Below are 144,179 nucleotides of genomic sequence, written 5' to 3'. Positions count from 1 at the left end.
AATGGCGCTAGAATATTCAACGTTGATGCGGTGACATTCGGACCAACGATTCGGCTTAGGTTTTTTTTTCGGAACGCGATAACCGTTTCATCTTGTTACGAAAACGGCGCAAGGCGGCCGGAAACCAAGGCGGCCGTAAACCAAGGCGACCGGGGATTATAGTGTACTTTCCGTTGGGGAACATAATTTTGAATTAGAAATAACAGTTTGCACGTATAAAGAGACCAGTTTTGTGGAAGTGTTCGTTGATCGAAATTTGGCATCATTTCATTCATAAAATGCTCCATTTCTTGCGTATTTGCGGGCGTATCAGCTTTGGAATAATCGCGAATTGTCTTAACAATTCTTGTGTAAGAAAAGTCTGTTTTTAAATGAAACTGCAGCAATGAATGGTCACTTATCCCAGGAAGATAAGTTAAGGAAGAAATTAGGTCAGGGGTAGTAGACAGCATTAGGTCAACTGTGTTAAAAGAGGTTGGAGTGACTGGGGTTTGTTTGTGGACCAGCTTTGTTAAGTTGAAGTCACAGCACAAATTGGTATTGGTCATTTATATATTGGTCACATATTTATATTGGTTAATGTTTATTGATAATTTTGAAGTCATTAGTAGTCATTACAAGTCATTTCAGTCATTATTAGTGATTACTGGTCATTACTAATCGTTTTTAGTCATTTCTAATTAGTAGTCATTAAAAGTTGTCGTTAAACATATTGGTCATTCCATAGTCACTACAAGTCATTATTAGTCATTGCTGTTCACTAGTAAGCATTTTTAGTCATTTGTAATCATATTTGTTCATTACAAGCTGTCGTTAGACATATTGGTCATTTCGTACTCATTAGTAGGCATTACAAATCACTGGATGAATGGATACAACTTTCTTGTACGTCCGGCAAGGTTCCCACGGGGGAACGTCAATGCCCTGCCTCAACGGTAGTCATTTTAGTAATTACTACTCATTATCAGAGATTGCTAGTCATTTTTAGTCAATTGTGGTCACTACAAGCCGTCTTTGACATATCGGTCATTTCGGAGTCACAAGTTCAAGCCTACTTTCACATGCAAAAATATTTAGCACAAAGTCCAGGCAGAGTTCCATTCATGAGCAGCTTTGGAGCACATCGCTTTGTATACTGCAGTTCTCCTAGCAATAAAACTGCCGTACTTGCTGGTACTTGAAATGTTCTCAAAGTAGAAACGCTTGCAGCCCTGCACAGGTACGCCCAGATATTCGCACTGGTTCTGATTTTGTCGAAGTGGACATGTATTTTCCACTACGCTTGAAGTTTTGAATGCAGATACAATGGCTTCACCAGAACGACATGCCCACATGCCACCGGTGGTACATGTATGCGCTCACTCTTCACTTGGTAGCACTAAACTTTAAGTGTTCCCTCGCGGTGTATATGCCAAACAAAAGGCAGGCCTGCACACTTTTTCATAGGTTTGCAGCTATGGAACATATAACAGCTCAGTTAAGCTACAATGTGAAAGATATTCCAAATTTTATGACTTATGGAAGTGGCATGTACATAAAGTATTCAACTAGAACACTGTCTCCAGATTATAAAAATAAACATAAGGGTAGCTAACAATAAAAATGCCTTGCGGAAACGGTTTTGAACAGGCTGTTCAGTGAAATGGCCACAGAATATTGTTACGATGCCAACACAATCCGAGAGCGACATTCTGCCTGGAGCAGACGATGAAGACAGGTCTTTCTGGTGCGCTGGCTGTATACGTTTACTTTTAAACTCCAAAGCTCAAATTCTTAACTACCTTGTTATTATTAGTATTATTTTTATGCACCTAATTTAACCACCCGATTCATGGCCAGTCCCCCACTGTGAGTATTTGCCACAGCCACTCAGGACAACAGCAACAACATACCGGAAACCACCTGCTTCTTGACCGATCCCCCTTAGTGGATATGCGCCAGTGCTTGGAAGACAAGACAAGGCTGTCCGCCATCTTGGTTGCTGTGTGTACCTCAGTGTAAATACAATGTAAATAGTCACGCCTCGTGTTGGTTTACGTAACATATTTGTGGTGTAGGTAGGGGTTGTTCCCTGTACCCATCTCGGAGCTCCGCAATGGTCGCTTCATCACGGTTACGACCATGTCACTTGGTGCCGGAACATCGTCTTCGCCACCTGCCCTTCCCGCGGCTCCTACCCACATAGATCTCCCTCCTGCTCGTGATCCTGGCGTGTTTTCCGGCTAGAATGGGGTATACGACCACAAATGGCTCAACCTTTACGAACGGATCAGTGCCAGCTACAGGTTGGAGCCGACCCTTTGCTCGCCAACGTGCTTTTTTTTTTACCTCGACTTTACGTGACGGCTTGAGGTGGTAGGCGAACAAAAGCGGTCGGGCTCAAGTGACTGACGAGCGTGTCATAGGCATGTGATAGAAGAGGAAGATGGAGGCAGAGTGTATCAGAAGAATAATCTATTAAGGCCGAGTGTTACGAATGAAAGTGAAGGCCAAGTACAAGGTATAAGGACGACAAAAAGAACAGCAGTATACAACCGGCAATGCTGACACGGGCAATGAACATTCCTATCACTTGAGCAGCACCCACTTTCGCAACACAACTTGAGCGGCTTTCGGCCATTCTTGCAATATTCCGTCGAGCTGGCCTAGAACTCAATTCATCGAAGTACTGCGCAGGACCGTCTTGTTGACGCTTCAAGTGTCCGACCAGACGCAGCAAAAGCACGCGCTGTCAGGAACTTCCCCGTTCCACGTTCTGTTCTGAGTGTTCGCAGTTTTGGGGCGCCGTGCTCCTATTTTCGCTGTTTCGTGAATGACTTTGCGACACTGGCACATCCACTCACTGACCTTCTCAAACAAGGCATCACGTTTTCTTGTGGTCCTCGACAAGCTGACGCCTTGTCCCAGCTAGTTGCCGCTCTAACTATTTCACCTATTATTGCACATTTTGACCCAGCTTCTCCCACCCGAGTGCGCACGGACAACAATGGACACGGCATCGGTGCAGTTTTGGCCAAAACGAACGAGGCATTGGTCGTGTTATTGCGTGCGCCAGTAGCCCCCTTTCAAAATCTGAACGCAACCGCGCTATTAGAGAACGAGAATGGCTTGCCCTTGTCTGGGCAGTTTCGAAATTCCGCCCTTACTTGTATGACCGACCTTTCAGTGTTTTCACTGACCACCACGCTCTGCTGGCCTTCCTCACTGAAGGACCCTACTGGACGACTTGGTTGTTGGGTGCGGCGCTGCCGGAGTACTCTTACTTAGTTACCTACAAGCCTAACCGCCAGCATCTGGACGCTGAGTGCTTCTCCCGCTACCCTGTTTACCAACTAGACGTATCATACATCGAGCCTAGCCCTTGCATCATGTCTATCTCTGAGTTTCTCCGGATTGGTGACGAACAACGTTGTGATGCTTCCTCGCGATCGCTCATTGACCGTCTCGAATCTACACCTAACGACGCTTTACTGCGCATGTTCTTTTTCTTGAATAGCACACTTTACCATAGTAACGTCCAGCCAGACGGCCCTGAGCAGCTTCTCGTTGTACCTAAACATCTTCGTTCCCTGGTCCTGCATGAGTTTCACGACGAACCAACTGCTCGTCACCTTGGCGTATCTCGCACGTACGACCGTGTCCGGCGCCGCTTCTTATGGCGCGATCTCGCCCTGTCTGTCCGACGTTACGTGACCTGGTGCGACAAACACCAAAGTTGGAAATGACCTGCCACTATCTCTGCTGGACTGCTTCAACCACTCTCCATCCCCACCAAACCATTCTTCCGTGTTGTTTTAGACCTTTTCAGCCGCTTTCCTCAGTCAAAGTCTGGCAACAAGTGGGTGGCCCTTGCTATAGATTATGCGACCAGGTATGCAGTCATTTGAGCGCTCCTCACCAGCATTTCTACTCACGTTGCCGATTTTCTTGCTCCACGATGTTAATATACACCACGGCACCCCTCGCCAATTGCTCACAGATCAAGGCCGCGCATATTCGACCCGCATATTCCACGATTTTTTGCGCTCCTCCTCAACGTAGCACAAGCTGACCACTTCCTACCATCCCTAAACAAATGGCCTCACCGAGTGCCTAAACCGAACCCTCACGGACATGATCTCAATGTATGCACTGTGACTATGACCAGGCGCTACCTTACGTCACCTTCGTCTACAGTTCTTCGCCTCATGGCACTACCAGTTATTCACCCTTTTATATGCTCTTTGGCCGTGAACCGACGTTACCACTAGACACCTTACTTCCGGCTGATACAGCGTTACCTAGCGAATATGCATTTGATGCCATCGCTCGTGCCGATCACGCGCGTCAGATCACCCGCACTAAGCTGTCGGCTTCGCAAGCGACCCAGAAGCGCCTTATGACATCCGGCATCACGACGTTCGTTTATCACCCGGTGCTTTAGTTCTTCTGAGGTGCCCGTTCCTTCGTGTTGCATTGTCAGAGAACGTGTTATCTCGGTACACGGGCCCTTACGGGATCGTCCACCAGGTCATGGACGTTACCTGCGAGATTGTTCCCGTCTCGTCGACTGTGACAGCTACAATCACTACCAGTGATATAGTTCACGTCAGCGGAAAGATAGCATACTGCCGTCCTTCTGAAATGTTATAGTTCACTGAAATGGCGCTCCTACAGCCGGGGCTAATGCTCCGAAGCTAACCAGACCGACATTCTGCCTGTAGCAGACGACGAAGAAGACGGTTCTGTCTCGTGTTCAGGCTCTCCACCATCTTTGTGGCTGCTGTGTACATCAGTGTAAATGCATTGGGAATACTCACGCCTCGTGTCATTTTATGTAACAATATGTAGGTTTCACATTAAGTAGACTAAGCATTTCAACTGAAATTAGCGACAGTCTATGTAATGACAATGTAAATTGCGTTCACTCGCCCTTCCTCTGCTAGAAATCTGATTACGTTAGTTTGTCACACTTGCCTCGACGCAACTCTGTATCTTGTGCATGTCATGGTTATCAAGTGGCACGTATATATATGTTAGACTTAACTTCAATAAAATAGCAGTTGAGAGTCAGCGCGGTGTCGTCGTTTTATTGCTTCTCTTGTCCTTGTCTTGGGTGCGCTGTTACAAACCTTACCATGAAGAAATATGATTGATTGTATTTCTTAAACGATTTGGAGGACATCTGTTAATGCAGATGAGTGAAGATGTCCCAATGTTTCTCCACATACTCTCCCACACTTCGAGCAGCGTCCACGGTGTTTCCCTTTCAGCAGGGGCCAGTGAACAGAATGAGAATGCTCAGTTGGCAATTACAATGGAGGAAGAAGTAAAGCCACTATGTGCTTAAATTAGTAACACGTTTTATGTCACCTGTCAACTGCTTACTACCATAAAAGACACCGAGCTAAGTTGACAAACATTAATCCGATTTTTCTGCATTGACTGACACACCGTCGCCTTGTAATCAAATTTTCTGCTACTACCCCCAGGCAGAGATCAATATAGGCAATTAATCATGCACAAATCAATTCCTCAACGACATGGCTAAAATTTCTGTACACATCGCCCATATTACATGAACTCTAATCAGCAAATGCTATGTAATTTTACCCATTACCATATTTAGTGAACTGACACCTAAATACCTAAATAGAGGTTCCTCTGTCTGACGTACGCTTGGAAAAGTTGTTGCACAAGCACCAAGAACAACGTATGCCCTGCTGCGCGAAGTGCACGAACAGCGAACAAACAGAAAAAAACCACCAGAGCACTTCTCAAACTCGGTGTGTGCACATGGCAAATGCATGAACTTGGCAGGCGGCCGACTTATGGTCACGAAGACTGAGCAGCGTGGAGACCGGCACCATTCACAAACTGCAAAAGAAAGGACTATCTGGAGCAGCAGCATATATTACGCCAAGAAGATTCACGAATGCAGTATCCACTAGCGAGCTACGCAGAATTTACGCGGTGTCCATTTGACAACTACGAAAAGCAATCAGAGCAATATATTGCTATTATTCGGAAGCACCAAAGAAAATTGAAGCCGGTATTCTCATATTGGGCACAAATCTCCTCTTAATGCCACGAAATACTAATCACGTGGGTTAAAAGAGGTCAAAACACAACCGAAGAAGCAAAATCACAAGCGAGAGACAGAGAGAGAGACAAGCGAGAACAGCATGGTGTGGTTCATGCAATATTCCATTTGTGCGCTGCAGCACAAGGCAATGAAACAGGACGGGCACGTCACCTCATCTCTTGCGCTACCGTACTCGTATTGAATCATTAACAAAGCGCCTGTTTGTCAATTCTCTTGTCTGAAACATTCTTGCTGAACGGGAGACTGAAATACCACATCACGGCTGCCTAGAGGATACAGGCCATGTCCGCAGACACAGCAGTTCGCATCACGTCTTCGCAACATGCAAAACTTGCTAGTTTCAAGCATGAGGGGCGATGCCTATGCCATGCACTCACAAGCAACGTTTCGTCTATCTAACTTTCGTCTTAATACTGCCTTTAGTGCCTCAATTACAACGTCACTGCAAACGTGCCTCAGATAGTTTAGCGACATGACAATGAGTTTGAAGAGCAAATTAGTGCCCTCCACTCGGCCCTAACGAATGAAAAACTCAGCTGCTCTCCAAATTAATATCACAAAAACAAATCCCTCTACACACAGTCCCAGGTAAGACCACAAAACACAATATTTGCATAACAAAGCACAGACAGCGCAACCGAAAACCGTCAGAAGCACAGGATTGCTCAAACGAGCGTAATTACTGCACGATGTACAACCCGGTTTTACACGGCAGCCTACGCCCCACGCTTGGTCCTGCGAGCGATTTGTCGCCACCTTGCGTAAGGTTGGATCGTGTTGAGTTGCTGAAGCGCCATGATGTGAGGATTTGGCATGCGCGTCATCCGTGTCGTTGCGCATTTCTGTTTATTAACTGGGAATTATCTCGCGCAGAGCCAGACGCCCCCCTCTCATCCGTTGTTCTTTGGCATGCTGGCTCGCTGGCTCAATATGCCACCCCGTCTCAAGCAACAGCGGTGAGCTGGGAGTTGCCACTTTGCATTTCGCAAGCTTTTTATTTTCCCCTTTCATTTCGAACGCCGTCAGTGCCGCATCATTATGGCTACAGCATGTTGAGAGACGACCGGCGCGTCTGAGCAGGCGCGATCACTCCGAGCTATGCACCCACGGGTGGCCAGCCCATACTGTTGAGTTTCAATAATACAACAGCGAACACCTTTCTGCCTGCGGCTATTTTTATGGTTGATCAGAGGTCTGTGGTCGGTCGTCGTACTATTGATCTGCAAGGAAGACGTCCGTTAGTTCGTTCGCTCTCTGGCCAACTATATTGCGCGCTCTCTCTCTCGTTCTTTCATTCATTCGGGCTATTTGCTTGTACTGACATTCATCGATACTAATATCTGTACATTGTTTTTCAAAAATTGTGCTGACAGTAGAATTCACCGCAACACTTTCTGCACAGCACCATTCCTAGTAACGGTTGTACCGATGTTTTCCTTCGGTGCCAGCGAAAGTGATGTTCGCTCACTAACTCGACACCTTTTCTTATGCGTAGTATAGAAAAAGCCTTATAAATACAGCGCGTAAGAATGCTTACGAAATGGAACAGGCGAAAATTAATAAGCAATTCGTAAAATACATCTGAATGCGTACGAACCTGTGAAAACAAAACGTGTAAGAAGTAAACACATATCAATTAGGTCAGGCAAAGCACTCAGTGTGTAGCCACTCTTTCAGTTGTGTTGCGTATCTTTCAGTAGCTACGTCGGATGGCAAGTAGTTTCGTTCAGCGATAGTGCGTGGTAGGAATGAATTTGCAAAACGACGAGAATGTTATTTCACATTTGCCCTGGTGGTCATGATAAAAATGGATTATTGCACGTGACTGCAAGAAATCATCAGAATAGAACGATTCATGATTAGGTTTATAAAAAAGCGAAAGCTATTGAAGTAGACCAGGCCCTGTCAGAATCCTCAGTAAAATTCAGCCCGGTCTACTGACTGGCAGCGCCCCTACGAAGTCTATGTGGAGCCGTTGTCCACGTCACAAAAAACGGCTTCAATGTGCGCGCACCCGGGTATTATTTCCTCGTTCCCTCCTTTGGTGTCAAGTTCATTTGCAACCCTTCATCGCTTCTGACGTGAGGTCAGCACCACAACAGGCTTTTTCTCTCCTAGCCTAACTCGTGCTAATGCCGATCCAATACAGCAGGAATAGGCGTGACGAGTGCCGCTTGATAAACGAAGAACTTTCTCGCCAAGATATTAGCTGGTGGAATCTTCGTACGCTAACTAAAACAGATATTAACACTGTTATGAAGACGTTTTCAAAATCTAGTCCCTCCTCGTTTTTAAGTTATCCTGCTTGCGACGTTTAATATGTCGAGCTTGGCTAAAATCTGCTTGAAACGTTGAATCCAGTAATACGACGTTTTGAATACTTCGTGCGGTACCTGGATGGATGGATGGATGGATGGATGGATGGATGGATGGATGGATGGATGGATGGATGGATGGATGGATGGATGGATGGATGGATGGATGGATGGATGGATGGATGGATGGATGGATGGACGGACGGATGGATGGATGGATGGATGGATGGATGGATGGATGAATGGACGGATGGATGGATGGATGGATAAACGGGCGGACGGACGGACATACGGATAGATAGATAGATAGCTAGATAGATAGATAGATAGATAGATAGATAGATAAATAGATAGATAGATAGATAGATAGATAGATAGATAGATAGATAGATAGATAGATAGATAGATAGATAGATAGATAGATAGATAGATAGATAGATAGATAGATAGATAGATAGATAGATAGATAGATAGATAGATAGATAGATAGTCTAAATATGGCTGAACTAGGCAAATAATGCTATTTTCATTAAAACAATCCTAAACATTCAGTACAGTGATGAACTCTGTACATTCATGATCGTAAGGTGTTTCACTTAGCGCAATACAATCATGAAGAATATTAAACGCTCGATTCGAAGTAGTTAAAACCAACACGCGCCATCAAGCTATTCTCCACATTCATTTGCATTATAAATTTTCTATTAGTTATGAGGCGAAATCCTTTGTTACCGAAGTGGAATCGTTCTATTTCATCTTTAGTTGCACCGTATCGTTCACCGGCTCAGATCAAGCACGTGTGCTTATGTGGCGGAGGCTCTTGTTATTATTTCCGGTGTTCTCGCTGCTTTTTTTTTTCTTTTTCGTACTATAACGTCTGCCATCACATATAAATAAAAGAAAAGCAGCCTTGTTAAAAAAACGTTTGAACAAATAAATGAAAGAAAATTTCGAAGGCAGATCAATGTGAAAATTGTGAGGAGGTCGTGGAATCGAATGTGGCTACAGCAGAAATACACCCACAAACATCCTGCGTGTTTCGGTATTCCGACCTAAGAGGTGCACATGTATAAAGCGGCAACGAGTTTTTCAACGTATTTCTCACGGTTTGCCGCTGCAGCTAGAGCATCGGCCACTCCTCGTCGCAACCCGCATCTGTGTGTCACAGCGCGTCTCCTTATAAGTGGGTAATATTCTGCACTTTGAATATGGTCAGCCGTTGACGTATCGCGCCCATTTTGCGCATTTTGCAAATAATCGAAAACGGCTTTAGAAGCAAAGATATTTTCATGAGTTTTCTTTTTTCTAGCCGCCTCATACATGCCCTAGACACACAGCGCGCTCGGTTACTTTTCGACAGCAGTCATTATCGGCCATTGCCTGCATGTAACCATTTAGACATGAATAGCCCTTGAGACAATTCAGCGTGCCCGTGTAGTGGCCATTTCTTTTTGGTTACACTATGGTTCTATAGTCAAGTCGAAGGCGCACTATACCTTTCACTACGTTTTGAAAAAGTGGCCAAAATCAGTCTAGTAATAAAGGGTTCCGATGACTTCAACTTGAGCATTTCATGGTGCATGGTTAGAGGAGCCTTTTGAATCAGTTCATGTTTCTAAATAAGTTGTTCCAAATATAAAAATTTCATTCTTTGTTAAAGTGGCGTAGTTAGACCCTATTTATCCTTCATTTCCCGTTACAGAGAGCTTTCTTGGCAATCTGGAGGAGGAAATTACTTTATTTTGTCAAATCTGAAAAAATCAACATTGTCTACTGAACTAGCATTGTTGTATATACATATTGTAGCATGTTCTGATTACCAACAAGAGTGTTGTATATTCAAACTAAATGTGTTTTTCTTAAACAGGCCCGTTTAGGTATATGCTTAGAAGTCCCTTCTGATTACCGACTGATTTCTTGGGAACATAGTTTATTGCTTGATAAAGTGCCACGGTTACATGTAAGTTTTCGAATATGTTATCGTCAACGAGTTGTTAGCTGCAAACGTAAAAAATTAGAGGGTCTCTTAAAATGTCTCCTAAGACGTGAACGGCGAAACTCTACTATTCCTCCTCTTATGATTCGCATCTTTCTCTTTGCCTCTTCTCTTCTCTTCTTGGTTTTAGTCATTACTGCTCACTCCTAAGCATTTTTAGTAACTTGTAATCAATGTGATCATTACAAGGCGTCGTTAGATATATTGCTCATATCATAGTCATCAGTAGTCATTAAAAGTCATTTCAGTCATTATTAGTCATTACTGGTCACTACTAAGCATTTTTAGTCATTTCTAATGAATCGTGGTCATTACAATTCGTCGTCAGACATATTCGTCATTTCGTAGTCAGTAGTAGTCTTGCAAGTAATTTCAGTCGTTATTAATCATTACTGGTTATTACTAAGCATATTTAGTCATTTGTAATCAATTGTAGCCGTTACAAGTTGTCGTTAGACCTATTTGGCATTGCATAGTCATTACTAGTTATTACAAGTCGTTTCAGTCATTATTAGTCATGCTCACTAGTAAGCATTATTGGTCATATGTAATAGATTGTGGTCCTTACAAGCCGTCGTTAGACACATTGGTCATTTCGTAGTCGTTACAATTCACTTAACGTTACACCATGATAGGTGTAACGTTAAGGGATAAGAAAAGAGCAGATTGGGTGAGCGAACAAACGCGAGTTAATGATATCTTAGTTGAAATCAAGAAAAAGAAATTGGCATGGGCAGGACGCGTAATGAGGAGGGAAGATAACTGACGGTCATTATGAGTTACGGAATGGATTCCAAGGGAAGGGAAGCGTAGCAGAGGGCGGCAGAAAGTTAGGTGGGCGGTTGAGATTAAGAAGTTCGCAGGGACAAAATGGCCACAATTATCACATGACCGGGGTAGCTGGAGAAATATGGGAGAGGCCTTTGCCCTGCAGTGGCCGTAACCTGGCTGATGATGATAATGATGACTATTCATTTCAAGTCAATAGAAGTCATTTTAGTCATTACTACTCATTACTAGACATTTGTAGTCATTTGTAATCATTTAGGATCAGTACAAGTCGTGGTCACACATATTGGTCAATTCGGAGTCATTAGTAGTAATTACAAGTCATTAGTAGTCATTATTAGATATCAGTAGTCATTATTAACATCTAACAATCTCTATCATAACTTTCTCATTCACTAACTGACACTATCAATCCCTTTTCATTTTTTATACCATATTTAATCAGTCTTCATATGGCGTGATGACGCGTCGTTGGACACTCCGGCGGTCAGGTCTGCTGACAGAAACGTCACCATGAGCCTAGAAAGGCTTTCGCCTTAAAAGAAGGACAACCATTCCACTCTGTGAAGATGGAATGACAGCGATAGCTGACGAAAGGGAAAGCTCTGAAACCAAAAGCAAAGTGCTTTCGCTGTCATACCATCTTCAAAGAGTTGCTCGGGCTCGCGATTGTCCTTTCCGTTCGGCGTCGTAGGAACGTTGTTCGTCGGTGGTGGTTTCGCACCGGTACCGTTTACATCCTCATTGCTGTTCCCTCCCGCGCTCCTCGTACGCATATTGTTCTACGGGTGACCGCCCCATCGATAACGCAGCAGTTTTAGCACCGGTCCCTCTCCTGCTTATATACTGCGATAACCGTGATGTCACGCATTCTTTCGCGGCGAGCATTCTCATCTGTTGCGCATTTTGACATCTGTGCCGCCGCACTGCACCGGCATGGGTTTGTTAGAAATTGCTAGGTCCGTTTCCGGTGCCGGTCACCGGTGAAACTGCAGAAGGTAAGTCACATGCAGCCTTCGCTGCAAAAAATTATGATGAACGCTTCTGATGGCGATGGTCGGCGTTATTGCACTGAGCTCTGATGCAATGCAGAGACACAGCGCATTTCCCATTATTTCACTTCTGTGTTGCTGACTTCTTCAATTTTCCGTTACCGACACCTTGTTTTCTTCCTGTACCGGAAACATCCTCACTCAATGCACGCTCAGGCCCCATTCTCCTCACTTCACTTCTTTTTTCACATTTCGATGCTTTTGATAGCGGTTCCTTAACCTCTCTGTGCCATATTCCTTTAGTTTCCTGTTGCCAATTCTCTCACATTTTGGCTTTTGTTCTGCTTGTCTATCAGGCCTCTATCGAGTGGCACATACCCCATCTGGTGTATTGGCCAAGTATATTTGGCTCATTAGTGTTACATGGCTAGTTTCTCATACCCAGTAGGCCAAATTGTCTAATGCACCCATCAACAAATCCCCTTGCTTAAATCGGCATGGTAATCCTTGCCCATTTTAGTCGGTTCTTAATACAGACTGCCATGTTGTTCACGTGGAGAAGTGATTGTTTGCTGAAGCGGCGCCGTTCGACGTAGTTTTGCGCTTGCTTTTCATGACCGACGGGTTTGTTGCAAATTTAAGAAAGGCATTGCCCATTTTAATGTAATAAGCAGATGACAACAGCCACCTGTCCATGGTCACAAAATAGGTAAACACCTCACTCCATTCCTTGCATCAAAGGCCTCTTATTTTTACCTAAAAGGAAAAAGGGCTGTACATTTATGTGGGGTAGCTCATTATGTTCATGTTCAAGTTAAATGTTTTCATCACCACGTAATGAAAGAAAGGTCTCCTATAAGCTCATAATAATTTTTGCAAAAATCAGTAGAGCAACGTAAGTGAAAATTCACGTATGGGGCCCCGTCGAGGCTGTTTCATGTCAAAGCCGAAACGCGCGTTGCCCATTTATGTTTGTCGACTGTGAACAATGTCGCGCAGAGCTAAACGCCGCCCTCTCTTCCGTTGTTCCTTGGCGCAATGGCTCGCTTGCTCGATATGCCACTCCATCTCAAGCAACAGTGCTGAGCGGCGTTTTACCACTGTGCATTTCGCAGGCTTTTCAGTTTCCTCTTCCATTTCTAACGTCGTCAGTGTCGCACCATTGTGGTTACGGCGTGTTGAGAGACGATCGGCGCGTCTGAGCAGGTGCGATCACACCAAGCTATGCAGCCAAGCGTGGCAAGCCCATACCGCTGAGTTTCAGAAATACCTCAGCGCATAGCTTTCTGCCTCCGGCTGTTTTTATGGTTGATCAGGGGTCTGCGGTCGGTCGTCGTACTGTTGATCGAAAAGGAAGGCGTTCGGTGGCTCGTTCGCTTTCTCGCCAACTATATTGCACTCGCTCTATTTCGTTCTTTCGTTCGCGCGTTCATTAGGGCTATTCGCTTGTACTGACATCCATCGAAAGTCATGTCTGTGCATTGCTTTTGTACACATTGTGCTCACAGTAGAATTCACCGCAACAGTTTCCGCAAAGCACCGTCCCTATAGTAACGTCGGTAGCGATGTTTTCCGTCTGTGCGATCGAAAGTGATGTTAGCTTTTGAACTCGAGGCCTTTATTTATGCGTAATAAAAAAAAATCCTAACTACAGCTCATAAGAATGCTTGCTAAATGAAACAGGAGAAAAAGTAACATGCCATCGGTAAAATACATACCAGTGTGTAAGACACTGTGAAAACAAAACCCGCAAGAAGTAGACACAAATCAATCAAGTCAGGCACTGTGCTAAATGTGTATGAGCTCTTTCAGTTGTGTTGCGTATCCTTCAGCAGCTACGTGCGATGGCAAGTGGTTCCGTTCGATGATACTGCGTGGTAGGAATGAATTTGCAAAACGACGAGAATTACATATTGGTCGTTTCACATTTGCAATGGTGGGCGTGACAAAAAAACGATTATTGCACGGTACTGAAATAAATCGTCAGACTAAATTGAATGATGATAAAGTTTAAAAAAAGCAAAATCTATTGAAGTAGACGAGGCGCTGTCAGAATCATCATTAAATATCAGTACAGAATACTGACTGCCAGCGCCCCTCCGAAGTCGATCTGGAGCCGTTGTCCGCGTCACAAAGAGAGCTCCAACGTTCGCGCCCCCACGTACCGTATCCTCATGGCCTGTTGCGGTGTCCGGTTCATTTGCAATCCTTCGTCGCTTCTGACGTGAGGTCATGCAGTGCGAATACAGCAGCAATTACGCGACTAATGCCGCTTAGTAAACGAAGTATTCTCCCGCCAAGAATGCCGCTGTCGAAAACCTGGTACGCTAACTGAACAAATACGGACAATCTTATTAAAACATTTCCAAAACGTATCCACCCATCGTTTTTAAGTTATCCTGCTTGCTACGTTTTTATTACGTCGAGTTTGGTAGAAAATCTATTTGAGATGTTGAATCCAGTTGCACGACGTTTTGAGGACTTCGTGTGCTTCCCACACAGACAGACAGACAGACAGACCGGGAAATAGATAGATAGATAGATAGATAGATAGATAGATAGATAGATAGATAGATAGATAGATAGATAGATAGATAGATAGATAGATAGATAGATAGATAGATAGATAGATAGATAGATAGATAGATAGATAGATAGATAGATAGATAGATAGATAGATAGATAGATAGATAGATAGATAGATAGATAGATAGATAGATAGATAGATAGATAGATAGATAGATAGATAGATAGATAGATAGATAGATAGATAGATAGATAGATAGATAGATAGATAGATAGATAGATAGATAGATAGATAGATAGATAGATAGATAGATAGATAGATAGATAGATAGATAGATAGATAGATAGATAGATAGATAGATAGATAGATAGATAGATAGATAGATAGATAGATAGATAGATAGATAGATAGATAGATAGATAGATAGATAGATAGATAGATAGATAGATAGATAGATAGATGGTCTAAAACGACTGAAGTAAGCAAAGAATGCTATTGGCATTAAACACCTTTTAAGCATTTAGTAAAGCAATGAGCGGGTGGACGTTCATGATCGTATTGCTCTTAATGTTACAATTACAGCAGTACAATCAAACAATCTTAAACATTCAATTCAAAGTAGTCGCAACGAACACGCACCATTAAGATATTCTCCGCATTGTTTGCTTTAGATATTTTCTATTAGTTATGAGGCGAAATCCTTCGTTAGCAAGGCCGAATCTTTCTATTCCACCTTAGTTGCACAGTATCGTTCACCGGCTTAGTTCTAGTACGTGTGCTCGGGTGACATTGCTCTGGTTAATATTTCCGGTGTTCTCGCTGCTTTTTTCTGTTTTGCTTCTACAACCTTTACCATCACAGATAAAAAAAGAAAATCTGCCTTTTTTACATCAAGTTTGAAGTCATAAATGTTAGAAAATTGCTAATGTACATCTATGTGAAAGATAGGTGGATGCCGTGGAATGAAGTGCGCCTACAGCTGGAATACACCCACAAACATCCTGCGTGCTTTGGCATTCCGACCTAAAGGTGCACATGTATAAAGCGGCAGCGCGTTTTTCAGCGTATTTCTCACGGGAAGCCGCTTCAGCAAGAGCTTCGGCCACTCATCGTCTCAACTCGCATCTGTGTATCACAGCACGTCTCCTTATAAGTGGGTAATATTCTGCGCTTTCAATATGCTCAGCCGTTGATGTGTCGCGTCCCTTTTGGGTATTATACAAATTACCAGAAACGGCTTTAGAAGCAAATATATTTTCATGAATTTTCTTTTTTCTAGCCGCATCACACATGCCCTAGGCACACAGTGCGCTCGGCTACTTTTCGACAACAGTCTTTATTGGCCATTGCCTGCATGTAACCATTCAGACATGAATAGCCCTGGAGACGATTCAGCATGCCCGTGTAGTGTCCATTATCTTTTTCGTTAAACTACGGTTCTATTGTCAAGTCGAAGGAGCACTATAACTTTCACTACGTTTTGAAAAAGTGGCCAAAATCGGTCTAGCAACAAAGGGTTCCGATGACTTCAACTTGAGCATTTCATGGTGCATGGTTAGAGGAGGCTTTTCAATCAGTTCATGTTTCCAAATAAGTTGTTCCAAACATAAAAATTCCATTCGTTAAAGTGGCATAGTTCGACCATAGTTATCCTTCATTTCACGCTACAGAGAGCTTTCTTGGGAATCTGGAGGAGGAAATACCTGTACTTCCTCAAACCTGAAAAAATCAACATTGTCTACTCATCTGGCATTGTTGGATATACATATTGTAGCAAGTGGTGATTACCAACAAGACTGTTGTATATTCAAACTAAATGTGTTTTTCTTAAACAGGCCCGTTTGGGTATATGCTTAGAAGTCACTTCTGGTTACCGACTGATTTCTTGGGAGCATAGTTTATTGCTTGATAAAGTGCCACGGTTACATGTACGTTTTCGAATACGTTATCGTCAACGAATTGTTAGCTGCAAACGTAAAAAGTTACAGGGTCTCTTAAGATCTCTCCTAAAACGTGAACGGCGAAACCCTACACTTCCTTCTCTTATGATTCGCCTCTTTCTCTTTGCCTCTTCACTTTGCCTCTTCTATTTCTCTTCTTGGTTTTAGTCATTACTTCTCACTTCTAAGCATTTTTAGTAATTTGTAATCAATGTGATCATTACAAGCCATCGCTAGACATATTGCTCATATCGTAGTCATCAGTAGTCATAAAAAGCCATTTCAGTCATTGTTAGTGATTAATGGTCATACTGAGCATATTTAGTCATTTTTAGTGAATCGTAGTCATTACAATTCGTCGTCAGACATATTCATCATTTCGTAGTCAATAGTAGTCTTGCAACTCATTTCAGTCGTTATTAATAATTACTGGGTATTACTAAGCATATTTAGTCATTTCTAATCAAATGTAGTCGTTACAAGTTGTCGTTAGACGTATTTGTCATTCTTTGTCATTACTAGTTATTACAAGTCGTTTCAATCATTATTACCCATGCTCACTAGTAAGCATATTTGGTCATATGTGATATATTGTGGCCCTTACAAGCTGTCGTTAGACACATTGGTCCTTTCGTAGTCGTTAGTATTCATTTCAAGTCAATAATAGTCATTTTAGTCATTACTACTCATTACTAGACATCTATAGTCATTTGTAATTATTTAGGGTCAGTACAAACCGTCGTCAGATATATTGGTCATTTCAGAGTCATTAGTAGTATTTACAAGTCATTAGCAGTCATTATTAGTCCTTAGTAGTCATAATTAACCTCTAACAATCGCTATTATAACGTTATCATTCACTAACTGTAACTATGAATCATTTTCATTCTTTAATCTGTTTTTAATCTGTCTTCATATGGCGTGATGACGCTTCGGCGGACACTCCAGCGGTCAGGTCTGCTGACAGAAACTTCACCATGAGCCTAGAAAGGCTTTCGCGTTAAAAAAAGGACAACCATTCCACTCTGTTTAGAAGGAATGACAGCGAAAGCTGACGACAGTGAAAGCTCTGAAACAAAAAGCAAAGTGTTTTCGCTGTCATACCGTCTTCACAGAGTGGAATGGTTGTCCGGACTCACGATTGTCGTTTTCATTCTGCATCGCAGGAACGTTGTTCGTCGGTGGTCGTTTCGCGCCCGTTCCGTCTGAATTCTCGTTTCTGTTTCCTCCGGTGCTCCTCGTACACATATTATTCTTAGGGTGTCCCAACTATACGTGTCCGCCCCATGGATAACGCAGCTGTTGTAGCACCGGTACCTCTCCTGCTTATGTACTGCGATAACATTGAAGTCACGCTTTCTTTCGCGGCGAGCATTCTAATCTGTTGCGCATTTTTACATCTGCGCCGCCGCATTGCACCGGCATGGGTTTGTTAGAAATCGATAAGTCCGTTTCCGGTGCCGGTCACCGGAGAAACTGCAGAACGTTAGTGACATACAGCCTTCGCTGTAAAAAACTATGATGAACGCTTCTCATGGCGATGGTCGGTGTTATTGCACTGAGCTCTGATGCAATGCAGAGACACAGCTCATTTCCCATTAATTCACTTCTTTGTTGCTGACTTCTTCAATTTTCCGTTACCGACACCTTCTTTTCTTCCTGTAGTGGAAACATCCTCACTCAATGCACGCTCAGGCCCCATTCTTCTCACTTCACTTCTTTTTTCACATTTAGATGCTTTTGATAGCGGTTCTTTAACCTCTCTGTGCCATATTCCTTCAGTTTTCTGTTGCCAATTCTCTCAGATTTTGGCTTTTGTTCTGTTTGTCTATCACGCCTCCTATCGAGTGGCACATACCCAATCTGGTGTATTGGCCAAGAATATTTGGCTCATTAGTGTTACATGGCTAGCTTCTCATACCCAGTGGGCCAAGTTGTCTAATGCACCTCTCAACAAAGTCCCTTGCTTAAATCGGCATGGTAATCCTTGCCCATTTTAGTCAGTTCTTAATACAGACTGCCGTGTTGTTGACGTGGAGAAGGGATTGTTTGCTGAAGCGGCGCCGTTCGACGTAGTTTTGCGCTTGATTTTCATGGCCGACGGGTTTGTTGCAAATTTAAGAAAAACATTGCCCTTTGAAATGTCATAAGCGAATGACCACAGCCACGTTTCCATGGTCACAAAATAGGTGAACACCTCACTGCGTTTCTTGAATCAAAGGCCTCTTATTTTTACCTAAAAGGAAAAAGGGCTTGTAATGGAGTGTTTGAACAGTTCAGTTGGCAGCGTCTGTTCGTAATCGAGAAAGAAGGTCACGCAGAACAGGAACAGCTGGTTGCCCGAACGGCTCACGCTCGTGCTAAGCACTGGCGATCCGGCTGGCCCACTGGTTCCACTGCAGGCACGGAACAGACAATCTGGCTGTCCTTGTCCTTGTGCTCTTCTTCTTCATTACAATTACCCCCGGTGCAAAAGCGGAGCCATCCTCACGACTTATGACGTGGAGACGAGCGGGTCATAGAATTGTTTCAGGCGGTGAACGTGAACAACACCCCGTCCACGGCGGCCCTTGTAGGATGTCGGTGTAAGCGGCTCTATGACATAGTTGACCGGAGAGGTGCGTTCGACGATGCGGTATGGTCCATCATACTGCGAGAGAAGTTTTGTCGAAAGTCCAGGCGTGGTAGCAGGCACGTACAGCAAGACAAGTGTGCCGGGAGCGAAGTTCGGATTCGTAGCGTCCCCATCACGATTGGCTTTTCGCCGTTGTTGGTCGGCGGAGTTGAACTTTCGGGCTAATTGACGGCATTCCTCGGCGTATCGGGCGACGGCTGAAACGGGAGCACACTCTGACGCGTCTGGTGTATAAGGCGAAACCGTATCGATGGTATGGGAAGGATCGCGACCGTAGAGAAGAAAGTATGGAGAAAATCCTGTAGTACTTTGTGTAGCCGTATTATATGCGTACGTGACAAATGGGAGGATGATGTCCCAGTTTGTATGCTCCGATTAAACGTACATGGCGAGCATATCACCTAGGGTGCGATTGAAACGCTTCGTAAGCCCGTTAGTTTGAGATTGGTACGCCGTGGTGGTCCGGTGAACTATGCGGCATTGAGCAAGCAGTGCCTCAACCACCTGCGACAAAAACACACGGCCTCTATCACTCAGCAGCTCCCGAGGTGGGCCATGACGAAGAATGAAACGATGGAGCAGAAAGGATGCAACGTCACTGGCGGTCGCTGCAGGTAGAGCAGCGGTTTCAGCATAGCGTGTAAGGTGATCAACTGCGACAATAATCCGTCGTTTGTCAGCGGGTGCTAGCGGTAGCGGCCCGTACTGGCCAATTCCCACACGGTCGAAGGCACGAGCAGGGCACGGAAGCGGCTGTAATAAACCGTGGGCTGGATGAGGCGGAGATTTGCGGCGTTGGCATTGCCGGCACGAGCGGTGAAACTTTCGGACAAAAGTAAACATTCCTCGCCAGTAGTAACACTGCCGCAGGCGGTCATACGTCTTCAACATGCCTGCGTGTGCACATTGTGGGCTATACATTTATGTGCGGTAGCTCATTATGTTCATGTTGCATCACGGAGTTCGACATCATCTAGCTGGTGTTGAACTGTGCTTCAAGTTATATGTTTTCACCACCACGTAATGATAGAAAGGTCTCCTATAAGCTCGTAACATTTTTTTGCGAAAATCATTAGAAGAACGTCAGTAAATATTAACGTATGGGGCCCCGTCGACCCTGTTTCATGTCGACCCTGATTCATGTCGAGCACAGTCAGATGCCGCCCTCTCTTCCGCTGTTCTTTGGTGCCCTGGCTCGCTTGCTCGATATGCCACTCCGTCTCAAGCAACAGCGTCGACCTGGATTTTACCACTGTGCATTTCGCAAGCTTTTCATTTTTCCCTTTCATTTCTAACGTCATCAGTGCCGCACCATTTCGGTTACGGCGTGTTGAGAGACGATCGGCGCGTCTGAGCAGGCGCGATACCACCAAGCTATGCAGCCAAGCGGAGCGAGCTCATACCGTTGAGCTTGAGGAATACTACAGCGCTTATTTTCCTGCCTCCGGCTGTTTTTGTGATTGATCAGAGGTCTGCGGTCGGTCGTCGTACTGCTGATCGAAAAGGAAGGCCTTCGTTGGTTCGTTCGCTCTCTCACCAACTATACTGCCCTCACTCTCTCTCGTTTTTTCGTTCGTGAGTTCGTTCAAGCTATTCGCTTGTACTGACATTCATCGAAAGTCATTTCTGTACATTGCTTTTGTATACATTGTACTCACAGTAGAAATTACCGCAACAATTTCCGCAGAGCACCGTTCCTAGTAACGGCTGTAGCGATGTTTTGCTTCTGTGCCATCGAAAGTGATGTTAGCTTTTGAACTCGAGGTCTTTATTTATGCGTAATAAAAGAAATCCTACTAACTACATCTCATAAGAATGCTTACAAAATGGAACAGGAGAAAAATTAACATGCCATCAGTAAAATACACACCAGTGTGTAAGAAACTGTGAAAACAGAATGCACAAGAAGTAAACACAAATCAGTCAAGTCAGGCACTGCGCTCAATGTGTAGCAGCTCTTTCACTTGTGTTGCGTATCCTTCAGCAGCTACGTGCGATGGCAAGTGGTTCCGTTCGATGACACTGCGTGGTAGGAATGAGTTTGCAAAACGACGAGAATTACATATCGGTCGTTTCACATTTGCAATGGTGGTCATGACAAAAAAGGATTATTGCACGGGACTGAAATAAATCGTCAGACTAAATTGAATGATGATAAAGTTTAAAAAAAGCAAAATCTATTGAAGTAGACGAGGCGCTGTCAGAATCATCATTAAATATCAGTACAGAATACTGACTGCCAGCGCCCCTCCGAAGTCGATCTGGAGCCGTTGTCCGCGTCACAAAGAGAGCTCCAACGTTCGCGCCCCCACGTACCGTATCCTCATGGCCTGTTGCGGTGTCCGGTTCATTTGCAATCATTCGTCGCTTCTGACGTGAGGTCATGCAGTGCGAATACAGCAGCAATTACGCGACTAATGCCGCTTAGTAAACGAAGTATTCTCTCGCCAAGAATGGCGCCGTCAAAAATCTGGTACGCTAACTGAACAAATACGGACAATCTTATGACAACGTTTCCAAAATGATTTCGCCCGTCATTTTTAAGTTATCCTCCTTGGTACGATTTTATTACGTCGAGTTTGCTCGAACATCTGTTTGAGACGTAGAATTCAGTTACACGACGTTTTGAAGACTTCGTGTGCTGCCTAGACAGACAGACAGACAGACAGACAGACAGACAGACAGACAGAGACAGACAGAGACAGACAGAGACAGACAGACAGACAGACAGACAGACAGATAGATAGATAGATAGATAGATAGATAGATAGATAGATAGATAGATAGATAGATAGATAGATAGATAGATAGATAGATAGATAGATAGACAGACAGACAGACAGACAGACAGACAGACAGACAGACAGACAGACAGACAGACAGACAGACAGACAAACAGGGAGACAGACAGGGAGACAGGGAGACAGGGAGACCGACAGGGAGACAGACAGGGAGCCAGACAGGGAGATAGATAGATTAGATAGATAGATAGATAGATAGATAGATAGATAGATAGATAGATAGATAGATAGATAGATAGATAGATAGATAGATAGATAGATAGATAGATAGATAGATAGATAAACAGACAGACAGAGAGACAGACAGACGGACGGACGGACGGACGGACAGGGAGACAGGTAGACGGAAAGGGAGACAGATAGATAGACAGATAGACAGATAGACAGATAGATAGATAGATAGATAGATAGATAGATAGATAGATAGATAGATAGATAGATAGATAGATAGATAGATAGATAGATAGATAGATAGATAGATAGACAGACAGACAGACAGACAGACAGACATACAGACAGACAGACAGACAGACAGACAGACAGACAGACAGACAGACAGACAGACAGACAGACAGACCGGGAGACAGGGAGATAGATAGATAGATAGATAGATAGATAGATAGATAGATAGATAGATAGATAGATAGATAGATAGATAGATAGATAGATAGATAGATAGATAGATAGATAGATAGATAGATAGATAGATAGATAGATAGATAGATAGATAGATAGATGGTCTAAAAACCGTTGAAGTAAGCAAAGAATGCTATTGGCATTAAAACACTCTTAAACATTTAGTAAAGCAATGAACGAGTGGACGTTCATGATTGTATTGCTGTTAGTGTTACAATTAGAACAGTACAATCAAACAATCTTAAACGTTCAATTCGAAGTAGTCACAACGAACAGACGTGATTAAGATATTCTCCACATTCGTTTGCTTTAGATATTTTCGATTAGTTATGAGGTGAAATCCTTTGTTAACAAGGCGGAATCTTTCTATTTCACCTTTAGTTGCACAGTATCGTTCACCAGCTTAGTTGTAGCCTGTGTGCTCGGGTGACATTGCTCTGGTTAATATTTCCGTTGTTCTCGCTGCTTTTTTCTGTTTTACTTCTACAGCTTATGCCATCACAGATAACAAAAAGAAAATCTGTGTTTTCTTATATCAAGTTTGAAGTCAGAAAGGTTAGAAAATTTCTAATGTACATCTATGTGAAACATAGGTGAATGCCATGGAATGACGTGTGCCTACAGCTGGAATACACCCACAAACATCCTGCGTGCTTTGGCATTCCGACCTAAAGGTGCACATGTATAAAGCGGCGACAAGTTTTTCAACGTATTTCTCACGGGAAGCCGCTTCAGCAAGAGCATTGGCCACTCATCGTCGCAACCCGCATCTGTGTATCACAGCGCGTCTGCTTTTAAGTGGGTAATATTCTGTGCTTTGAATATGCACAGCCGTTGATGTATCACGTCCCTTTTTGGGTATTATACAAATTATCAGAAACGACTTTTGAAGCAAAGATATTTTCATCAATTTTCTTTGTCTAGCCGCATCACACCTGCTCCAGGCACACAGCGCCCTCGACTACTTTTGGACAACAGTCATTATCGGCCATTGCCTGCATGTAACCATTTAGTCATGAATAGCCCTTGAGTCTATGCAGTGTGCCCGTGTAGTGGCCATTTCTTTTTGGTTGGAGAGAATGAAACTACAGAACGTTTCCATTACCAAGTCGAGGAAGCACTGCCACTTTGGCTACCTTTTGAAACGGGGGCCAAATAATTCGCCTAGTAACAAAGGGTTCCGATGACTTCAATTTGAGCATCTCATGCTGCTTGGTTAGAGGTGGCTTTGGAATCAGTAGTGGTTTTCGGACGAATCAATCCGGACATGAAGATCCAATTCTTTGTTAACGTAGCTTAATTAACCGTTCGACGTAGTTTTGCACTTGGTTTTCATTACAGACTTTACAGAACTAAAGAAGGGCACTGTTGATTGAAATATAAGCGGATGATCATTGTCACGTACGTGAATCCACGGTCCCAAGATAGGTAAACGCCTTACGCGCTCCTTGCATCAAAGACCTCGTATTTTTACCTAAAAGGAGAAATGGCAATAGATTCGTGTGGGGCAGCTTATTATGAACATGTTGCATCCCGGAGTGCGACATCATCTAGCTCTGGTTGAAATGAGCTTCACCTTGGTGGTTTTCATCACCACGTAATGACACAAAGGTCTCCTACAAGTTTGTAACGATTTTTTGCAAAGATCATGCCCCGTCGACCCTGTTTCATGTAAAAGCAAAGTTTTCTTTGCCTATTGCGTTTCGTTTAATTTTGCGGCAGAGAAAAGGCTATGTGCACGAGAGCTTTCGCGTGCGGGTATCAGGTACAAGAAAGGTTGGACACCTGTAGAACAAAAGCTTAAAGACAGCGACGACCGATTTCCGCCTTTTTTTTCCGGACGAATACAACCTCTGTAACCTAACAGTGCCAAAGGACAAAGTAGAGTAGCAAAAGACGTGTCCCTTCGCCTACCACCCCCCGCCTCCAAAAATAAAAGAAAAGAAGAATGCTCATTTATGCAATACTTCTTTTCACTCGCAGGAAACCATGACGAAAGAAGACATCTTCATCACCGGCATCTCGGGACGGTACCCGCAAGCAGACAGCTTCTCAGAGTTCAAGGAGAAGCTTATCGCGGGCGTCGATTGTATTACCGACGATGAGGCTCGTTGGCCGCGAGGTAGGCAAACGCTTTGGGAAACTGGAAAGAAAGCGGCATTCTTCACAGCTTCGAGCTGCGTCACGAACTGTGTTTCTTTGATCTAATGAAGTTGACTGAAAAAGCTTAGAAAGGTGAAGAAGTGCCGCATTTGTTAGGACTGCTTTCGTCTTATGCTTTTCTCTCGTTCTTCGTGACTGGCTCGCACGCGGTCGCCCCTGCGCGACCGCGCAACACGGCCACTCGGGCCGACAGATGCGAACAAATGTGCACAATCAAGCGTAAAGATTGCAAAGCAGTTCTCGAGCTTACATATGGGCTAAAGCCGAACATATTCATCGTATTTAAGAAAAAGGACTGCCAATAAAATACGCACACAGGAAACACACACGAAGACAGGAAAGAGGCTGGTGAGAAAGGTATTGTACTAAAACACGTTGTTTTTGTATGTTCTTCTTGGATGTTTCCTGTGTGCGTCTTTTTTGGCTGGTTTTTTTCTTAATTACGATGCACCAACTAGCACAACAACATGTTTTAAAACAACATTCGTCATACGCGCGTATTATAACAAGGCGTGGCAAAGTGAGACAAGTCCAAAAATAACACTATTTATTACTTGCAAATGCGGCCGGCCCGTGAAGTCGGTCCCATGGGCCACCAAACAGGCTTCACTGGTCCACTCGCTGCAACTTCTGCATTGAATTTACGCAAAGCATGGTGCTCTCTTGCTACACAACGTCTTGCAAAACAAACGCTCCCAATTGAAGGTTGTGTGAGCCGTGTGACTGCAGAACCTTTTTTTTCTTGGCCTGCTTTCACGGTGAAGGAATATCTTCACCTTCGCTTTCTTTCTCCGCCGTTTACCATTTCTGTATTGTGGGAAACACTGTGAGCCTTCACGCAGCCCTTGCCAACAACTTGTCCTTACGTATAGGTGAGGTGAGAATTCAGCTCAGCCGTGTATTTTCATTCCTTTTTTATTTTAATGCGAAAGCATTATACGTCTCATGAGGCAGAAAAGGTGGCCTCGTCAGCAAAAAGTGGTACCAAAAATAAATGTCACGCCATCAGCGTCTTGTAGGACGTCAGCAGAAATACAAAAGATCGTAAATCGTAAAACAACGTTAATTTGTAGTAATATACGTAATTATAATGAATTAAGAGGAATTGAGGTGAAATAAACTGAAGTAATATGAATTAGAACAAGTTAGAGGAAGGTGTCGGAAGGTGGAGCAAAGGGAATGATGGTGAACTAAAAGGGAGTTAACTGGATTAAAGTGAATTTAGGCAGATTAAGGTAGATAAATGTGAATTACGGTAGGTACAGACTTAGAACAAGGCATATTAACGAGCAATAAAGTAGATTACGGTGGATCAAGTTTAGTAAAGATTAGTACATGGTCCTGATGGTATACCTTTCTATGTGTTAGAGGCTTGTTCTGACATAATCGCCCACTATGTAGTTATTATGTTTGAAAAGCCGTTAAGTACTTCTTGTTTACTTAGGGAATAGAAAGCTGTAAACGTGGTACCAATCCATAAATGTGGCCCAAAATGTATTGTCTCCAACTACAGGCCAATTCCTATAACGAGTGTGTGTAGTAAAACACTGGAGCACATAGTATACAGTGCCATAATAAAACATGTAGAAAACATTGATTTTTTTTTGAATATCAGCATGGTTTTAGGTCTGATCATTCTTTTTCGACACTGCTCCTAGAATTCAGCCACGATCTTTTTCAATCATTCGATCTCGGTGTACAGAGTGACTGTATATTTCTATATTTTAGAAAGGCATTTCATTATGTTCCCCATGTTTTGTTGTTACATAAGCTATCATCCCTAGGTATCTCTCCTTCATTGCTTGATTGGATTAAGTGCTATGTACAAGAACGCATGCAACGTGTTGTAATTAATGGCTTACAATCTGATTATATTGCTGTTACTTCGGGAGTTCCCCAGGGATCTCTTCTGGGGCCAGTGCTGTTTTTGGTATACATCAATGATATTGCTCAGGTTGTGTCATGCAATGTACGTCTGTATGCAGATGATTGTGTGATTTATCACTGCGTTAGGTCTGCCACTGACCACGAGTACTTGCAACGCAATTTGGACTGTATAACACGCTGGTGTGTTAGGTGAAAAATGTCTTTGAAGCCCAGTAAGTGTCCATGCGTCTCCTTTACGCGCAAACAAGATCCATATCTGTTTCATTATACATTAGACAATGTCCAGCTATCGCGAGCAACTGAGTATAAGTACCTTTGTGTTTGTTTCTCATCGAATTTAATTTGGACTAAGCAGGTTGACTATGTTATAGCGAAAGCTTGTAAAATGCTAAATTGTGTTAAACGCGACTTCCGGTTAGCTCCTCCCAAAATTGAAGAACTACTTTACTTTTCGAACGTAAGACCTATATTAGAGTATGCCTGTACGGCCTGGGACCCGCAAACCAAAACTCGGTCTAATATGCTCGAGCATGTACAGAATCGCGCAGCCCGTTTTGTCTGTAATAATTATGACTTTACTTCTAGTAATACTGCACTTAAGGATAGCTTGGGGTGGGAATTATTTAGCACAGGCAGACAAAACATCAGACTAGAAATGCTTTTTAAAATTTATTTCGGTACGGCTAAAATAGATAAGTAACCTTACCTTTTACCACCTCATTTCCTTTCTCACAGAAGTGCCCACTCTTTAAAGATAAGAGAAATAACTTCTAGAACAAACGTCTTCAAGCACTCGTTGTTCCCACACACATTATCGCAGTGGAATCAGCTACCGCAGGAAATTGCTGATTGTCGCACTGAAGCATCGTTCAGGACATTTTTGTTGAATATATAGCGGCGTGAACTTTTCTGTTGCTGTGTTATTTTTGGTTGATCAGTTCTATTTTTTCTCGAGCTTATGTAACACTTGTGTATTGCCCACTGCAATAATGCCTTCGGGCGCTGCAGGTACTTGAAATAAATGAAATAAATAAACAAGGTGCATTGAGGCTCGTACAAATTAGAGCAAGATGGATTAAGGCGGATTAAGGTAGAGTTGTGAAGGGGGCGTGACAATGTGTGACGTCACGTGTGATGAACGTAACCAATCAACGAAAGAAGTTATTATGCTTTCGCATTCAAATCACGTAAGAATGCTTAAGTTACTACCAGTTTTTTGCTGCTGAAATTGAAGGGGGAAAAATCCAGTCGTTTATAAAGTTCTGTCGTTGCTTCACAAGGTTTCGTGCTTGCATCAATCTTGTTTTTGATTTAAACATGTGACAATTCTCGAAAGGTGGATAAATACGCAATGGCAAAGTTGTTCGTTAATAGTGTAATTTACTCTGCATGTAATAATTGTTCTAAGGCTCTACTGAAAGATAAATTTTATGAGCTTGTGCATTAGTGCTAACAAAACGGAATGCGCATAAACTGTGCTAGAACCGTATCAATCGCCTTAAACTTGAAGAATCCTAACACATATTATTTTTTGAAGGGACAACGTATTCGTACAGCCTCTCCTGTTAGATATTTGCACACAACTTACAGTACACTTAATTATGGTGCTCATAGTTAGAACGTATTGGGTAAGGCATGCAACAATAAAATCAAAATTTTAGAAGGACCCCTTTAGAAGGACAATGGTAGTAGTTTTTTCGGCCGTGTAAACTTGTAAAATTTGCTTATTAACTAAATTAACGCGTACGGTCTCACGCGCGTACACGTAAACATGAACACACCTCCCTCGATCACCGCGTAAACTCGCTGTGAAAACGGTGGAGTGAGGAAGCACGGTGGCAGCAGCGAGCGAATTGACCTTCATACTGCGTCTCGCTTCAACGTGAACTAAGCGTCGAAAGCACAGTGCATACGAAGTTACCAGCACTCGGCGCACTTTGTACGCATCGCAGATCGCTTTCAAGCTATGGGCGCACACGCGGCGTACGCAGCAGCCGCCGGAAGTGGCAGGCTAGGTCCCAGTGTGACTGTGGCTGAGCTTGAAGGCCAACCTGACGGAACGAGGTGTTTTATTAAAGCGAAAGCTTTACTGGCCGCGAACTTGCGGTTTCGCCGTGGCGGTGCTCCGAGGAGGCACATGACGTCACAACGCGTGCCTCGCCGCGTATATTTCTCTCTCTTTCGCTCCCTAGTCACAACTGCGCATGCGCCACTAGTAGCACCGAGCCACAAGTGTTCCGCCGCTGCGAAGCGCCGCGCCTTTCCGCCTCCGCCACTTGGTATGACGTTACACTGAGTTCCTCGTCGTTGCGCTCGCCTCCGCTTGCTTCGCCAGCTGCGTCGCATGCCTGGTACCCTGTCGGAGGATTGAAAAGGAGAGCTCGCGTGTGCCACAACCATAGTTGAGGCGACAATATGGACGGCCACAATTCTGATAAGCCGGAGGAGGCCTGGAATCGACATCGGAACGACATGAAGAGGAAACGAATCACCCATGAAACAGACGTACAGCGCGCCGAACGACTGGGTAAACGCAGCAACATAGCTAGACAACCAGACTAACCTGGACTTGCAATCAAGATTATCTAAGGCTAACCTTGCTATGTCTTAGCTTTCACTATGTATATCCTGGCATAACCGAGCTACGCCACTGCCAATTTTTCTTGGTTCGTTCCTGAAGTAGTAGAGCTACCGCTCTAAAATATTGTAAGGACACAACGTAGTCAGCAGCTAGCCGCAAAATTTACTTTATCGTTTTGTCGAGCTAGGTTCTTTCGCCAACATTGCTCATCAAGCTTCTATTTGAAGAACTGCAGAAGTCACAACAGATATTAAGGATAACAGTTTTCTCGCATCTGTACCAAACAGTACATTTGGAACATTGTATACATTGGTTTTCTACGTCTCAAACATCTGCGTCTAAGGCGTCCAAATTTTGTACGCCCATACATTTCTAAAAATAAGATTATATTAGAAATTACTTTTCCAAATAGTCTTGAAATCTACAATCATGTGCCAAAAAACTTTAAAATGTTACAAGATGTTCCAAGACTTCCACGTTTACAAATTTTTTCGATTGCATCATTTGCAACCTGCTCTGTTTAAGTAGCTGAGCAGGAGCCATTTTTGTGATTGTCTATAGAATCAATTCCGTAGTCGAACGTAACGTAAACCAGGAAAGCTTGTTTTTGTAATGAGTGCAACTTACCGTTTGCAGGTTTTCTCGGACTGCCGGATAGGATGGGCACCATCAAAGACTTGTCGCGGTTCGACGCGACCTTCTTCAGGGTGCCGCCTAAGCAAGTGCAGCTGATGGACCCTATGCTGCGCATTATTTTAGAGAGGACGTACGAAGCCATCGTGGACGCTGGCTACGATCCGGCGACGCTACGAGGACGCAATATAGGCGTCTTTGTCGGCTGCGCACTGTCCGAGACGATGACATTGTTCGGGTCCGACGCGGGCACGATCGACGGCTACATCTCAACCGGAGCGTCGCTGCACATGTTCTCGAATCGAGTCTCCTACTGCTTCGACTTCAACGGTATGGTACCGCTGTGAAATTCCCAGAGCAACGTCATTTCTTCGGCTGGCGCAAACTTTATTTTCTTAATGATTTAATACCTCGTTTATGTACTGTATAATATATTATTTATATATATATATATATATATATATATATATATATATATATATTTATATATATATATATATATATATATATATATATATATATATATATATATATATATATATACATTTATTTGTTGACTATTTGATTGATTTAGTGATCGATCGATCGGTCGAGTGAGTGAGTGAGCGAGTTAGTGAATGAATGAGTGAGAGTGAGTAAGCAAGGGAGGGAGGGAGGAAGCGAGTAAGCTAGCGAATGAGCTAGCGACTGACTGAACAGTTTGTTAATCAATAAAAAAATGACGATCAATTCTCAGTAGAAATGCGTCAGTGACCTCGTAATAATAAAATAGGGTTAACTGAACGTCATGGGGTGACATAATATTTTTTCCAGGAAAGAAAAAAGTCGCGCAACGTTGGTGTTTAAGAGTAGACAACAATACATGAGTGTTCCCGCAGCCATAGAAGAGGAGTATATAATATACTAAAAGGGCGCTGCCCCTTAGCATAATTTTACCTCAAGGCACTAGACAGCTCTTCTTGCAGGCCTGTCGTTTCCAATTATAGATATCGTGGTACCTAGCAAAAATACAAAGCGAACCATTACTAACTATTATCCCCTCTGCGAGCGATTTTAAAGCGAACATTTCAGTGCCTGCTCCTTCGGCTTTTCCGCTACTCCTGTCTTGCGAATGGCTCGCACATTGAATGATATTGGTATACACCACTACTAGTGATCATTCCTGCGTTACCATGTCCTCTTGATCGGTTCATTGTCGTTATTTTGTCGTCGTAATCACAGTATCGCCATTCCATTATCTTCATGCATTTGTCGTAACGCTCTCGTCGTCATTGCTCAGTTGTCGTTGCATTGTTGTCATTCCAGCTTTGTCACCACATTGTCATCACGCCATCCTTGTCACGCAGCGTCGTCATTGTACTGTCGTCGCTCCATTGTCGACATGGTGTCGACCTCGGGGCATTGTTATCCCGGCTGTCTGCTGGCTACCGTCTCAAACCACTGGCCGGTGCCGGGCACAGTTCAAACGAACACAGGATGTAGTGCGAATCGAGGCGCATCGCGCCGGCAGCTGATGCACGTCAGCGCGCAATGGAGCTCCAAAGTAAACACGCCACCGATGCTTTGCCGTCGTCTTCATTTCATGGCACTCATGCCATTATAATCACTCCTTCGCTGCCATGTCATCGTCATTCTTCCGCCATTTATCGCTATCTATGCGTCAGCAAACCGTCGCCATCGGCCCGCCATTTTTGAGTCATCGCCATCATACCGTCTATATCCGGTATTGGTACTCATTCGATTGTCTTCATTGCTTCAACTCCACAAAGCGGCCGTCATGCCACCGTGGTCATTACATCGTCGTGAATGTGTCGTAGTGATAGATTGCCGTATTGTTTTTGTATTATCGTCATGCCCCTGTCGTCATGCCGTCGTCCTCATTCCTGCATCGTTCTTCCGGATTCGTCATCCAATTGACGTCATCCCATCGTCGACAAATCGTCGTCACTCCAGAATCGTCATACTATTGTAATCATTTTACCACACTCATAATATTTTCGCTAAGCGATCGTCCCGCCACCGTCGCCATTCAATCGTCATTGTACCAGCGGCTTCATTTCAGCATTGGCATCAAGTTGTTAGCACACTGTCCTCGTCACTCCAGCGTAATCATACCATGGTAGTCAAGCCGTCGTCGTAGCAATGTCGTCGTCAATGCTTGATCATTGTGCAGTTGTCCTGATGCTGCAGCGCCCGTTCCACAGTCGTCATTTTGACTTCATGTGTCCAGAGTCGTCATGCCAGCGTCGCCAAGCCATCGGTGTCATTCCAGCGTCGGCATTACATTGTCGTCATTCAATTGTCTTCGTGTCATTGTGGTTGTTCCATCGTCGTCATTTCTTCGTCGTCATGTGTGAGATGATCATTATCGAGCACCGCAGGAATAATCATAGGCATAAAATATCTTAAGAGAGGCGGTAACTAGTGAAACTTTGTCGAAGGGTATCCTGTCGTTTCTACTTGGATACGGTTTCGAAGCAAGAACTTTTCGTAAATATTTGCATCAACAAGCAAATGCGAAGGCGAAGCCGCCTCTTCCAGGAAACAATTTTCGTTAGTATAGAGCTTTGTCTGTGCTGTACCTTTATCTGGTACTATATATTTCGTGCTGAAGGAGATGCGTTCCGTCAAAACCGAATCGCAGAGCTGTTGTTTCCCTTAGAAGTCACTCTTGAAGGGAACGAGGTGTTCACTTTGAGAGCCTTCTACATTAAAGCTTGGTGGTGTCGTAACCACACTGCATACTCAGCATTGTTCGTACAAGCACCATGGAATGGCGATGTAGCCATCATTCGTAGCTCGGCTATCTATGCAGGAGTCATTAAATGTCTTACACGCGCGAAGGAGGCTATTAATTGCGTTTGATGTGACTCAAATCGCAGTGCCCTTATCAATTTATCGCCACCGTGTTCCTCGTTACTATTACTATGCAATTGTCGGCGTTGTGATCGCGTCAGCTTAATCTATTGGACACAGGTGTATGACTTTTCACAATATCGTTACGCGAACGAACAATTAATAACAGGAGGCTATTTAAAAGGTATATTTACAAAGGATAACTGCAGCGCTGGTGAGTTCAGCCGAAAGCTCCAGAGCCAGAGAGCGTTTATCGTCTTCGTCTGGGCGCCCGTGTGCATCGTCCACAAGAAACACGCAATATGCATATATGAATATTACCGAAGTTCCGCGTAAGGTTCCAGGAATTGAGAGAACTGAGCCCTGGCTTTCCCTTGTCTCGCCTTCCTTCGTCCGCTGTTTTTTTTTTTTTTTTGCGCCTTCGTTGTAATCATTGAGAGAAGCCAGGAAAGAGCTGCCGTCTAATCGATCGATATCTATCGAACAAAGGATGTGTCAGGCTGGAGCTAACGAGAAGAGGACTAGTCATCTTCATGGGACTACATGACAAGTCACCTTGTCGACCGCGTTTGAAAATTTCATCGTATAACAAAGACAAGTCTGCTTGAAAAAAAAAAAGATTGGTTCACGTCTGGGGAGACATCTCCGCTTCGACCACTTAAAGCCGTTTTATTCCCGTGAACTTTGGTCTTGTTCGGATTTCAGCACAAGTGTGTGAGTTCCCAACCTAAGAAGTCACCAAAGGCTGGTGATTTGATGAAACTTACTCTCTGTTCCCAAATCAGGGCCAAGCTTTACGGTGGACTCGGCATCATCCTCGACCATGACAGCATTGAGCCTAGCGCTCCAGTCTCTTCGGGCGGGTGACTGCGAGGCCGCCATCGTGGGAGGCTGCAGTCTCCTGCTCAATCCGCTCACAACGCTGACCTTGTACCGCTTCGGCCTGCTGTCAGACGACGGGAAGAGCAAGTCGTTCGACGAGAAAGGTAAACTTTTTACAGCTATCTAGTCATTGTACAGGATTGCTTGCCCATATGGAAGGAAATGAGTAGCGCGGCAAACGAGAGCGCGTGGCACGATTGTTCGCGGCTTCTTTCTGTAAATAAACAACGGCGGCAGGTGGCGCCACTCGGGACTCTTCGAGCCTATTGTCGTTCACGATACTTGAAACCTGGCCCACCGGAGGACGGCGTCCACGGATTTTACGGGTCTCGCTGCGGGAGTGATATTATTCGTTGTTTGGCGTCGCGGTGGCTTCGTAGTCTGTTCGGAAACCCGCTATCGGCGGCTAGATAGACAGCGAAGCTGACAGCGGTAATGTTAAGAGTCATTCCAATTATGACGAAGTGAAGACGCGATTCGAGGTAAAGAATTATGGTGGCTACTACGATGGCCGATTCTGAAAAAGCTGGCAAAGAAGACAGCATCGAATTGAGGTGGTAGGCCACACACAAAACTTTCCTTTAAATCAGCAGCCAGGATTGAAATAACTTTCTCCTCAATAAGGATGTCTTACATAACTTAATGTGCAAGTTAATGTGCTTAAAAAGTTAATGTGCATAACTTAATGTGCAAGCGTAGAGGTAGAACATCCGCCTCGCGTGCAAGAGCACCGTCGTTCGAATCCCGGTGCCGCGCAATTTTCCACCGGATTAAAAGAAAAATCCGCGTGTTGATAAATTTGTCTAAAGCAGGCCTGGAGTGCGGCTTGACCCCTGTGACCAGAACCGGTAACGCACTCCCTCACAAGAGCAGGATTGACCACCCTGGTGCAGTACTTGGCCACAACCTCCTATATGAATAGAACTGACCGGGGGTAGTTGGACAAGTATGGGAGAGGCCTTTGCCTTGCAGTGGGCGTAGCCAGGCTGATGATGACATAACTTAACCAACTATTTAAATTGCAAAAAAAATGGTTCACTTTATTTTTTGGCCGGCAATTTTTCTCATAAAATGTGGTAAAATAGCTAGTCCCGCCAGCAGTAATGAGTAACTAATAAACTGCAGAACTCAATAAAGCTTTAGCACTTAGGTAGCTCAGCGTGGGACCTATGCAGTGAACTAGGATAAGTGCAATGTGATAAATATTAATGAAGGAATGCTCAAAGAACTAAGCAAAGTCGAAAACATTGCCAATTTCGACCAAATTTATTGGCAAAATGAGGTGTAAATCAAAAAATCTTGCATGAATTTTTTTAGCGGTTGCGCATATCTCTACGTGAGGAATGAGTGTGTAAATTTTCATATCAAGTTATTCATTAAAAAAATTTATCAAACGTTGAGTAACATGAGGTGGAGGAAAATCTTGTTTTGAGGCAAACGTAAAGAAATCTTCAAACTCTATTAAAGATGGTAAAACAACGCAGTGGCCTAAAATGCACGACCTTCATAGCTGGAACCCGCATGAGATGCACTACAGTCTCATTGGGTTAGTATGGCTGCTCGGTAACATCATAAAATGAGAAATCATTCTGAATAATATTTATATATAAGAAATAGTACTGATTTCCGGTTTCGCATTACGAACGAGTGGCTTGCAAAAGTCAAATGTAAGTCCCCAAAGTAGTGCTGGTAGGAAGATTTTTTTTTTCAATGCGATGCTTAAAGGGAAGCTGAAGAGTTTTCCAGAAAAAATGACTGAAGAGCGCTACAGAGCACTACGTAATGGTTTTCAACCCTCCTAATCCGAATATCGCATCGAAATTGAGCGAAAGAAAGCGCAAACAGGTTTTATTTCGACGAAAAGTGCAGCAGCAGACTCAGGCAGTTCGCGCGCCTCGTTTCCGCCTGTGATTGGTCGGGCGCCTCATGACGTCAACATTGGTGTTCGTACGGACCGGCCGCTGCCGCCACACATGAAGCACGGTGCAAGGTGGTTTGGCGCTGTAGTTTGGTGAGACGGTAATGGTAAATTTCAAGAGCTTGCGTTTCTCTGAGGATTTCGGTGTTGCTCCCTACATGTATACGTAGCCGGCCTCTCCTAGAAGCAAACGATGCTGGTAGCAAGCAGCACTTTCGACGCGAACGTAAGCGAAGTGTTAGCATCTCCTCGTGTTAGAAATGTTCTTTGGTGAGTATGTTTTTAACAAAGCTGTATTCAGCGATCCAGTGAGTTCGTTTCAGGGCAAACAACTGTACTGTTATGTTCCTGCATGCCTCCTCTTGGAACGTAAGGAGGGATGCGATCGTCGGCATTTGTACGCTGCCCCAAAGCTGTCGGCAATCTACGCAGACGGTTTACATGTGGGAAAACTTTTCCGGCTCTTGTAGCATGTGTAGTGGCCTTTATCAGCGCGCCATCCGCACGTTAATCGTAACCGGAGCCGTAAAGGCGGCGAATTCCGTCGGCTACGTGAGACAGCCGCTTTCTCTCTGTGCGCGAGGGGGAGCGCAGCGTCCTGGCATGCGCTGGCATGAAACACATGAAAACTTTACACTTGCACTGCATTATGGTAGCTGCATGTTGGCTGTTTCACAACACACGTGCGAATAGAAAATTAACGACGGTTTGCGACCAAACCTGCGTCAAGGGTGGGAGATGAACATGTACCTTCCTTTCAGCGTGCTAACACGAAGGAGCTAGCAATACATCAAAATCCAGGTTTGGACGAGTTCGTGTATTCATAAGGTCTTCCAAGACCAGTTACCATCCGTCCGCCCGTACCCGTCCTGCCTTTGTGCGTTCGTTGCCCCGACCTTTTCGCCCTGCGTTTAGAAAGCCTGCTAGCAGAAAGTCGTACTGGTGGTGGTGGTGATAACATTATTGCACACAGGGGAGTTGTAGACACGCAGGTCCTTGGGCCCCCGCACGGCCCCATTGCACTCAAACGTTCATGCCCCGGAGGCTCACGACGCTGGCAGCCCGGCCTGTGGCGATACCTTGCTTGGCCGGGTCCTCTGAGCGCAGTAGGGTCTCCCAAGCCTCCCAAGTAGTCACGGAAGTGGTTAGAGTACAGCACTGTTGTTCTTGAGCGCTTGAAATTCTTTCGATTCACAGCAGCCTCCCACTTAGCTGCAAGCCTATTGCCTTGCGGGGAGTAATGGAACATCGTCGCGGCCGCTGTGTTCCTGCAACCGTAGGCTGCACAGAACGCCGGCATGATCGGCCCACGACTTCAATTGGCGCTGTGCACGTCGACTACCACTCTACATACACAAAAACGAAGGAATGCAGGCTCGAGCGAGGCAGATTAGGACGGCACGCACGCAGAAACAAGCGCGGTCAGGCACGGTCGCGAAGACTGCGAAGGAGCGGAACACCAGTGCTGACGTCACTACGGCGCGTATTCCGGTCTCCGCTCGCATCGTCAGCGTCAGCAGCAGCGCGCGGCGCTCGACGGGGGGCGGAGCGACAGCGCAATTTTAACCGGCGATTACGTCGTTTCTAACTAAAAATCCTGCCAAAATTTTACGTGCATAGTTTATAAGGTTCCCGCATCGGTATATGAGCGTCTTATTGAATTCGACCGACTCTTCAGCTTCCCATTAATGCCTAGTCATTCAGAAAATGTAAAAAAAAACAAAAAATATCTATTAATCTTGTGCAAACAAGAAGTTGACTTGTGACGGTGTCCTACCACCTTAAAGAAAGAAGAAAGAAAGAAAGATGTGTATTTTTTTCCAGGTAAATATATGCAAGTAACAATCATTTGTCGGACCTGTAGCCGAAGGCTAGTTGAAGGTCCGATACAAAAAAAATATAAAAGAAATCCTAGCAAAGCAGGAATAAAAAAAAGAGCAACAGTAACTGTATATACAAAGGTGTTGGTTGCTGATTCACAAGTCAACTTAAAGGAAGTGAATACAGCAGAGTTCCAAATAACAGTGTAAGGGGCAGAGTTCAAATACAGGAGAATGCATATCGCAATGTAAAGATGTGTAATATGATGTCAATTTCTTTTACGTATCCCACAAAATATTGTAGACAATATGGATTAGTACTGAACTGGTTGATAAAGCATACAATTGATGAAATTCAATACGTACATAATAAGAAATACGAGAGCAATAAGACATTTCAATGCATAACAAAACACAATCGCGTCATACTAATTACATGGAATAATCAGAAAATAATCTAAAAATATAATTCTTCTTGACTTGTACAGATCTATCAAGAAATAGATTATTTACTCTCTCTGCGAAAGTGCGATGCAAGCTACCTGTGGCTATCCAAAGGTGATGGCGACCAGGAAGCGTGGTGGAAAGTTTGCCTCCGCACATGAATGTGTAGTCGGGCTTCTTTTTTGCGTCTATGAATCACGTTGTGATTTAGTTTTCAGGAGGGGGGGGGGGGGGGTGCGAGCGGTTCGCATGAGCGAACTCTAAGTTATAGCTATTACTAGCTTCATTCATCCTTTTTTTTAACATGAGGTGGCATCAAGTCGCCGAATTTAATTGCAAACGTGTCACAAGGTTTAACTTGAAGCTCTGTTTATAGCTGTCAAACGGATTCGAAGCCGGCCACGAATGGAACGCACCCTCAACCGCACACTCGCCGCCGCACCGGCAAAGGCAATTTGAACAGGGTCATCTGCGTTGTACGCGACATGGCGATACGGTATTCTACTACGCAGGGTATTCGGAGCCTCATTTTGCCGTCGTGGTTAACAGGATGGGTGTATCAATCTGTATGCTTCATTATGCTGCTTCTGATGGTTTCTGAGCAATTTGCAAGCGCACTAAACTAAAGCCCGCCGAAGCCAAAACGCAGGAGCACGTTATCAGGACCCGTATTCGCCAAAACGCCATTTGGCTAGATCTACTTTTTTTGGCGGATGTCAGCTAATCATGTTGTTAGGGAAGGCCGCCGAGCCATGGCAAGCAACACTTACGAATGAAAACCATTTGTGCATTCGGTCCCGCATACACTGTGCCGCAAACGTTTCTCGTTAACGTATAGTCCGACAGTACGTGGGGTATGCGTAGCTATTTAGCTATTAGAGACTTTTAGCTTGTACGCTATTCCGGTAAACGGGAGCGGTTTGGGCGGATTACCGGATGGTCGGGGCGTTAACGTGAGCGATGAAGCCGCCTGGTGTTGTAGAGCTCAACCAGACAAACGCATAGCTAAAACTGCACTAACTCACCATATCCTGCTTCGCCACTCGTGCAAATTTTTGGTAGCGGCGTAATTGTGAACACGATTACGCCACTGTCGAAAATTTACGCCAGCAGCTAAGCAGAACATAGTAATTAGCTCTGTGTTTGTGTGGTTGAGTTTTGCGCCACCAGCTGGCGCCACCAATCTGGCCGCTCACGTTGACGCCCCCGCTAAACCGGAAAACCGCCCGCGCTTGCCCGAATACCGGACACGCTAGAAGTCTCTATTTACTCGTTGTGGCGTGCCACGTTTTCGCACACTCATCAAACAGATTTGCAAGAACGCTCAGTTTTATTACCTTCCGTGCATCCTCAAAACCAATGAAAAATATAGCGCAAGAATCACTTTGAAAATGCTCAATTTTACAAATAGCGCTATTCTGTACCTGAAATAAAAAAACTCAATCCGAAACGCTAACGTAAAGATGCAGTCCGCAAACGCCCCGACGGTTAACATGCTGAGCTCTCCTTTTTCTTATCCTTTTTTGCTTGCAAGTTTGACAACTTTTATGCAATATATGGTCAGCACACATTCGACAAGAATTGTTTAGCAGTGTATGCGACATGTTGTAAAAGTGATTAATGGCGTTATTAATTAATTAATTGTGGGGTTTTACGTGCCAAAACCACTTTCTGATTATGAGGCACGCCGCAGTGGGGGACTCCGGAAATTTCGACCACCTGGGGTTCTTTAACGTGCACCTAAATCTAAGTACACGGGTGTTTTCGCAGTTCGCCCCCATCGAAATGCGGCCGCCGTGGCCGGGATTCGATCCCGCGACCTCGTGCTCAGCAGCCTAGTTGGCGTTATTGCGTCACACTCAGCATAAAGTGTTGAACAGGCGTTTACAACTGTAGCTAAAGGGGTGTTAGGATATGTGACATGTTTCTTTTGCCTTATTTACCTTTTTTTTTAGACATCGTTGCAGTGCATTTAGGAATGTTAGTAGCTCGTCCGCTTGATAGGTCTTGCACTTTTTAAGTTCTCCATTCCCAAATTCTACCACCTTGTGCATATTAATGCAAACAAAGCCGATGGCACCCAATCAATTCCAATGAGTTGTGAGTGCGAAAACAATAATGTCCGATTGAACGCCTCTGAGTGGTTGTTCGAGTTTTGCGCGGCGAGTAATGTAACATCCAGCAAGCAGCCGCATCCTGCGGTGGCAACGCCGCATGCCACCGACGTCCTGCGCGACGAAAGACCGAGGAAGCAGCAGCGGCATCCGGGGCTCGCACGCGTGCGCGCGGAAGCTAAACCCAGCGGGGGTGAGAAGAGAGATAAGGACTGTGCGCCGGCTTCCGTGAGCGAGAGCGACGGTGACGAGGTGTTGCGGCGGTGCCCTCCCCATATCACGCAACAGCTAGCGTGCTCCTGCGGCAGCTGGTGTTCCCTTTCGCCCGTTCTGCTCCGTTGAGGCACGCTGGGTACGTGGAGTCCGCGCCAGTGGAAATTTAGGTGCGTTTCGCTGCTGCAGACTGCAAACGCCGGCTTGTTCGCTCTGTGGGCCGCTTGGTGTTTCGTAGCAAACAATAAATTGAGAAACCATTTTAGATTGGCAGAATAAATTGTGCGGGCCCCGCATACGAAACTGACAAGTGGGTGTGTACTGAAGCGCTTGTCATAAGACAACTTTTTTTCTACTTTTGCGGGAAACCCAATCCAATGTCAAACGCGGGAACAAGCGTCGAAGCACTTCGCTTAATTTACGCAAAATGGTGGGCGAAACATGTCACGTGGTTCAACCGTTCATTGCTATAGAAGTCTACTCCAGCGGTGATCCCTTGCTAAGCACGTTACGGCAAGTACATTCCTCCCCTTTCTCCATTACCTTCGTTCACTGGAAATATTTGCACTAACATAGACAAGCCGTTCGCTTGTAAACACATCGTCAAATGACCATGCGTATTTTTTGTTTTGCGCAGCGGATGGTTACGTGCGAAGTGAAGCCATAGGAGCCATATTTCTTCAGCGGGGTTCCGAAGCACGCAGGATCTACGCCAGGTTGGTTAACGCGAAGGCCAACGCGGACGGCTACAAGGTGCAAGGTGAGGTTTGCTTCTATGGGCGCCAAAGACAGTGTGCGTGAAAATAATTGTGTTCAAGTGCGTAGCGCAATGCAGCGCATGCGCCAGCACCACCGCTTCTTCTTTCACGTGCATGTCTACGTCACGGTACTCAGCTGCCTCTTCTCCTGTCCCATGCGGTGAACACCATGTCCGTGACCCTTACAGCGACGGCTGCTTCGCGGAAGATAGATTACATTTCCACATGGATAAAGGCCAACTTTTCTTTTATTTATTTTTTTTGTATGACCCCTCTTCGGACACTTATAGTGCACTGACATCAGTACGGGCCTGCCCACACGTTTAACACAGCATTATAGCCGACCACCATTGCAAATACCTAACTTGGCTTTCACATCCCTGGCCAGTTCTAATGCGCAAGCATTCTTTTGCGAGCTCCCCAGACCTGTAACGCGAAGAGGGCAAGGCCTTGTATCTACGCAATAATGCGTAATTTACTAAGACATTTAATCGTTATGATAGTGTAAATCTATATGATGGGTAGCTTTCAAGCAAAAAGGAAAAAGGTAAAGAAAAAATTGGAGGACGCTTAAGCTTCGCCTTCAAGAGTGGAACGCGAGAGCGTTCCCGTCGACCCGTCAAGAGGTGTAAGACAATGCGCTACGGTGCAGCCATCTGTTACGAGGCGCCCAGCATCGGACTTTGCACCCACCAATCACGCGGTGAGCGCTGATCAATGCAGTGTTCGGCGCGGCAACGAAACGTGCACCTGAGCAAGCGGAACGAACCAAAGAACTTCGGTGTCTCGGAGGGAGAAACAATCTACGCGAGCCAAACGTCGTGATCGGGCGACGCGCCATGAAGGCGGACGCGATCATGGGGCTGATGCCTCGATGGGATCGTCCTCTATCTCGCTTGGGAGCACCACGCAGACGCATGACTCCATGCCAGCAGCACGGCGCACCTCACAGGGAACGCTTTCCCACCAGACGCGCTATGGCGCAGCGATCACGTCAGAAGCGTCCCGCACCGGACGCTGCACCTAGGAATCGCGCTGTGAGCGGAAAGAGGAGCTGCGTCGCCTAAACACGAGGGTGCGAGTGACGCACGCTGGAAGTTGGAATGGGAGAGAGCGAAAAAACTTATTAAATGCAAGGCTATTGGGGCATCCTCGCACCGGTCCCCGCAAGGCCCCAATGCGCTCAAACGAGACGAAGGGGAGAAGCGGGCGAGTGGCGCGCCACCTGTCGAGGCAGCGCTGTACATTGCGAGGAGGGGGTCTTCTGTTTTTGCCGCAAGATGGCTCTGTGCGCCAAGTGCAGAAGAAATGTAGCGGAAACGTACTTCGGTACTCGTTTATCTGCGACTGCTGTAATTTGCATGCTCATAATTACCGATATACACCAAAGTATAACTTTCTACGGCACGTTTCTAAGGCAACACCGCATTCACTAGAGGCACTTTTGTCCCACTTTGAACCATCCAGCTCATGGCTGAGTGGTAGTGTCTCCGTCTCACACTCCGGAAACCCTTGTTCGATTCCCACCCAGCCCCTCTTGCAAGTTGTTTTTATTGATGACTTGCCTTCCGCCATTTTTCGCTCACAGCCGACGCCGACGACACCGGCTTTTCTGCGACACGAGCTCCTTTACGCTGTCGCGTTAAAAATAAAATAAACTGAGAGTACCCATAGTGACTTAGTAAATGAAAGTGGCGTTTATCGTAGGTGTGGGCCAACTTAACTATGGCGTTGAGTCAACTAAAAATCTGGGGTTGTGTCAACTTGAAATTTGGAAGTGGGCCAAATAAAATTTGGGTGTGGGTCACCTTGACACTTGGGGGTTGGCCAACTTAAAATTTGACTTGGGCCAGAATATGTTTCGGGGTGGGACAACTTGAAATTTGGTCACGGACCAAGTAAAATTTGGCGTTGGGTCAACATAAATTAGCGGGTGGGCCAACTTGAAATTTGAGGATGGCCGAACCTAAATTTCGGAATGGGCCAGCTTAAGTTAGGGGGTGGGGCAACATGAACTGTGTATGTGGGCCAACTTAAGATTTTGGTTTAGCACAACGTGCAATTGAATGCTGCTGAGCGTCCTTCGAATTTTGAACACCTCGCGGGCAAGCGAGCGAGTTTTTAGTGGGCCTTACTGAGGCGTAGTCAGAACGTAGGCGAGAGCTTGCGTGGACAAGGAACGCGCGCATAGCACAGGCTTGAAGAGCGACAGCCAAGGTGAATCGCGGCAATGCACTATCCCCTCACGCAAAGCCTCACGCGCTACTGTGGCAGCTGGTGTTCCGTTTCAACCGCTATGCTCCGTGGAGGCGCCCTCGCGCTCGACGTTGCGGCTCAATTGGTACAATGGCATTGAAAGGGTCGGATGCGGCGTGAAAATCTGACCATTTTCCACTAGAGGCCGAAGCATTCTTTGCCACCGGAAAGGCTATGGGTAGACGTGCATAAGCTAAGAAAAGCAAGTAAGTAAAACTAAGAAAAAGCGAAGTCACAGCCGAGATAAGCAGTGCTTACGCTTTAGTAGAAAATTCTCAGAATTTCTGCAGCTTTTTATATATGTAATGCTACGGCATTATGGTAGCGGCAGTGCTTGAGAAGTAATTAGCCATCTCTGACGTGACACGCTAGAATTATATCGAATAATATGGTTACCTAAAGATTTTAGGACACGAACCGGAATTCTAGGAAATAAACCACTTAGCCATGAATTATACTGATTCAGCACGTTGTGTCATCGAAAGCTTTCTCCCTTTTCAAAACATGACAAAGCTACATACTGCTGAGCCTCGGCGATCTAACTAGAACCAGCATCTAATCATCATCAGCATCTAATGACTGATAGTTACCTTGAAAGTGCTCTTCATAGCCGTCGTGGTGGCTTAGTTACTATGGTGTTGCGCTGCTAAGGATGAGGTCGTGGAATCAAATCCAGACCGTGGCAGCCGCATTTCGATGGGGGTGACTTGCAAAAATGCCCATGTCCCAGGAATTGGGGGCACATTGAAAATCCCCTCGTTGCCAAAATTCATCCGGAGTACCCTACTACGGCGGGCCTCATAATCAGATCAAGGCTTTGGCACGTAATACCCCAGAATTTAATTTTTAAGTCATCTTTGTTTCTTAACCCTTTATAGAAGCTGGCCTTGGGATGCATCTAATTTCGTTTCTTTTTTTGTGTGTGTAGGTCGCTTAACATTAAGAAAACGTCGACACACGTAGCTCACTTCCTAAACCCGCATTTTTGATGCGCAGCCTTAATGTAGCCTATTAAGTATGCCTCGCCTTCAGGCAGTATACAGAAAAACATTGCCCTGGATGTCGTACATACAAGTTTTACTGGCACGACGATCGACGCGCTCTTCTTTGGTTTTCCTTTTTGTAAACACCACACTAGCAAGAAGTGAACCTCCATGAAGTGGAAGTCTCCAAGATAAGCGTTGCATAATATGGGGACCCACGTGGCGTGGAATGGGTTTCACCTAGTAATTATATATGGGACGATTATGCTGACTCAGTACGCACTATACACACACACACACACACACACGCACAATATATATATATATATATATATATATATATATATATATATATATATATATATATATATATATATATACATATATATATATGTATAAATGTAGTGTGCGTAAGCGAAAACGCTCACGCACACTCGCATTCTCCTCTTCTTTATCGGAGTACAGACGCGGCACTTGCGTCCCTCCGAGGGCAGCATCGTTCCGATGCGCAATTTAAGCGTATGAGGGTGGTGTACAACAGCACGGAGCAACAAGCGCAAAAAAGAAAACCAAAACACAAAAAGCAAAAGTTCGTTCAACAGGTACGGTTTCATTCGCGCCACATGCACCACTTCGGTTACGTGCTTGCGACGACGGGTCCTATTGCCACTGTCAGGAACAACCTTGTAATTTACGTCGCTCAGGCAGCGGATAACTCTGTACGGCCCAAAGCACCGTCTCGGGAGTTTTTCGGAATGTCCACGACGGGTATGGGTACCCAAACCCATACTTTCTCATCGGGACTGTAGAAAACGGACCTATGTCGAAGATCATGTAGTTTGGCATCTTGGTCTTGCTGAATGCAGATACGTACGCGGGCAGGCTGCCTCGCTTCTTCGGCGCATTGAGTAAGTCCGTCAACGTCGGTAGGTATGTCGTGAAACTCGTGCGGCAGCAGGGCATCCAGCGTTGTCGTGGCTTCGCGACCATGGACCAACCTGAACGGTGTCATTCCAGTAGTTTCTTGTCGAGCGGTATTTGGGCGAATGTTACGTACGGCAAAATCTGATCCCAGTTCTTATGTTCCACGTCAACATACATGCATAACATGTCTGCGAGGGTCTTATTAGGGCGCTTTGTTAGTCCGTTCGTCTGTGAATGGCATACGGTTGTTTTCACGTGGCTTGTACCACTGAGTCTGAGAACCGAGTCGAGGAATTCGGCGGTAAAGGCAGTTTCCCTACCTGTGATGACTACATTTATGGCGCCGTGCCTAAGCACGAGGTTTCCAATGAAAAAATCAGCGGCTTCCGCTGCTGTGCCCCGCTGTGTAGCTTTCGTCTCCTCGCAGTGCGTCAGATAATCGGTGGCAACAATGATCCATCTGTTGCACGCTGTAGGAGTTGGAAATGGACCCAGGAAATCCATTCCAACTTGGGACAATGGCTGGCCTGGTACCTCGACCGGATGTAAGAGACCTGGGGGCTTGCCGGGAGGCGTTTTGCGTCTTTGGCAGTCCGCACATGTTTGTACGTGGCGTTTTACAGCAGCGGGTAGCTTCGGCCAGCAGTACTTCCGTCGCAGTCGGGACAATGTTGTCATGTAGCCTAGACGACCTGCGCTGGTTTCATCGTGGCATGCTAGTTTTACTAGTTTTACTAGTTCTTTTCGAAGGGATGCTGGTATGACAAGCAGGCATGTGCTGTCACTGGCAGAAAAATTCTAATAAAGCACATTGTTCCGGAGACAAAACGACTGTAGTCCCCTGACATAGAGTCACGGAACGTCTATACTTCGGCCTTCCAAAGAAAATAATGAGTGGGAGCAGCTCTGGTTCGTGGAGCTGCTCTTGTGAAATGGTGACGGCGCCGACGACGCCCAAAAATGCAGTGTCTGCGTCCACGTCATCAGTACCTGCGGATTCCACGGAAGATCGCGAGAGGCAGTCGGCGTCAGTGTGCCTCTTTCCTGATTTGTAAATTATGGTCATGCTGAATTCCTGAAGCCTAAGCCTCCAGCGCGCCAGACGGCTAGATGGGGCTTTCACGTTAGTTAGCCAACAAAGAGAACGATGATCGCTGACAACCTTGAATGAATGGCCGCACAAATACGGGCGAAATTTGTTAACCACCCACACAACGGCGAGGCATTCCTTCTCGGTAGTTGTGTAGTTTTCCTCCGCACCAGAGAGAGTTCGGCTAGCGTAGGCGTTTACTGCCACTGCACCAGTACGGCACCCAGACCAACATTGCTCGCATCAGTTTGAAGGGCTGTGGGAACATTCTGGTCGCAGTGCGCAAGAACAGGAGGCGTTTGCAGGCGTTGGCGTAGTTCGCTAAATGGTACTTGCTCATTTGCGCGAAATAAGCCCAATAATACACGCAAAGTGCCTCGAGCGGCCAGTGGCGTGGCAATTTGCGTGCATTTGCGGGCTTCTTTCACGCTCCTAAAAACACGTCTATGTAGCACGTATTGAGGAACAAAAAGCTGTACCCGGAGTTCTTCAAGTCGCTCTACAATTTTCTCAATGACACCTTTCATTTAATTAAAATATTTGAGAATATGAATCAGTAATTATGATTAACTATTTGATTATGCGGAATGTAAGAAAAATAATCTGTGCACATCCAAGCGACGGTCAACAACATTAACTTGTTTCTGTCCAGCTACGAGGCATTTTAAAAGTCTTAAGTCTTCATGCATGATAGGTTGGCATCCTGTATATATATTTAAACGAAAGAAAAAGGGAAACCGAAGGGGTCAACTTTTATTTATTATGGCCATATACATCCAACAGACAGTGAAGCCAAGGAAAGATAAAGGAAATTCCCTGTGGTTGAAATTGACATGTTGCAAATAATATAGAGAAATAAAAAATGGACGAAAAGAAACTTATCGCCAGTGATAGGCGACACCACAGCCTTTGCATACGCATGTGTTGCGCTACCAGTATGTATGTATGTATGTATGTATGTATGTATGTATGTATGTATGTATGTATGTATGTATGTGTATGTATGTATGTATATATATATATATACATATATATATATATATATGTATGGTACCGTACCGTATGGTACCGTATGGTACCGCGATCTTGCTATATAGCAGACAAATTTCAGCACTCAGCAGCATCTTCAGCACAAGTACTCCCTTGTATTGTTGTTTCTTGAAAAAGGGGCTATCGTATCTTCCGCACCATACTCCACAGACAGACTTACACGTGGAATCATTGTATACATGCTCGCCGTACACAGCCGCCAATACATGAGGATCGCAGGAAGCAAGAATACTAACATTTCGAGGAGTAAGTAACCTCAATAACTGCCACATTGAACGAAGGTAGCATAGTCTATCAATTACAACAGACGGTCGTCCGATTGCAATGTTACGATGTGCATAGGGGCAACGAGAATAAGTAGCATCACAGAGCTGTACGCTAATTTCAGGGATCACCGTTCCATCAAGCGGCAAGATGGAGGAGCTGTTTCGCAAGATGTACGCCGAGGCCAACGTAGACCCACTAAAGGTCACCTACGTCGAAACGCACGGCCCTGGAACCAGCGTGGGAGACCCTCAGGAGTTGGCTGCGCTGAGCAGATTCTTCTGTCCGCCTGAGCGCAAGAGACCCCTCAAAATCGGCTCGGTCAAGAGCAACGCGGGACACGGCGAAGCCGCGTCCTGTAAGACAGCGTTTCTTATCAGTTCAGCAATATGTCATGTCTACATTGCGTTCCCGCGGTGACGGCTCTCTTACAGTTATGAATGGAATCGCGAAGGCTAACCTTTTGTGATACTGCGTGCGTGCGTGCGTGCGTGCGTGCGTACACTGTCAAGCCACTGATGCCATCGGAGATCTCCTGATTAGGCTGTAACTGTGAAACTTCTCTTCTGAGTGCAAGCGGTTTTCTGAAGCATGAATGTGCCTCTAACGGTACGATCCCGAATGTGTCCAAATGCGCTTTGTTTTCCACACGAGCCCCTCGGGAAATTATTCAATATGGATACGAAAATCATTGTAGAGTTTATGAGAATGCTATAGTGAGACTGCTTAAACGCATGGAAACTTGGGTCATAAAATGGAAGCGCTTGACAAAAGATCAGCCTCCTTTGTGGTGGTGTACTGATGGCGCAACGACTCCAAACTGTAACGCACAGGAAAAACTATTCTAGATGTGCTTTAGGTCCGTCACATCGTAATAGAAATATGTTGTAGACGGTTTTGCGAGTGCAATAAATGTAGCGAAGCTGAGGCCCCAAGAACCATCCTGTCACGTGCCTTATCTGTCTGCTACACCGGAACAAAAAGCGTGTTTTTAAGTTGTTTTGATGTACGGAACGTTACTTCTTCCCATAGCAGAAATGTGTCTTATGCCTCACCATTAATACTTCTATTTTTCATAGAACTAGCAGGAAACTTGACGTATAACAGTATGATTACTTACAGAGAAATGTTGACGAAAATTGGCACGCTTCTGTTTTACTCGCCCCTGCTTGTCTTGTCCGCTACATTGAGCAAACCACGACAGTGGGCCAAACCGGAAACTCGTTAGGACTTATTTTTGTGAAATGCGAACGCATCTATACCACGCAGCTGGGGTAGCTCCAGTCCAAATTCCTACTGGTCTTAGCATGTGAGCAACAGTGGTTTGACATAAGACGCCTCAGCTTGGAGCCAAAGTTTGGCAAAGGAAAACTGCCTTCGTACGAAAGAGGCGGCACGGTGCTGACTCAGGCAGGTCTACCTGACAAATTGTTGGCTTTGGAGCTTCCCTGTTGGCCGATTGCTCATCACTCTGTCGCTGTCTTCGTGTGACCAAGATTTATTGTCGAGGTTTCTTGATATCATGTATTGGTAATGGCCGCAAATTTCTGATACGGTGGAGGTTTCCATAATCTTTTCTTTTTTTTTCAAAAGCTCTCCATGCGCTTTGCACGTGCAACAAACAATAGTGAGGACTAAAGGAAAAGAACACTATTACGTAGTCAACTCTAGAAAAACAGCTTCGTCTTCTCCTGTGAGAATTTCCCACTTGTGTATGCAAAGTGTGCGCCTGCGCGGGGTATGCAAGATGAGCTTTTCAGACGTTTTTCGTGCCAATGGTGGAGATTGGGTGATGCTGAAACGATCAGCAATGGAAGGGGACCTGATTTATCAAGATCAAACTTTTCAACAGCTGTGTAAGTACGAGTCAGTGGTAAATTAGTAAACGTCATAAATAATTACCACAATATGCAGTGAGGCTTGCTATATAGTTCGCAGGTACTACGGCAGCCAGTGAAGGGCTATAACAAATTTTGCAATGTCCGTATGCAAAGCTGTCCCGTCTTGATCGATATTTGTCAATGTGCATTATCAGTTAGCGATTTAGTTTGGCAATTTTGGCAGGTATTGAGCCTTTATGGCTTTGCTTCCAGCTGACCTTATTGAGTAGTTTGCTACAACGTACTATTTAACCGAGATAATGGTAACCGTGACTGATTTCGTGTTTCGCACTAAAATGGTAGCACTTGCAGCGTTGATCTGGTCAAATTTGGCAATTACAATGTCTAGGCTAAACTAAATTGTATTTTCTTTATCAGGCTAACTTCTTCATGATGAAAGTAATGTACATTTTCTCAAGCGATCTGAGCAAAGTGTGGAGATCAGACTGTTTACCCCTATAGATTTTTGGAAGATTCGCGAAGCCTGAAAACCGCCAGTTATACAAGAGCCTGCGTCCTCACCACACCACCACCACTGAAACAATCGAAAAAAAATTTGAAATTTTAAACCAAGCGAAACTAGATCTCTGCCAGTAATTCATAAATTGCTTTTGAAAGGCACTAATATTGGCGTACGACCTTTTTGTCGATACCATGAAGTCAAATGCCACTTTCCTGGGTCATGTTTATTATTTCTCTCGTTTCTGGGCTCCCTAAAATATCGATTTTTCAGCCCCTTCACCACAGCAAATGCTAGCCACCCGGTTTCGGTTGACTCCTTTTCCTGATGTTCGCAGCAATTTCCACGATTTCCAAGGCCATAATTGTCATGGAGACAGGCATGATCCCGCCGAACTTGCACTTCGAGAATCCAAGCCCAAGGATTCCGTGTCTTCACGACGGGAGCATCGAGGTGGTCAGCAAACCAACGCCCTTTGAGGGCGGCCTAGTCGGCGTCCACGCCCTCGGATTCGGTGGGACCAACGTTCACGCCATTCTCGAGCCCAACCCGGCGCCGCACGTGGACATTATGGCCCGAGAAAAGCCTCAACTTCCTAGGCTCGTTCTCATGGCTGGAAGGAGCAGAGATTCGCTTGGGGTACGTCTTCTTCTTGATATTTCTTTTCTTTTTTGTGATGGGCACCGCAGAAATCAATCCTTGCTCTAGAGAATAAACACTCAGCACACCGCATCGCAGGTGCGTTGAAAAAATAGCGTATTTTAGAAAAGCAGGAGGCTTTGTTTTATCTGCAGACTCATGTGGCTATTTCTTCTTGGCTGGGAAAGCAATTTTAATACCCGAAAGATCGCGGCCGCAAGTCCCTCGTAACTGACGGACGATTGTTATAGGCAATTTTCTCGGCGCCGTCATGTTTGATCACGTGATGAAGCGTCCATCCGTTGCCTCCATTGCCTCCGTGAAAACAAGGAGTGCGCGTGACGCCCCAGTGTGGGTCAGCAAGCCTCTGTTTTGGCGAATATTGTAGGCGCTTATTTGTGGGACGACACGAAGCTTTGACTGCAGAGTCAAAGGACATGTAAGTGTGTTCGGAGCTCATTACACCTTGTTCAAAAGACGTGAGCACCGTAAACTGTGCTTGTACTCAAAGGAACGTGGAAAATGTATTCCAAGCCGTAAAGTTTGCTACAAGGAAGGAAGGAAAAAGTGGAGAAGGAAAGGCAGGGAAGTTAACCAGTTTAGCTTAACCGGTTTGCTACCCTGCACATGGGAGCGGAATGGGGGGAATGAAAGATGGGGAGGAGAGAGAGAGTTAGAGAGCACACACCACACACATCGTCAGTTATAGTGCGTCACTCTTGCGCGGTACGTGACATCACTGTCACAGCCGCTTGTCCAAGCCCGTCTCTTGATAAACCGAAGTAGTCCCTTCGTCGCCTTTAGCTACGATGTCTTCTGTCGGCGATATGTGAAAATAGTTGCAACTGACAATGGTCGATTGTCAAGGTGCGCTAGAACGGACGCCAGGGACTGCCTCTGAACATTATATTCAGGACAGTCGCACAGAATGGTTTCTAGCGTCTTCTCGCAAAGACAGGCATTGCAGAGAGCGTTGTCAGCCATTCCAATGAGAAATGAGTAAGATTTCGTGAAGGCCACCCCTAGCCATAAGCGATAAAGCAGAGTGGCCTCTCTTCGGCGGAGTCCAGTTGGCATACAGAGATGCATCAAAGAGGGCAGGTCGTATTGACGATTGCTCCGGTTGATCTGGCTGCTTGGTGTGCACCATAGAGACAGCATGATCTCCCGTGCAAGCCCTCGAAGTCTGCTGGCTGCGTCGGACCGTGAAAGTGGTATGAACTCTTCCTGTCTGTCTTCAAGAACTGCTCGAGCGGCTTTATTACTACAATTATTATTACTTTATTACTACAATTACTAGGAGAAACTCCAGCACTCCGATCATTCAGTCACCATGGGGATGATGGGTAGTATTTGAATTGGTCTGATCTTCGTGCCTGTGTCTTCGGACTTCTTGTGGCTCCGTTTATATTAAGCTTTATCTCGGCTTAAATTTGCATTAATTTCAAAGCTATTTATGTTTTCTTAACACAGCGGGTGATAAGACTGTGCAAGCTCGCACTATCGCCGCTACTTGCAGTGCTTCCGCTTCTCCATGCGTCCATGTCGTAATGCTTTCAATATCGGGCTTCTGTGCTAGAAGTTCTGTGCCCCAATCCTGCAGTCGAACAAGCAAATTTACTAATGTTTATTTAAATAATAATATCACGATGCTTTCTTCAAGCTGATCTGGTTGCAAAGTCACAAGCCATTTAAATCCATAAAAAATCGTGAGCCATTCCACTCTGTGAAAGTGGATGAAGAGTGAAGCTATTTAGCATCCGACACAGAGGTGACACAGAATTTTCAACATATGTATGGACTCATTTACGCTGATTTTTACACACCTTCGCGTGGACGACGGGACCGCCAGCTCGAGGAGTCGGATGAAACTAGACATACGTGAAGTTTCGACGGGACTGCCACCACTGGAGGAGATAGGCAAGCGTTTGGAAAGCCGACGCGTAGACGTGGCCGAAGCGGGTCAAAGTGTAGTATCTGTTCTTATCAGCTTAATATCTGATACGGGTTGTATTTGTATTCAAGATATTAAACTTATTTTTCTAAGTTGGCGGAGTGCTTAAAGCGTGCTTGACTTTCACCGCTGTTCTGCCCGGAATTGCACTATCTTCGGGATCGACCCATGGTTTTTGGTCTACCGACGCCGATCCACTGGAAACTAGCCATATACAGCTTTGCTGTAACACCAAGTTTAGGTTAACCCATGTACTACCCATCATTCACACGCTGGCTGAACTGCCCTGCTTGCAGCTAGCACATACATTAGCGGAGCGGTTCCCTCTAGTAATTGCATGAAAACCTATATTCCAAGCTGTCCAAGCTTTACCGCTTAGTATTAAATCCGGATTGGTTTGTTTTGCACCTAGCTTAATGTTTGGCAAACAGTATGAAGCAGTGGCTTGTCATATTTCTTACTCGGTAAGGTTTCTGGGTGCAGTCACTGTCTGATTGTTTCTTTTTCGGCCTAATCGCTCGCGGGTGTGGTCAGTTGCGATAGATTTGTTCTTGATCCGCACAAGGGCTTGAAACATAGGTGTTTTCTACACTCTAAGAATAGTTTACACCCTTTGGCTTGCCCCTTCTGCCACACAACAATAATCGTCATCTGCCTTGATGCGTTTCCTTTCTTTAACACTGCGAGCCCGGAACTTTCCAGTAACGAACGGCACGCGCGTTATCAGAAGGGGCACTCCAAAGGGTGTAAACTGTTCTATGCTGATAACGCGCATGCCGTTCGTTACTGGAATGTTCCGGGTTCGCAGCGTTAAAGAAAGGAAACGCATCAAGGCAGATGACGATTATTGTTGTGTGGCAGAAGGGGCCCGCCAAAGGGTGTAAACTGTTCTTAGAGTGTACATTGAACTAGCTTGTAGCCAAGACATATTATCGCTAGCCACTCGTTTATTCTGTAGAACGTCACGAAGACTTCTGCTTCGAACATTAGTGTAATGTTGGTGTATTCGCCGTCACCCATGCTTCGGCGCATTGATTCAAGTATGCGTCTGTTCACTTATGCTGGATACGCTGACGATAGCGTAGGCGTAAGCTTGCGTGCGAGTTGAGGTAAATGCGTGTAGACAAGTTGCGCGAAATTTATTATGCCAGAAGGCTGCGCTACTTTCTTTGTCAGTGTGTCATAAGCGGTTGTCACTGCTGCCGACGTATTGGGGTTGAAGATCCTTTTTGGGGCTCAGTGATAATACGCCGGCGCATGAGTGAAATTTTTTGGTCCTCTAGGCAAGCCGAGCATCGCGAAGCGTCGGCAACGTATAGGCAGTCGTTGTGTAGCAGCGGTCCATCAACTTGGTCACAGAGAATAAGTCCATTCCTTAATATGCCAGTCACCATTTTTGCAGACAACTACGGCACACGTGTTCCCTCTACCGCCATATTTGCAGCATGAATTTAGCTCAGTATATGAGCGAACACCCCGTTGCATTCCCGACAGCTGATCGCAGAGTAGCAGGGCAGAAGTGGTAATGGTTTTGTATTCGTGCGCTTTCGCTGAGGCAACGTGCGGCGTACCTCCGAAAGCACCGTCTCGTTCCTGTAGAGCGAAGTGCCCCGCGAAAACTTTTATACCTCACTGATCATAATTTTACCGTAAGGTTACTGCACTGGATGAATTTAGCACCTAAACCAATACAGTGACTGCAACAATGAACAACCATGCCAAAACCCACATGCCATGCCGTACGTTCGCATTACTCAAGACTTATTGCGACGTCAAACCTAACTTATTGTTACATGGATGTTGGTAATATAAGACTGTATTTACAATGTATATGCAAGAAGAGTCAATGGGGTTAAAATTGCTGACTAGTAACAACACGCAGCAGCCAGCATCTCGCGATCTTCTTCTTCCTCTCTGTCTTCTATCATCCTTCCGTAACAATATTTTGAACTCTATTTTCATGGCAGAAAACGCTGGACCGCCTGGAAGCCGAAGGACCCTACCCTGATTCTGCGTACGCCCTCTTGAACCGAGTAGGGCAACCCTCCGTAAAGCAATTCCCATTCCGCGGCTACGCCGTAATTCCTGTGGACGGCTCCCAGAAGCCCGTGACCAAGGTCGTTGAGCAGGTTCATCCAGCAAAGAGACCCCTGTGGTTTGTCTTCACTGGCATGGGCTGCCAGTGGTACGGCATGGCGAGGCAGATGATGGAGTTCGACGTGTTCGCCCGCTCCATCCGCGCATCACACGACCTCCTCGCGAAGAATTTCGGCCTCGACCTCATCGACCTGGTAACTAGCCTCGAACCGCGAGGCGAAGAGACCATTGCGAGCGTCCTGGTGTCCATCGTAGCAATCCAGGTAAGTCTTCCAGCCTTCAACGTGTTGTGAGCGCCTTCCCTTGAGCATAGAGACAGCTAGGACACAAATTTGCGTTCGATAGGCTATACCGGCTCAGCAGTAATGCCGAACGTGACCTTGTTGCACGTGACAGAAGTTCACTGAAGAAGTGCACCAGCATGGGTGCCTGTATAGTGGTAGTCACCGACCACTACGGGACCGATACGCACTACATAGACTAAAATCAGCTTTGTGTATGTGTACACAACAATAAGGTTTCCCCTTAGGCTTGCTCGTTTTCCATTATGGACGTGTAGCATTGCGTCTAAATTGCCGACAAAAAAAAGGAACACGCTAATCCACACAGAGCGCACATAGGTATCAATAAGGTCTAGTTCTACTCGGCTATAAATTGTTGATAGGTTGCGTTTCGTGTGTGTCCCCGTGTTTCTTTCTTTGTCTGTGTTTGACGCGCAACGCTACACGTTCATAATGTATACACCGCTTACAGCGCCGCTTTATGAGCACTGCCATTTTCGAATACGTGGCCCACCGTCATTGAGCACCCTCTGGCGTCCCCTTTCCTATAGCAAACGACGTGCTAACTAAATGCAGAAAAACAGTGTTTTCGCTTTCAGGGTGAATTATTATTCACCAATAATGCAACCGACCACGGAAACACTACGGAACTAGAACTTTGCGTTGATGCCAATTAACACACGGCTTTATTTTAGTGGGATGGAGGTGGGGGAATACTCTCCAGGCAGCGATGCAGAGATATCCAATAGCGCATTCTTCATTTATTTTTCTAACCATATAGCAATCATTTTGGAGACAGAGAAAGCAAAGAGCGGAAAAAGCAGGGAGCTCAACCAGATGAGCGTCCGGCTTGCTACCCTACACTGGGGGTAAGGGAAAGGGGAATAGGAAGACGAAAAGGTGGAGCGGGTGAGCACTGAGTGCACATGGGAGGATGCACAGGGACGCTATAGGCGGTCCCTTAAATCGGTTAACTCCAAGTAGGGCACGAATCACTTTTTGTGCCAGGGACGGGAGTGGCCACGGTCCGAGTACCTTAGAGAACAGTCTCGAGTCCGGTCGGTTTAAAGTTGTACTGAGAGAGAGGCGTTGTATGTCGTAGCTAGGACAAATACACTATAGGTGCTCGATGGTTTCCTCGAACCTACAGGAGTCGCGCATTGGGCTATCGGCCGCTCCAAAACGATAAGAATAAGCGCTCGTGAACGCGACTACCAGCCACCAGTGGCATACAGCAAGCTTGTTTCGCAGCGGGAAAGGTTAGATTGCAGCTGTAGCCGTAGCAAGGGGTCCAGCTTTCGCAATAGGCAATTGAAGGCACTTGAACTCCAGAAAGCTTTGGAAGTTTCTAACAGAAAATCTCGGCTGATCCCGAAGGCAATGCACTCTAACATAGCGTCTCAAAGCACTATCTATTACTAAAAAAGAATGCGGGCAACTGGGACGCGACGTGCGACGCAAGTTTTAAGGAGCAGCTTTGGCACAAAAGAAGCATACGTGCGACCGTGGTTTAGTGGTTAGAGCACTGGGATACTGCGTTTGAAGATAGGCTCGATCCACCATCGGTCACGCATCTATTTATAGCATCATAGGCAGACTTAAACTTCTTCAGCGTTATCTAAAAGAAAACTCGCTGTGTTCAGCCTGCGCGATCAGTTCATAATGTGCACAAAATCCCACCTTACTAAGAGGTGCAACGTACTGAAAGGTCACATTGAATAATCAGAGTGAGCAAGGTCGCCTGTGACGTACGCGCACGTAGCTCTCAAGTTGTCGCAATCACCACATTTGAAGTATGCGAATTAGCGGCGCTATGTCCCCTTTCCTGTCGTTGTTTCCTCTTTTTTTCGAAATACCAGATAGATCTTAACTCCCCAGTACTGTGTAATTTCTTGCAGTTGTGGTCGCATGCGAGCAGTCTGGCGATCATGTGGTTTTCATTGAAATAAAAAATGTACCTGTTGCATTCTGTCGTAACCATTGGTTCTTCTGAACATGCAAGAATATGCTAGTACTCGTGGACACATAGCGAGGACATTCGAGGCTATATATACATCGGTAAATCTTGGTGCTGGGCTAGTTGATGATGCATTCTTTAAAACTAATGGTAGCGCTAAAAGGGACGAGCACACGGTGAAAATAAGACACGACGACGAGAAGAAAAGAAGACACCTCGTCGTCGTGTCTTCTTTTCATTGTGTGTTCGTCCCTTTTGGCGCTACCATTAGTATTAAAGTATATGTACATGAAGGCCTGACAACTTAGCTATGCCATTATGTTAGTTTATCGGTCACTGAATTGGCCATTCAGAACAAACCGGATAGAAGTTCTAAGCTTTTGTGGCCCAAGTGCCTTGGAGTCTGATAAACATCGCGCTTTGCTTTACGTTCTGAGAACAAAATTAATAGTGAAACAATGCCTTTTTCATTCCTGTGCTCAACAAAGTATTATATGAAAATAAGCGTACACTGGAGAAGTTCTCGGTTCATTACAATTGCTGCGTAATCGTCCACTGCGACTACGCGCATGCCCACATCAGGGCTAGTCGCCTCCTCCTGTTTATGGAATGCGTATTGCCGGATGCAAAACCTGTCTTGAAGAGCACGGCATTGCGGTGACATAAAAATGGTGCCAGAGGACACTCAATCGTTCACTCAGGATCGCAATCTTTCATAATCTGTTCATATCGGGGCTAAACATCTGTTGTTTTTCAAGACTGAGTAGCCCAATCAGTACAAATACTCTCTCCTCTTCGACAGACAACCATTTATTTGCAAAAAGGCACTTTCTGCACAATACGATAACTTCGGTTTCGTTTTGTTGGTACTGCATGGTACTATGACATACGGCATACTGATGGAGGATACTTTTCAGCTGTATCACGGCACACTTTGCGTCATGTGTACAATATGTTATCATTTGGAGTCTAGAGCTAGCACAAGCCCACTGCCCTTTTTTCGGCAACTAATACATTCGGCTGAATTCAGAAGACACTCAGCTGCACTCTGATGCGAGCTCTGTTCTCTAACTCCTTCAGCCAGGTCTTCCTCCCGCGACCTTTCGTAAATTTTCGTCGCAGCAACCCCCCTACAATCCTGACATATTGTTGTAGAACGCTAGACGAAAACTCAATGAAATAACGTGTACTCACCCTTTTTGTTTTGTTAAATACTATCAAACGCCTTTATAATTAAGCGCATGGGGTCGACAAAATTCTTTGTTATAAATTTTACTTTGACGTAAAGGTGACGAACCGTACTGCTCACTATAGAGCAGGCTAGGCACGTTCAAAAAAAAAGAAAATTGTCATTAACATGAATTCAAACTAAGTCGAAACTTATTCTGCACACACAGCCTGGCAGACTGCACGACTTTAGCCATCCTTCCTGCCCCTAGGTTTACACCATGCCCCGTGGTGCAATACAAGAACTGCGCAAAGTAAAGTTGCACGTGGTCGAACACCGCTATCGCCTTCCTTGACTTCAAAATTGTGCGTTCGATTACAGGATCTTGCACTACTGTGCCTTTCCTGGACGTTCGCGTCTTTTTCGGCTCAAAAAACATTAAAGACGTCGTCGATCGCCCACGATTAAGTCGTCACTTTGTCATCAACGACGACGTTTTCGTCAGTCGTCACACCCTATTCTGCGCGTTACAACAAGCAGCGCAAGAGTTTACGAATTTCTAGAGCAGAGCAGCAGAGCCCTGATATCGGCACGCTAGTCAAGTGCATCATTAGCACTGCTGTGAGCGCTAGCGCAGAGCGCACTGTAGTATCGTCTGAGAAGGGTAGTAGCGACTATACTACGTGGCGTTACCTGCCAAAATTCCTTCGTTGTACCGGCAAACTAGTTGTAGTAGGCTTCGGTTAGAGGCATTCACGATACATGCAAAAGGTAGTCATTTAGACAGGATAGAAGGAACCCTTCGTAATACAGTTTATTTCTTTGTTGAGGCGTTCGTTGTAGCGGCGTCCGACTGTACTCTTAGTGATCTCGCAGGCTGAAAAACAGTTGTCGAGCAAATGTTTTGTAATTTCAAGTTACCAAAAGAAGCTGTCCTTTGCCGGAAAGCTACTCCGATGGTTAAGCTAAATAATGATGAAATGTTTATGAGCGTGTATCGGTATTCCTGCTGGAAAATTTCCAAGTTTTAGTGATGAAGGCTACGGCGAAGCTGCTGAATGTGCTTCGAGAACTCGCAGCAAACCTTCCTAGGCGAAGGTAGTTGACAACAGAGGAATTCTCGAAGGTTAGTCGCAGCAATGGACATGACACCACGACATAACATCGCAGTGATTCGGCACACCGGCAGCTGTCGTCAGTGCCCCCGGCCGTCTGTACTCAAAATTTTTTTACATCCTTAGGTATCATGATTCGTTCCACGGCTGGCACTCTTACCGGTGGGCTCATAGAGCAGTGTATTGTACGCAACACGAAGCTCAAGATGCACCTGCGATGAGAGAAGCCTTGTTTCAAACCTGGGTATTATTCTTGAGCGTCAGGTGCGCCCCAAAACGTCTCACACAAGAATTAGAAACGTAACTATTCAGTTCATTTTTATGAATTTTTTTTGTCTTTTCTATTGGTGGTATAATGATATTTGCTGCAAAAAAAAAAATGTCGCAAACAAGGAAAGCTTCATTTTTCCCCGTCAACAATATTACACCTTGGCCCCGATGCGTGGACGTTAGCCACGCAACGAAACAAAACGTACTTTATACCCCCACAAGCGTGGTAAACTATTCAGTGAGCCTCGTATTTGAAAGAAAAGAGGTTGGTTGGTTTGTTTGCGACCCGTTGGCAGGTTGCGCTCGTCGATGTCATCCACGCCGTGGGTCTTCGGCCTGATGGAATCGTGGGCCACTCACTGGGAGAGATTGCCGGTGCGTACGCCGACGGGGGCCTCAGCGCTGAGCAGGCCGTGCTGTGCGGCTACTGGCGAGGCCGATGCACCGATGTCGGAAACCTCCCGAGGGGGCTCATGGCCGCTGTGGGTAAGCATTGGGCCCCGCATTCTCTGAGGAGTCAGCACTGCACAGTCACTACTTTTAAAGATCAGTGTTGCCTTGTCTATTCCTCAAACAGTGATAACGCTAATGAAGTAACCAAAAGCAGGGCTGGGTGGGCGTCCCTGAGCAGCAAATCTACTGCCTGGAATTTTTTACGTTGGTAACACGGATATTTCACGACACATTAAAAAAAAAAAGAGTTTCACAGGAGCATAAACAACGCGCGTAGAGTGCCGTCCTGATCCCTTAAGGTCTCTCAAGCAAACGTTCGCTTTCTAAGCTCGTTTCTAAAGATATTGTTGAAAGAGTGCTCTACATCTGCTATGATCCGCTAACTATTCTTGGGAAAGCGCAATATATGAAAGAAGAAATTTTAGTGAGAAGATGAAGCTGTTCATCGAACGGTTGCAACTATGAAACATACCAATAGCGATGCCGCACATGCTATGCTCATGTATAACTTGTACAAGTGTTTACTGCCTTTGACAGGCTTGAATCGAGATGAACTTCCTTCAATGCACTTCGAAGGAATTTCAGTGTTCACCATGTAATGTTACTTCGTCAGCAGTAAGTTTGAGATTGCAGGCCTCTAAAGAGCGAACTCTACACCATTAGCTCCATTATATATGCATTGTAACGGAAACTTCATTTTGCTAAGTGACAACAAAAACAAATTTCATGGGGTTCGTTGCGTTTAAAATAAAAAGTCAGAATTCGGCGACTAATTTTGAGAGCCACCAAATATTTACGCCTCAATTTTTTTAGGTACCAGTAGCTGAAGGTATTTAAATGCGAAGGCGCTAAAGTTACGTCGGGCGCAAGCGCAAACCATCAAATTTGTCGCCTTAAAATACGGTGGAAAGACGGATTCACAAGCAGAACGCTCTTCGACGAAACACAACCGCATTTCGTAAAGCGTCGCATTTCCTTCGGATTACTATGGTCAGAATATGTACTGAACTGTCTATCATACACGCATACCCTCCTGTGCTCCCATGTGCGAGCTAGCAAGCCGCCCAAACAAAAGGGCATTTGCAACCGTTCAACCAAGTTCAACCTAGTGGGCTACGGTTGCAACCGTAGCCCATTTAGATGGCATTCAGTGCTATGATGGTAAAGGGCTCGCGATTAGAGGTGGCTCTAGGCGTTAAATACGTTACAGGGCAAGATGTTGGAGTAGAATCTACGCTGAAATCAGTAAAGATATAATGGCGAACCCGTTAACAGCTTCTAGGCAGTGGTTGATATGACAGCTAGAAAAGCGGTTTGGCAAGTCCCAGCGCTGCTGTTGAAGTAAAGTCTGCGTTTTCTACGCTGTGGCCCACGCCTGTATTCCCTGTCGCAGCCTAATTTTTTCGTAGATAATTTTTGTTCTCATTTTTTAAATTTTTGGCAGTGTCTCTCACATGGCAAAAGAACGCATCCGCCGCTTAGATCTGATAATGTAAATGACAAAAAGCAGCGCTTCCTCACGGATGCTCGAAAACCAGACCTAATGCACTATCAGGTCATACGCATAACCACGTTCATTGCACTGTTTCTACAATACGTTCATTATCCTGTTTTTACATGTGCTCGATACCGGATGTAAGAACAGAGAAAGAAACTTAAGCGCGTACCCCAACGATCCTGTGCGTGTGACAGTCAGGCAGCAGTAATGGCGCGCTGCTTCCTGTCGGCTTGCCTTGTTAAATGTAAGTGGCGAAAAGGCCTTCTCCGCGTCAGGAAAACTGCCGCAGACAAAAAATAAAGCCGCAGTTTCACCCGGAAGGCGAAGCAACGATTGTGATAGCACATTAGTGGACAACTTTACGAAGTAAGCATAGTAGTTTCATCAGCCCTATAAACTTGGAAACATAGGCATACGAACTAAATCAACAAGCATGGCGTCACGCCCGCACAAGCAAACATCAACGCATCTCACTCGATAACCGCGGAAACTCGCTGTCAAAACGCTGGAGTAAGGAAGCGCAGCAGCAGCAGCGAGCGACTTGATCTTCATACTGCCTCTCGCATTACCGCGAACTAAGCCGCAAAGACACAGCGCACGGCGGATTCTGTTGCCCTCGCAGATAACTTTCAAGATACAGCAGCCCAGGTACTCGCAGATGCCCTCCAACGCCACCCGGAATAACCCCACCCCCCTACTCTGCTCCCTGCTCTCCCCCGGAGCCTTGCGTGTGACGGAAGACGACGCGCTTCCTCCCTTGCGTGCGCGGGATTAAGCCGAGATCGCCGGCTCCCACTCGCCTTCTTTCACTCCCACATACTGCATGCGCCACACAGCCACGATTTTATCACATTTGGACTTCATGCGAAACTTCACGGCGACGGCAGAAATGCGCCAGGAGTGTCCATATAATTGCTATCTCAATCAAAACAACGCAGAAAAATTTTTGAATTGTTATCAAACCTAAGTACCCAGAGTAGCAATCAGATATTTTACCTCAGCGCTAACAAAAGGCTAACTTGCTACAGTTCCTTGTACTAATTACGGCTGACTGCAAACTGTTCAGCTTTCTGTCGTATGATCTTGCTGATTTCTAGGTTTCTAAAAAGAAATACACACAGAAACACCTCTGGCAGTTGTCTAAGTATGCGTAAGCATTGTGCGACTTGCTCATATCAATGCTACCCGGTGTCATTATCAGCATTATAAAACTTGCTCCAACCACTACAAAGATGAAGCCTTAGCATTCATTATCAACCTTATCGGACTAGATGGGACCCTTATGAAACCTTATCAGTTCTGATCAACTTTATCGGGCGCGAGCCGATTCTTATCGACCCTTATCGGTCCTTATCAGCGTTATCGGGCTTGATCCGACCCTTACCAACCGTTATCCGTGGTTCTTAGCATTATTAGAATTCAACCGACCATTATAAGCCCTTATCGCTCTTTAGGAGTTTATCTATCGGCGTCGAACCATTATCAACCATGATGAGACCCACAGAGCCCCTCGTCACTCCTTATCATCCTTATCAAGTCAGTCACTGCTTATCTGTGTTACGCGACGTGAAACACATGCACCCTCATAGATCGGTCGCATTTCGATCGGCGATGGAACGCCTCAACGAAAGGCGCATCCCATGACCACCGAAAAGCAACGTGGATGTGGCACGTTTTGCATTGAATTTTCGCAAAAGCGGAGTGTTCCTTATTTCTGCCATGCACCAAGTCGGCTCTGCGTGTTGCTTTGTAGATGGCTGTTATTCCACTATCACGAAATCTTTCAACAAAGCCTGCATAGGAACTGTTGTTTCATACATTATTTTCTTTATAGCACTTCGTCTTGCACGACAGACAGGTTTCCTCCTTGGGTAGGCATAGAAATGCTTAAGCATTTAAAACAAATTCTTTTGCGATTTACGTGCGTCCTACCCTAACTTTTGTTCTATGACATATCGAACACAAACAGTCACTGCGCGTTTCTTTAGAAAACCGAGCCCTCAGCGTCATTGGCACTGATTACCAACAAAGTAATCTATTCTACGTGTTTCCTCGGTAACGTCAGTGTAGAATGTCATGTACGCTATTGTGACTACGCTTTAAGTAGACAAAGCAGCATTAAATTAAAAGTATGTATATTCTACTGACATGGCTTAAAATGTTTTTAAGCGTATGCATGGGCGCTATAACATAAAGTTCTTCAAAGCTTTTCTATTCCAATTCGACAATCATGCTTTCGCAATTGGTTAAAAACTTTTTTACTACCCCTACTTCGCCTGTTTGTCACGCGAAGTCACGAAAACCGCGATAGCTGCCCAACTGATATGACGTGTACACACTGATTATGCATGATCAGATCGAACAAAAAAAAAGTAGTTGTTTCTGATTCGCCACCATTTCGCCATTAGCCTTCGGCTATTTGTCAGAATTCGGGCTGCACCCACTTCACCTGCCTGTCATGCGACGTCACAAAGCCGCGAAAGCTCACGTGTCAGAGTGACGTGTACACGTTAAAGATACATTAATATGCCGAACAAAACTGATTTTTCTTCTGAATAGCCGTAAGCTGCCCCGTTCTGAAAGAAATAAAAGATGGCTGCCGCCGATCACTCAGACGCTGGCTACTCGCACCTGCCGGAGAACATGGGTTCATTTGCGTGTAATAAAACTTGCTGCGTGGCCGTGTAACGTTTTCGAGCACTTTCGGCACGCTTGCGATCTCGTTCAGCCAACTCTTCTTTGCTGAGGTACCCTTTTAGCGTTATTCTGAAGCTTCCGTTGCATGCCGCCGCGATTTTCGATCAGCCACAGCAAGCTAAGTAAGCGAAAGCTGACCAATCGCAGACGCCGGCGCCGCCCTCTTAATCCGGTTATCGATTTTCAGTGCAGTGGTTCGGCCCCATTGAAACCCTCTCCACTTCAGTGTGCTCCTCGCCTCCTGGCAACCAATTACAACCCAAAAACCGCTCAATGTAGGCAATCTTATTCGTTTTGAAAACAAAGAAAAGTGACCTCCTATAAATTAAGGGGGCGTTTGATTGGGCTGTCGAGGCAACGCGGCGTGTAACTGCCCGATGCTTGCGTCGGCGGTTACGCAAATTTGACGTCAGGATATTGGAATAGTTTAAGTTATAGGGCCCCATATTGACGTAACTCACGATACCAACTTTGAAGCTTTTATAAGTAGTTTGCCTTGGCGTATGTTAAAGCAGTCCCTTGAAGAAGTGTCAAACAAGATCTGCTTTGAGCAACAAAGCAAACGGCAAGACAAGGGCAACTCGCGCCTGTTCGCGAACTAAAACAGAGGGCAACTTGAAGAGGGGTCAGCGGAGCTAACTTTTAGGACAAGGGTTGTGCTTGTTTGGATCACGACTGTGTTAACTTGTGGATTACAGTTTCAAATTCCAGATCTTCGTAATTGTGAAATTCTGCAACAGGAACGTATTTCCACCACTCACTTAGCAAATAGGAAGTGAAACGTATTTGCAGCATTGCTCTATTTGCGATGGGCTCGCGTTGTCATAGCACCGCGCGGAGGCGCACCAAATAGAAGGCGTTTTAAAGCGAAAACTTTACTACGCCAGCCAGCGAGTCATTTCGGCTCGTCCGCCGTATGCCGTACGCAGGCAGCCGTACGCCGTATGACATAGGCCGTGGCCAACGAACGACCTTGAGCCGCCGTTGCCTAGCAACGCCGCAGCCACGCTCCAACAGATGGCGCCGCCGTCGACGCCGCTAGCGTCGCCGCTCGCTCCACCAGATGTGATCTGCTGGGGCAGAGGGAGAGGACGTGTGTCCTTGCGGGGTGTATATATATATATATATATATATATATATATATATATATATATATATATATATATATATATATATATATGCGCGCTTCGCTTCAGTGTATTCCGTCGTTATGGAGAGCGCGAAAGAGACGCAACAACGACAGAACGAAGCGAGGAAAAGAAAACACGCTCAAGAGAGGCCAGGAGAAGCGTAGCCATGCAGCGCTTGCTTTCGCAATTCAACTAGGGTTAACCAGAGCTAAACCACAGGAAATTTTTTTTCTTGCTGCCGAAGCTCGCCTCAACGCTATGCATGCAGATGCGGCAGCTGTTGCAGAAGTGATGAGCCCACCGATCTACGTCGGCTGCGCTTAACAGCAAGCTGCACCACAACACACATAAACTGAGCACCGATGCGAGAGAAACATATATTTAGCTGTTCAACGTGGTTATGCCTGGCGCATCCTAATTTGAAGCATGGCAAAAGCAACAAGAAATGTCGAACGTACTTTCACAAGAACCCTCCCACATCCGTCTAAGAAACCTGTAAGGAAAGTTGGGGGAGACGTGCGGCGGACGTACCTTTAGCCACAGCCTTTCCCGTATTTCGGGCATCAACCTTATATCTGGGCAATAATATCAGATGTGTTGCAATACCGTGAGCACGATGTCCGGAGTGGACAAAATGTATTTATTTTACATCGCTCGGAAATATTGCGCTGATTTGTGACTAGTACTTTTAGCAAACTCACGTAATATGGCTTATGTAAAAGGCATACTAATTCATGACATTTGTCCCCTTCAGACATACTGATAGATTCAGATTATAAAACTCTGATGCCAATTTTTGGCGCGTAGTTACAGAACGTAACTTATTGCTTTGTTATTGAATAAATTCGCGCATTTCTAGCATTGCTTTATGTTTTTCTCTATTCAACAGCTTGTACAACCAAGCTATCTTTCTCAATTTCAACAAATTTTATTCGGACAGGTTAATTTTGCCGAAGGAGTAGATTTCTGCATTCCCCGCATACTAGCAGGAAAAAAATTAGAGTTTTACCCGGTGCAAAGCTCGTCCTTAAGGGAAATCAGCTTGTAGAATCTTATGTTTGTTCTTTCCACCGCCACATGCACTTGCAGGGTTGACGTGGGAAGAAGCTAAAAGGCGCGGGCACAATGGCGTCGAAGCTGCGTGCCATAATGCGGAGGATTCTGTGACCGTGTCAGGGCCTACTGACGCCATTGACGGCATGGTGAAGGAGCTTCAAGCCGAGAACGTGTTCGCCCGCGTTGTGGACACTATGAACGTGGCCTTCCACAGCACTCAAATGGAACGCGTCGAACTTGCGCTGCTGAAAGAATATAAGGAGGTGAGTGACGGACGAGAAGTGTCCGAGGCAGCCGTGTAGGAATCCACGGCAGACGCAGTCCTAATACGAATTAAAGTGGTGTCGTTTTCCTGACCTATTGCCGACATGGTACCTCCTAAAAGATGCTGCGGAGAACTATCATGCAAGTGAACATGGGAGTGGCTAGCGTGCTGGTTCGGCCGCCAGGGAAATGATGAATATTACGTGGATTTGCATAGAGGTCGTCTTCTTCGCCTCAAGCGGCTTTGAGACTCAGTGAATTCATAATTTTCAGGAAAATGCTTCAATTTAAATCTAGAGTTTCGTATTGATTAGGCATGTGCGGAGAAACTTCTTGCGTTTGCACGTTCACACTTACGTGATTAGTTTGAAATTAAGAAAGATAAAGCATAATAAATAACGCCGAAGGAACATCGAAGCGGCAAGCTCGAAGGTTAGATGAATTGATGTACTGCCACTTATTCCCATGGTAGCTGAGCGATCGCATCTCAGTTTCCTGTATGAATTTTCGTGGCTTAGCATGATTTTCTTTTTCCATCATCAAGCAGGAGCATGCCGTCTCTTCACTAACAGAAACACAGCGCTAAACTTACTACAAACGTTCCTAATGTGACCACAACAGCGTATTTTTCTTCGTGGCATAACTACAGGCCTTATGCATGACATTTGTGCTGCAACAAGAACTTCTGTCCTGATGATAAGAGCAGTTTGAATGTGCAAGGACTCGTGCGGTTAACACGAGAAGCTGCCCTGAATTAAGGCTCCAATTTCACTCCGTACTACAGAAAATTGTCTACTCTCGTTTCCCAACGGGAGATTTTCTTACCTTTGAGAAAATGTTTAAGGTCACATGAATATTTGGGTTAAGTTTAGTAAAGCGAACTCCTGGCGCAAGTATGCTTATCAGAAGGCAGACGCGCAATCCAAACCCATGCGTGTGATGCGAATAGTAAATAATACTTCACAAACATTGTCTGCCTGACTTCTAAATGCCCTGACGTTTTCATATGTTTAGCTTCTTCGACATGATATGTTGCATTTGTTGCAAATCACATTTCTAAACTCACAAACACATGCTCAACTTACTATCAGTTCGTAGATGGTTTGCTTATGCACAACATGTACATCCCGCTACCGCTGTTACCGTGCTTATAGCGATATTTGCGACGAGATGCGAAGTGCGGTGATTGGCTCACCTTGTATTGGGATCTCGAATAAATGAATTGATCACTCCAACAAGAGCATTCATGGTGCGTATGCTTGACGACTGATTTGAGCGATGTGTCAAGTATTCTCGAATTCTGGGACGAATAAGAGCATTTAAAGTTTGCCCTCATTTGTCGTGTAAGAGCAGTTGACGCCATGTGCCCTGGCCGTTTTTTTTTTCTGCAGCTGCAATCGCGTTTCATATCACCAGTATGCAGTTCACCCAGCATTCAGCAAAATGAGCAATAAACCCTCAACTAACTTCATAACCATCGCTTCTTTCATTTTCGGCCTTCAAACAGGTGATTCCAGAGCCAAAGCCACGGGGGAAGCGTTGGGTGAGTTCCTCCGTTCCCGAATGCCGTTGGGAGGAGCCCATCGCCCAGCACTGTTCCGCCGAGTACTTCGTCAACAACCTCGTTTCACCCGTGCTCTTCCGCGAGGCGCTGAAACACGTGCCTACAGACGCCATCGTGGTTGAGATTGCGCCTCATTGCCTTCTACTGGTAAGAACGAGCATGACAACAATTTCGCGCTTCCATATTTTATTCTGGATAGTAAGACCCGCCTTAGCCATACGTGAAAATTCCACGGGAGGCCATGCTTTCTTTCGTGCTTAACAGGTAGCGCTACGAAGGCTAGAGAGACGTATCATTGCACATATTCGCAACCAAAAACAATAGTGCCTCGTACATGAAACAAAAACTTATGTATGCGTCGTGCAATTCGATGTCGCATTGTCTCCTATTCTTATGACGCAAAATATGACGTAACTGCCATATCGAAGGCGTCGCACATTAGAAATATTGACCACCAAAGATAAGAATGTTATAATTGTGTGAACAGTTAACACAGCCAGCCACTTACTCTCGTACTTGCGTTGCATACTGGGAACACAACGTATGCAAGTTTATTGAGGAGATACTGTCAGCATTGCACATGCTGCTGCACGAAGCGGATTATAAAGTACACACAGAAGCATGTACGGTACACACATTTGCATCACACAACAACATACAATAGGTACACCAAACAAATAAATAAGCCTCGTTAACAAAACATACACGCCAACTCTGACAAGATATGGACTATTACTATCATTCTTGCTAAACATACTGTAAAAGTGTTTAAATGTCGCACCAATACAGAATAGCAGTAGCACGCACTTTGGCGAAGGGTCGGGTCTCGGCTCCCGTAAAACAAATACTAGAGACCAACCAACACCCACGACCAATCCAGATCATTTGGGCACCAGCACACTCCTCCTTACCCGACAACGATGCCACCCACACCGCCGCTCGAGGACTCGCCAACCTAGCAACCGGACTGCTCACGCTAGAATCAGAGGGATCGCATTGTCAGTTATCGGGAAATAACTCAGCACTACATGTTAGCCAGGGCAGTGCACCCGTCAGCACACAAATCGCTTAACAAGCGACGCGCAGTAGCTTGGAGACGACTTCAGACGAACACCTACCCCAACACCGTAGCCTATCATTGCTACTACCCGGACCAATACCCTAATACATGTAACCATTGTAAAAAAAAGCGGATCTGTTCCATATTATGTGGTCGTATCCAGCGGAAACTCACACGAATCACGAAATAAGTAATACTGAACAGTGGGAGGCCGTGTTGCTCAGCTCCGACCCTGACCTGCAGGCCAAGGTCATCAAGTGTGCTGAGCAAGCCGCCCGGGCCCAGGGGCTCGTGCCTGCCTAACAACAAGGTCATCCGTCAATACCTTGTTTTCAAATAAAGTCTTTATTCACTCTCTCAATTAGTCACAGGGCACAAACCCTCAGCAAGAGCGACGTTCCACGAGCAAAGCGCTGGAGAGTTCGACCCACTAGAAAGTGCTGAGAAGGATGGCTAACTATAGCGCTTCTCTTGTTCACTACAATTACACCCGGGAATAAAAAGGGAGCCGTTCCACAACCTAGCAGATCTTCAATATGAGTATATCACGGCTCGAGGCGTTCGACGTTGACAATGTCTCTTTCATGACGGTGCATGTCCGAAAACGCTTCAGCGGCTTCGATCACGTAGTCGACAGTAGATGCGCGTTCAACGATACAGTAGAGCGCAAAATTTTCAAATTTTTTTATATTTTTCACATTAAAGACTGAGAATGCCTGCAACGTCATCTAGATATATTTGTGTGACGCGTAGGAAGCTGTCCTCGCACCATAGTCCGCGCACCTCAGACTTGAAGAGCAACGCCCACATTCTTTCCTAAATTCGGCTGACCTCTGAGCACTGGTAGGCTTCCTAGCAAGGCCCACCTGTTCACACTGTTAGAGGCTCCCTGCTCATTCGTTGTTTTTATTTTCATTCCTTAACCCTCTTCAGTCACTGAAGCGCACCAAACTTGAAACACGTCTAGCTGACCTCCCTACATTACCGCTATGGGATTATTCCTCCTAACTCCTACTCGACATTAAAAATTGGCGCATCCCACTCGCCAGTAATAATCGGCTATAAGCGAAGCTTTTTTCGATGTTTACGGAAATGTCTTCGTTTCTCCTTCTTGACTTCTATATATGTCCAGCTGCACGATACCACGTGTCCCAAGTATTCTATTCGGACACATCCCATTGTCTCGGATGCGATATCCCTTGTCCCAGGTAGTCGATTCGGGAGCGCACTCAGTCGCACATACCAAGTGGCACAAGTTGTGTGATTGCAAGACAGCAGCGCCTAGCACCCGCAAAGTGTGTAAGAGAGGGAAGCAAAGTTTGGCGGTGAAAGCAAAACTAAGTGAAAACAGCCGGGCATATAGCTCAACGCATGTCACTAACGAGGGAAACTTTCCGCAGTCGATTCTACGCCGGGCATTGGACCCTGGCACCTCCATTGTGAGCCTCATGAATCGAGACATGGACAACCATACATTCTTCTTGGGCTCGCTTGGCAAGCTCCATACCCTGGGAGTGCAACTAGACCCATCTGCCCTCTACCCCCCCGTTCCGTGGCCGGTGCCTCGCGGCACACCGAATATTGGTCATCTGGTCAGCTGGGACCACTCGCAGCAGTGGGCCGTCGCATCGTGGAGAGACGAACTTTCCCTCGTAGAGGTGAGTCAGGAGTTATCTGACAAAATGTTAACATGCACGCCGCAGCAACAAATAATTCTCCAAAGTTCAGAATTGCTGGATTCGAACTAAGCCTCATAATCTACTATTTTTTTACTGTGAGGACGCAGTCCCAGTGAATTCGGGTTAACAAGCCGGTAGACGTCTGGAATTAAATGCGCAAATGGTGACAGTTTCGAGAAAAGTCTGTTTGTGCGATTAACTGTACAAACCGACCAAAATACTTAATCCAAAGACCGCTATTTAACTGTTTTGCATTGTTATATGTGTAAAAACAATTGTCACTGTCCCACTAAGCTTTAACATGTTTTCTTTTAATTGCCCTAATGTTTTAGAGATGGCCGTCTGAACTGGTTGCAACTTTCGACTACAACACTAAATTTCACTCGGTTCATCCTTCCCACCTGCTGTGTTGCTCTTGTTGTTCGGAAGAGAGTTTCGAATCTTCATGAATGCTCCAAGGAGCCAAATAACTCAGGCTTGCAATGTCAGGACATCACGCGAATTATTTTTTAGTCTAACAAATATGTTCTGAAACCGAAAGTAACGAAGCAATCAAGAAAAATAAGTATTATCCCTGAATACATGTAACAGCCATGCCCAGATATTTGCTGTTTTTTTTACGCCACACTTGTCCATTTGGTGGTGCCTAAATTGGAATACCAGAAGGAAAATTCAAAACAAAATCGTAGCACTACCGTGTCGTGTTTGGGCTGGGCACTATATATCAGTGAAAGTCGTCGTGTAGACGACCTTTGCTTGGAAAAACGAAATGCATCTTTAACTGTACCCCACAAACAAAACTATCGTTTGGTTCTAGGCTGTTCAGGCGTTTTCGCAATTTGTTACTCCATGAAACGGAGCACATAGTACCGTTTGATTGCTCATCATGTTGTGATATCATGCATGGCTGAAGAGAACGCTCTCGGTAGCAATGGTCCCTGTTATGTTTCATGCTGTTGAAGCCAACATTATGCTGCATTACTTTCATACTGCCTAAACCTAAAAGATATGGCAGGGAAATGCCTGGTGTTTAAGCGCTGCGAAATCTGTAACACATTGCTCCTAAACAATAAAATAAACCATCACTTCATGGCAGTGTTTAAACTTTCGAATTAATAGAAAGCTATTGCTAGTAATGCAGTATATTTTTGTGGGTATATTTGCCGCCTTGAAGCACTTTTGCTCTTATTGGTGGCTTGAAGCAGTATGCATAAGATACGCATACATAATATAGCCAGTGATTTCAGTTTAGCTCAAGTGCATGTAACAGGCATAATCGGAAGATATTTGAACCACTTACTTAACCATCTGGATCCCACGAGCGTAAAATTAGCGCCAACAAACTTTGCATTGCAAAATTTTCTCTACTGTGTTCTAAATGACATTAAAAAGTACCAAATCAGCTGGCTTACTCTGCTGTCATTCAAAAACATTTTGGGCACATTTGTGTACGTCAGGAACATCAAGATACTTCATGTGGGTTCATTCGAAGTAATGTGACGGTGCCCTTTTCATATAGAGTAGGCCACAGAGGCTCTTTAGTGAAAACTGGGAACGTAAATAGCACTCAACTTTTTTTACATCTGTTGACCGCGCGCATGTTGATAACTTCGAGTTGGGACACGGTTCTGGGGCAGTATGACAGACCTTTGATCTTTCTCACTGTACCCAAAAAATGGTGTACGTCGGATGCTTTTTCTACCGCAGATAGCACTTTTTGCCTACTTCAGCCATTATCCAACTATCTATCTATCTATCTATCTATCTATCTATCTATCTATCTGGTCTCTTACGCCGACCCAGTGGACTAAGTTGTCTATCTACTTCGGCCACTAGGTCTGCGACCCTCACCGTGATGCCGTCGTGGTCGTTCTATTTTCCTCTTTCCAATACACTCTCGTAATGCAGTCGTCGCCACGCCTTATACCTTCACCCAGTGACCCAAGTTGTCTAACAGCTCCAGCCATTGGGTGTGGACTCATGATCGCGATGCCGTCGTGGTTGTTGCATCGCGGTCGTTCCAGCTTTGTTATCCGACGCTGTTCCTGCCGTCGTCTTCGCGGCATCGTCGTGACACAATTGTCATACGTCCGTTGTCACCGCCATAGTAGTGCCGTTGTGTTCATTTAGTCATCATCATTCCAGCGCCGTGATATTGTCACGTGGTGGTGACGTAGAAGAACACAGTAGCAATACTGTGAACGAGAAAACTAACTTTTATTGGGCGAACTTGTGCCCACAAAACAGGCTACACTTATAGCACAACGAAAGCGGCGAACACAGTCGGCGATCGTCGGAAATCTGATCAGCGGGTCAAGCGCGTCGGCTTTTATACAGGATCGTCGAATGTTCCAGACTAATCGTTGGGACCCGCGTGCCTTCCACAAAGTTCTACACCATTCGAGTCAGGCGAATAAATCAGATAACAGAAGGTTCGTCGACAACAGACTGTGGATAGAAGCATCGATAACTTTCCAGAAACTTCGGATACATGCAAGCGCGTCCCGCGCTGTGCGATAAGATTTGTTAGGCGGCGAAACGTGGTCGCCCGATAAATATAAGTACACGTGTCAATACCCCCCTCTTAAACAGCATCGTCCCGATGCTACAAATATAAGAGAGCGACACACAAAAGGACACTTATTAAACATAAGTAACAAAACAACGAAAAGACATCAAGTCTAAAAGTCAGTTACGCGAAGTCCCAAAGTTCGTCAACGCTGGTGGTACGGCTTGAGTCGCACAACGTGGACAATTTCAGGTCGTGAGCGGCGCCGCTGTGACAGCGAAATGCCATCTGGCACGACCTCATAGTCCAGTGCGCCAATACGTCGGATGATCTTGTACGGTCCGAAATAGCGACGCAAGAGCTTCTCGCTCAGTCCTCGTCGGCGTATAGGGGTCCAAACCCAAACACCGTCACCGGGCTGGTACTCGATAAAGCGTCGTCGGAGGTTGTAGCGTCGGCTGTCGGTCCTCTGCTGGCTCTTGATCCGGAGGCGGGCGAGCTGTCGGGCTTCTTCGGCGCGCTGGAGATAGCTAGCGACGTCAACATTCTCTTCGTCAATGACGTGGGGCAGCATGGCGTCGAGCGTCGTCGTCGGGTTCCTGCCGTAAACCAGCTTAAACGGCGTGATCTGTGTTGTTTCTTGCACCGCCGTGTTGTAAGCGAAGGTTACATACGGCAGGACCGCGTCCCACGTCTTGTGCTCAACGTCGACGTACATCGCTAGCATGTCGGCGAGGGTCTTATTCAGGCGCTCCGTGAGACCATTAGTTTGCGGATGGTAGGCAGTTGTCCTCCTGTGGCTTGTCTGGCTATATTGCAGAATGGCTTGGGTGAGCTCTGCTGTAAAAGCCGTTCCTCTGTCGGTGATGAGGACTTCTGGGGCGCCATGTCGCAGCAGGATGTTCTCGACGAAAAATTTCGCCACCTCGGCTGCGCTGCCTTTCGGTAGAGCTTTTGTTTCAGCGAATCGGGTGAGATAGTCCGTCGCCACGACGATCCACTTATTCCCGGATGTTGACGTCGGAAACGGCCCCAACAAATCCATCCCAATCTGCTCGAATGGTCGACGAGGAGGTTCAATCGGCTGTAGTAACCCTGCTGGCCTTGTCGGTGGTGTCTTGCGTCGTTGACAGTCTCGGCATGTCTTGACGTAACGGGCGACGTCGGCGGTAAGACGCGGCCAGTAATACCTTTCATGTATCCTCGACAGCGTCCGGGAGAATCCGAGGTGCCCAGCAGTGGGATCGTCGTGTAAGGCGTGCAGTACTTCTGGACGCAGCGCCGACGGAACAACAAGAAGGTAGTTGGCACGGACTGGTGAAAAGTTTTTCTTCACGAGTAGGTTGTTTTGAAGCGTGAACGAAGATAATCCACGCTTAAATGCCCTAGGGACAACGTCGGTGTGCCCTTCCAAATACTCGACAAGGGCTTTTAGCTCCGGGTCCCCTCGTTGTTGATCAGCGAAGTCTTCCACGCTTATTATTCCAAGGAAGGCGTCGTCGTCCTCGTTATCTTGCGGCGGCGGGTCAATGGGGGCGCGTGATAGGCAATCGGCATCTGAGTGTTTTCGACCGGACTTGTATGTTACAGTGATGTCGTATTCTTGTAGTCTGAGGCTCCACCGTGCCAGCCGTCCTGAAGGGTCCTTTAAGTTAGCTAGCCAACACAACGCGTGATGGTCGCTGACCACTCTGAATGGCCTGCCATATAGGTAGGGGCGAAATTTCGCTGTAGCCCAAACGATGGCGAGGCATTCCTTTTCCGTTGTGGAATAATTGCCTTCCGCTTTTGACAACGACCGGCTAGCGTAAGCTATCACGTGTTCATGTCCATCTTTTCTCTGGACTAGGACGGCACCGAGGCCTAGGCTACTGGCGTCAGTGTGGATTTCGGTATCGGCGAGCTCGTCGAAGTGCGAAAGTACGGGCGGCGACAGCATGCGTCGTTTGAGTTCTTCAAATGCGTCGGCCTGCGGCGTTTCCCACTTGAACTCGATGTCACATTTAGTTAGCTGTGTCAGCGGCTCAGCGATGCGTGAAAAGTCCTTGACAAATCGCCTGTAGTAGGCACACATGCCAAGAAATCTACGCACTGCCTTCTTGTCGGTGGGCTGCGGGAACTTTGCGATGGCAGCTGTCTTCTGCGGGTCGGGGCGGACTCCAGACTTGCTGATGACGTGGCCTAGGAACAGAAGCTCATCGTAGGCGAAGCGGCACTTTTCTGGCTTCAGAGTGAGCCCTGATGACTTGATGGCCTTGAGTACTGTTGCGAGCCGCCTAAGGTGTTCGTCGAAATTTTCGGCGAAGACAACGACGTCATCCAAGTAAACGAGACAGGTCTGCCACTTCAATCCTGCTAAAACCGTGTCCATCACGCGCTGGAACGTTGCAGGCGCCGAGCACAGTCCAAATGGCATAACCTTGAACTCGTAGAGGCCGTCTGGGGTGATGAAGGCGGTCTTTTCGCGATCTCTTTCGTCGACTTCAATTTGCCAATAGCCAGACTTGAGGTCCATCGACGAGAAGTATTTAGCGTTGCAGAGCCGATCTAATGCGTCGTCTATCCGTGGGAGGGGGTATACATCCTTCTTCGTGATCTTGTTCAGTCGACGATAATCGACACAGAAACGTAGGGTTCCGTCCTTTTTCTTTACCAGGACAACAGGGGATGCCCACGGGCTTTTCGACGGCTGGATGATGTCGTCGCGCAGCATTTCGTCGACTTGTTCTCTTATAGCTTCACGTTCCCGCGTCGAAACTCGGTAAGGGCTCTGGCGTAGTGGTCGAGCGCATTCTTCGGTTATTATGCGATGCTTTGCGACTGGTGTTTGTTGAATCCTCGATGACGTCGAAAAGCAGCCTTTGTATCGTCGAAGCAGACTTCTGAGCTGTTGCTGCTTAATCACGGGGAGACTTGGACTTATGTCGAAGTCTGGCTCGGGAACTACGGTTGTCGGGGTAGATGCGATAGAATCCGAGAGGACAAAGGCATCGCTAATTTCCACAATTTCCTCGATGTATGCGATCGTCGTGCCCTTGTTGATGTGCTTGAACTCCTTGCTGAAGTTTGTCAGCAACACTTTCGTGTTTCCTCCGTGCAGTCGAGCGATCCCTCTTGCGACGCAAATTTCACGGTCGAGCAGTAGACGTTGGTCGCCTTCGATGACGCCTTCTACGTCAGCGGGTGTTTCGGTGCCGACCAAAATAACAATGCTGGAGCGAGGCGGGATGCTCACTTGATCTTCAAGCACACTCAAGGCGTGGTGACTACGAGGGCTCTCCGGCGGTATTGCATGATCTTCCGACAGCGTTATTGACTTCGACTTCAGGTCGATGACTGCGCCGTGTTGGTTGAGGAAGTCCATGCCGAGAATGACGTCTCGTGAACACTGTTGGAGGATAACGAAGGTGACAGGGTAAGTCCGGTCGTGAATGGTAATTCTTGCCGTGCACATTCCTGTCGGCGTAATCAGGTGTCCTCCAGCGGTCCGAATTTGAGGGCCTTCCCATGCAGTCTTAACCTTCTTCAACTGGACGGCGATGTGTCCACTCATTACGGAGTAATCGGCCCCTGTGTCGACTAAGGCAGTGACTGCGTGGCCGTCGAGAAGCACGTCGAGGTCGGTGGTTCTTTGTCTGGCGTTGCAGTTGGGTCTTGGCGTCGGATCACGGCTGCGTCGTGTTGATCTGAAGCTGGAACATCGCGTCGTCAAGTCGTCTTTCGTCGGTGTAGTCTTGGCTTCCCGACTTCTTCGGGACGGCGGCGTGTCGTCATGAAGTCGTCGAGATGGTTTCTTCGTCGTCTTCGTCGGCGGCGGAGGATCTTCGTCAGTTCGACGAACAGCAACCGCACCTCCATCGGTTGCTGCTTTTAGTTTTCCGGATATGGGCTGACGGACCGGCCCCGGGCTGGGCCAGTGTATGGTCGGCGCTGCGGTGACAGGTAGCGGCCTGGTGACGGCGAACGGGAAGCTCGTCGAGGGCTCCACTGAGTGGCGGCGAGGTAGTCGGCGATATCGCGAGGTCGTTCGCCAATCTGTGGCCGCGGCGCGTTAACGGCGAAACCTCGCAGTCCCATCTCCCGGTATGGGCATCGGCGGTAGATGTGCCCCGCTTCTCCGCAGTGGTAGCAGAGCGGGCGGTGGTCAGGAGCGCGCCAAATGTCCGTCTTCCTCGCGTAGGTCCGCTGGGCGACGGGTGGTCGTGCTGGCGCTGGCGGCGGCGGACGACGGAACTGCGGCGTGACAGGGCCCTGGCGCGGTCGCGGAGGGGGACCTTGACGGCGTGCGACGGCGGCGTAGGTCATCGCTTGCGGCTCAGGCTGGGGCGATACAGGGGCTACTCCAAGTTGTTGTTGGAGCTCTTCACGCACGGCGTCGGCAATCGAAGCCACTTGAGGCTGTGATGGTGCGAACAGCTTTTGTAGCTCCTCCCGCACGACCGCTCGGATAGCCTCGCGCAGGTCGTCGGTGGCCAGTGATTGAACTCCGGCGTAGTTCGTCGAGTTTGTGCGGCGGTCGAATTGCCGGTTTCGGATCTCGAGTGTCTTCTCGATGCTGGTGGCCTCGCGAAGAAACTCGTCCACGGTCTTCGGTGGGCTTCGTACCATTCCGGCAAAAAGTTCCTCCTTCACACCACGCATCAGCAGGCGGACTTTCTTCTCCTCGGGCATTTCAGGGTCGGCGTGGCGGAAGAGACGGCTCATTTCTTCCGTGTAGATCGCGGTCGTCTCATTAGGTAGCTGCACCCGGGTTTCTAATAGCGCTTGGGCTCGTTCTCGGCGTACGACGCTTGCGAACGTCTGCAGGAAGCCGCTTCGGAAAAGTTCCCAGGTCGTTAAGGTGGCTTCTCGGTTCTCGAACCACGTCCTGGCCGCGTCTTCCAAAGCGAAGAAGACATATCGCAGTTTGTCGTCGCTGTTCCAGTTGTTAAAGGTAGCGACTCTCTCGTACGTCTCGAGCCAGCTTTCCGGGTCCTCGAAAGTTGAACCGCGGAACGTCGGAGGCTCCCTGGGCTGCTGCAGCACGACGGGTGACGCTGGGGCTGCCATTGGGGTTGACGTGGTGGCCATCTTCCTAGTCGTCTCAGGCAAAAGTCCGTGCTCTGGGGGTAGTCCTTGCAGCCTGCGGCTACCTCGCTGGTTCTTAGCGACGTTGGTGTCTTCCGAGTGAGGGCTTGGGTCACGGCTTTGTGGGTGCGTCCGGTACATGAACGCAAAGCACCTCCACCAGATGTCACGTGGTGGTGACGTAGAAGAACACAGTAGCAATACTGTGAACGAGAAAACTAACTTTTATTGGGCGAACTTGTGCCCACAAAACAGGCTACACTTATAGCACAACGAAAGCGGCGAACACAGTCGGCGATCGTCGGAAATCTGATCAGCGGGTCAAGCGCGTCGGCTTTTATACAGGATCGTCGAATGTTCCAGACTAATCGTTGGGACCCGCGTGCCTTCCACAAAGTTCTACACCATTCGAGTCAGGCGAATAAATCAGATAACAGAAGGTTCGTCGACAACAGACTGTGGATAGAAGCATCGATAACTTTCCAGAAACTTCGGATACATGCAAGCGCGTCCCGCGCTGTGCGATAAGATTTGTTAGGCGGCGAAACGTGGTCGCCCGATAAATATAAGTACACGTGTCAATATGACTGTCGTCATGCTCTCGTTATCACGCTGTCTATCCCATCCCGTTGGCCCCAAATTTTTAATAGCTTAAAGATCAATTAGCGGCATTTAAACAAAGCCTTCGAAATATGACATAAAGCCACGTGACGGCACTCATGCGCTATCGTATTGCAGCGCTCTTAAGCGTGCTTCGAGCGAAAAAACTGTGCGCGCGGACCGTGGCGCAGGGGGCCGCCGCGGTTCCAGGCATCGGCTTCGCAGTGCGTCAGCATCTTTGACGGTGGCACACGGGGAGGCGATCAATGATAAGCGATAGAATCAAAGCACGGTTGAGGGCGCTGCAATGTGATAGTCTGAGCGCTGTCATGCGGTTTTATTTCATATTTCGAGGCCTTTCTTTCAACGCTGAAAAATATCGTCACATAGCATGTACGTGGACACAAACATTTGTGTCGGTCGTTTCGGAACCCCCCCTACAACTCGATGAAACGCACTTGGCCCTAAAAATATATTAAATATATTGAATAAGTGCTCTCGGTTTATAACTAATTAAGCGGAATATAAAAACATACTTTAAAAACGCCACAAGACGGCAAACAACATGTCGTTGACTTCTTCCATCTGCGGTTGACCTCTTTTTTTTTTAGTCATTTTTTCAGGTTACTTGAACTAGCCCGCATATACAAAGGTGCTGCCTTTGCAGCATTGGCCGGTACTGGACATAGTGTGAACCGGCACCACATATAGCGGAAACCGAGGCGGTCACGGATGCCAGGCGATGTATGTAAGCGCGGACGTAAGCTCTAATATAAGCACGCCATCATCGTAAGTCCGCCATCGTTCTTCTATCGTCATCATGTCGTCGTTGTCACGCCATCACTAAGAAACAATCGTCACAGTACCGTCATACCATCGTCATGCAGTCATCATCATGTATCCATGACGATACTGCCGTGGACGTTTCATGGTGACCATTCCAACATCGACATCCCACAATCGTAATGCCGTTGTCGTCATACCATCGTCATTCAAGCATCGTGATACCATGGCAGAAGTTCCATCGTCGTCAAACCTTGTTCTTCATTCCTTCTTCGTCATTCCATCGTAATCACTGCGTCATCGTCATAAATTCATCTTCACGCCACCATAATCATTTTTCCTAGTCATGCTGTCATGGTCATTCGATTGCCGTCATTGTGCCGGTCATTCCAGCGTCGCCGTGCTGTCGTTGTCATGCAGCTGTCTCCATGCCTCGTGGTCGTTTCGTCATTGTCATTCTAGAATTGTCATGATGCCGTTATTCTCATTTTATTGTCATCGTACAGTCGTCCTACCGTTGTCATCACGCCGTCGCAGTCAAGCCATCGTCCTTGCAGCATCTTCATCCCAATGTCCTCGAGCCGCCGCCGTTATTTTATCATTCTCATTCCATCTCTATCGTTCCATCATTTTCATTGCATCGTCTCCATGCACTCACGGTCGCTCCATCGTCGACATTATGTCTGAATCAATTCACGCCCGTCATGTGAACCTTTTCATACACTCGTCGTGCCATCGCCGTCGTTTCGTCGTGGTGGTTCCAGTGTCATCATCCTTTTATTTTCGTCATGCCTGCGTTGTCACGCCGTTGTTATCATGCAGTGATCAATACATCGTTTTCACACCGTCATCACGCGGTCGTATTCAGTCCATCATCATTCCATAGCTATCATACAAATGTCGCCGTGCCTTCGTAGTCATACTATGGTCGTGATACCGTCATGGTCGTTGTATCATCGCAATTCCAGCTTTCTCATCTAGTCCTCGTCATGCGTTTGTCGTAACGGTACCACTATCATTCCTTGATCGTTATCCCTTTTTGGTTATTCTATCTCAGTCATCCCATCTTCATCGCCGTACAGTTGTTGTTATGCCATCATGGTCGTTCAATCGTCGCCATTCTTTCGTACTTATTCCAGTGCTCTCATATCATTGTCGCCTTCCTCTCGTCGTCATACTACCATCGTCAGTGATTTTTCGTCGTGCTATCATCATCATACTCCACACTATGTATCTCATCGCATCGATCATTCTTACAAGGTTCACGTTCCTTCTTGCAGCAAAAATACATTTTCCCAGTCATTCGTACCTCGGACATCACTAGAGTGGAACCACCTTCCCGCAAACATAGTATCCATCAGCGATAATTTCTTGTTTCGTGATGCCTTAACCAACATTACTTGCTAGAATGCTGTTTCACGTACTTGTATAGCTTGTCCTTTTTTGTAATGTCTTTTGTAATTGCTCATTGTATTCCTACTGAATTATTTGTCAAATCGTATTTTTATGTTGTGTATTTTTCTTTTGTAAGACTTACTGTGTGAATTTACCTGTAACCCACTCCCCTCTGTAAAGCCTTCACAGGACTATAGGGTATAATAAATGAAATGAAATGAAATCACGTCAGTATAGCTGTTCCACCGTCGTAATTCAGTAGTAGTGATTCCAGTTTCTTCATCACATCGTGGTCATACCGTCATTGTTGTTCCAATGATGTCAATCTGTCGCAGTCATTCTGGTTTCTTCATCCCATTATCGTCACGTCGTGATCGCCATGCCGTTATCGCGACGCAGTCGTCGTTATTCCTTCGTCGTCATACATCGGATTCCCATGTTTGAGTGCAGAAATTTCTTGTTCAGCGAAGCGTTTCCTGGTGAAAATACGTCCAACTTTCTGATGCGATCACTTGCAAATGCTTGTTAAACAAGAACAGCGTTCTTGTCAAACACTTATGAAAGCTTCCTCTAAACCAATTCCAATGGCACGTGTGATCCGCTATTTTTTACCCTTACTTCTTTGAAAAACCTAAAGCACACCCCTAACCTTTCTATACCGAAACTATTCAACCCTTTTCGATATTGGCAGTTTATTTGTCGTCGCCTTACTGTGGCAACTGCCTTACCTTCAGCTAGTCCCTGGAAGAAGTGTGAACTATATAAATGCTGTCAATGAAATAAATTTTTTCTCTGACTTATTTAGTGCAATAGCCCCCGTTTTGACAAGCTCCTTCACATTATGGGGTTTTGCAATCGTGTATTTATTGTAAAGACCATTCTGTCTCCCCTTACCCCTCCTCCAGTGCAGGGCAGCAAACTGGATATCTATCTTCCAGTTGACTTCCCTGCCTCTCTCATCTCTTTTATCTCTCTCTCTCTCTCTCTACACACCAAAATCACCATCTCTTTATGAGGCGCGCCGTAGTGAGGGACTCCGGATTAGTTTTGACCACCTAGGGTTTTTGGACGTGCACCTAAATCTGAGTACACGGTTGTTTTTGCACTTCGCCCACATTGAAATGCGGCCGCTGTGGCCGGGATTTGATCGCGCGACCTCGTGCTTAGCAGCGCAACCCCAAAGCCACTTAGCAATCACAGCGGGTAAGACCAGCCTATTTGTCGAAACGTTGATTACGGTCTGATGATTTTCTAGTTCACCCACTGTTGATTACATGCAGAGCACATGTCTTTGCGAGGCTAGAGAGAGTTGGTCCCTCAGCGCGACGCAGGATAGAAATAGCGAATGTAAAAATGAACCGATCTAAAGTGTGAGAAATAAGACCTGAAACAAGCTACTACGGCTAAATTATCCACGTATTGAAAAATATGCAATTTATGGGTGCTACAACCTAAAGCTAGGCGCTATATCGTAAAGCTATTTCAAACTGTTTTTGTTACAATTCTCAAATAAGCCCTCTAAGGTTGGTCAAAATTTTAGGCGGCGAACCCCGCTTCGCCTTTCTTTCACGCGACGTCACGAAATCTGTGAAAACTCCTCGTCTGATATGACGGGTACACACTGAATATGCACTTGGAATAAGCAAAATAAAAATAAATATTTCCGATTCTACAACTTCATTGTCATTGCTATCTGGCAATGCCTCACCCTCTTGACTCACCTTCATTGTCTCTGCTATCTGGCAAAAGTGTTCGGGCGGCGCCCACTTCGGCTGTCTGGGATGCGACATCACAAAACTGTGAAAGCTGACCACGTCATAGTGGCGTGTACGCGTTAAAGATGCATTAATGTGCCGAACAATGTGAAGTTGTTTTTGGAATAGCCGGATACTTTCCCGTTGTGAAAGAAATAAAGTATGTCTGCCTACTGACAACTCAGACGCTGGCTACTCAGAGCTGCAGGGAAGCATGAATTTATTTGTGTATAATAAACACTTTTGCGTGGCACCTACTGCGCCACAAACACGCCTAAAGAGCTTGGAAACGTTCTACTATAGTACAACGTTCTCAAGTCCTTTCGGCACGTTTGCGACATCGCTCTGGCAAAACTTTTTTGCTGATGATCCGTGTTAATGTTATTTGAAACCAGCCGCTGCCGGCCGCTGCGATTTTCGACCAGCCACCGCAAACTAAGCAAGGGGAAGGTGGCCAATCGCAGACGTCGGCACCACGCTCCTTATCTGGTTATCTACATTCACTGCGCTTTCTCTGCGCGGCCGAAACCATCTCCACTGCTGCCGCTTCCTCGCCTCTGTTAGCTAATTAGATAAGAAAAACATCTGAAGTAACCCAATTCTATTCCCTTTAGAAGCGAACAAAAGTGACCAAGTATAAACGAGGGGAGCGCTTCAATGGCCTTTTCGAACAACGCTTGGGTACTTAAACTGGATTAGAAGATATTGGAATAAAAACAGGCTGCAATAGTTTTACGTTGCAAGGCCCATAATAACGCCCCTATGGCCGTGAGTAGCCCTGGCTGACACTGAAACTCCTCGAGCTAATTTTGCACATATGGGGTGGTGATCTTTGAATCTTATGCAATTTTTATTAATCGCTTGTAGCACATAGCATAATTCTTGTCACTGAGCCAGATTATTCAGAGGTGGACGTAACTACCACGACAAATCGAAACACATAATCAAGTAATTGACGAAACTTCGCTAGTTAACTTATTTAATTACTTTACCGCACGTATTGCAATTTGCGAATTCTAGCCCGTGAGCTGGCAAGACGTATCCACTTGAAATAAATTTCCAGGATGGCGCAAGTTCCTAGATACTATTTTCCAATGTGTGGAGCGAAATACACGTGGCTGTTCCAGTTGTTTTATCCTTCAATGCATAAAAGAGCGTTTTGTTACATAAGTGGCACGACAGCGTATTTTTACGGCAAGTTTGATGGCGCATATCTCCAAACTGGCGTCATTCTGGAAGTTCATTCCAAGTAGACACGCCTTGCAAACTCGAAAGCTTCAATTAGTAAATTTCAATATGTGACGTAAAGTAACTTATTCGAACTATACTTAGTAGGTTTCTGTTAATTCGTTGGATGTGTGTTTAGATTTCTCGTGCAAGTAATGTACTCCTCTCTGAATACTCCAGTTCAATGACTGCAATTGTGTTATCTGTAAGAGGCTATTGCTAAAAATTACATACACCTTAAATATGATCACCGTGTATACGCAAATACCCAAGAAAGTAGGCAGAAAGGCGGCGGACGTGATATACATTATCGTAAAAATCGCCAAACCACCTATGCATAGCGTTGAAGGCCTGGATTTGGCCTCCCAGCTCCGCCAAGTTCTTTTCATGCACTTTCATTTCCCTTTATCTTATCATGAATAAATTTCAATTGAAAGTAGCAGTCAGCTTCCCGTACGCTTTTCCCTGAGCAATTGTATGTTTGCTTCACACACACACAGATACACAGAGAGATAGAGAGAGAGACAGAGGAAAGGGGAAAGGCCGGGAGGTTAACCAGAGGGGAAGATCCGGTTTGCTACCCTACGCTGGGACGAGAGGGGAGGGGGAGGTAAAGTGATAGCAAAGTAGAGATAAAGAAAGAAAGGAGCATAGACATACAATTACAGTCGGTCACTGTCGCCGCATACTGTCACCTCACAGCACAGTAGCACTTGCAGCACTATAAACATCTGTTCAGGCTACAGCCACGTGTCCAATTCTGTTGCCTTTAAAAACTGCAGCAGTGCCCTCGTCGCCCTCTACTGCGATGGCTTGTGATGGCAGCATTTTAAAGTAAGTTCCTCTTTTAGAGGTCTTCGGTCAACGTGCGCTATCGCAATTGCGAGCGATTGTCTCTGTAAATTATAGCGAGGACAGTCACAGAGAAGATGTTGAAGAGTGTCCTCGTTACCACTTTGCTTCACAAGGTTCTATTATTGTCTATTAAAACGTCAAACGTGCAGTATGATGAATCTCACTATGTAACCACGTTCTCTATCACGTGCAGGGAAAGGACAACATTGCTACCATTGACATGGGCAGAAACGAGGCGAACGCTTACCTGGCTGGCCATCGGTTTGCCGGCAAGGTGGTATTCCCAGTCGGCGGTCATCTGCTGCTGGCATGGCAGACTCTGAGTAAACATCGGGGCCGATCTATAGAGGAGCTGCCCGTCATCTTGGAGAACATCAAACTTCACAAGAACATCGTCCTGCCTGAGACGGGTATGTAAGAAGCATATTGGGGGCGGACAGAAATGCGTCGTTCAGTAGCACAATTGTACTGATACTAAACAAGGAACATAGCACTGTGTAAGTAGGAGAAGTCAGAGTACATGGGCTAGCCAAGGAAAAAGGCTAAATCGCGTTAGCGAAATGTGCTTTTTAGGACATACTTTAGTATGGCAAGGAAAGTGCAATCCTGCGAAATGAAGCACAATGAAGCCAAAGAAAGATTATGGAAAGGTAATTGTTAGACTTATTTGATATATAAAAAATAATAAGCTAAACGAAAATAACAAGATTAATATTGTTGTTATTTGTAGTAGTAGTAATAGTAGTAGTAGTAGTAGTCGTAGTAGTAGTAGTAGTAGTAGTAGCAGCAGCAGCAGCAGCAGTAGTAGTAGTAGTAGTAGTAGTAGTAGTAGTAGTGATTGTATTAGTAAGTAGTATGAACTTAAACACTACCGGGCACTTACCAACTCGAGAGATGGGAAAATAATCGGTCTGATTTTAGAAATGTGTCAGCGGTAGGAATTTAGAAATCTCCAGTGAAAGCACAGGAAAGCATAAACTGCCGCAAGCGGGGACCGAAAGCACATCACACGTCTGCATTTGAAAGAAACATAACAATTAACCTCCCCTACCCTTTGCCTGGTTCCACTGTCTGTCATTTCGTATGATTGCGACTAACTAAGCGCGAGGAATGCGTGAAGGCAGCAGAACATTCGCGATGCGTAGGACTGAATAGTAACTGTTAAAAAACGCAACATTTTGTAAACATGAATACAGCTTCTAATGTAAAAAAAAATGTTTGCAGAACCCATCTCACAATTAATGCCGACGTTAATGCGATTAACATTGAAGCAATGTACTGACAGTCCGTATTACGCCCTGAAGGCGAGTTACGCATGAGGCGTGCATTGAGCAGCACTTCGCTCTTGCGCTTCCCTCTTGTCAAACAGCGCCGTCTAGCGGTTCCGCCACGAAGTCCGCGCTTGGCGCGTGTGCGAGTATATCTTCGGACGAGATTGTCTGAAAACAAATGATGCGGTTTCCATTCTGTGCAGCACCAGATAAATTTTTTGATATTTGTGCCATTGAAGAGTGACACATACGCAGTGACCCAGTTGGCATCATAGAGGTTCATTAAAAAAAAACGGCACATACCTAGTTGCACATTCCCAGCGACCCACGTTGGTCCGACGGTTGGTTTCGGATCTTGTTCCTTCAGCATAGCATCCCAATGCTCAACCCATTAGTCCGTGGACCCAAGTTGGTGGGAAATCGCTTAGACAGCCAGACAGGCTGGTAGACACGAAAAAGGGCAGTAAGTAGCCTAACAATCACCCGCCGCGGTGGCTTAGCGGCTATAGTGTTGCGCTACTGAGCATGGAGGTCACTGGATCAGATCAGATGTGGGCGAAGTGCAAAAAATCTCGCGTTCGGTCCGCTGGGGGCAACTTGAAGATACCCTGGTGATCAAAATTAATCCGGAGTCCCCCAATATGGAGTGCCTCGTAATCAAATCGAGTTTTGGCACCGTTACACCGGAAGCATTCAATTTAAACTCCTAACAATGCTAACAGCAATAAAATATTAAATACTACGAACGATAACCAATCCTAATTTACTTGATTTCTTAACTCACTATCGGCTATCACTCCGATATCCACCAAACATAAATTTCGAGCAACCTAGAGTTATCTGTGAAATTTTGGAAGCAAAGCTAATAATAGTCGTATGACACTTTGGTAAACGTTATTAGGACACTGTAATAAATGCGCATGCATAAACTTCACACACAGATGTGGCACAGGGTTACCACTTTATCGCAAAATTTCATTTTGGTGGCATTCGTAGTTCTGCTTGGACAACAGGCTGAATTGCGTACTGCTTGTAAAACACACTCACAGCGCTGTGGAATACTTGCAAACGTAATGCACTGTCAAAGCTATAACAACAGCACTCTCTAAGAACTTTGCCTACACATCACCCATTACTTGGCCATTACTTTCAGCAAACATAAAAAAATTCAACCTTTATACCCCGAGTACTCCGGGCAAACCTCGTATAACCCATAGGAATACGGGAAAGAGCGAGGGTTTAATGTTTATTTTACGCCCCTGATTGTGCCCCAAGAACATAAAACTTTGAAACACATTGCACCCGGAATTTCGGGCATTTATTCTCATTTTAAATGGCGTGTAACACATAGTTCTGCTGGGATCTTGAGAAACAGCTGATAATGGCTGCGTGATACTTTCTAAAGCTTGCGTAACTTATTCTTTTAATCAATATTCAATCTATACACATTTAACCATGCAGACAATTTTTTCATAGAGTCCCCCGCCCCCCTTTTTTTTTTGTGGCATGTTTAGTAATGCCACGACGGCATGCTAAATTTTGAACCACTCGTAAAACACACTCATCACGCTCCGGAGCACTTCTACACGTAATTTATTTCAAAGGCCGCAACTAACCCATACATATTCCATTTTGCCTGCACACTACTCATAACGCGCTCCATACTATTGCCAAATAAAAACTTGGTTCAAGCGAAAGTTCCCTCAGGACACTAGGAATGTAGTGTTAAGTGACCATGTAACGCTTTGGAGCACTTGCTTGAGAGCGTTACCGAAAGGCTGTATTTATTCCCCACTTAATTATTTCGCACATGAATTTCGCACGTAAGTTCCGCCCGTTATCGCCTAAATGTCACTTAGGTGGCATCAGTAGCTATTCCAAGGCAGTAGGCTACGCTTTGCGCCACTCACAAAACACACTGGTAACGCTCCGGAGCACTTGCAAACGTATTTGTTGCAACAGTTGCAATAAACCAACCAACTTTGAACTTTCCCTACACATTACGCATAACGTGCCCCTTAGTTTCTCCAAAGAAAAACGAGGCCCCTTGGCGAGTTCATCGAGAATCTTAGCGAAGCAAACTAAGCCCCGTATGACGCATGGATAAAAGGAGAAAGCGAGGATTCAGTTAGTATTTGTAACGCCTCTTATTACGCCAGGAACGTGATTGCTTCGCGACACATTAGACGCAACATTCCCGTAATATTCCTTGAGTTTGGTTTGGTGTGTTGTTAAGCTGTTTTAGGACTCTGGAAACATTGTGGTTAACCGGAGTATAACACTCTGGAATAAACAAATAAATAATTTTATACCTACGCAGAATGAGCATGTGCCAATCATCACTCGCACTAAACTTCCTATTTTAACGACATAAAAACAATGTGACCTCGATAGTTTACTGAAGGAAAACCGACTACACGCTTTGTATAACGCATACAATTTCCTAAAAGTTGTATTCAGTAACACTTCCGAAGCACATAATACAAACGTCAGAGTTTCGGTGGATTTCACCAAAACTAGCCACTATTGTCTCTAAATATGAAGTTTTTGCAATTCTTCGTCTTCGCAGTGAATCTTGGAAACTCTGTAAGCGTTTAATAAAACTGATCTTTCTACACGGGCTGAAAACGAGGGTTTAGCCATTTTCATTTAACCCCTTATTAACAGACGTACTTTGAACTTCAAAATTTGCCTTCGTATTGCCCCAGACATTCATCACATTCTTTCAACGTATAAGTTTCGTAACCGATCTAGTTTATTTATCAGAAAACTGAAAAATGCATATAATGTCCTTGTGTGCTTCTAGTTGCTGACAGCATCGATGTAAAAATTATATTGCTGTATTTGCGGGACCAGTGCTTCAAATATTGCACTGATGATGTCTACGTTAAATTGACCACAAAAGGTAAACATTAACTAAGTTTGTAATAAGAATTTGTCCTCACGAAACTCTCACTGTTATTTATACGGTTTACAAAAGTGCATTAATAGCAGTTGACATGGAAGCTAAAGTCTCCGTTTTCGGAATTTTGTCGCTACGTCTCATTGTCACAGACCTCACTGTGAGGTCCTAGAATTTGTAGTAACTTGGCGCACATGGCCTGCTCTTGTGTTGAAGAAAATTGCAACTTTGCTTATTTGAGTCGCTCTTTCCTTCTAAGCAGTAAATATTTCTTTATTAATGAACGGTTAACAAGTACAAGAAACGGTGCCAGAATTTGTGACGTCACGATGAACCTAGCGTGAATTTTAAGGAGACGTCAGCACATGTTTATGGTCGTTCTGCCTTTCCTATCGTACAACGCCTGCAGTCACGGTAATACTGGTATCTCTGGCATTACAAGAGTGCAGTTCAGTGATCTGTATCCGCTTAATATTCCTGCTAAGCATCCCATTTAGATGAGTACTGGCACACACATTCAAAGTCGCAGAAAATGTATACCAGCCGGGCATTATATATAAAATATTAACTTTGTAGAGTGTGAATGTTAGAAAACAGTTATCAGATGTTTGACTGGGATACCAAAGTCGATCGCAAAATTGCAAAGCTGCATTCACGCGCTCTGCCCTTTGTGTAGTGACATAGCGCAATGTTTGCTGATGTTATGTAAAAGTAAGGCTAAGTGTGCCGATGTTGCTCATAAAAAAGAATAAAGAATCGAGCGTGCGTTTCTTCTGGCTGCGTTCTTGTGTGGTAGGAACGGATAAGCCAGTGCATCGTGACTTCATGACGTATGCACCACACCGGCGCACAAACCGAAACTGCGTCGTGCAAACAAAACTTATAGAACGGTACTCACCACTTCAGCTGCATTTTCACGCTTTAGTTGCATGTTGTCAAAATAGGTGTGTAGCTCTCGACTACGGCGTCCGTCGTAGCTCACTGGGAAGTTCCTAGACGTCAAACTGCACAGTGTCTAACGAGTAGCATCGATGTCGAGTTCAACCCACGTTTCTGTACCTGCTATCTTATCTAGCCGGTGTCCGCCGTTTTCATTGGCTGCTCCCGGAGACAGCGCCGTGTAAAAAATGTGAGCTGCTGTATCACGGGGTTCAATCGTTGTATGTCACAGGATATGTTCCACAGTTCCTAACGAGTAGCATTGTTGTCGAGTTCAACCCAGGTTTCAGTACCTGGTACCTAGACGGTGTCCGCCAGATTTAATTGGCCGATCCCGGAGACAGCGCCGTTTAAAAAATGTGGGCCGCTGTATCACGGGGGTCAATCTTTATATGTCACAGGATATGTTCCACAAGGTAAGGGTGCTCTTCAATGTCGGACGCCAATTTGGGTCACTGCGTATCACACCATCAAACAGCTACATAGTGACATAAACGCAATGCTTCGCATTAGTTTAGAAGAACTTGTTGTTGGGCGAGTTGGTAGATATTAGCGAACATTGGACATGGACTGCGCCCGTCCATGTCCCATGCTGTCTTTGTGGTTTGTTTGTTCGCGCAGTTAAACAATGTTCGCTTCGCATTACGTCGATGTCAACTGCAGTTGATTATACGTAGCATTGTATCAGTAGTAAGTTAATTAGTCTGCTGCGAAGCTTTCAAGCATTCTATATTTTATAAGGCTTCTACTTTCACGTGCCACAAAGATGTGAGTAATCGAAACTATCGATTCAGTGCTCCTTTGAGCATTATACATTCGTTGGTTAATATTGCATTCCAGTGTACGTGTCTGAGCGACAGTGCGCTTTGTTGAATGCATTAAAGAGAGTCTCCCGTGTACCAGGCATTGTGCGACTTGTGACCATCGTGCGCTCCTCCGGCGAGTTCGAGGTGATCGAGGACGGCGAGATGGCAGCAAGTGGTTGCATTCGCGCGGCCGAAGGTGAAACCTCGCCGATCGACGTGGAGTTGCCGGTGGACTCTGCCGAGGCCATAACATATGACCTAGACGCGGAGGACATATACAAGGACCTCGCCCAGCGTGGTTATGACTACCGAGGAGCTTTCCGAGGCATCATTAAGGCTGACATACTAGGTGAGATTTTGAAGACAATGTCGTTTTTTGCGACTTATCATCACCATACCGCATTGGCCGTGCGTTTCTAACCTATTCCATGGGCTGATAGGATCTAGGAGACAACGCAGTCTAAAATATGGGCCCATCTCGAAGGTAGATCAGTCAAGGTGTGTGGTACGTTTCCGTCGGTATGTGCACTCTACCATTTAGGTCAATTCCAGAGGTAGTGCAGTCAGAAATGTGGGCCGAGTGCAAAGAAAGTCCAGTAAGAACATTAGGCGTTCGACGCTGCTGCTATACCCCTCACGTGAGTCGTGGCGCGATAGAGTGCCGTGCTCAACGACGCTGCAGTGTTCCCTTCTTCAACTCACTCGGAAAGGAATTTTCTTTGATCGACGTCAAGTAGAGGTTGAATCGCCTTCCATCTTTCTTGCGGTGCGCTGCACCATATAGCTATTTGCTGTTAACCTCGTATCAACCAAAGGCCTACTTTTACTCGCATGGATGCATTGAGAACGGAGATCTACTTGGCTTCGACTACGACAGTCTAAATTTTTGCAATACAAGCTTAGACTAGAGTCACGAAGTTCTTAAAAAAAGTTGACAAAGACATTTGGCATAATTATGCGCTAGTCACTCTCCTAGTTCGCGACACTTGTGTCCGCCTAAGCGCATAAAAGCATGTGCATGAGATTTGCGTAGCATGTCTATTAATATTACTCTTCCTTTAAATTTTAAGGCATTGCACATTTCTGATAACGCAATGCACTACAAAGAGTGTGAGCATATCATCCTTTAGGTCTCTAGCGCTTTGGCGACGCGGGCAAGGAAGAAACGACAAGAACGCTCCGCGACCTTGTCTTTGTCACCTATGCCCTATGGTTCTAATGACTGTATCAAAACAATTATCTCAGAAGTCTGTACATCTCATTATCTTCCTGTTCAGGCTTACACTATACAGTGTGTTTCCAACATAAACTCTTTTTTAATAGCCGTCTAAATGCGAATATCAACAATCCAGCTATGAAACACTCCTCTAGTACTACTACTACTTCCCAGTTTGTCACAATGCTCCGTATTCTATTCCTTGCGCAGTAGATACGATGTCGCACTCTTCGAGCAGCGATCTTGACGTTGTGGCCAGTGCGTAATGGGTGCAGGGTGGTAGTGTATCGCGTGAATACCCTGTAACTAACTTCACAACTATACAGGGAAGAATTGTGCACGTGATTGGGCCCCTCTCTCGTGATCTACGAAGTCTTAATAGCCGAGCGAAACGTTTAGAGCAACCATTGCAAATGGATTGCCAGATGCTGAATGATGTACCACTGTCCAGACGATAAATGCAAATGTTCTTCTGCATTATTTTTATAGAAAACTACATAGACTCTTCTCGACAATGTTTCGCGGCAAGGAATGCTGAGATGTCACAAACGCGGAGATTTAACGAACCGCGTTCATTATTCAAAAATCCGTCTTCGACCTTTCGCGTAAAAAAGCTCAGCTTACCAAATGATTATTTTTTCCTCGTTTTTGTGCTAGTCATGAATAGAGCAATGTATTTTTTTTAAGTAGAGGGCAGAAGTGAGACAGATAAAAGTTCTAAGGAAAGAAACTGCTTCTTAACCGTCCTTGTAAGCTTCTTTGACGCAAATCACAGGCCGTTCATGAGGTACCGTGTTCCCCACAAGAAAGGGTCAAGTCAATTGGGCCGTAGCGCGAGCGTTTAACCTGAAGATGAAAATTGTCGGTGAGTTTGTAACAGGCGCGGCTGGGTTTAACGATGCATTTCGATGCTTACATAATGAGCTCATATAATGAATTTCGGTTTACGCGATCTTGGGTGCATAGAAAGTCACATGTTTGATGTACACTTGCTTTGTGTACATCGAGAGTTCCCGATGAACGCTTGTGCTATGTGTGTTCACGGCTTCCGTGCACACTCTTGTATTGAAAAGTAGTCAACCGTGACCCAATGAAAATATACTTTATACATGTTTATTGTCTTTTCGTAATTGTCAGCTCTCCCGAATTTTACGGATCTTTTCGAATTGGAGTTTCCTAAAAGAATGTGTGAATGTTGCGTCAAGATTTACGAAGAATGCTGTGCACGACAAAGACTCGTTCGTCGGTCTCCGAGCCCCCTATTGGAAGTGTTCCTATGGCGACCAAGTGCAGGAAAGGCGCAACAGCGAAAAATGGTCGAGACAAGTTCCTGAAGCTGGCGAATTCTGCAACAGCAAATTCATTGATAAACTGGTACATAAAGAATGATTGGTTGCATGTTAGTCGCGGTTGTGCCAACTTTGCTGGTGCTACTTATTGGCCCCGTCTAAAGCTAAATCACAGTTGCTAGAGTGCGTACATATCCCGCGAAAGGCATATGTGCTCAATTCAAACTTTAAATAAACAAGTGCTACCCTTCTCCCACTCTCCCGGCAATCCCACAACTCGGTGTTCTTGTACGAATGCAGTTTCCAACGTGCGCTCTCATGGTTTCCGAATTCTTCAACGTAGTTAAAGCTGTCGCGTATCTCGAGCTATTGTTACCGCTGTCTCTCTCCTCTACCGCCGCACAAACAGCTATGCTATCGATGTGCTCAGGAGTGCTCTTTCCAACGTAAATGGAAGAACAGGTACACGCAGCTACATAACTTTATACGTTTCGTTGCCCCATTGTCTTGCGCTGCAAGGTTTCGACTAGTCGGCTAGCCTTACCGTCTTCTTTTGTGCCCACCAAACCACCACGAGTTTGGGCTTAATTATTATGACCGATTACATACAAGTATTGATACAGTATAGCGTATCTCATATGCTGTGCTCAACAACATTGGATTATTCATTGGCTTACCATTTTTACCAGGGCCGCATGGAATGCTCCAATGGCAGGGTATGTGGGTGACCTTCTTCGACAGCATGATTCAGTACATCATGTTCAAAAGCCCCGGTAGAGATCTCCGCATGACTGCCAGCATTGAATCTTGTCGCTTCGACCCCTACATTCACGCCGAAGTCATCAAGAAGGCCGGCAGCACAGGTGAGCTTTCCATTCCCAAATTGCACATCTAAATACTGTGATCGCCGACTATTTCAGCGTGCTTATTAAGTGAGGGCAAATAGTGAATATTTCTGGCGTGCTTCATGTCGCTCACTTTTGTACAGAGAGAGCTAGAGTTTGGCTTTAAGAGCGGGCCCGAGACAGCGTGTACGCGCCTACTATTCTGAACCGGGAAAGCAGAGCAGTGAATGAAGAAGGATAAAAAGAGGTGATGGTGGGAACAGAAAGAATCGGTCCCTTACATGCAATAAATATTTACCCAATTCTTTCATCAAACCCTCGAGTAAAAGCACAAGGTGCGGGCTGTAGTCACAGGCCTGCACATTTTACGCACTACGTACTTCTTGCACACACACGCTTTGTATGCGAAGCATTATTTGCCTCAACCTTGGCATTTTGCGGCGTATATAGGTGACTGGTAGGTTATAGTCTCGTCTCACTCTAATAAAACAAATCACCGGCAATTACAATACTTCCTAATGCAAAATTTTAGCGCAGCTCTATAGGACTTTTCATTTCGCGATATGTTGGCTGGCGCGGACAACCCTTATCGTGTGGCACGTTCCAAATGGAGTGAAGGGTGGCGCGATCGCCTCTATAATCTGGACATCGCGAGAGGCAGCGCTTAGGTGACGTGTGGGCGCGATGCAGACAGACCTCCCAGAGGACGCGCTCTACTCTGGCGCCATCTCGTAGCCATCATCGCCGCCACTACGCTTTCTTCTCACGGTTTCACCATACCCTCCTTCCACTTTCCGACTCGAGGTTGCGCTGCACCTTCCTCCTTCGCTTTCCTCCTCGCGTCTTTCGGCCTCCGCTGCGCTCCGCGTTCGCTCTTTCATTCTTCGCCGTGTTCGTTCGCTCCGTCACGCTGACGCTGACGCTCGCCGCACGAACGGGTGCCTAATTAAGAGCTGGGCTCCAAAAAAGAAATAAATGTGTGAGCGACGGTGGAATTGAACCTCTGCTGTCGAGTGCCTAACCTACGTCGTTGCCATTTGTATGTGCTGTATAAACCTGACCACTTCTTCTAACCTCACTAAGGCCAGTGATATCGCAAACAATGCCTGATAGCTCCTCAGAGAGTCCTGCTAAGCTAGCTTCACTCGAGAGAGTTCGGGTGGCAAATATTGCGAGGGTCAGTCTCCATTGGCGGCCTGTCCCGGTTCAGAGATCGTGTCGTGCTCTAACCATTAGGCCAAGGTCGGTTTCTTTCTTATCTATTTGGATAGTAATTATGTGGACACTCCAGGCACATATCTGCCGTAGGCGTCGATGTCGACGTCGCCGTGAGGTTACTTGTAAAATCCAAGGGCCATAAAATCGTCGCTGCGCACCGTATGCTATATGTGCCAGTGAAAGCGTGCAAGGGTGAGCCGGCAAACGCGGCTCAATCGCGCGCGTGCGAGTGAGGAAGTAGGGGCGCAAGCGCACCCTCTTGTGTCACTCACGAGGGAGGAGGGGTGGGGCGCTCTCCGGCGGGTGCTGCTTACGACGCGGCCGTATCCTGAAAGCGATCAGCGACGTGGCCAAAGTGCGCGCCCGCGCGGGCCTCATCTACAAAGTGATCTGCGATGTTTTCAGAGTGCGCGTAGTGCCAGTAGCTTCGTATACACTATGCTTTCGAGGTTTCGTAGGCGTTGAAGCGAGAGTTTCATGAAGGTGAAATAACTCGTTGCGGCTGCGCAGTTCCTTACTCCAGCATTTTCACAGCAAGTTTACGCAGCCATCGAGTGTAATATGTTCATGTTTACCTATGCGCGCGTTACACAGTGCTTGTTTATTTGGTTAGTCAGCGAATGTTTACAAGTTTATACGGCCGATAAACTACGTTCTTGCTTCCTATATCTGTCTAATATTTTTGCTGTCGCAATCGATGCTTCGCCTTTCGGGCGAAATAGCGACTTTTTTTTTCTATTGCCTACTTTTCGACACCCGCAAAAGTCCAACGCTTGTCTAGTGCAAAAAGCGCATGCCGCTAGTTGTTCAGTACAGCCCACTAAAAACGCTTGGCATTCGCCATTCAGCTCAATAATCTGAACCAATGTTACTCTTCAGGCAATTGGTTACAAACTTCGTTAGTGTAGCATATGCTTTTTTATAAAGTTGAACCGAGTAGGACGTACAAACAACATATCACCCGCCGTGGTTGCTCAGTGGCTATGGTGTTAGGCTGCTGAGCACGAGGTCGCGGGATCGAATCCCGGCCATGGCGGCCGCATTTCGATGGGGGCGAAATGCGAAAACACCCGTGTACTTAGATTTAGGTGCACGTTAAAGAACCCCAGGTGGTCGAAATTTCCGGAGTCCTCCACTACGGCGTGCCTCATAATCAGAAAGTGGTTTTGGCACGTAAAACCCCATAATTTAATTTAAACAACATATCGGATAGCCGAACGTATACGCCATAGGCCGCACGAGCTTAACAAGATGAACATATCTAGCGGCACCACTTTCTCATTTTTCGTGGGAAGGAACGAAGTGCCGTCGGGCGTTATCGCAAGTCATATTTCAATATCCTCTGCATGATGCCCAGGGCAGCACTACAGCGCACCAGTTAAAAAAAAGCATGTTTTATTGTCTTTACGGCATCAACGGCATCAACGGCAATCTTAGGACCAGGGCGCAAAATTATTTTTCCTGAAAGCCAACTTATAGTGTGTGCGTAGGAAATTTCAAAAAGAAGAGTCTCACTGATTGCCGCACTCTCATCTGCCTTACGCATTTATGGCGATCTCTTTCCAGTCCAATACAATATATAGTGCGATATAGCGGCCCTGGTGAAACCGAATCGTTCAGATTTTTGTACAACCTTATTTTTGGTACATGACTAAGGCTTTCGCTCGCACTTTCAAAAATTTAGAAGCCTCTAATACTTCCTTCATAAACCCACTCAAACAAACAAGAATGAAGGGCATGTTCACACACGAAGTCAGGCGGAGCAATATCAATGTTTGAGTATATGACAGCTCTCAAAAATGAGTCAGTTTGGTATCTCAAGTAGAAAACACGTGATACTATTTGCTTTCTGACGATGGAAACCGAACATCCAAGTCCGCTCAGTCAGATAACCCTGCAGGCAGTGAGGCAATCGAATCCTCGTTTTTTTTTTTTTTTTTTTAATCTAAAGGTTGCAAACTCGAATTCACCTCTAGGCTTGCAGTGGCGCCTGACACTGGCAGAAATGCCGAGAGCCAGTGGGGCTATAATAATCCACGTACAACCAAATTAGGACGACACATTAAACTTTAATAAAAGACACTTCCTCACCAGAACAGGAATTGACCTCCCTGGTGCAGTGCTCGGCCACACGCTCTCAAATGACTGATTCGATCAACCAATAGCCATCACTCCTCAGCAGCTGTGGAACACCTGACTAAGGCCTCGTTCAGACCTGTAACGCAGAAGAGGGTGCTAAGAATCTCTGGACTCGGACAGGCCACCAATGGAAACTGACACTGGCAATATTTACCCCCCGAACTCTCTCGAGTGAAGCTAGCTTAACAGGACTCTCTGGGGAACTACCATGCATTGTTTGGGATAGTACTGGCCTTACTGAGGTTAGAAGAACTGGTGAGGTTTATACAGCACGGACAAATGACCACGTCCTCTTCTATAGAGAACTTCCGAAAAAGAAGCAGTACAGAGTAGGATTGCTAATCGATAAGGACATAGCGGGCAACAATAAATAATTCTACAGCATTAATTAGAGGATACCAGTAGAGGTATAGATTAAAGGCAGTACAAACCTACGCTATAACCTCTCATCATGATGATAATGAAATAGATCAGTTTTATGAAGATGTTCAATTAGCGATGATAAAAGTGCAAATTCAGTATACTGTAGTAATGGGCGACCTCAATGCAAATGCGGGGAAAATCAGGCTGGCGAACAAGCAATTGGCAACTACGGCGTCGATTCTAAAAACACTCCAAGAGTGAGCTTGGCAGAATTCGGGGAAAGAAATAAGCCAACAGGAGTAACTCTCGATTTATTCAAAGATGGAGGAGAAATACTGCTTGAAAAACTTGCGGCCTTTTATACGAACTGACGTTGACTTCAATGGTTCCAGAGAACTGGAAGGATGCCAACGTTTACTAATCCACAAAAAGGCAGACGTTAAAGAATTGAAAAATTGCAAACCCATTAGCTTACTTCCAGTATCATATGAAATATTCATCATGATAATCTCCAATAGAGCAAGGGCAACACTGTACTTTAGTCACCCATGGAAGGCAGGTTTTATGAAGGGATACTCTACATTGGATCACATCCATGTCACCAATCAGCGAATCGAGAAATCCACAGAGTACAATCAGCCTCTCTATACGGCTTTCCTAGATTACGAAAAGGCATTCATTCAGTAGAGATACCATTAGTCACAGAGGCATTCGGCAATCAAGGAGCACAGGGCGCTTTTGTAATTATCTTGGAAAATATCTACAGAGGTTCCACAGCTACCCTAATTCTCCATAAGAAAAGTAGGTAGATACCGATAAATAAAGGAATCAGATAAGAGGACACAATCTCACCGATGCTATTCAGGGCAGGCTTGGAAGGAATATTCAAGCTATTAGACTGGGAAGGCTTAGGAGCCAGGATCAAACGCGAATATCTCACCGACTTTCGATTTGCAGATGTCCTTATCCTGTTCAGCAACACTGCATGGACGAGTTACAACAAATGATTGAGGTCCTTAAAACAGTCAATATAAGAGTGGGCTTGGAAATTAATATGCAGGAGACAAAGGTAGTGATTGATAGTGTGGCGAGGCAACAAAAGTTCGGGATCGCCAGTCAGCCTTTAGGGTCTGTGAAGGAGTACGTTTACCTAGGTCAACTAATCACAGGGAATCCTGACCAAGAGAAGGAAATTCACAGAAGAATAAAAATGGGTTGGAATGGATACGGCAGACATTGTCAGATCCTAACCGGAAGATTACCATTATCATGAAAAAGAAAGGCGCATAATCAGTGCATTCTACTGGTGCTAACATATGGGGAAGAAACTTTGAGAGTGACGAAGAAGCTCGAAGAGCGATGGAACGGAGAATGTTAGGCGTAACGTTAAGACATGGGAAGAGAGCGATGTAGATTAGAGAGCAAACGGGGATAGCCGATATTCTAATCTACATTAATAGGGAAAATAGCCGGCCATTATGTGCGTATGTTAGATAACCGGTGGGCCATTAGGGTCACAGAATGAGTACCAAAAGAAGGGAAGCACAGTCGAGGACGGCAGAAGACTAGGCGGGGTGATGAAATTGAGAAATTCGTAGGCGCTAGTTTGAATCGGTTGGCGCAAGACCGGGGTAATTGGAGACCGCAGGGAGAGTCCTTCGTCCTGCAGTGGACATAAAATAGGATAATGATAATGATGATGATGATGATGATGATGATGATAACACTGTGTTTTAAAAACAAGTGTGCGAACTCCAGCCCGCCTGCTTTGACAGGACGAAATAAGTTGGTTCGGCTCATGTTTGCCGACGCTGAGCCACACGCAAAAAAATTGCAAGCACTCTGTATAATCGCTAGACATTGGCTCTAGATATACTAGCCGCTTGTACCACCTTGGCCAATGCAGACACGTTAAAGAATGCCATGCGACCAAAGATGCACAAGTTAAGACCACTCACTTTAACACCCGCTCTGTTTCATCATTCTCCTATTCTTTTTTCGGTCTTTGCAATGTTCTACTAGCTAGCTCACCGAGATACATAGCCTGTGGGACGGTTCATTGAATATTGGAATCGGGTTCGGGAGGTCTTTCCCTCGCTCCATGCCACACGGCCGAGCATTTATCTAATGATATTGCCAAACTCTATAGAGCGATCGCGACTCCTTCACAGAGGTCGCAACACTTTCTTTATCGGTACAGAATTGTGCAATGTCGTGGGCGTACGTGAGCGCCTTTAATTCCTCGTTAAGGGCATCAGAACCTGAAATGTCACTTAAACTAATAATTTATCTGCAGCAGAAAGGTTCAAGGTCAAGTTCAAATATGAAGGGGCTGAAATGACAGCTCTGACTCAAGGAAGAACATAGACAAAAACTCTCAGTTACCTGCTTCTGTGTAACAAGTCTCGAAATGCAGTTTGCATAGCACTCCTTTGCACCATCTAGCGTTACAGCACCAACATTTGCATTGTTATAGTACTTGGAACAACGTATTGTGCCTCTCCCGGTTGAATGTGTGTTGTATATGAAATTGCAACATCGCTAAACTATCATTATACGTTTCACAGCATTGTAAGAAGCTTCTGGCTATGCGGACGTTAGTTTATATAAGTCATGCTTTCATCCCACGTGTTTGGTGTGACCGTACTATCAGCTTTACGAGATTACGCGCTCTTTGGCTAATATTTATCTTGTAGTCGATGGTCGTCACTGATATTAGCCGGTTTTACTTTGTGGACTGAAGTTTTACTAAGTCATCCGTCTTCCGAATAAGCACAAAAAGCGATTCTCCAAATGACACCAGTATCCGTTCTCGTTCATATGCTTCGGTAAATATTTGGTGTACATAGTGTCATGTTGTATTGACGATGAAGTACACTGTAGAAAAACTGTGACTCACAAAACTAACTTTTTATTGGATGAATCTGTGCCTGGAGAAACAAGTAACAGTCAAGCACAATGATAGCGGCTAGCACAGACGGCGATGGTCGAAAATCTGATCTCTGGGTCAAGTGCGTCAGTATGTATACATGACTCATTGAAAGTTCCAGTGTAATCGTTGGCGCCCACGTGACTTCCATGAACTACTGCACAATTCGTGTCACGCATAGAATCTGATTATAGCAGATTCGGTAAGAACAAATACAACAGATAAACTCAGCGATAACATTAGAGCATGTCCCTAATCATGCAGGCGTGTTTTGCTTTGAGCGATATTATTTAGTTGCTAGAGGGTGAAATGTAGTCTCCGAGAAATGGATAAGTACACGTGTCAATATTGTTTCACATTCGTATTAAGGTTCTATAAAAGCCTGCACCCTAACTGTCAGGCCCTGGAGACTTGCTTAAAATGAGACCATCAATTGCCAGTTCAACTTGCCGGGAGCAGATTGGTAGTTTCAGAGAAGATCGTGCGTCATTATCTAATTTTGACGCATCATCTAATTGTGACGCACTAGAATGCAAACCTGTCGCTAATATAATTACGTTGCTTAAACAGTTCACGATAACATTCCAAGAATGCTCACTCAATAAATTTTGTTCACTAATCACTTTGCTTCCGTACCGAATATATATTTAATTTAGCTTTGCATATTCCTTTTCCTCGGCCAAAGCATGCTTTGACTGTACCTTTCCGAGCCAAAGCCGCGCGTGTTTTTCAGTGAGCAAACAACTTGATCTGGGCGAGCTAGTATGCATCTTGAGCATAACTTGAAGCAGCACAAGGACGACGAGGACAGAAACTGAAAACAAACACAGCAGGACGGTGTAGGCCCACTAACATCTAGGCTCTACATGTACACCTACGAGTGTTGTTGTTGTGAGTGCCCGTCCTGTCGCATTTGTTTTCGGTTCCTGTCCTCATCTCTTTCGCGCTTCTTCAAGTAATGCTTTTCCCTACGTTCCCAGATTATCGGACAAGGGAACCTATTTTCATCGCTAAGCTAGGCCACCATCGAACACACACTTTTCTCGTACTAAAGCAAGCCCGCTCTTCGTAAGGCTTCGTGTGCGCCCCCATGTCCCTTCCTCGTCTTGTTTCCTTGTGACATTTCATGTTCTGAGGCGGCGTGCTACTGCACTCTCTCCGGGACAAGTCCACTTTCCCGAGTCCTTCCCTCCGTAACACGCACCGTAGAAATTGGGTGACGTTGTATGAGTGTACCGACATCACGATCGCCCGAATTGCCGCGGGGATATAGTCCGGCGTAACGATGGCGTGCGTCACGCACTGGCCACAAAGTGTACGCTCTAGTCTCTGGCGTCACCGCACAGCCAGCGTGCCTGGCGGCGTCCGGCGCGCTTTGGTGCGGTCAGCGCCGGAATGGATTATGTGTCCTGCCTCACGCCGGAGCTGCTAGACCCGAGTGCATCCCGTGCCATTTTGGTTGGCCCGGTAGCATGCTGGCGAACAGAGTGCACTGAGGAGATTGCGCTGGTTTTGCGCCTTCGCTAAGCGAAAAAGCGCTCGCTCGGCGCGCACTTGTGCGCATGCGCTGCGCGCACAGCTGATCGCTGAGCTCTTACGGGTCATGCTCAACGCGCCAAACTAAGCAATGCCCGCGAGTTCTTTTTTTTTTTTTTTTTTTTACAACGGAGCTGTATATGGCTAGCCGGTTAGTTCGTCCGTCTGTCGTCTTTCATCGAAAGCTCATCCGGCACAAGCCCACGCTTACGCGCGAAAAAGTAAATTTCAGGCTGAACAATTCATACGGTGGCGAATTAGCCAGCGAAGCTGTTGATCGCTGACGGAGCAACTATGGCCAAACTCCGCGTCCAGAAACATTCTCTAGAATTTTCAATTCGCCCCGGTTAAACTAGAAGGAGATGGCAACTCACGCTTCTGTCGCTCGGACGCCGACTCGAACAGCCTATCTTGACACTTACGAGTGGCTTCCAGTGCGTGTTCTTCATCGGTAGCTTGCGCTTGATGCCGACGATTAGAGTCTCGAATCTGCTCTCGCTGGCGTTCGTTGCAGGCAAACACACTGGCCACATTCTCCGCTTTCACACGTGCATGGTGTCGTTGGTTATACTCACGTCTCTGCTGTTGACGCCTTTCCTCATACTCGGCACAATACGTGATCTTCGCACTTCTCCCATTTTTTTTAGTTGCAACTGTTGCAGTTATCTACCTATGCAATGTACAGTTCGTATCTTACACAATGCGGCGGCTACCACCGCGCACATCCCCATGTTTTCCCGCCACAACTATCGCCCCGTCGTAATCAGGGCAGGCGACAGCAGACGCAGCCGGCAGCAACGGTGGCCTGCGCGGGCGCCCCCCTCCACAGCGTAGGTGGGGCGTGCAAGAAAATCACGTGTCCTTTCTTTCTTATGCGCCGTACTATCGTTCGTTATCTTTTTCGTTCGCTTTACGGACGCTGGCCAGCCCAGATACCTCCCTACGAGACCACGCAGCGACACCATCTTTTTTGTTCACTTTACGGACGTTAGCCAGGCCAGATACACCCCTACAAGAGCACACATTCGGCTACTTCATACAGGTCCATCAGGTAAACAGCTTCGCTGTGAAAAAGAGAAAGAGGGGCGCGCGGTTCCCTGCGCCAGTAGTAACGTCGTTGCCCTCGGTCGCAGCCGAGCTCGCGACCAGCAGTTTCTCTCCAGCTCCGAAAGTGGTAGGCCACGCGTCATGCTTACTCCTGACGAGCAGGCAGCTTTCGATCAGCACTGTCCCGAGCAGAACCAAAAATGAGTTCGTCTACGCCGTGCAGATGCTGCAGCTCTGGCGCAGAAACAGGCTCGTGCAGTCGAGCGCACTCAGCAACTGCGTAAGGAGTATCCAGCAGCCTACCAAGCCGCTGTTTACTGAACCGTCGGGTTTAACCCAGTATTTTCATGACAGTTTACAATCATGTTTTCATTACAGCAATGTTAATACGTTTACATAATCGTCTTTATCTCCCTCAAGACTTTTTTATCTAGGTTGTACCGCTACCTATTCAGCTGCTACATGGCGTGCAACCTCGTGCAATAATCTGCAACTGCAATGCAAAGGGCGCACGTATAGATGCTACGCGGCGTGCATCTCGTATCTCAAGACGAGGGGCACGATACTGCTAACGATGATGCTGATGGCGGTAGTTTATTGGCATCCCCTCTGAAATGGGGCGGTGACATGGTCACCTAGCCAGCTTGATTTATTCAGGTACACAAGGTATATTTTTCTAGCATTTTTGTGTACATTCCCTTAAGCTTCCTTTTCTTCCTTAAACCTGTCTAACCATAGCTTGTACCGCTGTCGGTGCATCTGCCACATGGCGTCCCACCTGTGTAAATATGTAAATGCAATGCAAAGTAGCAAGCGCGGGCGTGGCTCAGTGCTAGAGTAGCTGACTCGCGCGCAGCAGGCCCGCGCGCGATCCCGGCGGGAACTGGGCTTTTTTTTTTTTTCGTCATTACCGGCGGCAGCTGCCGGGAACACCGCACACTGGCGGCCGGTGGGAACGGCTGTTGGAATGAGCCAATCGCGTCTAGCTAGTGCAGTGAAAAGAGTCACGCGTACCGCTTTATTAACAAAGCCATCTCGTCGGCTAAAAACTTTCTCTTGATACTCCTCCACATAATACACTTCAAAATCGTAAAAAAAATCTGAGCACATGTTTCCAAGTTGTGCTCCATAATTTTCCACTTCTTGCAGGTGTGCAAGTCACCTACAATCAGGTCGCAGACATTTGCCGGGCTGGAGGCGTCCTCATACAAGGCCTAAAGACCAACACCATCGACAGCGGGACCGAGCAACAGACACCGCTTGTCGAAGAATACCGTTTCATGCCATACATGGACGACAAAGGCAGCATGGACAAGAGAGAGTCCCTGACACGTGAATACGTTGAAGTTTGCTGCAGCGTTGCCAGGCGAGCCCTCGACACCTGTTCCCAGAGTAAGGCTCTTGTTCGTGAAGTTATAAACGGCGTCCGTAGCGCCCCGGAGCACGTGGTCAGCCAGTATCTAGAAGGCTCTCATAAGAGCCACGGCCTCCTGCGATTTCTTCAAGCTGTCCATAAGCAAGCAGATCACATGGGCACTTCCCTTGCGGCCTATATCCAGTCAGTTCTGCCTGCGCACAACGAAGACTTGGAAACCGATGTACTCAACACTGCCCTCTTTGAGGAAGATCCTCTGAGATTCCTCCTTGACACCGTGGTCGAAAACACCTGCCCGAACAAGCTCAGAGTACTGGAACTGGCGGCTCAAGGGAGGGGCTGCCTGCTCGCCTCCTGGCTGGCGACGTACCTTTCCAAGTATAACTTGTTGCCGACTGTCGAATACACAATAGCACATTCGTCTCCGCAAGGACTGTCAGGAAAGATCCCTCGAGGTGCCACGGTAGTGTCATTGGGCTCGGCAGTATCAAGGAAGAAGCTTCCTGAAGTGGACTTAATTGTGGCCCGAAGTGCCACCTGGTCCTCCAGTGAAACTAGAAACCTCGCCGATGAAGTGTCTTCTATTTGTAGAGAGAACGGATTCGTTTTGATCGCCCAGCGTACAGCACTGACACCAGCCGAACGGTTACTCGGTGAAATTGGAGGCGTCGAACTTCAGGTAGCCGCTCCCGACAAGGTGGAAGCTGAGTTTTTGAAGCACGGGCTACGCCTAGTGGCTTTTAAGTCGAACAACTTGTCTGGCCTGTATCTCTTCCGAAAGCGTTCCATGCCTCTCGAGGAAGCATTGCAAGAAATAGTCATGGTTGACAGCGAACATTGCGACTCCGTCGATTTGGTCAAGAAGAAAGCTCTCGACTACGAGTGGAAGGCGCAAGGAGAGAACATGTGGCTGCTTGCGGAGGGGGCTGCAGCAAGCGGCGTCGTTGGCTTGGTGAACTGTCTCCGATACGAATCCGGAGGAAGTCATATCAGGTGAGAAATCTCCGTCTACAATTCTTTCTTTATTTTTCGAATCTTCGACCAGTATGTTCTTTAGAATTACCGGATATTTATCGCCGATCTTCAAAAAATCACCGATGCGTATTCCGTGCCACCGTGTTTGAAGACTGTGATCATCAATTATGATGCTCATAAATAAACTTACGTGGATGATTGAAATAGTCGGGAACTAGCAAAAGGGATCGGCTTACCGACACACGTCAGAAGATATATTCACTCACTAAAAAAGTAAAATGGAAGTGCAAACAATAAATATTATAGGATGGTAATGGAAAATGTCAGATGTGGTCATGCCTCGATTTTATTTCACATAGGCTGGCGTCTGAAACGTGAATGCTTATACGGAAACCAGCGTATAACAGGCAATAACGTTACTATGCATTATTTGCTTTTAGTTCAGCGTTTTATGTCTTCAAAATAGCATGCATTAAACAGCATTCACTATAAAAACCCGCTCGAAGACAAGTTAGCATGGGAATAATGATATCTTCATAAAAATGTGTTTGTGAAGAGTCGCTTGTTGCGCATGGCAATGAAACATTTCGTATTTCGGCAGCTGCGACATGCCGTGACTACTTGTGTCGGTATCAATTGCCAGGAACTTGTCCTTCAACAATTTCTTGTTCTACACTCGAAATTATCCGTCCAACCACGTTGTTGCGCAATGCATTTTTCATCAGTTAGGGTGCCCGCATACGTTACTATACACTTAATCACACCAAACGCTAAAAATGTGAACTCAGAATAATGAGCAAGAATTTTAACAAAAAATGCCACAAGATACTGAAGCCTCCAAGCCACAAAATTTTTCATTTTGTTTTTTGCTGTAGTTTATGAGGACGCGAATAATTTTACAATATTTAATGACGTGCATATTCTGTGGATGCGTCCTCATCGTCGCGACACATCATTGCTGTATAGATTGCAGACGCACTGTTCTTGTAGCAGCCTCCCCGACACTAGTCATCATTCCGGCCGTACAAAGGAAGTGCGCGTATATTACATTCCAGAAATCACCTAGTTTCTCATCCGGCCCGGTAGCCTTCGCTGTAAAAAACTTAACCCGTCTTCACGCTACTGGTGAATGATTTCTATCGACGGAGCCGGTATATGCTCTGAAACTGCAGAGTACATGACGCTCAGCAAGCACACACAGTAAGAGCCATTCGTTAAAAGAACATTTTGTTACTGCACAAGCGCTGGCGGCAGATGCCATTTCCCACGAAAGCTTGCAGCATAATCTCTGATCGTGGATAGTTGTCCAACCCCTCAACCCGTTTTCCCGATAGGATTGAAGAAATAAATAATGTATAGTCCGTTCGGTTCTAAGCGACACTTTAATAGTTGCCTGCAATATGCAATGTCATCCAGGTCGAAAAATAAACAACACAAATTTTTGCTTTCTAATACACCACTTTCTGACCTATCACACATGTCCCTATAGTCGCGACAGACATTTCTACCGTTGTGACATCGCCACAAGCAGTGTTCTGACATCCCAGCGAAAACGTTCCGTCGCGGTGGCAGAAGTGCTAACGTCGCGACAGATGCTTTCTGTGGCGACGTTAAAGATGCAATACTGTGTCGAGGCGACGGAAGTGCTGACGTCGCGATACAAGCGTTTTCAGTGGGAACGTTATAAATGTGCCACGTTGCCCTCGTAGACGCTTTATGTCAGTGTCGCACGGTGGTGCACGCTATAGTTGTCTCAGGTGCGTTCTACGAAGCCGGCAGTGCACATCACATTAATGCTGGCGTTGACGTAGCCGATCACTGTGATTTTTTTTTAAACTTGCCGTAGTGACCAGACGGAGAACATCAGCTTACCGGACTCCTGTAAATCGGCCGCAGGTAGACATCATCGCACGAGAAACGCGTCTGCAGCATTGTGTTTGTTTCTATTTGGTTATTTGCGCTCAGATAATGTTAAAAAAATGGTTTTAATGTTTGATGCACTAACTTGAGCGTTCACCAGTTGCCCGCGCCGAGCTCGGGCTTATCTGGTTCCGCTCCGCTCGTTATTAAGACTAGGACATCTCGGCTCAACCATAGACGCTTCTGCCGTTGAAAAACGCCGCTGGATTTGGTCTGTCGGTAGGGACATTTCGAATAAATTATTACACCCTTCCCACCACGACCACAGAACAAAGGAAGAGCGTCGACGCCAAGCACTGTCAGCTAGCTGTACTAGAGTAGAGATGTGTTCTCGAAGGGGGGCCAATCACTCTCTCCTGCGCTTCTCTGAGTAAAATTAAAGAATTAAATTATGGGGTTGTACGTGCCAAAACCACTTTATTATTATGAGGCACGCCGTATATAGTGGAGGACTCCGGAAATTTCGACCACCTGGGGTTCTTTTACGTGCACCTAAATCTAAGTACACGGGCGTTTTCGCATTTCGCCCCCATCGAAATGCGGCCGCCGTGCTTCTCTGAGTAATTTACCTTAATCACCCGTATTTGGCCGAATCTAACATGCACATATTTCTTTTCGACAACATAGGTCCAAAAATTCCCTGCGTGTTACGGTCGCATACAAAACCCAAAGCGCGCTCGCGGCTTTAGCAACAGTCAGACGCAGCACCATCGCGATCTCCAGAAATGTGACAGCGCGCGTTTCTGTAAAAGCTGCCGGTGGTTGGTTTTGGGCTCGACTGCAATGTGGTGCGACATTCTCGTTCGGTCACTCGGAGGTACTACCACTTTCGAGAGATTTCGCGCGACTCGGCAGCGGATGCATCGGCCGCGACATCGCGCGGAGTCACCGCCGTGCGGACACTCGCTGAACTACGATAGTGTGTACATGGCCTCCGAGATTTACCCCTGTGCGCGCTTCTCGGAGGCCATGGTGTAGATGGCGCATCGCGGTCGGCTGCAAGCCGCTACTTGTTTACATGTCCGCGTAGGCGCACATACTTTTTTAAAGTCTGTTTGTTCCTTGGTTGTATCGCAGTCGTCAATGGTGTTATGCATTTATTTTTTGCAATGTAGAAACGGTTGGCTCGGCACTGTCGCCTTTGCGTTAGAATAAAATAAGTTACTGTACGCGTCGAGCACGCGATGTGCGATCGTTTCGCCGTCCGTTCCACACAATAATTGAAGAATTATTTACGCGTTCGGATTTAGGCACGTCACAAACAAACATTTGGCGCCGCTGTTAATAAATGAAGTAGTCGCTGGAACACCTGAAGGCAGTCCTTTAGCGATTCCTTGTAGCGATGTGTCGATCATTCAGCAGTCATTGTAATACCACGAAAGGCGAAGGAGGCGGCCCGAGATCACTCAGCAGTAGGTAAAAAAGCGCTCATACCTATGATCTCGCAGGACACAATTGATCTTCGGTGTGTATTTGCATGTCTGTCGCGGAGTGCTTACACGACCCGCCTCAGCCGCTCCTGAGGTGCCCTTTCATTATGTGTAGATACCACTGCGCAGAAACACTTTTGCCTCGCAAGTGAGTTTAGGGGCTTCGGCACTGTGTTTCTACTATAAAGTGGAAGCAGAAATGCAATGTGTTACAAGAGGATTATGTGTAACATTGCAGTCACTAGACGCCGGACGTCGCAAAGCTGACTTGCTGGTGACAAACTTAATGAAATTCTTAGTCTGGTGTTGTTAGCTTGACAGAAGGTAGCAGCCATTATTTTAACACATAAGGAAAAAAAACGTTATGGGTTCGTAGGTTAAAAATAATTACCATTATTTTATCGTTTTCATGCACGTAATAATTCCAAAGCATCATTCTTATAAAAATGCTACATTTAATGTTACCGTGGAAAATAAATGCCTGTGAAACTATATAGCAATCCTGCCATAGTGCGCACCTTGTTTAACTAAACTTAATAACTGTCTTGTATTTGATAGAGAACTGAAAAGAAAAGCAAAATGTAGTTGTGTATGCGTACAAGCGGTTAAGTCCAGCCACAAGAACTATGTGCTTTAGCTTCATCGTGCAGGAATGCAGGCATCTTTAAAAACCAATGCGAGAATACCAGAAAGGTGAGTTGAACAACAGCCGCACTACCAGAATGGGCGCTGCGGTCGAATTAACCATTAAAACCACCGCTTATGTCACCCGTCGAGACACAGTCGAAACCACAATCACTGAACCAACGGGTATTGAGTGATTATGTCAAGTGGTGCAAGTATGTACTATTTTAAATAGTATAAGAGCGCAATACGGTCAATTTGTACATAATCATCAGATCTAACAAAGAAATGTCAAATAAACATTTTAGCCTCCCCACTCGCGGTGTATGTGTTCCTTCAGAAAATTGCCGCTGTTCGTGAGTGCCCTTCTAGTATCAAAACAAGGATACTTCGGATTACCTAGCACTCACCTAGAGTTGTGCCCGCCAAATTTTTTCTCCTTGATTTGGTTAGTGAGCGCCATTTCTTCATCTTGATATCGCCGTAAAGGGCTATTTATTTATATAAATAATAATTACGCAATACATACCACAGTCATCAGACGACTGCACGGAAAAACGACAAACTGAACTTTTCTCTTTTGTTGTTGTACTCGCTACGAAGGAGTTTACGATCCATACATTCCCTCTAATGTAAGTAAACATATGTAGCCACACAATTAACCATGTAACATGTCAAAGTGAGAGAGCAAGACCAACAGTCACATTAATTGTGTTCTTTTCCCCTGCTTTTCTCAAGCTCTCTACATGTTTCAAATCATGGCTAGGTTTAGATGACTCATAATCCTTGACTTCTAAGACGCTAAACCTTCAAAGAGGCATGGTACATTTTCAGATTATGTGCACTTCTTTTCTTTATAAATTCACACGATGTCTTAAACCCTGTCTTAAACCAGGGAACTAACGTCACATCTACTGGTTGCGCCAGTAAACAAGTGAGTCTCTACCCGTAGCACTGCAATGAGATCGAAGCAATGCAAGCTCTGCGATAGCATTGATTCACGAAGGCAGTCATGGTGGTGTGCCTTACTGTCAGCGAACAATTGGTCAGCGCACAAAATAATAATAAGTGGGGCTAGCAACAAGAAATAGAAATGAGTGCATAAAAAAGGGGCAGAAAGCAAAATTGACAGAATGGGGATTCTCCAACATGAAAACACATATGCCCCGCTGCAGTCGTCTTCTAAAGCCAGTTCTATGAGAACCAGCGCGAGTCTCACTGATGTAATGATTCACTAGCTGTCTTTACCATTGACGAGTCCGGAACTTCTATATATGTTCCTTAACTATACACAGATGTGTGCTCGACGCCAGTTCAGCCGGGACGGACAAGGTAGGTGACTTCGACCTGACAAATCCAGAATACAAGCGCCTAATGGAAAAGGACCTGGTCATGAATGTTTATCGCAATGGGCAGTGGGGTTGCTACCGGCATGTCGTCGCCAAATCCGGTGAGTGTCATGCTTCTTTCGTTCTCATAAGGACCCCATTGTAAAGATTCACTGTGATCCGTAGATACACTCTACTAAATAGGCTGCTGCAACTCCTTTAATGTGAACAATTTTGATATTTACCACTAATTAATTCAATAATCAATATTTGTGCGAGCTCTTCTCAGCAGGCTGCTAGAGAAGTGCAAACAATAGCTTTACGAGCTCCGAGTCCTGCGCAACCTGAGAAATGTGTGTTCAAGCCAAAGGAGCACATAAAAATTTCCCATAACCGAAATCGCGCAGAAACTTGCAAGAACTAGAAATAAGAAAATCGCTTACCAGAAAGGCACTTTCTCCTAGCCTAAACCAAAAGCCACAGGCAGGAAATGCGCCATTGAGGCAAAATTAGGATCATTTGCACTATACCGACAGAAAATAACGGAGAAAAACAGTCAAGTGAAACATAACAAAACGTGTTTATGCATTCCTGAGAATTCTTGAGATTACTAGACATTTAGCGAAATGTCACCGGTGTTTAGCGATAGTGCGCCTTCCTACATAATAATAATAATAATAATAATAATAATAATTTATAATAATAATAATAATAATAATAATAATAATAATAATAATAATAATAATAATAATAATAATAATAATAATAACTATTATTATTATTATTATTATTATTATTATTATTATTATTATTATTATTATTATGTGAGAACACACATGTATACACGGTAATAACATAAAACAAACAGAAAACAAGCTGGCAATTGCCACAGAGAGGGGCACAACGCCTGCCGACTATTTAGAAAGGAGGCAATAAAAAAAATAACTGGAAGATAAGAGGAAGTTTATAAGTGGTTTGCCAGCGCAGAAATTAATTTAGCGAATACAGCTATAGCAAAAGTAACGAAGTGTGGCCAGGGTTGTAGCGAAGCGAAAGCAGGCACAACAAGACACTGTATTCAACAAGCGATAGGCAATACGAGAACAAGGTAAAAGCTGGAGCCAACCATTCGACAATTCCACTTGTCTTTTTCAAGGAGACATATGCTTTCCTCGGCACAGTATATTTAGGTGGGGTTCCTCTAAAGGGGTGAGGGGGTAAGGCGTGTGGGGGAGAGAGCTACCGGACGTGTGTTAGCGGCGAGGGTCTAGAATTGAGAATAGAGGGATGCTTGAGCAATTCCTGAAAACTACGGAGGGATACCTATCAGGTAAATACCAGAACAAAGGTATTAGGGTTACAGATCAATCCTACAAAACTATTGTAACGCCTACAGCACATAGCTCCACCGACAGTGCTACAAGCGAGCATCCACAGCAATGCGGCAATGCAGTAGACATATCCCAGAGTCTACCGATGAAGTTAATCTCCTGAAACGTAATTGTTGTGTGCCACGATCAACGCAGTAAACGAATACGAATTCCCCATAGATATAACAGAGTTTTCAAGATGCAAGCGCATCAAGGAGTACTTTTTCGATAGGTTATACGCAGGAAAACAGGATAGAGACTCTCTTAGACCACCTAGCACGTGGACACCGGAAGCCGAACAGCCCCTATACTTTGATTTATAGAGACAGCTAATCTGAAAGGCAATTCTAGAGTCAACGCGGTATTGCCGGAAGCGCAAAAATTTGTCCCCCGCTGAGCACCAAATCCATAGGAACTCGCGGGAAAAATTATTTTGTAATAAAACCAGCAGGCAAAGGTGGCAGTATCGTTATCTGGCCTATGGAAATGTACAAGAATGAGGCCTCCAAATAACTGAGCAACCATACCCATTACGGAAAACTCGACTCTAATCCAACTTCAGATTACAGCAGTACTATGCAAAGCACAATAGCGGAGCTCGTGTTTAGGGAACTAATCAATCAGTCTGAATATTGCGTCATGAGGTCCAAGAACAAAGAAGCAGGCCGCTTTTATCTACGGCCTAAAATACATGAGGTTCCCTTAGAAGAAATATTTACAGCAGAAATCCAAGGTCGGCCTATAGTGTCTAATAAAAACACACCTACCGAGCCACTATCTAAATTCTTATATCACCACCTGTCAAACATCCCCACTACCCTCCCATCTTTTGTTCAAGACATGCCCCACGTCCTTCGAATTATCGACGGCATCATCGCCAGTCAAATCTTTTCCGACCGCGCTATTCTAGTCACTTTGGATGTTTCTGCCCTTTACACCAACATTCCCATGAGTGAAGGGATTGAAGCCGTTTCTAGAGCCCTCGCAATCAATCCCCAAGCGCAGACTCCTGAAATTTACCTGTCACACCTTAGGTTTGTTCCCACGCTCCGCTATTTCGAATTCGATTCTATTCCCTACCTGCAAACTTTCGGCACTAGCATGGCAACACCATTCGCTTCCACATGTACGAACATTTTCATAGGACAGCTTGAAGCAGACCTGTTGAAATCCTACCCTTTAAAACCCCCCACCTATCTTCGTTGCACCGAGGACATATTCATAATATGTGAAGACGGCACAAGCGCGTTAACCGACTTAATTAGCAATTTCCATCGCTTTAAACAAAGTGTTAAATTTACTGCTCACCACTCTCCTTGTCAAATTGACTTCCTCGACACGACGGTCTACATAAAAAACGGAAAACTGAGAACGAGACTTCACCTGAAGCCTACGGATCACCAGCAATATTTAGACTACCACAGTCATCACCCGCGACACTGCAAGCAATGAATTTTTATCGGAGAAGCTAAACAAATAAAAGGCACCTGCAGCGAAGACAATGGCAGAGGCAACGCTGCAAGAAACTGCACAAGTTCCTCTCGACAGAGCTTATGACGTGGCGTCAAGATTGGAGAGGCAGTCTGAATTATCTAAGAAACAGCCCACACAAGAATCTGAGAGACCACCAGCCTTTATAACAAAGTATTCTAATGCCCTCCCAAACATAAACATCCTACGAAACACCACTCAATATTATCAAGTAACGAACATCTGAGAAAAACGTTCGCGGGCGGATGTACCAAGGGTTAACTATCGCGACAACAGAAACATTAAAAACATGTTAGTGCACGCAAAAGTCAGCCAAAATCATTCTCCCGTAATGAAAGCATGTTGTTGCCCGAGGTGCACTACCTGTAGGCACGTTCTAAGTGAAATTAATATTAGAACATCGCAAATAGTTATACACACAAAGCCAAGCTAGCTTTACTTGTGCAAGTTCGGGTTTGGTTTATATGCTTGAATGTTACGTCTGTAAGAAATTGTATATTGGTGAAACGGGACAATCAATGAATGTCAGGGTAAACGGGCTTCACACGGACACAGCTAAAAAGCTTCCCAAAGACGTCGCCAAGCATTTCAACCAACCAGGTATTAGCTTTGATGAACTTAAACTCTACATATTACAGTCAAATTTCCGTTCTGAACCAGAAAGAAACTACAGAGAAATATACCTTATTCATAAGTTGAAGACATTCCAACTAATAGGCATAAACGTCTGAACGGGAGCTTTAGAATCTATTGGCTATGCTAAATTTCAAGCTACAGGCAACAACACTTAGTTATTTGCATTTGGTTGCTTAGTACTTGTTTTTGCATCCCTTTCATTTTTATTTTACTTACATTGTTACAAAGCATTGTTATTTTTTCTCGAGCACCATTCTTAGCCACTCATTTTATTATCTCTTTCATAGAGACGATAGCCAACTGACCTCCAGAGACGCAGAAAATAGAGGGGTGTTGCGCACACGGCCGTGTCACAGGCGGTGTGCATAGCACCCCTCTAGTCTCAATTCTACACCCTCGCCGGTAACACACCTTCATTCGTTGCCTCACCCGCCCGCCTTACACCCCTGCCGTTTAGAAGAACCCCCTCTATATATACTGTGCCGAGAAAAGCATATGTCGCCTTGAAAAATACATGTCCACATGTTGAAACGTTGGCTCCCGCTTTTACTTTGTTGTTTTGATCATCGTCTTAAATTTTTATCTCCGGGCTTCCCCGTGTTTACCCTGCATTCAACAGGTTAGTATTACCACTTTGAGCGGGTATAATTGGCGTGAACATGTTCATCGAAACAAGCACCACCGCAATACGCCAGTATACCCACCGAAACTACCAGTGCCCAATGCCATTCTGGGTGGCGACTCATATTTCAACAATAAAACCGTCTCTGCTGGCCTCCAAAGAAACTTTGTACAGCAATGAAGGGGGCTAGTTGGTGAACGTTCATGATTATATTGCGCTTGGTGTTGCACTGACGATTTTAAATGATAATCAGTGTTATTGTTAGCGTTAGTGTTACAGGGAAGAGTAAATTGTCAGTGTAACACTAAGCGCAATATAATCATAAACGTTGTACATAATCATCATCATCATCATCATCATCAGCCTGGTTATGCCCACTGCAGGGCAAAGGCCTCTCCCATACTTCTCCAACTACCCCGGTCATGTACGAATTGTGGCCATGTTGTCCCTGCAAACTTCTTAATCTCATCCGCCCACCTAACTTTCTGCCGCCCTATGCTACGCTTTCCTTCCCTTGGAATCCATTCCGTAACTCTTAATGACCATCGGTTATCTTCCCTCCTCATTACGTGTCCTGCCCATGCCCATTTCTTTTTCTTGATTTCAACTAAGATATCCTTAACTCGCGTTTGTTCCCTCACCCAATCTGCTCTTTTCTTGTCCCTTAACGTTATACCAATCATTCTTCTTTCCATTGCTCGTTGCGTCGTCCTCAATTTAAGTAGAACCCTTTTCGTTGGCCTCCAGGTTTCTGCCCCGTAGGGGAGTACTGGTAAGACACAGCTGTTATAAACTTTTCTCTTGAGGGATAATGGCAACCTGCTGTTCATGATCTGAGAATGCCTGCCAAACGCACCCCAGCCTATTCTTATTCTTCTGATTATTTCAGTCTCTTCATCCGGATCTGCAGTCACTACCTGTCCTAAGTAGATGTATTCCCTTACCACTTCCAGAGCCTCACTACCTATTGTAAACTGCTGTTCCCTTCCGAGATTGTTAAACATTACTTTAGTTTTCTGCAGATTAATTTTTAGACCCACCCTTCGGCTTTTCCTCTCCAGGTCAGTGAGCATGCATTGCAGTTGGTCCCCTGAGTTACTAAGCAAGGCAATATCATCAGCGAATCGCAAGTTACTAAGGTATTCTCCATTGACTCTTATCCCCAATTCTTCCCAATCCAGGTCTCTGAATACCTCCTGTAAACACGCTGTGAATAGCATCGGAGAGATCGTATCTCCCTGCCTGACGCCTTTGTTTATTGGGATTTTGTTGCTTTCTTTATGGAGGACTACGGTGGCTGTGGAGCCGCTATAGATATCTTTCAGTATTTTTACATACGGCTGGTCTACACCCTGATTACGCAATGCCTCCATGACTGCTGAGGTTTCGACTGAATCAAACGCTTTCTCGTAATCAATGCAAGCTATATATAAAGGTTGATTATACTCCGATTGTACATAATCATCATCACGCAAATCAACTAGGTGGCGATACTTTGCCGCTCCTCCCTACCTAACTGTTATGAAAGTAGGCAGAAAAATGCTAGAAAGCTTTTTCTTTCCTAAAGGAATTGGGCTCTTGATAACGTATATTTGTCGCAATGCAACGTGGTTACCTACATAGCCTGAGGGCTCCAGAGCTTGACCAAACATGAGATGCCATTGAAGAATAAGTATTTAGCTCATTTTATAATGCAACGAAATCACTTGGGGAATACATAAAATATTGAAAATGACTACCAACTATATCGCAACTAATGTGCAATAAATGTTTCAGAACAATTTTTTAGACGGGGGGCCGCATTGAAGTTCTGCAACACCAGAGTAAACGAAGCTGGGAGATTGTCCAAAAGAAGATGCTTCCAGAAAACTGTGTAAACAATGAAAAAAAATTAGTCCTAGTGCCGGCAAAATAGCGCCTCTAAAATATATCTTCCTTTAAACGTAAGAAATGTGGCATTGAGTCTCGCTTTCTTTTTTTTTTTCTTTCGTTTCTTTTAAACACCGATTATAGCTGACACTACGAAGAACACACCGTTTGCTGTCCTGAACTTGCGGAAACGGGGTGACGTACAAAGCCTGAGTTGGTACGAGTCCCCATTGCCCTACCATGCTCTGCCCAATACCAAGAGTGCCACTGACCCAACAGTGTGTGATGTGTACTTCGCTACGGTGAACAATCGAGACGTCATGTTCGCCACAGGAAAGCTGTCGCCAGAGGCGCTCGCAGGTGAGTTCAAGTAGAGTTAATGTATATGCTACCAAAGGTAGCACCTTTGGTAGCATATACAGTAACTCTAATTTCAAGCTAATGTGCATGTTCTAACCGGGCGGGTGGGGGGGGGGGGGGGGATTTATGCGTTTGTTTTGGATTCGCCGCTTGTGCTTCTTTTCTCTGAGGCGGCCACGTTCCTCTTAAAGCAACTACAGAGCGCATAGAACCCTAAAGTAAGGAAAAGATAGATAAGGCGCTCCTGCTGTGTCTAACATAAAGCGGGTCCACCTCGTAGACTTCTCTGGTGCCGATCGCTTCCTGAGAGCGTGACGTGTAGCTTTCCCTCACAACCTTGCTTGATATTGTGAGAGAGAGGCCGGACTTCCGCGCAAGTTGACCTGCTTCCACAGCCGACAATTATTACTGCCACCAACTAGTAGCACTTCTCGCGTAAAGCTCATCCATTTTAAAGAATACCGCCAACGTTGCTTAGCTGCCACTTTAAACGTGCCCAGGTAAGTCCGGGTACAAATAACGGCAAAAGTGGCGAAGCCGTTAACGAACCTACCTCTTAGCTTATTGTTATGGCACGCAAGAACAGCACAGCAACGAAGTCAATTTGGCGGGCAGGAAGTTCAGCTGTGATTTTGTTTTTGCAGTTTCTTGTGCTCGTATGCGCTTTTTTTTTATTTCCTGCTTGGTGTTACAAGCTTCAAAGAATGAGCTCATTCGACTGCAGCTCCTAGTTGGCCTCACAACGGCAGTCATGTCAAATGCGTCAGCTAGCTGGTCCGCATATCGCCAATTCTATTCGAAAAAAAAATCAACCATTTCATTGCGAACTACCGTGGTGGCTGAAGAGCTAAGCGTCCTGCTGCTAAGCACGAGGCGGCGACTTAAACTCCAGGCTACTGCGGTCGCCTTTCAAGGGCGGAAAATGCTAAATAAATGACACTGTGCTTATATTTAGATCCTAGTTAAACTCACCAAGGTGTTCATAATTATTCCTCCACGCATTCCCTCTCAACCCGCCGTGCAGTTCATCAATTCAAACCCTGAAATTTAATTCTTTTTGCGAAGGAAACTGATGGTGTTACTGTTGCAAACCTCACGTTCGTGACAAACTAGCCAACTGCTTCCTAGAAACTATGGTAAGTAAGCAGCAAGTGTTGTGTTAAACCTGCACATTTAGAAATGTTCTTTTTTTTACTTCTCTTAACGCAAATGCGCTAAATGAAGTAGCTTGACAAACTTCGGTGAGAGACGCCATTCACGGCAGTCGTAATCACCCACCAACATGATGCTGCGTTTGTCGGTACAGGCGACTTGGCGAGTTCGGAGTCCATTTTTGGACAGGAGTTTTCTGGAACGGACCAAGCAGGACGTCGTGTCATGGGCATCGTCTCTAGCCAGGCCTTGGCGACCGTGGTCGCTGCAGACCCCACCCTTCTGTGGGATGTTCCGGATACTTGGACCCTCGCTGAGGCGTCCACCATTCCTTTGTCCTTCTCAACCGCATACTATGCCCTGGTAGTGCGCGGTAATATCCGGCCAGGCGAGTCTGTCCTAGTACACTGTGGCAGGGGATGCATTGCGCAGGCTGCCATCGCCATCGCTCTGTCCATGCGGTGTACCGTCTTCGCAACTGTCGGTAAGCGCGCGCAGCATTATCAGCCTGTCTAAATTTTCGCGATGATTCCAATTTTTGCACATAAACTTCGAAAGTAAGCAGCTTAAGTTTACAGATTCTAAAACCCCATTTATTATAAGCCGTCTACACAGTTGCAAGAACAACTCTTTTGGGCCCGAGCAAATTTGTTGAATGGTACCAGCCACTTTTCGTAAGAATCACACGTTTATGGCAGCTCACATTATAATAGCGTAATTACGTAGAATAAGAGCGCAATTATTTGAATTCACCCGACAGTAACGTGATTGAGTTGTGAGTAAAATTAGAAAGAAAGGGTGCATGCTTTAAAAACAAATTTAGAAGGGCAGTCTCCCACACAATACCCATTGCTCGGTGGCATCGACATGCCTGCAGCTTCTTTCCTGCCGTAACAAAATGTAAAAAGTTGCATTTTTTAGAAGAGTCTGGGGCTGGGCCTGTGAGTACATAGCTTGAAAAAGGACAAAACCCAGCCTTCCAAAACGCGTGCGCAAGAGGAGAGATATTGTGCAACCACAACATTTTTTTGTTTCTCTTTGATATAGCTCAGCACTTACCCCATGCTTGTATGCTAATTCGTGAAAACTAGGCTGTGCTTTCAGGTGCTTGGGCAGCGTGTGTTTCGCATACATGAATCCCGAGCATTAATGTTCACGGGTTCAATCGCTCTTACCAACTCTACCTGGCGAACAGGTTCCGCAACAGAGCGACAATTCCTGAAGAACCACTTCCCGCAACTGGAAGACAGCCACATTGTAAACTACGGCAGCTTTTGCTCAGAAGAACGCATCCTTCGACAGACACAAGACAAAGGTGAGCGGCAAACCTTGTGGCTGATAGAAACACTTGTAAACTCAGGAAATACACACATCAGGCGTTTGACGAGGTTTTATTGGCCATATATGGCATTTGCTTATCCTGCGTATGTTTGCTGAGCAAGGTAATTTTTTTTTTGTAAGATAACAGCCTCTCAAAAATACTGCTCTGATTTATCTGAATGCACTTTCAAGGCTTACAAAAACGTATCACGAGATAGCACCAGTCCTCATTATGACAACATTTATTAAATAATTTATGCTTAGCCTTTTTTATATCGCGTGAAGATTCTGTAATCTGAAATCGTTAATAGCTCGCAGTGGTGAAGTATTGGTCAGTCTAATGAAGAAAAAAAAAGCCTTCAAAAGCTGCAACCAAGGCCACAATATAAATGGCTAGAAAACCAAAAGTGTCAAAGCCTGCAGTTTCGCAAAGAAAATATACCATTCATTTACCTTCAAGCTTTCCATCGGCATTTCTTCAGCAGAAATATAAACAACGCGCCAAATTATCAGGAATCCTGTCGCGCAAATGTCTGTGCGATAAGTCACTGCTGCACCTTATTATTCAGCAGCCGTCTTCAGCGTCAAAGTGCAAGCCTAAGATACCCCACAGACTCTTCCCTATATTCTTCGTTACCTTTGCTTTCTTTCCGCTAATGTGGGACAGTATTTTTTGGTGATGTTATGTTTCATTGCATTTCACCCTCTTGCTCCGTACGTAACTCTGTTCCACTTTGCGTGTATTGAGCTTTGGTTCATCTATTGTTGCCTGTATGTTCTCCATCTTTCATTCTGATTTTATGCGTCACTCAAGGTTTCTTTTACTTACAAACTGGCAAGCGTACGTCTCATTGCATTCTTTTTGTCAACTTTGCTGTCTGTCCACTGCTCTCAATGGTGTCATTTTTTTGTTACCTTTGCACTTTAGGTGTGGACCTCGTGTTCAACACTTTTCATGGTATCCATACCAAAGCCATCGCTCACTGTCTGGCTTCGAACGGTCGACACCTTATTATCAAAGTAGCCGGCACCTCCTCGCGTCGCCCGCAAGAAGAACTGTCTTCGAAGCACAAGGTCGTCAACATCATCACCGTCCCGACCGATGTCCTATTCTCGAACGACTCCAGCGCTGTGGAGGACAAGCGGCGAGTGGCTGAGCTGCTGCGTGAAGGAATCACATCGGGCGCCGTGAGGCCGTTGCCTGCCACACTATTCACGCGAGACCAAGTTGTGGATGCATTCACGCTGCAAGCTTCTGAAGCGAACAGCGGCAAAGTTTTACTCGAGGTAATTGGACTTCAAGTACGTCTTGGGTTTGCAAGTGCCCTCGCATTTCGGCATGAACATGTTGCAGTAACCTGAGCTCCACAGTATAGCATGGAAAGCCCGTCGTTATGTCCAGTACTGTGTACACTTAGTAAAATCTTACATTTTTTTTATTTTCTGTCACAAAAGAAAAGATGTGACCGACATGACCACTAGGTCTGCGCCAAAAGTTCTTGCATTGAGTCAGCAAAAAGTACCAGATCGTGCTGCGGTGCTGCTTTCTCATGCTCCCGGCAGAAATGTAGCCTTTTAACCCAGTACGAAATGAAATGGTCGATGAAAAACCAAATTTATATGCATGCACTCCTTGTACGACCAACAATTGATTTTTGTCGCGATGTAGATCGGCAAACGCGGGAAACAACGGACCAATATCAAGTCTGTTTAGAAACTGGGGCAAAATGGCATACGATCGCATCAGATATCGCGGCATACCAATGGAAATTATGTATAAAAGGAAAGAAGTGTCATCAAGGCGATTCTGCAGTTTCCAGACCCATGGAGCTTCAAGACGCTCTTCCACCTCGCGCGATTGTGGAGACGTCGATAGTGCTTCTCTCAAGTTCAGCGACCGCGAAATGTATGTTATCAGTAGTGATTGCTTGATACGGAAAGCGCCCGGTTCGGAAAAGTGGTCTCTTCAGATAATCATCAAGGAAATTTTGGAGCTGCGAAAGGTTTGCGCAAAGTTGGTGCCAAACTGTGAAACTGTGAAACTTCAGCGCTCTTAGTAATATTTACAGCTTTAGTCATATTTACAGTTTGCGCAAAGTTGGTGCCAAACTGTGAAACTGTGAAACTTCAGCGCTCTTAGTCATATTTACAGCGAAGCTGTAAATATGACTAAGAGCGCTGAAGTATGCGACTATAAATACGACTAATGCTACTAGAAGCGCTCTTTTCACGGTTTTCTTGAATACTACACCATTCACGAAGTTTATAATTTCAGAAAATGTGGGTAACGTTAGGTCTGGAACGCCGGCGAATATTGAACTATCCGTTTTAGTTAGGCGGTAAATGAAAACTGGTGAAGCCCGATTTGCGGCTCATTTAGAGGCACCACATTAGACGGTTACAAATTTTCCCCACTTCCACTGGGAGGACGAACAACGACAGAAATTGCATATATAGAATAAATGAGGGCCACTCCTTGGGCGACGGAGGTGGAACAAACTTTATTTGTGGACAGCAGGATTGAGACCTAGGCCTTTCTACCTAGATGACGGCATCGAGCCCTTGGGCCCTGGCGGCATCTTCGGCCTGCTGGATTGCCTTGAGTTGGTCTTCCGGTGCACAGCTGAGCAACACGATCTCCCACTGCCCTCTGGTCTTAATTATTTTATTCTGTGTGGGTGTCCGAGGTCAAGCCCAATCCATATACTGTAGGTCCGTCCTTTCTTCACAGAATCTACATCTATCCGTGTAAAGGTCCGAGTAGTAGCGGAGGTAGGCCACCGGGTTCGGATATGTATCTGTTTGTAAAGTCGCCATGCCGTCGCTTGCCGTCTACTTAGTAAGGAGTGTGCCGGTGGGAAATGGGCCCTTCCCAATTTATAGTGTTCGGGGATCTCGTTAGAGCTGGTCATCCGCTTTCTCTCTCCGTTCCCGGTATTTTTTTGCCTGTCACCTGCTCGGCCCGCCAGTTCTCGAGCGAGGTTGTGCGCTACTTCGTTCCCGGGAAAGGAGGAGTGTGCGGGTGCCCATATAATGTGAATGTCTCGATCTTAACGAAAGTTCTTTAAAATTCTCCGCGCTTCCGGCTAGTTTGTTCTTGACGTCATAGTGACGGCTGTCTTGGAGTCGCTTACAACGATGTTAGCCTCCGTGGGGGCTACTGCCAGTGCTAAAGCAGCCTCCTGCGCCACCTCCGACTTCCATGTTTTTGCCGGGCCACTAACTCCAGTCACTCTCTAGACGGGTCCCCAAAGTTTGGAATGTGTAGGTTACATATGTGCTTTGAAAATTATTATTGAATATTCAACTTCTCCAAATTCTGATGTGTTGTCCGAGGCGTGTGGTTGATTTTCTCAGCCGCCTCGGTGGACTGTATGAAGTTCGTTGTTAAAATTTTGTTTAAGTAGGAAGCTTGTGAGTAACGAACCACAAATGTTAAGAACTGATGTTGAACAGCGCGGCTGAAACAACGCCATGAAGAAACAAATACCACAGACAAGCGCTCTGATGAGGGCTATACTCGCGGACAACTTTCTGTGGCAATGAAGGGAAAGCTACGGAGGCAGAGCGCACACAAGTGACAGCGCTGCTGAAAGGAGTCCCGCGTTTTAATCCACGTTCGTTTAGGTTGGGGAAGACAAAACTTAAGCACCTTCCTAGCAACAGTTAAATAAGACCGAACACACCACTGAGTGTAAATATTCACTTATTTTGCGGGTTTTCCCTTCCACATCTAGGGAATGGCGAAACCGTCACGCGTGGAAGCTGCGTCGATTCAGCGTCCGTTCCGAGCAACCAAAAGCACTGTCAAACGCTGCCGGACTACTTGACGCGGTAACACATGTGCAGCCCGCACGTGCCCGTAGCTTTCCCTTCATTGCCGCAGAAAGTTGTCCACGAGTGTAGTTGGTTCATATTTATAACAGAGGTTCAACAGCAGGAATAAAACTAGGATACTAAGAAACAAATATGCCATACAAGCACTTTTCGCGTTTGCTTCTTCGTGTCCTTGTTAACGCTTTTCAACGTCAGTTCTAAATATGAACCGCCATCCCACATCAAGATGTCGCTAACATATATGTTTATTCTATTTAGGTCAATTAGAGTGTAAGTACAAAATTGCTTGTTTTAGGGTGCCATAGTGACACTATACGCATTGTTTCCCGCAGTCCTAAAGGCACTGTACAAGACAGCAATTTCAAATTTAGTGAAAATTTGGGAATTGGGGAAGCTTTTACGGTCTTCGTTTAATTAGAAGCTTTGCAAATTATTGAACCCTCGTTTCTTCTGTATTTTTCCTGCGTTATACGAGATCTGTATTTGGTATGCTAGTTTCCTCAGTGAACTCAACAAGGCACTCTGTTTCTATTGAGTAACAAGTTGGTAGCAGGTTTTCCAGTTTTGCTTAAGTACTAGACAAGGCACGTCCTTATATTGGTTTAAAAATTAGAGGCGTGTCATTGGTAATACAATGTACGTAGGCAAAGGTCAGAATGTGTGGAACAACCGTGTACTTCGCAGTAAATTTAATATTCGAGTGACCGCTGCATATTAGGTGTCCTTTACGAACACCGTAGAATTTATCCCGCTGCCATGGCACAACTATGTACGCAACTGATATGAAATTTCGCCAAAAATTCGTGCTGGAAGTGATTATGTTCAACGTTGTAGTGAATTAAAACGTACGCTAATTAATTACTGCCTATGTAAAAATTGGAATATGGCCGCCATGGCCGCCATTGGAATATGAACCTGGCAACGTTTAACGATAGAACGTTATCTAGTAAGGCGAGTCTAGCAGTGCTATTGGAGGAATTAGAGGGCAGTAAATGGGATATAGGGCTGAGTAGAGTTAGGAGGCCAAAAGAAGCATATACAGTGCTAAAAAGCGGGCATGTCCTGTGCTACCGGGGCTTAGCAGAGAGACGAGAACTAGGAGTCGGATTCCTGATTAATAAGAACATAGCTGGTAACATACAGGAATTCTATAGCATTAACGAGAGGGTGGCATGTCTTGTTGTGAAACTTAGTAAGAGGTACAAAATGAAGGTTATACAGGTCTACGCCCCTACATCCAGTCATGATAACCAGGAAGTCGAAAGCTTCTATGAAGACGTGGAATCGGCGATGGGTAAAGTCAAAACAAAATACAGTATACTGATGGGCGGTTTCAATGCCAAGGTAGGCAAGAAGCAGGCTGGAGACAAGGCAGTGGGGGAATATGGCATAGGCACTAGGAATAGCAGGGGAGAGTTATTAGTAGAGTTTGCGGAACAGAATAATATGCGGATAATGAATACCTTTTTCCGCAAGCGGGTTATCCGAAAGTGGGCGTGGAGGAGCCCGAATGGTGAGACTAGAAATGAAATCGACTTCATACTCTGCGCGAACCCTGGCATCATACAAGATGTAGACGTGCTCGGCAAGGTGCGCTGCAGTGACCATAGGATGGTAAGAACTCGAATTAGCCTTGACTTGAGGAGGGAACGGAAGAAACTGGTACATAAGAAACCAATCAATGAGTTAGCGGTAAGAGGGAAACTAGAGGAATTCCGGATCAAGCTACATAACAGGTATTCGGCTTTAACCCAGGAGGAGGACCATAGTGTTGAAGCATTGAACGACAACCTTATGGGCATCATTAAGGAGTGCGCAATAGAAGTCGGTGCTAACGCCGTTAAACGGGAAACCAGTAAGCTATCGCAGGAGACGAAAGATCTGATCAAGAAACGCCAATGTATGAAAGCCTCTAACCCTACAGCTAGAATAGGACTCGCAGAACTTTCGAAGTTAATCAACAAGCGTAAGACAGCGGACATAAGGAACTATAATATGGATAGAATTGAACAGGCTCTCAGGAACGGAGGAAGCCTAAAAGCAGTAAAAAAGAAACTAGGAATAGGCAAGAATCAGATGTGTGCGTTAAGAGACAAAGCCGGCAATATCGTTACTAATATGGATGAGATAGTTCAAGTGGCTGAAGAGTTTTATAGAGATTTATACAGTACCAGTAACACCCACGACGATAAGGTGAGAGAGAATAGTCTAGAGGAACTTGAAATCCCACAAGTAACACCGGAAGAGGTAAAGAACGCCTTGGCAGCTATGCAGAGGGGGAAGGCAGCTGGAGAGGATCAGGTAACAGCAGATGTGTTGAACGATGGTGGGAACACTGTCCTAGAAAGATTGGCCGCCCTATATACACAATGCCTCATGACCTCGAACGTACCGGAATCTTGGAAGAACGCTGACATAATCCTAATCCATAAGAAAGGGGACACCAAAGACTTGAAAAATTATAGACCGATCAGCTTACTGTCCGTTGCCTACAAAGTATTTACTAAGGTAATCGCAAATAGAATCAGGAATACCTTAGACTTCCGTCAACCAAAGGACCAGGCAGGATTCCGTGAAGGCTACTCAACAAGAGACCATATTCACACTATCAATCAGGTGATAGAGAAATCTGCGGAATATAACCAACCCTTATATATAGCCTTCATTGATTACGAAAAAGCATTTGATTCAGTCAAAGCCTCAGCAGTCATGAAGGCACTACGGAATCAGGGTGTAGATGAGCCATATGTAAAGATACTGGAAGCTATCTATAGCAGTTCTACAGCCACCGTAATCCTCCACAAAGAAAGCAACAAAATCCCTATAAAGAAAGGCGTCAGACAGGGAGATACGATATCCCCAATGCTATTCACAGCATGTTTACAGGAGGTATTCAGAGACCTGGAGTGGGAAGAATTGGGGATAAAAGTTGATGGAGAATACCTTAGCAACTTGCGATTCGCTGATGATATTGCCTTGCTTAGTAACTCAGGAGATCAATTGCAATGCATGCTCACTGACCTGGAGAGGCAAAGCAGAAGGGTGGGTCTGAAAATTAATCTACAGAAAACTAATGTTTAACAGTCTCGGAAGAGAACAGCAGTTTACGATAGGTAGCGAGGCACTGGAAGTGGTAAGGGAATACATCTACTTAGGGCAGGTAGTGACCACGGATCCGGATCATGAGACTGAAATAACCAGAAGAATAAGAATTGGCTGGGTTTCGTTTGGCAGGCATTCTCAAATCATGAACAGCAGGTTGCCACTATCCCTCAAGAGGAATGTGTATAACAGCTGTGTCCTACCAGTACTCACCTACGGGGCAGAAACCTGGAGGCTTACGAAAAGGGTTCTGCTGAAATTGAGGACGACGCAACGAGCTATGGAAAGAAGAATGATAGGTGTAACGTTAAGGGATAAGAAAAGAGCAGATTGGGTGAGGGAACAAACGCGGGTAAATGACATCTTAGTTGAAATCAAGAAAAAGAAATGGGCATGGGCCGGACATGTAATGAGGAGGGAAGATAACCGGTGGTCATTAAGGGTTACGGACTGGATTCCAAGGGAAGGGAAGCGTAGTAGGGGGCGGCAGAAAGTTAGGTGGGCGGATGACATTAAGACGTTTGCAGGGACAACATGGCCACAATTAGTACATGACCGGGGTAGTTGGAGAAGTATGGGAGAGGCCTTTGCCCTGCAGTGGGCGTAACTAGGCTGATGATGATGATGATGATGATGATGATGCAAAAATTTCCTAATGGGTGTTGAAAAGCATTATATGCGAGCAAAACCTCAAACGCGCGAGTCACTTATGAACAATGATTTAACACTGTATGGACGAGTGTTGCCTAGAGGCAGCATAGAAGGCGAAAAACACATTTTGCTGATTTTCCGCATTCAGTACGACGTTCCGGCCCAAATTTCTTCGGCCAACGCTGAATGAACAACAGCGAGTGTCATTTGTTGGTTTAGAGCAGAATCACAGGACGAGGAAAAAGTTTGCCAGGCGAGTCGTTCTTTTTTTTTTGTGGATGCACGTTCAGGGGAGGAAAGCTGAAATTTAAAATTTGGCGTGCGATCTTCTGGGAAAAATCTCTGTGCGCCCCTTTGATCAGTCTTGTAAATCTTCCTACGTTTCCTTGTTCCCTCTCTCTCTCTCTCTCAAAATGTGATTCGTGGCAAATTCGCTCAGGTGCGGCCAGAGAAAAGCGACCCAATCAAGGACAGCAGTCAGCCCTTCAGGGTAGAAGCCATCGCCCGCACATACTTCTACAGCAGCAAGGCTTACGTCATCGTCGGCGAAATGAGCGGCTTCGCTTTAGAGTTCGTAGACTGGATGGTTAGTCGAGGCTGCCGGAAGCTTCTTCTCACCGCAAGCCATGGTGTGCTTATGGGGTATCCACGTCTTTGCCTGCATCGGTGGAAGACAGTCGGCGCCTCCGTAGTCGTCAGCGGAGCCGACGCATCGACAATGCACGGTGCTTTGCAGATTATCGAGGAAGCTGAAGCAATGGGTCCGGTCGGCGGCATCTTCAACGTTTCTGCGGTAAGCCAGCGCCACTTTTTCAACCTAAACCATTTATTGCATATCCTCATTTTTTCCGTGCGGTCGTCGTTGTGCCAGTAAATGCTTCTGCACTGCGAGCACGGAAATTGAAGTCACGCTAGAAGATGGATCGAAACAGTTTCAAGGCACTAAGCACTCACTTCCCTCTCGTGGAAATTTGTCACTGTGGTAGTCTGTAACACACCGAGCTATTCTTGCCGGAAGTTGTTCAAGTGACATGTAATCGACGTTTGCGTCATGTGTACGTCTTGTCCAACGCGTGCGACGTACAGATGTGCCGTAATGTATTGCGCACACATGCACTTGCCCTAGGAGCCGGCTACGCGCTTGTGCAAAAGAAGTTGGGTAACTCAGTGAATATTACGTGCTGACGCCGAGCACCAGGGCACGTGTTTGATTTCGTGCCTGGCGCCCGCATTTTGATGTGGCCAAAATTTCAGGGTGCTCGTTATTTGTTCAAAAAATGTCCGGATTTGCTTTATTTTTTGTCATAGACCTGAATTTTCTTTCAACACCGCTTTAGCGAGAATACAGTGTTTCATGGGTTGGTCTCCGTGGCAGCACAGCTCTTCTTATTACCGCAGTCATCCGCGATCGCCTTTGATTTACATGGAACAAAACTACTAAATAACCGAGGCCCGGGTGTCTTCAATTGCTAACTGTGCGTAAGATTACACCGCCAATGGCACGCAGCACACGCGTATGGGAGACGTGACGCAGATCCTAACGTGAGAGTAGAGATAAAACAAAGAGTAGCGGGTGGGATCGAACCAACGACCGTCGGTTTAAACAAGGCGTTCTCACAAGTGCGCCACGATCACTTTCAGAATGCAAGCGTGTTATATACGCTTTCCTAGAGAGTCCTTTCCCGCACCTGAAGATACCACGAATCAGGAAAGTTCTTAGTGTTGTGAATGGCTTTCCTGCACATTTTTTTACCAAGGGAACAGCGTGTACAGGGTTCGGAGAGTAATCAGGCGCTGCTATGGATAATAAATTTATCAGATACAAAGTAGCTACGAAAACATTATAAGGCGTATGAGAGGTAAATCATGCGGAGTCATGCTTCGAAAGAGCCTTGAGAATATGTATACGATTCAGGAAGTGCCGCCGAACAGGATACGCTTGGCGATCACGGATTTACTAAAATCACGCGAGTTTCCTGAAACGTAGGGAGGCCTCGCGAGTTCATTACTGTCGACTGGAGTCAGGCGCTGTTGCCGTTGTTGTTCGATGACGTCATCTAATCCTTGCGTGAGTGTTGCTGCATGGAAGTTTGAGTAAGAAAACTGTGGCGAGAATTAAGCGATACGTGACGAGGCGTGTCCGATCCGTGACTTTTTAGATCCATCAACGCTTCCTCTCCTGACAGCCTTGTCTCTGAAATGGTCACTTTGCGCCTCGTACGAGTTGAGAAGCAATCGTGAAAAAGTTTGTTTCGCTTTCGCGCACAGTGTCATGAAGACAGCTGGGTAGCCGATCAGGCGTCTGAGGTGTATCAAAGGTACTACAAGACCAAGCTTGGCGGCACGCGGCATCTGGACGAGCATTCCCGAAAGTTATGCCCGCAACTGGACCACTTCGTCGTCTTTTCCTCGCTTTCCTCTGGCCGCGGCACTTCGAAGAGGACGCTATCCGGCTACGTCGACTCAACATTAGAGCGCTTGTGTGAGCGCCGCGTTGAAAACGGTTTTCCCGGTAAGTTGACAAGGACATGTGATGTTGTAGACTGGCGTTCAACGGTACAAAACAATTTGTTCGACACGTCCAGTGCTTGAGGTCACTTAGAGTGGAAGTGTCAAAGTCGTAACATATTTCATGTCTCGTCTCATCAGCAAACAAACGCAAGGAAGGAACTTCCGTATAGCAATTGAATGCATGCTATATTCGATTTTTAAAAAACTGATGTTACACTTCTGTTCATCTACTCATACTTACCACTGCGGATTTTCAGCCCACGTTCCGAATTGCTCATTTCAGGAAAGTTGGTGCTGGGCGTCAAATCTGCGACTACAGTTCGTATCAGCTTCTAAAATGCAGTTTTGTGTTAAATACAGAAGACAAATTCTTAATTAGGCTGCGCCTGACCGCAACTAAATTTTTTGTCCGAACTACATTGAAATACAACCGACTTTTGTTAGGCTAAACGTGAAGCCGAATTGCAATTTCCACATGAGCTCTGCAGCCTGGGAGTGAATTGTCGCACGCTCTGCTGGCTTCTGATTTCCTCTTTCCACGGCGTATATTTGTAAATGCAAGCAGCGGTTATGACGCACCTTGTGATTTAAACAAGGGTGTGCGACAGGGCAGTGTTTTGAACTCTTTGTTTTTCAGAGATGTGATGTTCAAATTTGGAGGTCTCTTGCCCACGTCAGATACAATATGAACTTATGCAAATGACATCTGTCTATGGGCACCCTTCTCATAATGCTCCAAAATACATTACCTCCTTCAGGAACGCATTGACAAAACGCTACGTTTTTATGATTGAAAATGGCGTGGATCTTCGAACGGATAAATCAGTGGTTTTCTTTGCTTTCACAAGTAATCGCCTACCAAACATGATGATTACTGTCAAACCTTGTTATCCTTGTTAGCCTTCATGGTCTGACAACAATCGCCTCCTAAATGCCTGTAGTTTACCACTTATCCGAGTTGACTGACCAAACGTTCGCCTGGTTGTTTGGAGTCTCCGAATATGCGTTGGATTGCCTCGCTCAACATTGGGCAGCCTTCTTATATGTGAGACCAGAGAACCACTGGCTGAAGCTCTATGTGTTCAGTAAAGTCTTCGACATTTTATCAAGCTAAAAACAACAACACAACACGATAATAATCGATTGCAGACGGTTCTATTTCAAGGATCTGCATGAATATACGCATTGCGGTCGCATCACCAGTCCTACATTTCACAGCAATGTCAACAGTCCCATTCTAACTTAGATTTTTCTGCTTGGAATTACGCTATACTCTTGTGTTTGTGACTGTTCTCAAGCTTAATAAAAAATTAACAACGCACCCATAGAAGCAACAATTCTGACGCTCCTGCACATGAGTCGGTTGGAAGACGCCAAGCCTTTCATTAGGCATGAAATGTTTTTAGCGCCCGTTTTCGGCAACCTTCAAGTGAACTTGAGCTAAAAGCCAAAGTCTTAATCCGGGCACTCAAATGAGAACATCCGGGCGAGTTTGCGCGAACAGAACGAGATCACCCGGGCAGCCAGTCGAAAATAAAGATGGCTCTTTGGCCACTAAGCCTTTGTACAGGACCGCATTACATAGGCTAGTTACTGCCCAAACAAATTACAAAAAACATTGCTTCCGAGTTCTTCATAAAGTTTGCTCACAATATCACTCACGCCGTCACTTCTAGTACGCTGAGTTTGATTCGTCATTTCAAATAGGCGACGTTGAAAAGGCAAATAAAGGGCACCATACACTTCCTTGTCATCGCTTGGCGCTGAGCACTGAACGTCAGCGGCCCGCAAGTTCCGCGGCACGGGTTTCGCGCCATATCGAGAGATGGCGCCATGCTGCGTCCGCCTCCTTCAGGCGCTTCTACCGGCTTAACAGTTATGGTAATGCGTTGCTAAGCGCGATGTCGCGGGATCAAATACCCGCTGCGCCGGCTCCATTCCGATAGAGGTGAAATGCAAAAACGCCCTTGTCCCGTGCATTGCGGTCCCCCCAATGCACGGATCATTCCCTGTTAAAGATCCCCTGTCGGTCAAATTGATTCCGGATTACGGCGTGCCTCAAAATCAAACGTCGCGTTTTTTGCACGTGAAACCAATGAATTTAATTCGTTCTTCTTCTAGCTGGGCAGTGCGCTCTGTCTTCCTGGCGTCTTTGGCGGCCTTTCGCGTGGCCTTCAGTCGGTTTTCTTCTTCTAGCTGAGCAGCATCCATGTGGACTAGTGCAGGGCATGGCGTGGTGGGGTGTGGTGGGGTGCGCCGTTGCGAACATGCACTAAATCCATTTTAAGAGTGTGGCTAGTACCATCTCCAACCAATCTCCTTTGCCGGTTTCCATTTCATGCTTACATCTACTCTCGATTACGGGAGAGCCGCAATTTTTCAATGATTGATCTACAAAACAGAGCTGCTCCGCGTCTTCATTTTACGTTCCAACGCGCAATAAAAGCAAACGTTATCTTTTGCAGACCAAGATATCGTACACATCTGCAAAACTATTTGGCGTTCTCCAGGCTACAAGACAATTTGCTGACAGCTTAGTAAATCACAGTTGGAGAATACAATCTGATTCAAAATCAGTCCTGGATTCATTGAGTCAATATTCTGTGTAATTCCTACTCTCTATTGTATGCGATCGCAAAGACACTGGCTATCACTTTCTTTTGCCTCCATCGCGAGTTGACCTTGAGTAGGTCCGCATTCACATTGGTATAACTGAAAACGAAGTACCCGACTGGCGGGCGGCCGATGCTCTCTCACCAAATGGGATGAGTTTGGTGACCCACCTAGAACTCGTCCATCTCTCTCGAGGCCAGAAGCGTTCTACGTAAGCTGCATAGGGCACTTTCCGAAGAAATTTGGTTTGACAAGAAAAGCAAGACGTCATCGCTATATCGAGTAGACCTTATTTTACGTTGTTCTGCGAACATGGAAGCTGACCGTACCTTAGCTATTATTTTAAATCATTAATAACTAGACGTATCATAAACACCTCGCCGTTCACCCGAGTTCACCCAACTGCCATCTATGGTCCTATATCAGGCGCTTTTCTTTAGCACGTTCACGCAGCTTGTCCACAATATGATCAGCAACGAGTTAAATTAGATTGCTTTGACAGATGTGAATTTCCCAGTACAGAAACACCGTATTGGCCCTCAAATAAAGCGACCGCGAATTTACAATATGTTTACAGGCTATTTACAATATGTTTACACGTAGGCGAAAGATGGCCAAGATGGCAAGCCTATAGCAATCGGGAGCACCTCGTCTTCCTCCTCTTCAGTTCGACCACACTGTAACGGCTGTTCCGCGTTAATATGTACCACGAGAGGGGTCTTTCAGTATTTCAGAAAAAAAGAAAAAAATGTGCATAACGATTATAACGTCAAGTGATGCCGCAAAGAAAGAGGAAAGGACGCATGAAAGCGGTTGCCCGCGGGGCGTTTTACTCATCCTCGCTGTGACCTGCCACCGCATATGAAGTGAACGGACGAATTCGTATACAATTTACTTGTTGTCACTGCGGACGTCTTTGCCACTGTCGGCAAGAGTGGGTTTGTCCTCTATCCCACAGTTATTGGGCAGGCAGCGTTTCAGAAGTCGCCCTCTCGGCACTATCCACCACGGTTAGCACACAATCGAACACGCATCGCCATCATATCGGCATCACAGTTATCACACAATCATGATAATCGCGCAAAACACGCACAGTTGTACCCGGCAAAGACATGTTCGAGTGGGTATATTTGAACACGGCTTCGTATGCGGTAAAGTGATCGCCGTGGTGCCTAGCGGTTTGACTGCAGCTTGAAACGCTTGGAAAGAACAGAAACAAAGGCATTATATTCGTGCCAGGAACCGTAATGTAAGGCGTTGTATGTGTTAAGGTCGAAAAGTTTGGAAATAAACTCGCGTTATATTCGTGCTTTATAATAAAACTGCTCGGTCCATGCTCATCCTCCGCTAAACAGAGACTGCCAGGCCTACAACATTTCAGATTTCCTTTGAGACAATCAAAATACCTTGCTGTTATTTATAAATTTATACGAAACTTATGCATTAATATAAGTTATGGGGTTTTACGGGCCAAAACCACTTTCTGATTATGAGGCATGCCGTAGGGGAGAACTCCGGAAATTTCGACAACTTGGGGTTCTTTAACGTGCACCTAAATCTAAGTACACGGGTGTATTCGCATTTCGCCCCCATCGAAATGCGGCCGCCGTGGCCGGGATTCGATACCGCGACCTCGTGCTCAGCAGCCTAACACCATAGCCATTGAGCAACCACGGCGGGTGAAACTTATGCATATAAAGTTTTTATAACGACATGAGAAATGTCATATAGATGTTATACATTTTTTATTGCTTAGTGTACATTTACTATTTTCCTTATTGTATGTGCACATGGATCACTTCTCCTGCTTTGTTTTTATTTAACATTTGCTTTTTTTATAGACTTGTTATGTTTGTTTGTTTCTGGTATGCATGCGCATGGTTAAGGGGAATTTCTTAGTTATATTGATCAATGGTGTTTTGGGAGAGGCAGCTCTAATGTACCCTGCCTTCTCATATTTGTGCAGGTAATAAACAACAAACAAAATGCGCAAGCAGTTTGCCAAATTTTCTAGCTGGCCATGAACATTTCTAAGTTGCTCATGCATGCACGATCGCGTGACTTAATGAAAAACAGAGGATAATGGTATTGTTTTCCGAGTTAAATAGGCTTTACTGTCTTGGGGAAACAGATGGGTGCACCAGATTTACTTGCCGCACCAATATAGGTGCAGTGTTGTTGCTTTCTTTTTTTTGGTAGGACATCTCATACTATCCTATATTCGCTCCAGCTCAATGCGCTAGCGCGTGGAAAGGCGATGCGTTGTATGCGATATTCAGTTCGATGTAAGCAATCCATTTTATACATTGCCAACGGCCATAAATTTCAAGCGGCTGATACGCGCAACTCAGTGTCAATTCGAAATACGCGGAAAGTAGGATGCTTATCAGCCCCAAATGAGGCATCCAGTTGTGCTTCGATAGCTTTGTCTTGAATGCGAAATGCGCCGTGGTGCGCAGCACCTTTTGATGCAATTTGCCCAGGTATAAATATTTAGTATGACATTGAAAGTGTAGACTTTAAAGAGAAGTTGATGACATCACTGTGTCATGCTAATATATGCTGTAATATTTTTATAACGTGAACGCGTAAAAGCGCAGTTTCCCATCCAACCATCGCATGTAAACGCAGCCAGCACGACTTGAGCCTCCCTACTAAAGCAACAACAGCTGCTTTGGCAGCATATCAGCGTTGCATGTGAAAAGCCAATGCTTTTCTCTCTTTCTTTCTATTCAATTGCCTTCTTAGCATTGGCCATCCAATGGGGTGTCATTGATGAGGGCTGCCAAGCTCATGAGGCCCAGTGCCCCGAAGCGGCATTCGAGGCAACACAGCCTCAGCGAATGAGGTCCGCCTTGGAGGTCATGGAGAGGTTCCTGAACCAAAGCCACCCCGTCGTGTCCAGCTTCGTCAAGGCTGAAGTCACTTCAAGTTTGGGGAACGAACGAGAAACTAACTTCCTCGTGGACTCGGTGACCCGAATTCTTGGTGAGAAGCTTAACCCTTACGCTTTGTTCGACTGGAATGTTCGCTTTGTTCGTTTGCCACCGCGTCACGTCAACTGGATGGTGCTTGCGGGAGCGCTGGAGGTGACGGCTCGCTCGGCGTGGCACGGTGCCTACGCCTGCTCCGCTGCCTGTTAAAAAATCCGAGCAGCACCCGAGCATTGGAGAGCAGCGTGGTGTTTAAACCAGAGCGCTACAAAGCATGCTTTACAATGAATTGTCATCGAGAAAGCAGGATCTTCACATCCCTGCCAGCGATTCGGCCAGCTCAAGTCCGAAAGCAAGAACAACTGTCCCACACCCCCGCTGACACCTAAGCTTAACAGGCAGTTTGATTGGGCTAGTTGGTACGAATCCATTGTTCCTGCGTCCCCGTTAATTTCGCTCTGCCGGCCACCGTGGTAACGCCTAAACATTCCCCTTGTACACGCGTGAGAGCCCTGCCAGTTTTCTCTTCCCCAAAGCCTATTGTCCGCATACTTCCCATTGCAGGTGTACTTGGTTGACATAAAGTCTAGGGGGAGAACCACTAAAGGGGCAGGGGGGGGGGGGGGGGTCCTCAAATTCTCGTTCGGTTTACTCCCTGCCCGCGGAAAGAGAATAAAGGGGCAAAGATAAAAAGATTGCGGAGAAACAACAACAGTGACGCGCCATGGCAAAGGTTCACACCGAGTCTATAAGCAGTCGCAAGGAAATTTTGACTTAAGGAGCTCTAAAAACGCACTCGCCATTTTCTGCCCCAACAACGGACATTGCCGTGACCTTCAAATTTTCACCTCTGAAAAGGGTCTTTACGGGTGAACTCGAAGTTCTTCAGAAGCGCTGTGTGGTCAAGAGAAATAAAGCTGTAAGCTATGAATGTATTGTGCCATAATCGTAACTACAAAATTGTACGCTCTCGTTTAAACACGACAGGAAAGTGCTCATGCCATCAGGTGAGTAATGGCAAATATTTTACTCCGCAATTTCTGGCGTCGTTTCTAGTACCAACCAAAAAAAATTGACTTTGCCTATACCACCTGTCTTATGCTGCATCTCTGCTTGCTGATTTTAATGACTGACCTTTCGGTCCGGCCGAAGAAAATCAAAGACAATGAAACCTTGATTCCGATATGTTTTTTGTTTCAGAGTTTATATGCCTGGTAAATAGTTTGGTGAGAACAAAATCGGTTCACCTCGCTTAGGTGCAGCAGGTCGAATTTTTTTCATCTTTGCCTGTTAATCGATAGGCGAGTTGCCTCTTGTATTTCCTCTCCATCGAGCTTCAAGCTGCCAAATTTGTGGCCACCATAAGCATATCTCCAAATGCAGTTGCAGAATTCGAGGATACGGTCACCATCATCACTAAACTAAGGCAGCTAGATAATTAATTCTAGCCCCAGCTCGAAGAGTGATGTTGATCAAAGTTTTGATCGGTCACTGCAATTCGTCACTCAGAGAGCGGCAAGAAAAACAAACTTGCGACGGAATCGAAGCAGAGAACACAATGCCGAAATAAAGAAAGGGGGGACACGACAAATATTACAAGAAAAGCCCTCAAAGCGTAATACAGAGGAAAGGATATGAAAAAGCGCGAAAAGATAAACATTTTTACCTGCCCCTTGTTTATTTTACACAAGCACTTTAGTGTGAATTGGGCTCAACGATATAGATTTGAAGAAAGAACTTATATATGCACAAGATTACAGTACAGCCGCCGCAACGTATTATAACCTCGAAGAAATACTGAAGGAGAAATTCGTCGAAACAGCTGTCATAACACGCAATCCTGTCCTTATTTTTTTTAAAGCGGTACATATTTCAACGTCTCCCTATGTTGTTTCCTTGCATTTACCACTGACAATTTTCGCCACATATGCAACTACACTAATCAAGCCAGATATACATGTTCGCAAAAGCATCAGATAAAGTCAAGATGACGCGCAAGACGGGAACGAGAAACAGAACGCAGCGCGACATTAGCAGATACTTTTTAATCATAGGAATATGGTCACTCAAAGTACAAAAATATGACAAAATATTACCCACTGCCGTAAAAGCTATTTAACAACAAACACCAGTGGTCTGTCGGGGAGCGGCTAATAGTTTGCATCGCAGTGTACATCCAGTTTCTCCATTCGAGGAAATGGGAAACACAGAATACTCTCAGTAAAGGATAAACCAATTTGATTGAAATTTGAAATTGACCTCTAAGAGCAACATTTAAAATGCAATTGGTAGTAGCAAAAACTTGATTGGGCACCGTAATTTCAGAAAGATTACCTAAATTTCCACCTGCGGCAAGTTGTCTTTTCATCCACTTTAATTTCCATTAATTTATCGTTTCTTCATTCCATTTATTAAGCACAAGTAATTTCCCCTATGTTGTCCTTGGTGTCAGTGTTTGTTGGCTTCTCATGATATGACTAATAAAAATCGGGCCCCTCGGTTAACCTCCTTTCTTCTCGTTTATTACATAACGAGGGTCTCGAATCCGGCAACATTGATGCCTTCAGGTAGCATACGTGGGTTTATTGACCAGTTGCTTTCACCCAAAAAGATCACGTTCTCGTGACGCCTGCGGCAACAAGGACGTTCCACGTCCGCCGCCAAGGTCTATGAGTGGTGGCGCTGGCTAACACTCCCAGGGTTTACTAGTACACATAAAACACCCAAGAAAGTGGATGGGGAAAAAGCGCCGCGGTAGCTCAATTGGTAGAGCATCGCAGGCGAAATTCGAAGGTTGTGGGTTCGGTTCCCACCTGCGGAAAGTAGTTTTTTCATCCACTTTAATTTCCAATAATTTATCGTTTCTTCATTGCATTTATTAAGCACAAGTAAATTCCCCTATGTTGTCCTTGGTGTCAGTGTTTGTTGGCTTCTCATGATATGACTAATAAAAATCGGGCCCCTGGGTTAACCCCCTTTCTTCTCGTTAATTCATGAATTGGTAACTCTCCAGCAAAACCAGATATCGCAATTCTGTAAAAATTCTCTGTAAGAGTACCTGAAACGAATGGATGCGTTATAACAGTTTCCACCTGGCGTCAATTGTTTGCACTGTTTACGATGATATTTGCAAAAGTGTCTTTAAAAAATAGTGGTATAGTTCAATTTCCGTAATTTCTTTCTCTTGAGGTGTCTGAATACACGCAGTTTATTGAACAGCGATGTCTTTTTTTTTATTCCCGAGTTGCCGAGTCGTGAATTTTATGCTTTAGTTTTCGTTATTTCTCCGACTTTTTCTCCAAAAGCACTTTCGTATACAATTTTTTTAATGATGACCTAAATATAACATTGGCTCCAAGAGTCGGTAGATTTTACCTTTTTCTTTAATGCAACACCGCATTTACTGCTGTTGATGCTGAGTAAATCGACCTCTCATTTATCATGTATTTATCTCGGCTTTGCATGGAGTGAAGTTACCTCCTAAATTAACTACTCCTCACTTTGTGAAGGGGTACTGAAACCCTTCTTACGAACTTGTCACAGCTACAAAGACTCGCGTCATTCACAGCAACAGTCGTATTCTTCAACGTGATTCGTTATTTAGCCCTGCACATGATACAAACGTCAATTTTGCGGTAAGCGCCTGTGTTGACACGCCTCTGTCCTCGTGTTCAGTGCATGCGCTGTCATCGCGAAGACCTGTTTCTGCTTCCTTTGTTGCACTCTCTAACTACTTGGTTGTAACTTTGCACTCCTTCATCCCACGACGTTCCCGCAGGCTTCCAAGATTCGTCGAAGCTGAACCATAACAGCAACCTGGGCGAGCTGGGCTTAGACTCCATCATGGGCGCCGAAGTACTGATGGTCATCGAGAAATGCACTGGCCTGGTTCTGTCCGTGCAGGGATTACGCCAGCTGACCCTTAACTCATTGCGAGAGCTGAGTAAAAAATAACATTTAGGTTAAAGTAGGCAAGAATATGATGCTCGGGTTCTCCTTTTTTTTTAAAGGGGAGACGAATTGGAACCGACGCAAACGCTTATTTCTGTATCGCACCAATGAAACGTACCAACTTGTAAAATAAAGATATTGTCAAGACTATTCGTGACGTCTTTTCCTCAGTTTTATTCTACGGCAGTAACTGAATTTTCAGTTTGTTGCACGCGTCGACTGTAGCATTTAGTTTTGTCTAACACCATCATCATCATGTCTTTTTGCCGCAAGAAGTTGCCAGGAAAGAACGCTTTTCTGTCCAGCGGGGATGTAATCTACGGTGCTCGATCACTGATCCTTCGTGTCGTCATGCCGTCCTAGAGTTATTGTCGTTGGCACGGATGCCGCACCACTGTCTGCACCCGTGCCGTAGCTGTTCCCGGGCCAGCTCTTTGTGCACCAGTCGGCACTTGCATCTGCCCACAAAATGCAGTGAAGCCTGGGAGCGTGTGTCTGCGCTCCAAAGAGCAACAGTGTAGCTGCCTCAGTCGCGCATCGAAGCGAACCTGAGGTGGTGCATCGATGCCTCAAGGCTTGGCTTCGTGTGGCACGTGGATTCCGAGCATGGGCAGTAGCTCTTCAAGACGAGAACCAGTAAAGCGGAGTAAGTAGCCCGTGTGGAGTTGCAACAACTAGGATCCGAATCGGGCGCCACTACGACGTTGCTCGTCCCAGTCATAATACCGCTGCCTTCCGATACAAAACTAGGAATAGCAGAGGACTCCTGAAAATAATGTCTCTGAGTTTCAGTCTAGGACTACCAGCAGATAGCTTGGTCGATCAGCTGCACCTAAATTTCCAGCTCTACTCCTTATCCCTCTTGACAACCGACCTGCATGCTCAAACGAAGCTTACTAACGAAGATACTTGCAGCTAGGCTTTGACTGAAGCTTGGGTATACGGCCTTGAGGAGCTGCCTGCTATTCGCAATTCTGTATGGGAGGTGTCAATCAATATTATGTGGTCAAGGAGAGATGGAATCGTTCTGATTAGACGAATTATTTATTGGTGGAGGTGAAAAGAAGAATGTAAGAAGCATATTAACAGGACGCTAAATCGAAACAACAAATCAGTTCAGACTAATAAAGCATTGTTTGAGAACACTGCAGGCTGTCATTTCAAAATAATAGTTTGATTATTAGATGAGTAAATGAAGGTCGAAGGATCAGTATTTAAATTTCGTGCCGAAACCCCGATGCCGGTACGTCAGTGTGACGTCAGGGATTAGAAAATATGTTTTCGCATTTGCGCCGCGTTGACTGAGTAAAACTTCCCGAAACTGTCCATGTTTAATACTTGTTTCAAGTAGAACATAATGTAGTCAATCTGCACCGCTGTATAATTATTTGACCGTCGAAGATGCCATCAGAATCCATGACGTCACAGCGACGAGGTGTGGGAACTTCAAGGAGGCGCCGCCACCCGTCTTTTGTTCTTGCGCTTTTTCTGGCTTACCAAGCGTCTTATTGTAGCAAGAGTGGTGTTTTTGGTGTCCTAGAGAGGTAATTTACTGATGCAAAAGAAATCATTTTTCTCTTTAGTGTCCCTTTAAGGTTAACGGGACCTGTGAAGGAAAAATGCTTGGCTATGAGTAGCTTGCCTATGGAAAGGTAGCGGCAGCAGACAGCAAAGAATTGATTGACTGCACGTGAAAAAATATGAGCTACAAAAATGAGACCAAGTGATATTCGCGGGAATATAAATGCGCAGGTTGTGAATCTAGATGTATGTGGTGAATAAATGGAGCTCTAGTGGCGTAGTTGTGCGAAGAAGAGAATGTTGTAGTTTTCACTAGGAGCACGCGTTTGGCTATGTTGAAACAAAGAAATAGACAGCAATTTAGTAACATTGTCATGCAGTCTGGAAAAACGTTTACGAGCATGTAGATTAAATGACAGTGGATGAAGAATGGAAGGATAGCTCGGGAGTCAATCGTCGTTCTATGACCCTAAACGCTCGGTAAGGTATTGGCGTAGGGCTGGGAGCTACAGCAATAAAATGCGGCAAAACAGCGGGAAATTGTCTCCTTGATTTCGAGGGATTGGGTACACAACTGAAGTGAAACGTATATTCTAAGAAACAGTGGCAGCTTTGGCCGGCATTCACCAACAGAACTGCGCGAATGTACCAAGTCTTATATCAATTACAATTTCGATCGAAGGGCGAATTAATGACATATGTAGCAAACACGTAAGGCCAGTGCTGCATCCCGGTCAAGCGGCACTCCGGAGGCTGATGACGTAGGAGTTTTAATGGCGCAAGGGCCAGGCCTGGCAAAAGAGCGCCACGCCGATGCACTCCGGAGGTTACCAGCCGTCGTAGGTGTATACGACAGGACATTGAGCAGGCAGGCGCTTACAGGCGTATCCTTGTACCAACTCGGTGTACAAAGATTTCAACGGCTCGGTGTAGGATATTGTCACTGATGTTTCTTAGACGCTCCCGACAACTTGAACAAAGAGCTACTATGGGATATCTTCCAGCAGGAAGGCGTAAGGATGCCGATTTCGTATAGGTGCTCAGGAGATTATGTGGGGAAAACCGAGTACAAATAGCGTGGAACTAGTGGAAATTCACTGAGGACTAAATCAAGGATGCCTTCTTTGTACTATAGCTTTTTTTCCGATTGACATTGGCAAAATAAAAAAGTTAGAAGATGGCGGTTAATCTACAGCACTCTAAGAACGGAGTGGATGGAGCAACAAATGAATCCACCGTGCGTGCTTTCAAATAATGGCGCGAGCGCTGGCGGGTGACCTAGCTCCACGCCTGGTCAACCGCAGACCAGAAGCATACCAGAGGAGAAGGCTGAAGCACTCGCAAATGGCGAGAGATGTCAACAAAACAATAGCGAAACTATAGCGCGGAACCTAAAACAAAGTCTGACGCGTGCAAATGTATGATCAATAACTAAGTAAAAATTAGCGCGAGAAATAAAAAATGCAAACAAAAATAAACCCAACAAATCTCTACATTGGATGAAAATAGGAAAGAAATCAAGATAGTTATCGTGAACACGTGACGAAAGGACTGCCGCTGCAATCTGCCTTTGGAATTTTCTGTAAATACGCTGCAAGACAGAAATAAGCCATTGTATAAGTAGGGAGATACGGCTCACCCATATCCGTAGGCCATTGTGCCAAAGTTGGCGGCATCCATTATTGGTGTCATACAATGTATACCAATGAGAACTATTGCGACGCAGTGCCCTAAAGTGGTATGTCAACTAACTAGAAAATTATGATGCACAAAATAAAACCATCTGAACAATATCACCCTTATTTATTTGTTCCAGACACGTCATTTGAAGGAGATGCCGAAATTTCAGGTATAGAAAACATCGCGCAGCCATTAGGCTACGTCCTCTATAAAGACAACTTCTTGAGCTAGTTGGTTGACACTTGATGAAGTCATTGTAGGGCAAGTCAGACACAAATAACGCAAGACCAGACACCACAAATGCTACGCCCGTCGTGTTCGGTCTTGTGTTCCTTGTGTCGGTTTTATTTGCGTTACAGTGGATTCACCAAGTCCTCCTTCTATGTCAGAGAGCGTAAAGATTTTGTTAATTTTTTAAATATAACTTCAACACGTAATAACAAACGTAGGTGACAGCATGACATGTACAAAAAATACACTTTTCAGAACACGCGCGATTATGCACTCTCTTCAGTAATGACAGCAATTTTTGTGCTGTTTCAACATGTTAGATAGCTTTATTCTAGATATGTTATGCATTCTTCAATCCATGTTCTTTTTTGTTTTTTTTTTTTAGAGGGAGGGGGCGTGCTCACACCCAAGCATGCATAGAATATTTGTCATTTCCCGGTATTGTTACGTAGGTGTCCGACACCTCCTAATTGTTTCACGCAACCTTATGAGTGACAGCACGGCTGGATTTATGAGCCCATGAAACGTGCACTTCCTCGCGCAAATCAAGCTACGAGAAGTATATTCAGGAGTATACTCAAGGAGGAGAATATTCAAGTTATCCAGTAACTCTCGCGAAGCTTAAAGAGAACGCCAAATTCTCAAAGAAAAAAATAAGAGCAAACACGCGATTACTCGGCTTCTGAAAAGTCCTTTGGTGAGACCATCAGCAAACCCACACAACGAAAACCGCCATCTTATCGAAAGCACATTCTTGACGATGCACACAACACTGCCTTCATCTGCTACAGCGTTGGCTGCTTGTGTATGATACATGTCACGACCATGTCCCAGTCTGCGTGGAGCACAATACCCCGGCTCAATTGCTGGAGATCAACAGCTCCATGGTAGATAGCGTAGCGCTCAAGACGTCCCGCTTCCAAGCAAAGGTATAACGTCAATCCCTAGTGGTGGTGCTGAGTAAAATAATTATTATTTCTCACATAGCAACGGTGAAGCAGTATTTGAAGACAGTGGGTAGAAATGCAAGAGAACAAACGACGACAAGGCAATGCCGACGGAGACTATTGTCATCCATACGTCACGACGACTGCGTGAAGGAAAGGGATTGGCCCAGCAAGCCTACTACATGCTTTTGAGTGCTGTCCCTGTAAAACACGCTTTTAAATGTAGTGTTGCTGTTGTCTCAAAACGCTGACCACCAATCAATCGC

General features: G+C 45.6%; 1 protein-coding gene and 1 non-coding gene across 2 annotated transcripts; both read left to right on the top strand.

Annotated features, from left to right (window-relative positions):
- Positions 1 to 24,705: 24,705 nt before the first annotated feature.
- Positions 24,706 to 139,686, top strand: LOC126526127 (fatty acid synthase-like). Its single transcript, XM_072284065.1, has 24 exons — positions 24,706 to 24,838; positions 29,984 to 30,310; positions 33,622 to 33,822; positions 40,865 to 40,987; positions 47,677 to 47,910; positions 50,230 to 50,531; positions 54,453 to 54,845; positions 59,670 to 59,859; positions 66,241 to 66,470; positions 67,979 to 68,182; positions 70,496 to 70,753; positions 85,158 to 85,374; positions 90,980 to 91,231; positions 94,077 to 94,250; positions 104,614 to 105,832; positions 111,084 to 111,238; positions 117,249 to 117,464; positions 118,771 to 119,100; positions 119,812 to 119,931; positions 120,865 to 121,223; positions 127,966 to 128,319; positions 129,795 to 130,038; positions 135,399 to 135,638; positions 139,362 to 139,686. Exons 1-24 carry the CDS (start codon positions 24,706 to 24,708, stop codon positions 139,535 to 139,537), a joined length of 6,651 nt encoding a protein of 2,216 aa, XP_072140166.1. The 3' UTR covers positions 139,538 to 139,686.
- Positions 52,464 to 52,660, top strand: LOC126526214 (U2 spliceosomal RNA). The gene has a single exon (XR_007598478.1). It is a non-coding gene; the product is annotated as a U2 spliceosomal RNA (small nuclear RNA).
- Positions 139,687 to 144,179: the final 4,493 nt, after the last annotated feature.

Source organism: Dermacentor andersoni, chromosome 8 (assembly GCF_023375885.2).
Source record: "Dermacentor andersoni chromosome 8, qqDerAnde1_hic_scaffold, whole genome shotgun sequence".
Classification (NCBI taxonomy): domain Eukaryota; kingdom Metazoa; phylum Arthropoda; class Arachnida; order Ixodida; family Ixodidae; genus Dermacentor; species Dermacentor andersoni.
The sequence above is the reverse complement of the archived record's forward strand: the minus strand, read 5'-3'. Positions and strand labels throughout refer to the sequence as shown.

Excerpts from the sequence above, each read along its gene's own strand:
- LOC126526127 (XM_072284065.1), top strand. The coding sequence starts at position 24,706 with ATGACGAAAGAAGACATCTTCATCACCGGCATCTCGGGACGGTACCCG. Across the intron at positions 70,754-85,157 it reads ACGAACTTTCCCTCGTAGAG|GGAAAGGACAACATTGCTAC; the intron begins GTGAGTCAGGAG and ends TATCACGTGCAG. Across the intron at positions 111,239-117,248 it reads GCATGTCGTCGCCAAATCCG|CTGACACTACGAAGAACACA; the intron begins GTGAGTGTCATG and ends CACCGATTATAG.